The sequence below is a fragment of the Pyrus communis genome, chromosome 17 (assembly GCF_041283825.1).
Source record: "Pyrus communis isolate YQ-2024b chromosome 17, ASM4128382v1, whole genome shotgun sequence".
Classification (NCBI taxonomy): domain Eukaryota; kingdom Viridiplantae; phylum Streptophyta; class Magnoliopsida; order Rosales; family Rosaceae; genus Pyrus; species Pyrus communis.
Genome location: NC_142581.1, coordinates 26,027,633 through 26,146,947, shown reverse-complemented (window position 1 = coordinate 26,146,947; position 119,315 = coordinate 26,027,633). Strand labels below are relative to the sequence as shown.

The following is a 119,315-nucleotide window of genomic DNA, read 5'->3' as shown; positions in this document are numbered from 1 at the left end:
GATGCTATCCAATGTGCTCCTTAATTGGGAAACATAAGGTGTTCATTCTAAAGCCTTCCTTACATAATAAATCAAATCTAATAAAAAATGTTGATAGACTATTTATACAGGTTCACGTAGTGATAGATAAAATTCGTATAAAAAAATTGTGTAATGTATGGGTAGATTTCATTTTTGTTCTGAAATATTGAATTTGTTTTCAAACATTTTCTTTCATGTGCAGGTCGACGTCTGCGTATTTGTCTTTGATATCATGTTTGCCAATAGAAAGCAGTAAATATCTGTAACTCCTTATGTAGCGTTTCTTGATCTGGTTTTTCCTTCTGTTTTAGAAAGAGGCTTTCTGACCCCAAATTTATTACTGATTTATTAAACTTTTATGGAGCAATAGGATGAGAACCCTGCTCTACATTGGTTTAATGAATTGATCATCTAATCTAGTTTTTCCTAAAGATATACCAAACTGGACTTGGTTCCTACGTTTTCAAATCACGCTAAGATTCTAGCTCTACATGAAGCATCACATGAATACTTTCAGTTGTGGGGTGATTGAACACATTACAACCTCATGTTGTTTTTCTTTCATCATTGGCGATCCAACAACGATTCATGAAAACATCACTGCAAGTATCAGCCAATTAAAGAAATGATACATCAAAGGCGACAATACCAAACAAATTGCATCGAAGTTTTTCTTCACCTATCAACAAGAGCATTAGAAGATCGAAGTCAAGTATATCTAATATCAAGACAATCTTGTCGACCTCTTCATGAAGTCATTGCAGAAATATACTTTTCATAAACTTGTTCAAGGAATTGGATTACTTAAACTTTCAGATTTGCATCACTGGTAGTTCTCATAGGAAGCTTTGTTGAACTCAGGGGAGTATCCTCTGAAGCATACTCATATGACCTTACTGTACTCTTTACCTACGAATAGAAGCACTTTTTCCTACTTAGTTTTTACTAGCCTAACGAAGTTTTGATGAGGCACCTACTATAAGTTGGTCATACCCTTGTATGTGTTAATGATCAACCGAGAAACGTGAAACATAAATATCCTGTATTAACTCACTTTTCTTCTTAGACTACGAGTTTGTCCTACTAAGTTACTACATCAAAGTTTTGAAGATCAATTCCTTATAAGCTTTATATTACTTGTAAAGCAAGAAACACCATAATAATTAATTAAAAAATATTATTCACATTCCCATTTTTACTTCTCACCCAACATTGATCATCTATGGTTCTTAGCACTACCCAATTAGTTTCGCAACGAGTCCATTTTTATTCTTTTTAGGCTCAAACCCCTTCCCGCCTCAAGTTTCCCACACCGGTAAATAACCGTTTCCTCACCCTTCACCAAAAATCTCCCGCCAAATCGACACCGCTTATCGCCCGTATCCATCCGGTCACTATCCCGTTTTCCATTTCTCTCTTTAAAACGACATCAATAAATTTCCCCCAAAACCCAGAACTCCCAAATCGAACCGGCAAATCAAATCCCTCTCCGCACAAAATAAAATAAAAAATGAAAGTAAATAAAAGCAGTGTTCCGAAAGCAATTTGCGATTCCGGCTTGGGATTTCGATTAAGGTTCTGAAACCTAGGGTTCCGTCCGTAAGAAATCGTACGCGAGTAGAGTAGCAGTCACAGTCACAGTCGTCGTTGTCTTCTTCTTCGTCTGGGCTTCGTTGCAATGAGCGCCATTAATATCACGAACGTGACGGTGCTCGACAATCCGGCTCTGTTTCTGGCACCCTTCCAGTTCGAAATTTCTTACGAGTGCAACACTCCTCTCAAAGACGGTACTGCTTTCCCCTCTTTCTCTTGCTTTTTGTTTTTGTACCGTTATTTTTAATTTTATGATTGAGTTTGAATTAGGGTTTTTTTCGTGTTTGATTGGGAAATTGGCAGAACAATTGGAAATTGAAGTGTTAGATGTAATTTGGAAATTGAAGTGTTAGATGTAATTTTGAATGGGTAGAAGCTATCTTCCGAAAAAATGGGTTTTCTTGGCTTGCAAGGAGATGGGTGTGCGAGAGCTCATATACTATAGATTGGATTATTATCTTATTGTTATGAAATATTGGGGATATACACCCAATTGATTGAGTTTATTGTTTGGGTTTTGAGCCAGAAGTGAAACGGTTTCTTGGTTGATGAGTGTTTCTTCTTCTTTTCGTTTTTCACGATGTAGTTGGAACAATGAACATTATAGTATGTTGGAAGAATTTGTAGCATTGGATTGCCATTGAATGAGAAGTGGAAATAAGAAAATGTCGTCGCAGTGGACATGGTGTGATGCTGAAAGAAGTCAAACTGTGTTTTGTATGCATTTCAAGAAAGCGTATGTTCTAAAGGGTTTCCTAAGATTGGTGGTAATCTTTTCTATCAATGACCATGTTTGATTTATCAGCTTTGCTAATAACAATTCATTTCTGCATTTCGAGGGTGCACTGTATACATATTTATTGTTATTCCAGTAATTTCAGTTTCAATGTCTTTGTCGTGCCCTTACCCCTGACCTCTCTAAACCTTCAAACACCCCCCCTCCCCCCTTTTTCTTCCTTCCTGTTCTTTGTGTCGTATATGCGATTGGATCTATTTAGACTGTTTTGCAGTTAAAATTAAATGCAGCTAAAGGTGAATGGATTTGGATTTTGGAATAGAAATAAGTTTAGCAAAGAATAGATGCATTGATGAGCTGCTTCAGCTATGGAATATTGTTTAACATGTCAGTCACTTGAATTTAATTATAGTACTTGCCTGAGGTGCTGTAATTGCGTAGCTATTGCATATAGAACTGTAAACAGAAAACCAGAAAGGTATCTTTCAAAGAGTGAAAACGTAACACCGTGTAATTAGGCAAACAGTAGAGCTGTAACTCTAAAATCTTTCTAATTTTATAGCTTTGATCGACAGAAAATTATTTAACCACCAAGTAGCACCAACTTGAAGCATTGACCTAACCGGACTTATTGAGGACAACAGACAATAAAGTAATTATGTACAGATGCTTGTTAAAAGATTTAGTCTTCTAGTTCCATACCCTTCCTTTAATATTTTTTGGAAATCATCATATCCTATTTCAGATTCTTGAGTCATCCCCTCACTAATGGTGATGATTGTTTGCATGGAACTTGAATGGAATTGGGAGCTGACTTTCTGAGATTGCACAAGTAGCACCTAGTTGCACATGCTTTTCTAGTTCTAGGTGAACTAAAAGTGTATGGATGCCTTGTTTACTTGTTGAATAATTTTTATGCCAATACAGATTTGGAATGGAAGCTCATCTACGTGGGATCTGCTGAGGATGAGACTTATGACCAACTACTGGAGAGTGTACTTGTTGGGCCCGTCAATGTCGGAAACTATCGTTTTGTACTACAGGTAAGCTTCCACTAGATCCTTCTACCGTATTCTTTTCACATCTGACCCACAAGGTGCATTTGAATTTGAATCAACTCCAGTTAATTTTGTTGATCATTTTGCAGGCAGATCCTCCTGACCCATCCAAGATTCGTGATGAAGACATCATTGGTGTGACAGTGCTTCTGTTGACGTGCTCTTATATTGGTCAGGAATTTATCCGAGTGGGCTACTATGTTAACAATGATTATGATGATGAGCAGCTGCGAGAAGAACCTCCTCCAAAGGTCTTGATTGATAGGGTTCAAAGAAACATTTTGTCTGATAAGCCCAGGGTCACAAAGTTCCCCATCAATTTCCAGCCAGAGAATACTGAGAGTGGAGAACAACCCTCTCCACTTGATCAGCCTGATGAGGCGGATGGAAGCGGAGAACAGCTAGTTTTGCCTGTAGATCCTTCAGAGGAGCAGAAACCTTAGGTATTGAATCACAGGATTCCAATTCCTTTTTTATATGCATAATGTTTCACTTGGCGATTGCCAAAAAAATTAGAAGGATACCAATGCTTTGGCCCTACTGGGGAAGGGGTTTTGAAGTTAATAACTTCTTCCTTGTAGCTACGGTCAACATCGGTTCAGGAAGCTATGCTGACTTTTGGTTGTCTGGGTTCCCTTTGGATTGCTTAACACCATATCTCGTCCTCTGCATATTAAAACATCCGTTATAAGTCATAACAGACTATATACTTTAAAGCCTAGATATATCCAAACATTGTGGTGTGATGTTTTTTTACCTTTTTCGACCCATTCTTGTCCCGTCTTTTACTTCTCTTTCTCGGCATACCCTAGAATAAAGTAGCAGAGATGGGTTAATTTCATGCATGCACATGTTGTTAGACAAATAAGGAATATGGTTGGAGTCCTTGTGTAATTGTATATAATATTATTATTGGAAGAATAAGCCGTCCTACAGCTGTCAAGCCGTCCTACCTACACACTAGCCGTCCTACAGCCGTCAAGCCGTCCTACAGCCGTCCTACCTTGTCTTACCTACACACTAGGACGGCTACCTTGTCCTCTACAGCCGTCCTACCTTGTCCTACCTACACACTAGGACGGCTACCTTGTCCTACCTACACATTGGTATCATGTATATATATCCTTGTAATCTTTTAGAGAAATATAATGAAAAAATAAAAGCATTCTCTTCCATTTGCATTCTCTTCCATAAGCATTCTCTTCCATTTGCATTCTCTTCCATTTTTCCACATTCACGTATCAATAACAAATATATTTTTTAGCCTACATACCTTTTTCTACATGGTATACAGAGCAGGTTTATAACCCTAGCCCTAATTTTTTTTTTTTCGGCAGCTTTCTCTGCCGTTCCCATGGCTGTTCGTGGCCCGTCCCGTCCCTCCTCTGCTCGTCCTCCCCTCCACTGCACCTACTGCAATTTTGATTATCATACCCGAGACACCTGCCATAAACTTCATGGCTATCCTGTTGGCCATCCCCTCCATGGCCAACCGTGGCGACCACCGCGCCGTGCCACTGCTTCCAGTTCTTCCCGCAGCCATGCACCTTCCAGTCCTCCCTGGCAGCCACGGTTTTCTGCTTCCCGGCCCCATAATTTCACCCAGGCCCATCACGTGCAAGGCACCCAGGCCCCCGCCTCCTCTTCTACTCCAGCGACCCACCAAGTGCACGGGACCCAGCCCACTTTGCATGACTTGCAGCTTGCCATGCCTGACCTCTCTGCCGAGCAGCACTCCCGTGTTCTAGCTGCTCTACGTGACACCACCACCCCTCCTCAGGCTAATGCCGTGCTCACTACTGATTTTGCCCAAGGTTTGTTACCTGTCACCTCTCGTCATGGTCAATGGATTCTTGACAGTGGTGCTACGGATCATATTACTTCTTCCGCTTCATGTTTGGTTAATCGTTCTCCTTCACATTTGCCGCCTGTTTCTTTGCCTAGTGGTGCTTCCGCTCCCATTACTTTTACCGGCACTCTTCCTTTAAATTCCTCAGTTACTTTGAAGGATGTTTTATGTGTCCCTAATTTCCGAGTGGACCTTTTATCGGTTGGTAAACTTACAGATGGATTATCGTGTTCCATAACCTTCTTTCCTTCTTGGTGTGTTTTGCAGGACTTGGTTTCGAAGGCGATGATTGGTGTGGGTAAGCGACGTGGCAATCTGTATTACCTTGTGGCCCTTACCTCTTCTCTCCCCACCCGTCAACCTCTCTGCAACATCATTACCATCCCCTCCTCCCTCTGGCATAGGCGTCTTGGTCACCCCTCCTCCACTCGTTTGCAAGCTTTAGCATCTAGCTCTCTTAATTGTACTTTTGATTCTAGTCATATTTGTGATGTTTGTCCGTTGGCAAAACAAACTCGTCAACCTTTTCTTTTGAGTTCAATTTCATCAACTTTCCCTTTTGCTTTAATTCATTGTGATATTTGGGGCCCGAATCGTCAATCTTCTCTTTCTGGTGCTCATTATTTCTTAACCATTGTGGATGATTTTTCTCGCTTTACGTGGGTCTTCCTCATGAAACATAAATCCGACACTCAACAATTAATTAAGGATATTTTTGCTTATGTCACTACCCAATTCCGCACTACCATCCAATGTATTCGTACTGACAATGGTGGTGAATTTTTATCTCTTCGTAGTTTTTTCTCTGATCATGAGGTGCTTTTACAAACTTCTTGTGTTTATACCCCCCAACAAAATGGCGTTGTTGAAAGAAAACATCGTCATCTTCTTGAAACCGCTCGCGCCCTTCGTTTTCAATCCCATCTTCCTATCAAGTTTTGGGGGGAATGTGTTCTTACCGCTACTTATCTCATCAATCGTCTCCCTACCCGTCTTCTCCATCATAAATCCCCATTTGAGGTTCTCTTTTCGAAAACCCCATCTTATGACCACTTCCGCGTCTTTGGTTGTCTGGCATATGTCACCTCTGTCACTCCCACCACCAAATTTTCCCCTCGGGCTCATCGTTGCATTTTTCTCGGTTATCCTCATGGACAAAAGGCCTATACCCTTTACGATCTCGACAATCACCGCATTTTCACTAGTCGAGACGTCATCTTTCACGAAAGTACTTTCCCTTATGCCGTTTCTCACCCTCCTATCCCATCCTCTTCGCCTACCCTACCCATCCCACCTCCTCTGGACTTTACATATAACCCACCCCTTCCTGCCCCGACGCCTCACCCTCCTCCACCTTCCTCCCCTTCCACGCCTCCCACAGATTCCCTTGCTGCCCCATTACCCGTTCCTCCCCATGCCCCTGACCTCTCGGCATCCCCTCCTTCCCCCCCCTACTTCCTTACCTTTCACCCTTTTACCCACGGACATCCCTACCCCCCCCACTACCTACCAATCCTCCCCTTCCCCGCACCTCTTCCCGTGCCCATAAACCTCCATCCTATTTAAAAGACTACGTTTGCTCGCAGGTGATTCTGCCATCCCACCCATCTTCGACTTCGCAACCCGGTTCTACACAAGGTACGCGATATCCACTTTGTAATTTTCTCTCTTATCACCGTTACTCTCCCAGGCATTTTTCTTACATTAACTCTGTCAGTCGGACTGTGGAGCCTTCCTCCTTTGCCGAGGCTGCCACTGACCCCAATTGGCAACGTGCTATGACTGAGGAGCTTCAAGCTTTACATGCTAATGGTACTTGGACTTTAACTTCCTTGCCCCCTGGCAAAATTCCCATTGGTTGTAAGTGGGTGTACAAACTCAAACACAATTCCGACGGCTCTATTGACCACTACAAAGCTCGTTTGGTTGCTAAAGGCTTCACTCAGGCTGAAGGTATTGATTATCATGACACTTTTTCTCCTACTGCTAAGATGATTACGGTGCGTTGTCTTCTTGCTCTTACTGCTAGTCAGTCTTGGTCTCTTCATCAGCTTGATGTTAATAATGCTTTCTTACATGGTGACTTACATGAAGAAATCTATATGTCTCCTCCTCCTGGTCTTCGGTGACAGGGGGAGAATCTTGTGTGTCGCCTTCACAAGTCACTTTATGGTCTTAAGCAGGCTTCTCGCCAATGGTTTGCCAAATTCTCTAGTGCCATCATTTCTGCCGGTTTTCAACAATCCAAAGCTGACTATTCATTGTTCACTAAAAAGTCTGGTATTTCTTTCACAGCTTTGCTCATTTATGTGGATGATATTGTGATTACAGGCAATGATGCTAGTGCCATTAATTCTCTGAAGTCTTTTCTCCGTGATCATTTTCGGATAAAAGACCTTGGTGATTTAAAATATTTTTTGGGTATTGAGGTTTCTCGTTCCAAACAAGGGATTTATATTTCTCAACGCAAGTATGCATTAGAGATTCTCAAGGACTATGGTTTTTTGGGAGCACGACCCATTGCTTTTCCTATGGATGACACAAAATTATCTGATAAAGGAGAACTTCTCAAGGATCCTGAAAAGTATCGACGATTAGTAGGTCGGTTAATATATCTCACTATCACTCGGCCGGATATCACCTATTCTGTGCATGTTCTAAGCCGTTTTATGCACGAGCCAAGGATATCTCATATGGATGCTGCGCTTCGTATTGTTCGTTATTTGAAGGCTACTCCAGGTCAAGGTTTATTATTTCATTCTGACAACCAGACCAAGTTAACTGCGTTTTGTGATTCTGATTGGGCAGGTTGCCCTATCACTCGCCGTTCGACTACTGGGTATTGTGTATTCTTGGGCGGTTTTTTGATTTCTTGGCGGACGAAACGACAGAAAACCGTTTTGCTCTCTTCAGCAGAGGCGGAATATAGGGCCATGGCAGGTGCTTGTTGTGAGATAGTTTGGCTTCGTTTTTTGTTGAAGGATTTGAACATTCCTTTGGATGGTCCTTCCATTTTATTTTGTGATAATCAAGCAGCGTTACATATAGCCGCCAATCCTGTTTTTCATGAACGAACTCGTCACATTGAGATGGATTGTCACTTTATACGAGATAAGATTGTAGATGGCACAATAGAGACCAAGCATGTGGGTACGGCACAACAGTTGGCAGACTTGTTTACCAAACCTCTTGGGAAAGAAAAGTTTTCGGGTATGTTACGCAAGTTGGGAGTTCTTGACATCCACTCTCCAACTTGAGGGGGAGTGTTAGACAAATAAGGAATATGGTTGGAGTCCTTGTGTAATTGTATATAATATTATTATTGGAAGAATAAGCTGTCCTACAGCCGTCAAGCCGTCCTACCTTGTCCTACCTACACACTAGCCGTCCTACAGCCGTCAAGCCGTCCTACAGCCGTCCTACCTACACACTAGGACGGCTACCTTGTCCTACCTACACATTTGTATCATGTATTTATATCCTTGTAATCTTGTAGAGAAATATAATGAAAAAATAAAAGCATTCTCTTCCATTTGCATTCTCTTCCATAAGCATTCTCTTCCATTTGCATTCTCTTCCATTTTTCCACATTCACGTATCAATAACAAATATATTTTTTAGCCTACATACCTTTTTCTACACATGTGACATTATTTCCTGGTTTAATTTAGCATATACGAGAGACCTACCTGTGAATTAGCTAGAATTTTTGCATATAAAGCAGGGGTCTCCTCTTCATCAATTTTCCCATCAGCGTTCAGTATGGTCTTCAGCCTACCTTCGTCTAATAGTTTCTTAGATCGATCATGTCTCTGCAATAATAACAACAATAGAATTAGTCACTAGTGATTGGTCTTGACAAGACCACATAAAAACACTGGCACTTCTTCAATTAAAAGCGAGCAAGCACAACATAACAAAGCTGTATTAATGTATTCCTTCCTTACACCACTAGTGGTTAGGAACCCTTCTAGAACCTTTGCATCTCGCAAGACTGCATATCTCGTTGTATAAAAGGTAGCTTAAGCAAATAGGTTCAAATCTCAATGGTTCTCTAAATCAGTAATTTTAAATCGTATCTTATTACACGAATACATTGCTCTCTGTTACTTAAATGTTCAGCATTCTGTCTCGTAAAGAGTAAATGAACTTTTAAAGTTTTTTCCAACTTCCCTTTATAACTTTTGACATTTTTTTTCAAATTTCCCTAAGATAATTATGACACACATCTTACCTTGGATTTCAGATGAGCCCTTAAACTGTCCTCATTCAAACAGACAATTCTAGGGCATAACCTGCATTTGCAAGCTGATTTGCATTTCACGATACAGTCTGGTAAATCTACCGGTATTGATTCCTCGTCTGGCTTGATGTTAAATTCTTCCTCTAGTAATTCTGAACCACTTTTACGAAGCAACTGACCGGCAATAAGAACTGGTATTTCATGTCCTGTTGAAGCAGCATCATCTTCAGTTATTGGTAGACCTGCCATGAAAAGAGGATGTCATACGTCCTGGAAGTGCTGACACTCCGAAACATAGGTGTATTTATTCTGGTCAAACATTAAGATGTAAAATGCACTCACTTTTGTACAAAGTTTGAACTCTCATGATCTATACTTAAGTCCACAGAAGCACATATCTTGCAACAGAAAAAAGTAATGGTAATTTTCTTTTCGAGGGGAAGGAAGTAGTAACGTAACATCTATATTTTATGCAAACGGCATAACAAGATGCTGCGTGCCTTGTGATTAGAAGTCGAAACCTAATTTTCATATCAACTTTATGCCACTCCTAAGGATGAGGGTTACGTCTTTTATAATAACATCAACTGATAAACCCGTCTTTTCTCCTTTTTCGGACTATTTCATTCATTCTCTTTGTTATATTTTTAGGGAGAGGGTGGTGGCAGTGCTAAGGAAGGAGGAAGACCAAAACAAACATGGGTGAGGTGATTAGGAAAGATATGATAGTGTCTACAATCCGAACTGATTTGGCGAAAACTTCTTGGTGTTTCAATAGACAATGTATCTAAATTCACCGATAAAAATTCTTATAGCCTTACCTGCGGAGTCAACAGGAACTTCGTTCGCTGAGCTATCCTCACTCCGATATCCTGGAAACCGAAAAACCAGAAGAAAAATTCAATTCAGCAAATATTAATCAATACCCAATCAAATATAATTATATAAATAAATTTAAACAAACTATAATCAAAGGGAAGGGAAGGAAGAGGAAACCAGTGGAGGTAGAGCAAGATTGAGCATCGTCCTTGAGTTGTTCGACTGCATCATATTTTTCTTCTTCTTCATCGGAGTCGTCTGTGGCGTGTGGTTCTATTTCAGAATCCGACGAGGATGAAGACGAATTCGAGGGGCCATCTCTGTCGCCGTGTTCTAGCTTGTAGAATCGCCGCTTTATCATTTCGCTGACTCAGAGAGAGGAGAGAGGGCAGCGGCTGAGCGGGGGAGAAAGGGCAGGGATGGCTTTGGGTATGAGAAATGAGTCCGGATCTGCTGTGCCAAATTACCTCATCCCAGACTGTGACCATCTTCTTCTTTTGACACCTGTCCTTATAGTTAACTTTACACCTTTCTTTTGACACCTGTCCTTATAGTTAACGTCATACTCGTCGGCTCTGAACTGCAGAGGAAGAAGGAACTGCTTCTGCTGTTACAGTTTTACCACGTCAGTTTTATGACGTGGCATAGGAAGTTACTTTATACTGTTTCATTTGGAAGCATTTTTGTTCACCATGATCGTACACCTAATTAATTGATATGTTTTATTTTATTTAAATCTAGTTAACTTTTATATTAAATATTAGTTTTTCCATTTAAAAAAAAATTAACCAAACTTAAATTTAAATGAAATAACACGTGTCAATTAATTAAGGATTGATGAGCATATGATTTTATGGAGGTTAGCAAAAATGCTCCCGTTCCGTTTCGCCATTGACAGACAGACCGCCGCCCACCAAACCAGAAAAGCAACAGCGGCTGACTCAGCATTCCTTATCAAATTTGATTTCTCCATCTACCCTCCCATCTCCTCATTCTCTACCACCTCCCCGACATAACACATTTCCCAACAATCTCTCGGGGGCATAATCGTCCTCCAACTTCTGTGTCTATATGTACCCACTGCAGTCACTCATTTCCCCCCAAACCAGAAGAAGCATAGCAATCATATCCAATGGGTGAATCAACCACAACCGCGCTCGATGGCAACCAGCTGATCGCCAAGGCCCTTGCCCGGTTCGGCGTCGACCGCATGTTCGGAGTCGTGGGAATTCCCGTCACCTCGCTCGCGAACCGCGCGGTTTCGCTCGGAGTCCGGTTTATCGCCTTCCACAACGAGCAGTCGGCGGGTTACGCCGCCTCCGCTTACGGGTATCTAACGGGTAGACCCGGAGTCCTCCTCACGGTCTCGGGTCCCGGATGCGTCCACGGGCTCGCGGGTCTTTCCAACGCCATGGCCAATGCTTGGCCCATGGTGATGATCTCGGGTTCGTGCGACCAGAAAGATTTCGGCCGCGGAGATTTCCAGGAGCTCGATCAGATCGCCGCCGTCGAACCCTTTTCCAAATTCTCCTCCAAAGCTAAATCAATAAAAGAAATACCGGATTCCGTCTTTCAAGCTCTTGCAAAAGCCGGTTCGGGTCGACCCGGAGGGTGCTATCTGGATTTTCCGTCGGATGTACTGCACCAGACAATTTCTGAGGCGGAGGCTGAGATCTTATTGGCCACCGCCGCGGAGAAATTCGGAGAGTCGGAGAAGGTTCTGTGTGTGCAGAATTCGCAGATTGAGGAGGCCGTTTCGCTGCTCCGGCACGCGGAGAGGCCGTTGATTGTTTTTGGTAAAGGAGCTGCATTTGCTCGAGCGGAGAACGAGTTGGGTAAGCTGGTGGAGAGGACGGCAATCCCTTTTTTGCCCACTCCAATGGGGAAGGGGCTGTTGCCGGACACTCATGAACTGGCGGCGACCGCGGCAAGGTCTCTGGCGATCGGGAAATGTGACGTGGCGCTTGTCGTTGGCGCAAGGCTTAACTGGCTTTTGCACTTTGGTGAGCCGCCCAAGTGGTCCAAGGATGTGAAGTTCATTTTGGTTGATGTTAGTAAGGAAGAGATTGAGCTGCGAAAACCACATTTGGGTTTGGTTGGAGATGCAAAGTTGGTGTTGGAGAAGATCAATTTGGGGATCAAGGATGACCCCTTTTGTTTGGGGAAGTCTCATCCGTGGGTTGCAGCGATTTCGAGTAAGGTGAAGGACAATGTTTCGAAAATGGAGGCTCAGTTGGCTAAGGAAGTTGTGCCATTTAATTTCTTGACGCCGATGAAGATTATTAGAGATGCAATTGCAGGGTTGGGGAGCCCTGCTCCTATATTGGTTTCCGAGGGGGCTAACACTATGGATGTGGGTCGGTCTGTGTTGGTTCAGACCGAGCCGAGGACCAGGTTGGATGCAGGGACTTGGGGAACAATGGGGGTTGGATTGGGTTACTGCATTGCGGGTGCGGTAGCTTCTCCTGACCGGCTTGTTGTTGCAGTGGAAGGGGATTCAGGATTTGGGTTCAGTGCAATGGAAGTTGAGGTATGGTCCCTCACATGCGTTGTCATAAAAAATATGTGCTAATGGTTATTAAATATTAATTCCGGCAAATTATCTGCTAGTGATATGCTTGATAGCTGTGATTGATCCTTTAGCAAGGATAACCTGTTTGTTTACATAAATACTTTCATTTGAAAGCACACAGATTGTGCTGCGAAACTGTGATTTCTTTTCCTCCCCATGAAATTGTTTTGGATCTGAGTTGGTCAATCTCATTAATGGTTTAGAGAGTTGTAGTAACTTGATTTGTAGTTATCTGACATCTGCTTTCCGGTTGTTGGTTTTGATGCAGTTTTCGTTTAGTTCGAAAGATGTGGAAGAAAATTTGGGGGTCTTTGTGTTAGGTATAGGAATAAAAAGAATTTGGAAGTGAGATGCTTAATGGCATATTTGCTGCATTATCAACCTAGGTGTTGTTTATTAGGTTGGTGAAAGTAATAGTACAAATAATATTAAACATAACAGTAACCTTTTTCCTTTCCCTTTTGGTTTTTATTTTTTGTTTTAAAAGACATTAGAGAAAGAAACGTATAATTGGACAGCTTAACCGGTCGTATTAGTATTTTTTTTTTTTCCTGTTAGTATTAGTTTAGTTTTGAACATGCAGTCGCATGGGTTTGGACATGATTAGCTTAAGTAGTGAGTGAGCATCTTATTTGAAGTTGGGGTTAAAAATGGGCAATTTAAGTGCTGAAGGGACTTATAAAGTAGGCTGGATTATACTTGGAGCGGTAGGAGTTGGGTCTTGAGGGGGGACTACACGTTTTCAGTTATAGACATTGGAGGTTTTTAGTCTCTATCTTCATAAGTAAGGATTCTTTGTTCGAAAAATTTACAGGGGCCATGACCTCCATCATCTCCACATCAAGTCTGATGTTGGCTTTCCTTTGTATTAGAAACTTTTGGAATACGTAACAAAGACAGCTTGAAGCATGTACAGTTTTTTCTCAAAATGTGTTGAGATTTAGAGAATGACTTGATATTTGTGATTTCCTTGGTAGATATCTACCCTTGTGTCTTATTTATAGAGCACACAGTCCTGGAGACATTTAAACAAATAGTAGACATTTGCTGTTTTTGTTGTAGTTGTGCTACTTTGAGGTAAATGATGGTCAGACTTCTCTCTCTGAAAGCTTCAGCAAGTTAGGTTTTGGTGGTTAGTACTAGTAGCGGACCAAAGTTCCATCATTTGGGTTACATTGGTGGTGTATTGAGAATTCATGCGACAATAGGTTTCTAAATACATAGGATTTACATGGTCTGACAAAAAAACATAGTTGGAGTAAGGCCATCTTTTGAGAGATGTCGTAGGTAAGGCCATCTTTTCTCATAGTTCGAGTAAAGTTAAGGCATAGTTTCTGGTGAGAGATGTCGTTGGTAGTGTCTTTGGTCCAAAGTTTGAAGAGGGTCTGGTGGTCTTCTGTATAATCAGGAAAAGAAAAAGGAAAGAAACGGTCGTTGAAAGCTGACCTCGACACATTGCCATACTTTTTTCCCCTATTCACAATTTTCCCTTATTGCTGAGCGCAGCTTTTGTTAAGGTTAGTGGGCTACAAGCAATTTTGTTAGAAAATTTGATTTCTCTTTCATGATCACCCTTTGAAATTTCTTTCCTGTAATCAAGATTCCCTTACAAATTTTCCATTATATCATCAATGTTTTTTGTTTGGTCAATGTCCATTGATAATGTTTATCTTATTGCCTGTCTGTCTGTTTATGGTGTGTCTATATGCGTTTCTCGGGCTGTACAAGAGATAATATCATTCGTGTGTTCTTTTTCTTTGATTTCTGCAGACATTGGTTCGATACCAGTTACCTGTTGTTGTGATAGTCTTTAACAATGGTGGTGTATATGGTGGTGATCGAAGAAGCCCAGATGAAATTAGTGGCCCTTTCAAGGATGACCCTGCTCCCACTTCCTTCGTCCCAAGTGCGGGTTATCACACTCTGATTGAAGCTTTTGGAGGCAAAGGCTATCTTGTTGGGACACCTAAAGAACTCAAGTCCGCCCTTTCAGAATCCTTCTCGGCACGAAAACCAGCTGTTATAAATGTAATTATCGATCCTTATGCTGGTGCAGAAAGTGGGAGGCTTCAACACAAGAACTGATGTAAGCCTGAGCTGCGTTTTAGCGCGCTCATTTCTCCGGGTAAAGGTGCTTCTGTATGAATAATGTAAACATGCATGAGATTTGGAGTTGTCAATTATTACGAATTCCACTAATCTCACAGTTTCGTTAGGCTTGTAAATCGAAGAGAGTTTCAAATGAATGCCATTACCTCAAGGAACTGTATTTTTATTTTAGATGTGGTATAGAGATGTTGGAAGAATGGTTGGAAAGTGGAGGAGTTTATGTTTTTTTTTTTTTTTTTTAATGATTGATGGTTTATGAATACTTATCGTGCTTGTCTGAGTCCTGTGCAAATCAGTCCATTTGTAATTGTACAAGTTCTTGTATTTCTCTATTGATTTCAACATTTGAAGGAAGAATTTGTTAGCTAAAACGTTTTTAGATCACCAAAACTTTTGATCATGTTGGCATTAAAAAGTTAAAAAGTACTTTTGGGTTAAAGAATCCTTTGAAATTTTTCTAAAAGAAGCAGAGTGTAATTGAAGTGCTTTTACAAGAAACGCCTTTGAGTGGAAGTGCTTTCAAAGAAGCCCTTACAAATGAGCCTAATAAAGAGCTAAAATGTTGATTGCATGTTATATTTGTCCAAATAAGTTTTTTTTAGCGATGTGTTACTTTTATGTGTTAGAGTTTTATTCTATAATGGAAGTTGTGACTTGTGAGTGGTTTTGAGAGCTTGAAAAAAATAAAAAAATTTGGATAGTAATTTGAGATGTATTCAGAATTTATATATTTTAACATATAATGTATTTACTAATATGTGAGGTGATAATAAAACAATCTAAAAAGCTCAACCGGTCCAATCCCTCCGACGGCATCCGCTCCCATCATGCCTCTTTCTTCGAGAAGATCCCTTGACCATTAGCGTCGATTGGAGAAGAAGAGGAGGCGTGGTGGAAGGTCCCTACGTCGTACACTAACAGCATCATCTACATTGTCCCATTTTAATGATACTATTCGAAAAGTTCTATTAAGAAAAGGTCACAGTAATATTAATAGTAAACTTCTCACATATAGCCTGTATATAATTTTTCATTTGTAATGTTAAATGTTGTTCTTTAAAGAGTGGTCGTTTCAATTCTGTTTAAGCATCAAAACTGTACCGAACAGAACTGCAAAAAATTCAATTGTAATTTTAATTTCATCTCAAAGCCGTATCTAACCAAACCGTGTCCACCTTTTTGGATTTGGAGTCCTTAAATCTTACAGACAAAATCCAATAACTAAATAATAATAAATAAATAAATCTACATCTGCGTTTACTTTTGACTGGCTGTTTGTCACAAAGTAAAAAGATAAAACAAACGTCACTTCATATGTTCTCATTAATTATTGATTAAATCAATGTTGGAGGAGTCCAACTTTGTCTCTATAGGTCGGTAAAGACGGCAAACGACATATAACACCATGCATAAACTGATAGCCAACTTAAGGAATATAGGCTGGTCATTCATGCTTCTCTTCTGAAACTCAAATATATACATACATCTATATATGTGTGTGTGTGTGTGTGTGTGTGTGTGTATACATGTATGTATATTCACTTCACACAATATACAGCTCGTCTCGGATATCTAAGCGGGTATAATTAAGCGAGAGGAGTGCAGAAGGCGGAGACGATGGAGCAAGAGATGGCGGAGATGAAAGAAGAGAAGACATGGCCCGTAACATGGGGTACATTTCTGAGTGAGGTGAAGAAGGAAGGTTTTACAGCTGCTCAATGGTGGCAGTCTCAGTGCTGCAGTATCTCCTGCAACTGGTATCCATGATAATGGTTGGACATCTTAATCAGCCGTCACTCTCTAGTGTTGCAATTGCCATCTCTCTCACCAATGTCACTGGTTTTAGCCTTCTTGTAATTTCTTTTTCTTCTTCTCATCCATCATTCATCAGTTCTTTTTTTTTTTTTTTTCTCTGCATCAAATTTCTTTTCCTTTTTCTTGTCCCTAAAATATGCATATTGTTGTAGTGAATTTGCCACTTTGTTACCTTGAATTAGGGGTCAATTCTTGGCCTTACTGATCAACTTGGCCATATGATATATAGTAGGGTTTAGGAGCTGCTTGTTTTATAACCACTGGCAGTTTTGATATATGAGTTGGCTTCAAATACTGGTGTATTGTTCACCGTTTCAAACATTATTTATACACACTTGTGCATATCCATCAATTTGAAATTTGGTGTTTTAATTTAGGGATACTTTGGATGCGGTCCTTAATCCTTAACATTCTTTGATTAAAACCTTAATAGTATTCAAAGTTTGATCAAAGTCCCTTAACTTTGTACACCTCATTATATTACTATTATATTTATATTTTTATAGTTTTGACATTAATTGTTTGATATTTTATGAGATTTATAATCCTATAAATTTAAAATCCCTCATTATAATACTATTAGAAACAATAAAAAAAATTCAAACATTTTGATTGAATAAATGGATAAAAACTATGCGAAAATAAGAAACAATAAATGTCACATCCGAACCCGCCGTTACCAAGATATTGTCCGCTTTGGCATTCCCTGGCCCGAAGGCAGGGCTACCGCACGGTTTTGTTCCTGTGGACCGGTACTCAGCCGAAGCCAGCGCCTGCCACCCCTCCGGGTCTGTCCACAAAACGCGTCTTGGTAACCAACAAGGTTGCGAATGGATATATAAGGCCAGGACTCGACCCTCGTGTGGCCGATGTGGGATAGGTTTACCAAGCCTATCCACCCCCCTTAGGGAGCCCGACGTCCCCGTCGGCACACCACCAGCACGAGTCCGGCTCTGATACCAAATTGTCACATCCGAACCCGCCGTTACCAAGATATTGTCCGCTTTGGCATTCCCTGGCCCGAAGGCAGGGCTACCGCACGGTTTTGTTCCTGTGGACCGGTACTCAGCCGAAGCCAGCGCCTGCCACCCCTCCGGGTCTGTCCACAAAACGCGTCTTGGTAACCAACAAGGTTGCGAATGGATATATAAGGCCAGGACTCGACCCTCGTGTGGCCGATGTGGGATAGGTTTACCAAGCCTATCAAGCTAACACACCCCGACCGAGATCAGGGAGTGTTGGCCGTCACACGAATGTGACGTAGCCATGTGCGCGTGCGGAAGCTATTAAGATAGTAATATAAAAGTACGAATAATTAAAAACTAACTAGCATACAAAGTACTAGTGTATGTGAGACACAATTCAGAGCAAGTCTACAACAGTCCAAAAGGAAAAGATACGACCTATATACACCCGAAGGTGACCCTACAATGGTGAGTGTCTGTCAGAAATGCCGGGACGCCCTCTGGGATAAACCACCGAACTTGCTAGACCACTAGAACCTGGAGGGGCGCAAAAACAAAAGCGTGAGTGGGCAAAAACAAAGTTCTTTGAAAACTCTTTAGCAAAATACATTCTAACCCCTCGCCGTAAAACCTGTATACTTCCCAGAAAATGAACATATATACGTATGTATAGGTATGCCAATAATGCTCCAAAATATGCCATTCATGCTCGAGAATATGCCACAACAGAATCTCATAATAAATGTAAATGTTAAAGCGTAATCACATCAATAACATATAATCTGGCAGCCGGGAGTCACCTAACGTGACCTGTACGGCTGCAGATAGAGCTCCAATCTCAACTCAATATCTGAATCTGCACACGAGTCGGAGCCACCTAACGTGGTCTGTACGACAGGACTGGGTGTAATATATACGCTCTAGTGCTACGATCACGTGAAGACTATGCGAATAATCGCGGGTCACCTACGAGTCGGAACCACCTAATGTGGTCTGCACGACAAGGCTTGCACCTAACTTGGATCCAAGGCGAGCGTGTGGTGCGGGTGAACATCACGTGAAGGACTATGCCCTGGCCCTGGGCGGGAGCACTAACACCGGGGTGCAGATTATGAGCTCTCTAAGCATTTCAAACTACTATTGCATAACAACATAAATACCGCTTACCTGGCACTTACCTGTGCGTCCACAGCACCAAATACACATATAGATATATATGTATGCCACTACTAATACATGCGATGATGCGTAAACAACATTCATATGATGCATGGCATAAAACAATTCACCTTTTCTATTTAATTTCTGGGAATTAATATGTATATAGGTATATACGGAAAACAAAAGCCCACTCACTGATAATTAGAAGGGTCGTAGGCCCCCTGCCTCGAGTGTGTACGCTCGTCCTCGGAATACGAATCACCTATACGCGAAAAAGCTACGAAAACGTTAATTTAAAAGCACATAACCAACTTCTCGTAATAACTGCTCATACATTGCTCAAAATGGGCAATTGAATATACCAACGTGCTCTACACAACCTCAGGATCACACCCATATTTTTAAAATAATTTTTGGACCACGCACGCGCCCCCACGCGCCTGAACAGGCACGGACCCACGCGCCCCCACGCGCGGCCACGTGACCTGCACACTGACGGCGTCAACTGACGCCGTCAGGAATATTCCTTTAAACTGACGGAATATTCCGTTAACCTTAACTGACGCCGTCAACTGCAGTTAGGAATATTCCGTTAAAACTTAACGGAATATTCCCCTTTCTTCTCTGGCGAGACTCCGGCGCCGGCGACGGCGCCGGAAAACTGGGAAAAATTCAAACTTAGTTTTCTCCTTCGTTTTTCAACCATTTTTCACGATCTTTATACCAAAATGAAGCTTAGGACTAGTAGAATCACGTTGGACTACTTTTAAGGCCTAAAAATTAAGGAATCTCACCTGCAACAACGATCTAAGTTCGGCCAACTTCGAACTTAGCCTTCCCGACGTCAAAACTCGTCCAACGAACTACTCCCAAGCTCCTGGGAACTTCACAAACACAACTACAAGCTTAGAATCTCCTAAAACAAGCTAGTATAGGTTTGCATGAACAGTGCTCAAATCGGCCATGGTGATATCGACGTGAAAATGGTAGTTTCCTTACCTGAAAATGGTACCACTGGACTCCTCTCAGCCCCACGAACACGATGATGGTCTTGGTTTCTTGATTTGTGAAGGTTTGAGTATGTTTGTGTGTATGTCCGTGTGTTGAATGAAGAAGAAGAAGAAGAGAGGAACTCGGGGAGAGAGAGAGAGAGACAGAGTGACAGATAGTGAGGGAAAGAGGGAGGGAATCCCGGGAGAAAAGAGAGTGTATGAGTGTGTGTGGTCCCACAACCCACACAACACAACACTAATGTGTAAACGAACAAATTAGGGGTAAAATCGTAAATTCACACGTACGTTAAAATGAAATTTGGGACGGGATGTTACAATAAATGGCAAAAGAATGTATCCATAGTGTTAAAAAAATTGGTACATTTCACATATAACAAAGTGGTACATTAATAAAGAAGAATGGGTACATTATAAATAAATTAGGGTACAGATAAAAGATTAAAAAATTATGAGTACAAATGAATTTAAAAAAAAATATTTTAATACGTGCGTACAAAATAAAACTAAAAAGAAAATACTACAAAATTAAAAAAAAAATGTTGCAAATTAAAAGTGAGTACAAACTAAACATATAAATATATGATACAAAGTTTAGGCATAAAACATAAATATAAAATATGTAATTTTTCTATCATTGATTAAATATACAATGTCACGTGAAGGTGTACACATGGGTACAAACACAAATAAAACTTTAAAAAATATGGGCACAAAAAGAAATTAATATATGGGTACAAATTAAAAATGAAAAGAAAATTGGTACAAATTAAAAAATATTTACAAATTAAAAATAGGTACAAACTAAAAATAAAAATATATGATAAAAAATTTAGCCATAAATATAAATATACTAATTGTAACATTTTTAACACTAAAGGAATATATTTTAAAAATAAAAATATTTTATTATTCAAATAATTAATGATGTTATTAATACCCAAGGACCTTGATAAAATATTGAAAATGAATAGGATTTTAATCAATGGAGTAACAAAAAGAAGGATGTGAACCTAATTACTTTTGATTTTTTCCATATAGTATTGATTAATTTCTTCCTGCTTTTGTCTTTTATGAATACCTCAAATTAAATTAATCTGAAAACAATATATCCAAGGATTAGTGGATCACAAATAACTCATATTTTTCATATATTTATTCCATCCATTCCTAATCTCTTTGTGATATTTTTGAGTTAAACTGGTTGCATTTTAACCTCTTTTGTGTTAATGTGCAATTAAAGTTGAATATTAGTACAAAACATGACTATAAAATAATAAGAATATTATTAATAGATAAGAATGCCGGCTACAAAACCCTAAGAGGTTATATCGTGACTAACTTGTTATCGACTGAATAACAAACATGCTATTTATAATAAACCAACCCTAATCCTAAAAGGTAAGAAATCAAAACCCTAATGCTAACGGGCTAAGCCCAGAAAACCAAACATTCAAATAAACCAAAATACTAATATTTTCCAACACCCCCCGTCAAACTCATGGCGGTATACGACATGGGTTTGCAAATAAGTAGATGCAGACTGGCTCCGTTAGGCGGACTGGCAGGCATGCAAACTTGACTGGATTTGACTTGACTGGCGAACTTGACTTTCCTTGACGGGATGTTACAACCTACCCACCTTAATAGAATTTCGTCCCGAAATTCAAAACAACTAATTACACCCCTAACGGTCAAAGAACAATCTAGGATACAAATCCCTCATCCTATTTTCTGTCTCCCATGTCGCTTCTTTAACCGAGTGATTCCTCCATAAAACTTTCACCAAATTCACCGTTTTGTTCCTCAGAACCTTCTCTTTCCAATCTAAGATCGTTAACGGTTCCTCGTCATACGTTAAATCTGGATTTATCTCTAACGGTTGAGGAGGTATCACATGCGACGAATCAGCAACATAATGTCGGAGCATAGACACGTGAAAAACGTTATGCACTTTAGCCAACTCCGGAGGCAACTCCAACCTGTAAGCTACCTCACCAATTCGTTCTGTGACTATGTACGGTCCGATGTACCTGGGACTCAACTTCCCTTTCTTTCCAAACCGCACAACACCTCTCCACGGTGAAAGCTTCAGAAACACCCAATCTCCGACCTCATACGTTCTGTCCGTAGCATGTCGATCTGCTAAACTTTTCTGTCTGTCCTGAGCTGCTTTCAGGTTAGACCTAATTACCTGAACATTTTGAGTAGTCTCCTCGACAATCTCCGGACCTACTAAGACTTTTTCGCCAACCTCTGACCAACATAACGGAGTGCGACAAGATCTACCATACAAGGCCTCAAATGGCGCCATGCCAATGCTCGAATGGAAACTGTTGTTGTAAGCAAATTCCATCAAATCTAACCGCTGGTGCCAAGCATCACTGAACTGTAACACCGAAGCTCGCAGCATATCTTCCAAGGTCTGAATAGTTCTCTCGGATTGTCCGTCCGTCTGTGGATGATATGCCGTACTGTAAAGTAGTCTCGTACCCAAAGCTTCTTGAAAAGCTACCCAAAACTTCGATGTGAATCGTGGATCACGATCCGAGACAATACTTACAGGGACACCATGGTACTTTACAACCTTTGAGATAAACAACTCTGCTAACCGGCTCAAAGAGTACTTCTCTCTCACTGGAATGAAATGTGCCGACTTAGTGAGCCGATCAACGATCGCCCAAATGCCATCAAAGCCATTATGTGTACGCGGCAACTTGTACACAAAATCCATAGTGATATTTTCCCATTTCCACTATGGAACGGGAAGCGGCTGCAACAATCCAAACGGCTTCTTTCTTTCTGCTTTAACCTGCTGACAAACAGCACAACTGCTCACATACTCAGCTATCTCCCTTTTTATACCCGGCCAATAATAAAATGGTCGAATGGTATGATACATTTTAGTTGCCCCTGGGTGCATGGCATAAGCCGAGATATGTGCTTCATCGAAAATTTCCTTCTTCAAATCCGCATTACTAGGCACGAACATTCTACCCTCTAACATCAACATGCCATCAGAATCACGAACTTTGAGATCTCGCCTCCTTCCTTGATCTCGAGCTCGAATTAGTTCTTGAATCTGTTCATCAGCTACTTGAGCTTCAAGCACCCGATCAACCAAGATTGGTCTAACTTGAAAATTAGCAAGTAACGCCACTTCTTGATCTTCTGCTTCTAACCTTACTCCAGTAGCACGCAAGTCCACCAAAAGAGGAATACGACTAGTGTACAACGCATTGATACGGCCTTGTGACTTCCTACTAAGTGCGTCGGCCACTACGTTCGCACGACCAGGGTGATAATCAATCGTAATCGCTGAGCAACTCCAACCACCTCCGTTGACCAAGATTAAGTTCCTTCTGAGTAAAGAGATACTGAAGACTCTTGTGATCTGTGAAGATCCTACACTTCTCTCCGTAAAGATAGTGTCTCCACAACTTCAACACAAAGATGATAGCAGCCAACTCCAAATCATGTGTAGGGTAATTCATCTCATGAGGTTTCAACTGCCGCGAAGCATAAGCAATCACCCTACCATGCTGCATCAATACACATCCCAGACCATTCAAGGAAGCATCGCTATAAACCTCGAAATCACCACTATCGTCCGGGAGTGCCAAAACAGGTGCATTAGTAAGACAATGCTTCAACTGCTGGAACTTTGCTCACACTTATCATTCCACTCAAACTTAACGTCTTTCCTTGTTAACCTCGTCAGTGGCAAGGCAATTACCGAAAAATCCTTAACGAATCTCCGATAATATCCCGCCAAACCGATGAAACTTCTCACCTCAGTGACGGTTCGTGGTTGCTCCCAACTCTCCACAGCTGCAACCTTTTGAGGATCAACAAGAATACCTTGAGCAGAAATGATGTGCCCCAAAAACGCGACTTGATCTAACCAGAACTGGCACTTGCTAAACTTAGCATACAATTGGTGTTCCCTCAACCTCTTCAACACCAAAGTAAGATGTCGGACATGCTCCGCTTTGGACTTAGAATACACCAGAATATCGTCAATGAAGACAATAACAAATCTATCCAGGTAAGGCTGGAATACCCGGTTCATCAAATCCATAAAAGCTGCTGGTGCATTCGTCAACCCAAACGGCATAACCAGAAACTCGTAATGACCGTAACGAGTCCTGAACGCCGTCTTAGGAACATCATCCCACTAATCTTCAGCTGATAGTACCCAGACCTCAAGTCTATCTTAGAAAATACACAAGCACCTCTCAGCTGATCAAACAAATCGTCGATACGAGGCAATGGATAACGGTTTTTAATCGTCACCCGATTCATTTGTCTGTAGTCGATACACAGCCTCAAAGTCCCATCTTTCTTCTTCACAAACAACACTGGAGCGCCCCAAGGTGAAGTACTAGGCTGAATAAATCCCTTATCCACTAATTCCTGTAACTGCACTTTCAATTCCCTTAACTCAGCGGGAGCCATACGATAAGGAGTTAAAGAAATAGGATTTGTACCTGGAAGTAACTCAATAGTGAACTCCACATCTCGATCTGGGGGTAAACCAGGTAAATCCTCAGGAAAAACATCAGGGAAGTGTCTGACCACTCTCACATCCTCAATTCTGTTAGGAACGGTCTCCTCTAGCACCACATGAGCTAGATACCCCTGACAACCTTTAGACAACAACTTCTTCGCTCGCAAAGCTGAAATAACGCCGTGTCTTACCCCACTCTGCTCACCCACAAAAGTAACCTCAGGTAATCCAGGACGGTGAAACGTAACTACTTTCCCGTAACAATCAATGTTGGCACGATAGAAGTGCAACCAATTGGGCACTACGTTCGCACGATAGAAGTACAACGCATTGATACGGCCTTGTGACTTCCTACTAAGTGCGTCGGCCACTACGTTCGCACGACCAGGGTGATAATCAATCGTAATCGCTGAGCAACTCCAACCACCTCCGTTGACCAAGATTAAGTTCCTTCTGAGTAAAGAGATACTGAAGACTCTTGTGATCTGTGAAGATCCTACACTTCTCTCCGTAAAGATAGTGTCTCCACAACTTCAACGCAAAGATGATAGCAGCCAACTCCAAATCATGTGTAGGGTAATTCATCTCATGAGGTTTCAACTGCCGCGAAGCATAAGCAATCACCCTACCATGCTGCATCAATACACATCCCAGACCATTCAAGGAAGCATCGCTATAAACCTCGAAATCACCACTATCGTCCGGGAGTGCCAAAACAGGTGCATTAGTAAGACAATGCTTCAACTGCTGGAAACTTTGCTCACACTTATCATTCCACTCAAACTTAACGTCTTTCCTTGTTAACCTCGTCAGTGGCAAGGCAATTACCGAAAAATCCTTAACGAATCTCCGATAATATCCCGCCAAACCGATGAAACTTCTCACCTCAGTGACGGTTCGTGGTTGCTCCCAACTCTCCACAGCTGCAACCTTTTGAGGATCAACAAGAATACCTTGAGCAGAAATGATGTGCCCCAAAAACGCGACTTGATCTAACCAGAACTGGCACTTGCTAAACTTAGCATACAATTGGTGTTCCCTCAACCTCTTCAACACCAAAGTAAGATGTCGGACATGCTCCGCTTTGGACTTAGAATACACCAGAATATCGTCAATGAAGACAATAACAAATCTATCCAGGTAAGGCTGGAATACCCGGTTCATCAAATCCATAAAAGCTGCTGGTGCATTCGTCAACCCAAACGGCATAACCAGAAACTCGTAATGACCGTAACGAGTCCTGAACGCCGTCTTAGGAACATCATCCCTACTAATCTTCAGCTGATAGTACCCAGACCTCAAGTCTATCTTAGAAAATACACAAGCACCTCTCAGCTGATCAAACAAATCGTCGATACGAGGCAATGGATAACGGTTTTTAATCGTCACCCGATTCATTTGTCTGTAGTCGATACACAGCCTCAAAGTCCCATCTTTCTTCTTCACAAACAACACTGGAGCGCCCCAAGGTGAAGTACTAGGCTGAATAAATCCCTTATCCACTAATTCCTGTAACTGCACTTTCAATTCCCTTAACTCAGCGGGAGCCATACGATAAGGAGTTAAAGAAATAGGATTTGTACCTGGAAGTAACTCAATAGTGAACTCCACATCTCGATCTGGGGGTAAACCAGGTAAATCCTCAGGAAAAACATCAGGGAAGTGTCTGACCACTCTCACATCCTCAATTCTGTTAGGAACGGTCTCCTCTAGCACCACATGAGCTAGATACCCCTGACAACCTTTAGACAACAACTTCTTCGCTCGCAAAGCTGAAATAACGCCGTGTCTTACCCCACTCTGCTCACCCACAAAAGTAACCTCAGGTAATCCAGGACGGTGAAACGTAACTACTTTCCCGTAACAATCAATGTTGGCACGATAGAAGTGCAACCAATTTGTGCCCAATATCACATCAAAATCGACAATATCTAACGGAATAAGATCCGCGGGCATAACAACACCTTCTACTATCACTGGACATCCTGGGTACATACAATCTACAACACATCTCTCTCCTCTAGGCATAGCGAACTCTAAATCGTACCCTAGAGGTGTGGGGCGAGGTTGCGTTACTTGAGCAAATGTATGAGAAATAACGGAATGTGTATCTCCACAATCAATTAAGACTCTAGCAAAATAACCAAGAATGTTTAACGTACCCATTATCAAGTCCGGGTTGTTCTGAGCATCCTGCAGGGAAATATTGTGAATACGCCCCTGGCCCTGCTGTCGTCCGCCACGACCTCTGCTCGCTTGAACACCGCGACCTTGAGCTCCACGCCCCTGACTGGGCTGACCCATCTGTCTCGAAGACCCTGCACTACTAGTAGCATTCTCACTCTGCTGATACTGTCCTCCTTGGTACCATTGAGAACTACCCGTTGGAGCTGGAGATACGGCATGTAACTGCTGGGATACGGGGGATAACCACCTTGTGAATACGGGTCCTGGGGGTACTGATATTGTCCCGGAGCATAAGGAACAACATCACCCTGATAGTGATAGGCACCACCTCTACCTGCTTGACCATAATTACTCGGACCCTGGATTTGCCGAATCGGTGCAGGTGGCAGCATAAAGGTCTGCTGCGGCTTCTGCTGCTGACCCTGAGGACAATTCACAGCTATATGTCCCATTTGTCCACACGTGAAACAAACACCGTTGCCACGCCTACACTCGCCGAAATGTCGGTTATTACATCTACGGCAAAATGGAACTCGGTTTCGGCCACCATCACCTTGTCTCTGGCCTCGAGCACCTCCATAAAACCTACCTCCACGTCCTTGTCCAGAGGTACTGAAACCACCACTAGACGAACTTGAACTTGCACCACCCCTTTTGAAGTTCTGAGTTTGGAAAGGCCCAAGCGACACTTGACTTTTCCCTTTGTCATCTTTCTTTTCATCACTGTCACTCGACATATTCTCTGAGTCCTCTATCCTCAACAATATCTCATAGAACTCCTAGTAGGACTCACAGTGAGTAGTAGTCGCCATAGAACGCCATCTCTTCCTAGTGCCCAAGCGAAAACGACGAAGCATCTCCGCCGGATTACCAGCGACATCCGGATAGTAACGAGACAAATCAGTGAACTTACGATAATACTCGTTAGCCGTCATCTTTCGCTGTTTCAACTCAGTGAATTCCTGTTTCTTACGATCAATATACTCAGGGGGTACAAATCTCCTCTGAAACACATCCTTGAAAACATTCCAATCGGTCCTCTGAGCTGGAGTCAACCTACGAAGTTCTTGCTCCCACCAAGCTGCAGACTCCATCTCCAGAAACCATGAGGTTGTCTCGACCCACCTTTCCATAGGAAGGTTCCCCTGGTTATGCAACACACGGAAAGTCTTCTCTATGTGTTCCAACCAACGTTCTGCGCCTTCGTGACCCTCACTACCTTTAAACTTCTCCAACTTTAGATTATACATAGTTTCCAGAGGAGTCCTCTGGGGAGGGCGCATCACTGTTTGAAGGGCTGTAGCAATCACTTCCCCCAACTGAGTAAGATCAGGGAAACTAGGCTCATCAGAGCGACGTGGTTCCCGACGAGGCGGCATGATTCTGACAGAAGACACCAACTATTAGAATACTCACAAAGACACAGGACTGCCAAACCTAGGCTCTGATACCAAGCTAACACACCCCGACCGAGATCAGGGAGTGTTGGCCGTCACACGAATGTGACGTAGCCATGTGCGCGTGCGGAAGCTATTAAGATAGTAATATAAAAGTACGAATAATTAAAAACTAACTAGCATACAAAGTACTAGTGTATGTGAGACACAATTCAGAGCAAGTCTACAACAGTCCAAAAGGAAAAGATACGACCTATATACACCCGAAGGTGACCCTACAATGGTGAGTGTCTGTCAGAAATGCCGGGACGCCCTCTGGGATAAACCACCGAACTTGCTAGACCACTAGAACCTGGAGGGGCGCAAAAACAAAAGCGTGAGTGGGCAAAAACAAAGTTCTTTGAAAACTCTTTAGCAAAATACATTCTAACCCCTCGCCGTAAAACCTGTATACTTCCCAGAAAATGAACATATATACATATGTATAGGTATGCCAATAATGCTCCAAAATATGCCATTCATGCTCGAGAATATGCCACAACAGAATCTCATAATAAATGTAAACGTTAAAGCGTAATCACATCAATAACATATAATCTGGCAGCCGGGAGTCACCTAACGTGACCTGTACGGCTGCAGATAGAGCTCCAATCTCAACTCAATATCTGAATCTGCACACGAGTCGGAGCCACCTAACGTGGTCTGTACGACAGGACTGGGTGTAATATATACGCTCTAGTGCTACGATCACGTGAAGACTATGCGAATAATCGCGGGTCACCTACGAGTCGGAACCACCTAATGTGGTCTGCACGACAAGGCTTGCACCTAACTTGGATCCAAGGCGAGCGTGTGGTGCGGGTGAACATCACGTGAAGGACTATGCCCTGGCCCTGGGCGGGAGCACTAACACCGGGGTGCAGATTATGAGCTCTCTAAGCATTTCAAACTACTATTGCATAACAACATAAATACCGCTTACCTGGCACTTACCTGTGCGTCCACAGCACCAAATACACATATAGATATATATGTATGCCACTACTAATACATGCGATGATGCGTAAACAACATTCATATGATGCATGGCATAAAACAATTCACCTTTTCTATTTAATTTCTGGGAATTAATATGTATATAGGTATATACGGAAAACAAAAGCCCACTCACTGATAATTAGAAGGGTCGTAGGCCCCCTGCCTCGAGTGTGTACGCTCATCCTCGGAATACGAATCACCTATACGCGAAAAAGCTACGAAAACGTTAATTTAAAAGCACATAACCAACTTCTCGTAATAACTGCTCATACATTGCTCAAAATGGGCAATTGAATATACCAACGTGCTCTACACAACCTCAGGATCACACCCATATTTTTAAAATAATTTTTGGACCACGCACGCGCCCCCACGCGCCTGAACAGGCACGGACCCACGCGCCTGAACAGGCACGGACCCACGCGCCCCCACGCGCGGCCACGTGACCTGCACACTGACGGCGTCAACTGACGCCGTCAGGAATATTCCTTTAAACTGACGGAATATTCTGTTAACCTTAACTGACGCCGTCAACTGCAGTTAGGAATATTCCGTTAAAACTTAACGGAATATTCCCCTTTCTTCTCTGGCGAGACTCCGGCGCCGGCGACGGCGCCGGAAAACTGGGAAAAATTCAAACTTAGTTTTCTCCTTCGTTTTTCAACCATTTTTCACGATCTTTATACCAAAATGAAGCTTAGGACTAGTAGAATCACGTTGGACTACTTTTAAGGCCTAAAAATTAAGGAATCTCACCTGCAACAACGATCTAAGTTCGGCCAACTTCGAACTTAGCCTTCCCGACGTCAAAACTCGTCCAACGAACTACTCCCAAGCTCCTGGGAACTTCACAAACACAACTACAAGCTTAGAATCTCCTAAAACAAGCTAGTATAGGTTTGCATGAACAGTGCTCAAATCGGCCATGGTGATATCGACGTGAAAATGGTAGTTTCCTTACCTGAAAATGGTACCACTGGACTCCTCTCAGCCCCACGAACACGATGATGGTCTTGGTTTCTTGATTTGTGAAGGTTTGAGTATGTTTGTGTGTATGTCCGTGTGTTGAATGAAGAAGAAGAAGAAGAGAGGAACTCGGGGAGAGAGAGAGAGAGACAGAGTGACAGATAGTGAGGGAAAGAGGGAGGGAATCCCGGGAGAAAAGAGAGTGTATGAGTGTGTGTGGTCCCACAACCCACACAACACAACACTAATGTGTAAACGAACAAATTAGGGGTAAAATCGTAAATTCACACGTACGTTAAAATGAAATTTGGGACGGGATGTTACAATAAATGGCAAAAGAATGTATCCATAGTGTTAAAAAAATTGGTACATTTCACATATAACAAAGTGGTACATTAATAAAGAAGAATGGGTACATTATAAATAAATTAGGGTACAGATAAAAGATTAAAAAATTATGAGTACAAATGAATTTAAAAAAAAATATTTTAATACGTGCGTACAAAATAAAACTAAAAAGAAAATACTACAAAATTAAAAAAAAAATGTTGCAAATTAAAAGTGAGTACAAACTAAACATATAAATATATGATACAAAGTTTAGGCATAAAACATAAATATAAAATATGTAATTTTTCTATCATTGATTAAATATACAATGTCACGTGAAGGTGTACACATGGGTACAAACACAAATAAAACTTTAAAAAATATGGGCACAAAAAGAAATTAATATATGGGTACAAATTAAAAATGAAAAGAAAATTGGTACAAATTAAAAAATATTTACAAATTAAAAATAGGTACAAACTAAAAATAAAAATATATGATAAAAAATTTAGCCATAAATATAAATATACTAATTGTAACATTTTTAACACTAAAGGAATATATTTTAAAAATAAAAATATTTTATTATTCAAATAATTAATGATGTTATTAATACCCAAGGACCTTGATAAAATATTGAAAATGAATAGGATTTTAATCAATGGAGTAACAAAAAGAAGGATGTGAACCTAATTACTTTTGATTTTTTCCATATAGTATTGATTAATTTCTTCCTGCTTTTGTCTTTTATGAATACCTCAAATTAAATTAATCTGAAAACAATATATCCAAGGATTAGTGGATCACAAATAACTCATATTTTTCATATATTTATTCCATCCATTCCTAATCTCTTTGTGATATTTTTGAGTTAAACTGGTTGCATTTTAACCTCTTTTGTGTTAATGTGCAATTAAAGTTGAATATTAGTACAAAACATGACTATAAAATAATAAGAATATTATTAATAGATAAGAATGCCGGCTACAAAACCCTAAGAGGTTATATCGTGACTAACTTGTTATCGACTGAATAACAAACATGCTATTTATAATAAACCAACCCTAATCCTAAAAGGTAAGAAATCAAAACCCTAATGCTAACGGGCTAAGCCCAGAAAACCAAACATTCAAATAAACCAAAATACTAATATTTTCCAACACCCCCCGTCAAACTCATGGCGGTATACGACATGGGTTTGCAAATAAGTAGATGCAGACTGGCTCCGTTAGGCGGACTGGCAGGCATGCAAACTTGACTGGATTTGACTTGACTGGCGAACTTGACTTTCCTTGACTGGTTTGGCAAATTGATTCTTGCTGGCAAGCTGATTCTGGCTGGCAAATTGATTCTGGCTGGCAAACTGATTCTGATTCAGATTGGCTAGTGTTGAGAGTATGAAAAGAACGCATCACTAAACAAACAAGATTTTCATATCTCAATTGTAACTACGAACAAACAAAAACAAAATACTACCACTCGAGTGGTCACAGATCCAAACACTCGAGTGACGGTCACAAAACAATTCCAAACAGGCCAACCAACAACAAACTTAACCATATTTTTTTTATTTGCCTGTCTGGGCCTAAAACAAACATCCAAAAATATTTTTTATTTTTTATTTTTTTTTATCCTCTTTCTTATTTTCTTCTCTCTCTTTTTCTTTTTTTCTTTTCTGGGCAGTGGTTTTCTAACAAACAATACAACTGCGAGTGCAGTGATTAGATGGAGGTGCGCATACAGTGGGTACAGTGGTGCAGGGGATATGGTACGGCTTGACAGAGACAGGCCTGATGCGGAGGCCAGATTGCAGGGCGGGTTCTAGTTCAAGGCGGGCATGGTGGGCGTGGTGGCGATGTGGGTATGTTTCTTGGCTTCAGTCAACAGCAGCGGCAGGTTGCAGAAAAACTGGGCACGGCAAGTTTGAAGCGGCGGTTACTGGCTGGGGTTTCGGGTGTGCAGGGACCTGGGAGTGGTTCCGAGTAAACATATTCAATTTTTTTTTTCAAAACTAATATCAAACAAACAACATTGATACCTACATGCCATGTAAAACATTCGTAAAGCATATGTAAATCGTATCCGTGAAGTACTTAACTAGGGTTATCATAGTCGCCCGAAGGCAGTACCTATCCATCACCTGAAGGGGAAGCTGAATAATCTGTCCATCACCCGAAGGTGAAGCTGTATAACTTGTGCATCACCTGAAGATGAAGTTGAATAACTTGTCCATCACCCGAAGGTGAAGCTATATAACCTGTGCATCACTCGGAGGTGAAGCTGTATAAAATAGCATACATCCACACCGACACTAGCCGTGGATAATGAAGTTGTTCGACACTACTTTCAGTAGTGAAGTTGGGGGTATATAATATATCATATCTCATTCCTCCATCATATGAGTCCTATGGCCATAGACATCTGTACCCGTGATGTGCAGATATGTCGTATGATAACCTACTAGGTAAGTACCAAAACATATCTCAAAACTCGTATCAAATCTGGAGCTCACTAGCTCAAAGTCTCGTCTCATAAATCCAAGATATATCACATTCATAAATCCATAAAATAATCATAAATCCGTAAGTCATAGAATTTCACATACGAGAATCCAATAATCCATAACCATTCATAAAAACGTAATTTTGATAAATCATAAATATTTCGTAAAAGCAATTTAAAGAAATCATAAATTATTCGTAAAAACATGTTATAAAACATGCTCAAATCATGAAATATGAAATGCATGCTAGGCTAATATATTATAAATATATATAAGTTATGATGGGGTCCACTCACAAATTTTATTGTCCAAGGACCGCTCGAACTAGAGAGGATGACGTCGCTTCTCGCCAACGGGCCTAAACACAATTAGAGACCTTTTAGTAAAACTATACCTAAACGATAGAATTTGGGAAAACAATGGTGGATTCAGATTTGGCACATTGGAAAACCTAAGGAGGGACCTGGGTTGCCCCCACGAGCCACCACACAAATCGCCACACGCAGCGGCTGGCCGTCCCGACTTGCCTGAAAATCAAACAACTCCAAAAATTCCCAAATTTTATAAGAATGAAGATCTCAATGAGAGGAACAATTGTATACCTTGGCCAAAGTCCAATTCGCTTGGGAAGTGGCCTGAAATTGCCACGAATCGCCAAAAACCCTAGAAATGGGTGTTCTTGATTCGAGTCCAAACAAACTCCAACGCCTTAACCATTGCTTGGGCTTTGTTCCTGGGGTTGAGGGAAGTCCATTGGTGGTGGTGGTTGATAGATTGACTTTAGAAAAGGACGAATCGCCACCATGGAACCATCGCACCCACTAGTGCGGTTCTTCATGAAATCAAGTCCAATTTCTTCCATTTTTGGGTGGAATTGGTAAAGGGAGGGTTGATGAGTGGTGTGGTAGTGAAGGATTGCTGCGATTTGCCGGAAAAATCCATGAAAATTGTCGAAAACCTTCGAAATATACTGGGTCGGGTTGTGGGTCAAAATGGGTCAAAATGGGTCAAGGGGATCCGCTGCATCCCTTTTCTCTCATTTCCCCTCATTTCTATCCTCTCCCATTGGTTCCTTCCTCACCTCCTCCTTCTGAATGGTTTGGTTCCTCCTTATCTCTCATTCAGCCACACACGTGGCATCCTAGATTTTTTTTTCTTCAACAATCTGGAGCCTTCCAGAAAATGGTCAAATGATCATTTTGTCCTCGACTTCATTCATTAATAACTCCTTTGTTATAACTCCAAATTGCGTTCTGTTTGCGCCCATGCGTTCATAGCGACGAGCAATACGAGAATACACCAAAAAAGGGATCTTACGTGACACGATAAGGCGGTCAAACAAAAGCAACGCATTTTCCTCGAAAGGCATTTTCATAGTTTCATGTTTTAAAATTATAAAAATCGTAATTTTGGGGGACGGGTCGTTACAATCTACCCCCTTAAGAAATTTTCGTCCCTGAAATTTAAAATAACTTGTTAAATGTAAAATACTCAAAAATAGGGAGGAAATATGTATATAAATATATATACAAGGAAGTAATTGAGTTAAAGCGGCTACATAAAAGAGAATGCCATTCTGTCACGATCGGATTGCAATGATTCCTTTTTCATGCCTCCAAGCTCATACCTTCTTCCTTCCTCGATGTAGTAGTATAGTATTATATTCGCATAAAATATAAAGTTGAAAATACATAGAATTATATAATAACATATGGTAAAAAATATATGCGTATAATGCGATAGTGTCATAAATAGATATATAAAAATGTACGATTCAAATACTTGTACTAAGTGTAAAATCAAAATTGGAAATAACTCACCCAAATTTTGAAATAGCAAGAATACATGTATGAATAAAATAATGTAGTTTAAAAAAAAAATTATTTGCATTGAGAATCAAAACCGAAATGAAAATGGTTATCGTTCAGACACTCGTCATGTCATGTACTCTGAGAATGGATGTGTCTTGAGTTGAGTCCTAATCCTAGGTAACCAATAACTGACACGCTCTTATCCCAATGTCTGGGGGACATCGGGATGGCCATATGCTGGCCGACATCCGAGGGTGACGCAAGCCATTTAATGAATGCATATGTTGAGAACATGTGAAAATGCATATAAATTTCACGTGTAACTACGCAAAGTAATATTCAAATATAATTCTTACAAAATGAATATAATGATAATGCATGACATGTTTAGAGCATACAACTAATCCAGAGTACAAACGGAAGGTAAGATAGAGAAGTGTTATTACAATAGATGTCAAAGCAGAGAGGATGATATGATGTCACTGGTAGGGGAATGCCTCATGGTTCAGATCGTACGCCTCGTTCCTATGTCCTGAGGGGGTGCAAAACAAACATGAGTTGACCAAGTTATAAATATATATATATATATATATATATATATATATATCACTGAAACAATTATCAATATACTAACCCCCAAATTTTTATGAAAACTAATAGCATAATAGGTGATATATTTGCCGAAAACCCTAGCATGCCATAAAACCTTTCATAAAACATATATCGTATATAATGTGCTAACTAGTGGTATCAGTGTCACCCGAAGGCACATAGAACTCTTCATTCACTTGAAGGCTTTCCTTCCGCATGTAGGCTCATACAGCACCCACTCGAAGGCATATATAAGTATCAATCACCGTAGGCTCTTATAGCACCCACTCGAAGGCATATATGTGACCACTAGATATGCACAAAACCATTGAATATACTTGTTCCAATATAAAACCATATATCTCAAAAAATCTTCATAGCATATAGTCATCCATCATATATACTACAAAGAAGTGTAAAAACATGTTCATAAATAGTATATTGTCATCCATCATATATACTACAAAGAACATAAGTTCGATAAAGTATGGTATTCCAAAATATTCTCAGTAAAGCATGACAGTCATATAAAGTACATCCAATTTACTTATAAAACGTTTTATAAAATGTAACCATTAAATAATGCCTTTCATGTATGCATTTTAGAAGGGGTCCACTCACAGATACTCCATCGTTGAAGAGCCGTTTAAAATATGAATGACGGGATTGCCGCTAATAATTGCACCGAAGTACATAAAAGGCCCAATTAACAAAACCATACTCAAACGATTTTTGGAAAACAGACATCATAAACGGATTCAGGACGTTGAAAAACATAGAGGGGACCTTGGGTACCCCGCGCGCCGCCACAGGGTGGCGGCTCCGATTGGCATGCGCCGCCGCACGTTGCCATACGTTGCCGCACGCGCCGCTGTGGGTAACCAAAAAAGTCACCCAAATTCACCAACGCCGCCGTGAATGGTGGTGTGTGTGCTCCACGCGCGGGCACCGGCAGACACCTGCCCGCCGGCCATGCCTGGTTGGGTTGCTAGGTTGGACCGAGTTTGGGTTTAAAACTTTGGTCCAATAAGTTTGGGATTAGGTTCAGTGGCCTGGGCTTCACCACTGGGCTGGGTTCTAAGGCCCGAAGGTCTGGGTCTAATGGGTTTTGGGTCAAAGCTGGGCCCAAGGGTTATAGGGTTTAAAGTTCAACGGGCCGAAGCCCTTATGTTTTAGGCCAAGGGTTTAGTGGGCCAATAGCCAGAGTTGGCATGGCCCTAAGAGCCTGTCTCTTTGGGTTTGGGCTTGAAGTGGAAGAAGACCGGAGCTTTCTGAGCTCTGATCGCTGTCAACACTTACCCCTAGGCTTTAAACTAGGTACCAAAATGAAGCTAGAGATGAGAATGAGTGATTAGGTACTTTTGATTCATCGTGGGGTGGTCGGAATCTGGGCTTGAACACCACGGGTTCTTGGGTGTTCTCTGGGTGCCCCAGAGCTTCACAACGACTAAGAGAAAGAGGGATAAGGTTCTTGCGAGGGTGATGGTGGTGGTGGTGTGTCAGTGTGCGTGTATGGGTAGATCGGGAAAAGAGAATGCGAGAGAGAGATCTATGAGAGAGAGAAGAGTGAGCTAAGAGAGACTCAGGGAAAGGGAAAGAAAGAGATGGGGTGAGTGCTTGCCACGTGGTAAACAGATAGAGGATGAGAAGTTTAAGAAAATCTTAAAAGGGATTCGGATAGGGTAGGATTCTAGGGCTAAAATTATCTTTTCATCAATATTTGGTATAAAATTATAAAGAATTGGGGAGGGTTTTACAATCTACCCCCCTTAAAAGAAATTTCTTCCCTGAAATTACAACTCAACTAAAACGATATAGGTACTGGCTCCCCATCAAGTCCTTCGTTTTACCAACGGAGTTTATTCCTCAAGGTTTTCTTGTGCCGGTCAATGATAGCCACTGGTTCCTCGACATAACTCGCATGTTAATTCACGTCCAGTAGTTCCGCTGAATAATGTGAGAGGGATCTGGCACATATTTTCGAAGCATGGAAACATAAAAAACGTTGTGAATCTGCGCTAACTATGGTGGTAGCTCCAATCTGTAGGCAATTGCACCAATCCTCTCCGTAATCTGGTAGGGACCGACATATCAAGGGCTCAACTTCCCTCGTTTACCAAAATGAACCACACACTTCCAGGGAGACAACTTCAAGAATGGGATTTTGGATGTAGTTGGAATTCCAGTGGTAGTTTTATTGGGTTTTCTTCTACATCTAAAGGGAATGGGACTTTGGATTGGAATCATGGCAAGAACCTTTGTACAGGCATTGTTGTGTGCTTCTTTCACTTCATAAATTGGCATAACGAGGTTGGCAGTCAAATGCTTTCCCTCTTTCTTCAAGGTGCCTTTGTTTTTTTCATTGATATAATAAGGGTGAGTATTTGAACTAAGACAATTGTTTTGTAGATGTGTTTCACCTACAACAATAACCAAGTCGTATCCCACTAATTAGGGTAGGGCTGTGTGAATCCTAGAACATCACCTTCAAAACAAAATTGGAAGTCCAACAAAATTGGCGTTTACTACAAGCATTTAAAAAATTTAACTTTTTATAAACATGTAAAATTTTGATTTATTTGTAAAGAAAAATGATTTTGTGGAAGGAGCCAAGTATATTTTGACATATTATTTTAAAAGGGGGGCTGAATAAACTTTAGTTTAGGTGTGCCAACAGCTTCAGTAATTACATTGATATTTAATCTAGATTGTGCAGGCCACCAAGGCAAGGAAGAGGATATTCAAAAACTTGCCACCTGAGAACCTTTTGGATTAAAACGTGCACGAGAGAGTGTAGGAAACGATCGATTTTTGGTGTACTCGCTATACCACCATATTGTTAGTATTTCATTAAAATTATGTGGAATTTTGTTCATTAAAACACCTTAAAAATCGATTAACTTTGTCGTTCCACCATATTCTATATATAATGCGCTTAAGGGAGTAAAATGTTCCAACTTTTGTGACGAGTTGAAAATTTTCAGTTTCGCTAAATGACATATTTGTTATTGTGAGAGATATCAATTATGTGAAGAAAGTTGAGGTTTCATTATAAAATTAATTAACAAATGGGCAGTGACGAATCCAGGATTTTAAACTCGGGGGGTCCCAATAATAAAGGTCAAAAAATTTATAGACAAAAATAACATTGAAAAGTTAAATATAATACTTTCATTCAAAAATCATGTGCAAAACAACATTACAAGCTATAAAATCCTAATTCAAGCGTCCACGACGAGGTTTCATAGTCTGAAAATGTTCCATGATAGTTTCATTACCAATACATGAAAAAACATCTTTCTCAATGTAAACAATTAAGCTGTCACTCAACCATTGATCTCCTATTTTGTTGCGAAGTGAACCCTTAATGATATTCATAGTGGCAAATGCCCTCTCCACTGAAGCAGTTGCAACCGGTAAAACCAACATCAATTGAACAAGCAAATATACATATGCAAATGTTCGATGCAACCCTTTCTCCACCATTTTCTTAGCAAGCTCATTAATTCCCCGAAATTGAGAAAAATCATTATCAGAACGCACAAAATGAATGTAAATATCAAGTTGATCTTGAAGTGCCAATCTATCTCAATCCGTGAAATCTTTAGGATACATATGAGTAAGACAAACAAGCTTCTCTTTATCAAAAGCTACAAATGAATCATTCGGACTCAAACATGCCAAGTAAATAAGCAATTCGATATTACCTTCAGCGAAACGATCATCTAATTTTGTAAGTTGGAAATCGATGACCTCAAAAAAGAGCTCCACTTTGTAATGATGATGATTGGTCTTTCTTGGAGCCTTACGCAATGACTTCCCTTGAATGACATATAAATCATCCATATTAGGCACCTCAATTTCATGTTCAACACAAAAAGATGATACTTTATCAACCAAAAGATCAAAATTTTCATCATTCCTCATGCAACGTAGTTGTTCTTTACATGTCTTGACTAAAGCCATTGCATTCACAATCTCTTGATCTTTTTTTTCTTTTTGCAATGCTTGTGACAAATCGTTTGTAACTCCTAATATGGATTTCATCAAAAAGAGGAGGAACACAAACTCAAAAGATTGTAAATCTTTTAATAACCTTTTTGCTTCATCAACTCTATCATTGTAGCAATCTTCAACAATCATGTCAAGCACATCCACCACAGATGAGAACATTGTAATCAAACTAATCATAGCACCATAATGTGAATTCCACTGTGTATCCCCAACACGTTTGAGACTAGTTTCTTGATTTAACCCTTGCCCTGTTTCAAGACAATCATTTTCAATAGCTTTCATGAGATTTTCTTGTTGTTTCTCTCTAAGTGCATCACGATGCTTACATGAGCATCCAACAACATTCACCAAACTATTAGTCAATGTGAAAAAAGTGGCAACATCGGAGTTTTTCTTTGCTACGGCAACAAGAGCTAAATGTAGTTGACGAGCAAAACAATGAACAAATAATGCACAACTGTCTTCATACAATTTTTTTTTTTTAAGGCCATTGAACTCACCTCTCATATTACTCGCACCATCATAACCTTGACCTCATAGGATGGAGTAGCTCAAATTATGTAGTTTCAAGAACTCATCAATGGACTCCTTTAGTTTACTTGAAGTTGTTTCGGTAACATGTTGGACTCCCACAAACCTTTCAATTACTTGACCTTTGTTGTCCACATAATGCAAAATCACCGCCATTTGTTCCTCATTTGAAATATCACGTGATTCATCTACCATTATAGAAAAGAATTTACTCTCTTCACTTCTTTCATAATAGCCTTAATAATTTCGAAGGCACATGAATTGACAATATGTTTTTTAATTGGAGCTATTAGCTTGAGATTTCCTAGAGCATTTTCCAACACAACTTCCTTTATTTTCTCATGGTTCGCAAGGAATTGCAAGAGCTCTAAATAATTCCCCCTATTATTCGAAGTGTAACTTTCATCACGGCCACGAAAAGGAAGGCCATGTCACAACAAGAACTTAGTGCAATCTATTGAAGCATTCAAGCAAAGACGATATTTCATACACTCTTCTTCTGACTGTTTGATCACAACTGCTTCAATATGTGTCTTTTGGTTCATTAAATAAGTAGCCGCTTCTCTAGCGTTATTGCGGAAACTACCAATAGGACCAACATGTTTGTCAAAACATTCTCTTGCATTCTTCCATTTCTTAAAGCCTACCCCAGTGAAGGCATCGCTTCATAATTGTGAAAAGTTGATTTTAAAGAGATAGCAATGAACACAAAATGCCGCATCTTTAGATATACTATACTCCAACCAATGATATTCTTCAAACCACGAAACAACAAATCATCGCTTTTTCTTAGCATGCAAAGTGTATGGGAACTCATACTTTGTAGGCCTACAAGGTCCCATTTGCAAATATGCTCTTCGGACCTCATCTTGAATATTAGAAGGATAGTCCTTCATTCGAATTCTTTTTCCCGGGTCTCTCTCAAGATTATTAAAATCAATGTCACACTCATTTTGTCTTGAGCTCGAACTACCCGAACAAGTAGATGGTGCTATTGGCTTTGGCTTGAAAAATCTTTCCATATTTCTTATTTCTAAACTACACATTTAACCAAAAACACAAAACATATACCAATCAACCAATAAACAAAAATTCCATCTAAATTTCAATGATAAAATGAGTATACAAACATAAAACATATCAACAATCATATCAATAATAGACTAAAAATCTCCACCAATATCTAATATAATTTAATTGGGATTAGATTAGAATACCAAAAAACTTACTTGAATTTGGAACCAAATAGTGGTGGCTTGGAGAATTGAAACAAGTGGAGGTATGATATTGGAGTAATGTAATTATAATATGGGATTGGGTGGGATTAGAAATTTAGGGATTTGGGTGAATATAAGAAAGATGGGGGGATTGGGGGGGAAAGCAGAGGAACGAGGAAAGGAAAAGCGAAAGGGACTCTCGGGATGGGAAAGATGGCCCATGTGGGGCTAGGCTTTCAAAAAGAATATGGAATCATGTTGCAAACGGTGAAGACAAACGACACCGTTTGTCTCATTGGTTTAATAAAAAATAAAAAATAAAAAAAATAAAAAAATAGGCCAAAACACTGCGTTTTGGACCAATTTTTTAAAAAGCCCTGTTGTCTTTCTTCTCCCCTGCTGTCTTCTTCTCCATTGCAAGTTGCAACCTGCTGCCTGCAGCACAGACAGTCTACACATACCTCGTGTTCGAGTACGAGGGGTCCTTGATAGGAGCATTTTCATGCGACTTAAATGGCTTGTTCTCGTGCATTTACGTTATGTTTCTTTAGTTATTTTAGTACTTTAAGCTATTTTCGTGTGTTTGTAGGTCGAAAGGGCTAAAGGAGCAAAAAGATGCATTTTGGAGACTTTTGGAGCACTTTTGGGCTAAGGACGGATAGCTTATGCTTGAAGCCAAAGTGTTGGACGAAATTGAAGACCTAATTGAAGCCAAAGTGTTGGAACCTTGTTCTCTTTAGTTTTAGGACATTTAAACCTTTCCTAATCCCAATCATGCCATGCATAACACACATCCATTCTAACACATTGTCATTGCACATGCATTTCCTTCATTAGTTAACCCACATGCACTTATCACTTATCATCACCACATATCATATCACTTAATCACTTATCACTTATCATCACCAACTAACCACTTATCATATCATAACCACATATCATATCACTTATCACTTATCACTTAACATATCATCCACCTACTTCACCTACAACATCCACCTACTTCACCTACAACATCCACTTCACCTACAACATCCACCTACTTCACCTACAACATCCACTTCACCTACAACATCCACCTACTTCACCTACAAATGACATAGCCATATGTTCCCTCCACTACTCCTATAAAAACCCTTGCATTCATTCATTCATGGAGATCTCATTTTCATACACAACACATTACAAACACATTCTCCCTTCCCTAGCCGTGAGCTTCCCATCTCTCCCCTTATAATCCAAACACCATTTTTCCATTCCACACTTCCATCCCCCAAAACCAATTATCCCTAGACCTTATGCTATTGTGCCGCAACAAAGAAGGAGAAAGAAGAGAGGAGAAGCCTTGGACGTTTTGGCTATTCAAGCTTGGATTGTTGGAGCGTTTCTAGGTGTATTCAATCTTTGTTTTCAATGTTTAATTTATATTCTCTTTGTTTTGTTGTAAACATGAGGAGCTAAACTTGTTTTAGCTAGGGGAGACTTTGAAACCATGATTATATTTGCAATATGAATTGATTAATTCCAGTTGTGATTTCATAAATTGTGAATGCAATTTACTTAACCGTTTGATGGATAACTTATTCTTGTTTGTTGATTAAGGGTGCACACTTAGTTTGCATGCATGAATTTGGGGCTAGAATATAAGGGAGTTTCACATAATCGTTACAAACTTATATTCACAAGTAGTTAAGGTTGTTTTCACAATCATGTTAAGTAAATTCCTAGCATGAGTATCATGATGTCATAGTTACAAGTGCTTTGTCAATACTTATGATTTTCATAGAACGTAATGATCTTTGATTGTATCTCTATTATGATGTCATGTAGGGGACTTTTGAAGAATGCTTTGGGTTGTCGTATGATGTCATCCAATCCAATAACTTAAGGAAAATCTGAGGGTTAATTAGTGATGTCACGGTTAATCTAGGGTGTTGAGGTTCATGGTTTATCGAAAAGCAACTGGAAATCAATTTGTATGCAAGTGTGTCATGTGTGGAGAAGGACCCTCTAGCTAGCTAATCACCCATCCATATCCCCAAATTCGTCCAAAGTTTACTTAAGTCTTTTAGTTACTTGTTTTTCTTTTAAATTCGTCAAAAACCTAATCCCCTTTATTTAGTTGTGTCAAATCTGTCCTAATTGTGAGTTTGAGTGTTTTTGAGTCAAAACCAATTCTATTTTCGTCCAAGTCAAGTCCTAGAGTCTAAATTGAGTCTTTTTTTATTGTTTTGAGTTGTTTTGAGTCTTTTAAGTTTGTTTTGAGTCATACAAGTTTAGTTAAGAGTCTTTTGATTTTGTTTACGTGTTTTGAAGTATATTTTTACATCTTTGAGTCAGTTTTCATTAGATTAGCAATCCCTCCTAATCCCCGGCCAAGAACGATCCCTACTTATAACTATACTACAATTGTCAAACGAGGGTTTAAATTAACTAATGTTGTTAATTTAAATTCGTGGGATTTTATCACCCATTACTTCACATGTTGTTTCTTGCTGTTTTTAAGTGTTTTTTAAGCGTGTTTAGTGTGTTTTGACTTAAAAATTCGAAAATCACATAAAAATTTGAAAAACATGTTTTGAAAAAAAAAAAAAAAAAAAAAAAAAAAGATACTAAACATGGAGAAAGGTGGAGCTTCACAAAGGTTGTTTACGTGAAGCCCCACTACGAGGCGCAGAAGCGGAAGGCGCAGAAGCGGGAGGCATAGAAGCGGGAGGCATCGGAGCTAGAGCATTCCAGGCCTCAATACTTGGCCAAGCGCTGGATGACCCAGGAAAAAGGTGCCTCTGGAGATAAGACGCAAGCCTTTGACGGTCATTGTGAATTCGACCCTCAGATTCTTGCAGCTCATCAAGCTTCCTCTTCATGCCCGTCGAATAGTTGTTGGCAAGTACGTGCAAACTTCTATTCTCATGCTTAAGCAGTTTGATCTCCTGCTTGAGACTTTCCACCTCTGCCATCAATGATTCCACCTGACGGGAGCGGGCAAGCAGGCGTTGGCCCATGTTGGACACAGAACTCGCACACTGAACACTAAGTGCAAGGGACTCTTGAACGGCCAACTCATCGGACCGTCCTGACAGCAGCCTACTATCTTTTGGTGTGAGGAGGTTCCTAGCTACTATTGTAGCTGTTGTGGCGTCCTGCATCACAGAGTCTTCACCTGAAAGAGGACCGTTAGAAGATAAGAAAGAAGGGCGCCATACGTTACCTTGACGCGGCGCGCCCGTATCACTGCTAAGGCTCAATTCCAAGCTAAGGTTCGATGAGTTTGCCATTTTTCAAAAGTGTTCAAAGAGAAGGGATGGAGTTAAATTTCAAAGGGCCGGAGTCGATTTTCAAGAATGGAAGATAAGAGGGCCTAAACGTTCATACAATTCAAGTGTGAGTTGTTGGAATGTTTAGGTGTTTCTTTGATTTCAAAGTTTAAATTTAATTCTCTTTGTTTTGTACGTATGAGGAATGGAAGAGAAGAGTGCCTAAACGTTCATACAATTCAAGTTTGAGTTGTTGGAATGTTTAGGTGTTTCTTTGATTTCAAAGTTATGAGGAACTAAACCCCCTTTAGCTAGGGGGTGATTCGAAATATATGTTTATGCTTGCATTTTGATTTAATTACTTCTAATTACGTTTCATAAGTTGTGAATTCAATTTGTTTAACTGTTTTATTGATAACCTATTTATGTATGTTTATTGAGAGTGCACACTTAATTTTCATGCATGAATTTGACGCTAGAATATAAGTGAATTTCACCTAATCGTTATGAACTTATATTCACAAGTAGTGGAGGTTGCTTATAAACAATCGCGTTAAACGAATTCTTGGCATAAGTTTCATGCAATCATAGTAACGAATGCCTCGTCAACACTTATAGTTTTCAAAGAACTTAATGATTCTTGCTTGTATCTCTATTATGCAATTCATGTAGGGAACTTGTGAGGAATGCTTTGGGTTGTCGTATGCAATCATCCAATTCATTAACTTAAGGAAAACTTGACGGTTAATTTAAGCGGACCTAATTAACTTGGAGTGTTGAGAATTAATGATTTATTGAAATGCAATTGGAAATCGTTTTATTATGCAAGTATAACATGTATGGAGATGAACCCCTTAGCTATTCTATCATCCATTCATTCCATTTCATCAATTTCATATTTACATTCTGTCTAGTTTATTTAACTTGTTTCGTTATTTCAATTTTCGTATAAACTTAAATCCCCCTTTACTTTAATGTCAATTTAGTTAGAAATCATTTTAGTTTGTGTTTTTAAAAGCATTTTGAGTCTTTGGTTTGTCTTAGTGTTTTAAAGTTTAGTTTTACATTCTTTAAGTCTAGTTTAGTGTTTATTATTACGTTTTTACGTTTTTGAGTCAAATCCAAGTGATTAACAATCCCTCCTAATCCCCGGTCCAGAACGATCCCTACTTGCACCTATACTACAATTTGACAAAAAGAGGGTTTAATTTGTGCGCGTATAATTCTCGCATCAAATTTTGTATTTGATAGGAGCATTTTCATGCGACTTAAATGGCTTGTTCTCGTGCATTTACGTTATGTTTCTTTAGTTATTTTAGTACTTTAAGCTATTTTCGTGTGTTTGTAGGTCGAAAGGGCTAAAGGAGCAAAAAGATGCATTTTGGAGACTTTTGGAGCACTTTTGGGCTAAGGACGGATAGCTTATGCTTGAAGCCAAAGTGTTGGACGAAATTGAAGACCTAATTGAAGCCAAAGTGTTGGAACCTTGTTCTCTTTAGTTTTAGGACATTTAAACCTTTCCTAATCCCAATCATGCCATGCATAACACACATCCATTCTAACACATTGTCATTGCACATGCATTTCCTTCATTAGTTAACCCACATGCACTTATCACTTATCATCACCACATATCATATCACTTAATCACTTATCACTTATCATCACCAACTAACCACTTATCATATCATAACCACATATCATATCACTTATCACTTATCACTTAACATATCATCCACCTACTTCACCTACAACATCCACCTACTTCACCTACAACATCCACTTCACCTACAACATCCACCTACTTCACCTACAACATCCACTTCACCTACAACATCCACCTACTTCACCTACAAATGACATAGCCATATGTTCCCTCCACTACTCCTATAAAAACCCTTGCATTCATTCATTCATGGAGATCTCATTTTCATACACAACACATTACAAACACATTCTCCCTTCCCTAGCCGTGAGCTTCCCATCTCTCCCCTTATAATCCAAACACCATTTTTCCATTCCACACTTCCATCCCCCAAAACCAATTATCCCTAGACCTTATGCTATTGTGCCGCAACAAAGAAGGAGAAAGAAGAGAGGAGAAGCCTTGGACGTTTTGGCTATTCAAGCTTGGATTGTTGGAGCGTTTCTAGGTGTATTCAATCTTTGTTTTCAATGTTTAATTTATATTCTCTTTGTTTTGTTGTAAACATGAGGAGCTAAACTTGTTTTAGCTAGGGGAGACTTTGAAACCATGATTATATTTGCAATATGAATTGATTAATTCCAGTTGTGATTTCATAAATTGTGAATGCAATTTACTTAACCGTTTGATGGATAACTTATTCTTGTTTGTTGATTAAGGGTGCACACTTAGTTTGCATGCATGAATTTGGGGCTAGAATATAAGGGAGTTTCACATAATCGTTACAAACTTATATTCACAAGTAGTGGAGGTTGCTTATAAACAATCGCGTTAAACGAATTCTTGGCATAAGTTTCATGCAATCATAGTAACGAATGCCTCGTCAACACTTATAGTTTTCAAAGAACTTAATGATTCTTGCTTGTATCTCTATTATGCAATTCATGTAGGGAACTTGTGAGGAATGCTTTGGGTTGTCGTATGCAATCATCCAATTCATTAACTTAAGGAAAACTTGACGGTTAATTTAAGCGGACCTAATTAACTTGGAGTGTTGAGAATTAATGATTTATTGAAATGCAATTGGAAATCGTTTTATTATGCAAGTATAACATGTATGGAGATGAACCCCTTAGCTATTCTATCATCCATTCATTCCATTTCATCAATTTCATATTTACATTCTGTCTAGTTTATTTAACTTGTTTCGTTATTTCAATTTTCGTATAAACTTAAATCCCCCTTTACTTTAATGTCAATTTAGTTAGAAATCATTTTAGTTTGTGTTTTTAAAAGCATTTTGAGTCTTTGGTTTGTCTTAGTGTTTTAAAGTTTAGTTTTACATTCTTTAAGTCTAGTTTAGTGTTTATTATTACGTTTTTACGTTTTTGAGTCAAATCCAAGTGATTAACAATCCCTCCTAATCCCCGGTCCAGAACGATCCCTACTTGCACCTATACTACAATTTGTCAAACGAGGGTTTAATTTGTGCGCGTATAAATCTCGCATCAAATTTTGGCGCCGTTGCCGGGGATTAGCAACTTTGCTAATCCCTTGGTTCTTTTCTTTTTTTTTTTTTGGTTTAGTTGTTTTCGTTTTAGTTTCTAACTTAATGTTGTTTTCTTTGTTTGTTGTTACTTTTGATATTTGATTTAGTTCTCTTTCTTTGATTTTAGGTACTAGAGAAGTAAGATATGGATTTTGCTAGCATTCAAGCTCAATTGGCAAATCTTACTTCTAAATTGTCGCCGTATGCCGAAAGGACCACAATGCAGAGTGTCCCTACATTTGGTGCTTCATATAGGCAAGGATTTCAAGCCAATCAATGTCCACAAAGAGATTGGAGGGATCATTCAAACTCTATATGGTGGGAAGATCAACAAGTTCAACGTGAAGCATATTGGCAACCATATGAGGAGTTCTATTCAAGACCTATGCAGCCACCACAACTTCATATGCAATATGCTCAATTAAATTCAAGTTCGCCAATAGATTATAATCAAATTCTTAATGAAATAAATTCTTTGGCGCAGGGGTCACAAAATCAAGCCAAGGAGGCTCAACAAGAAGCATATTGGCAACCATATGAGGAGTTCAATACAACACCTATGCAGCCACCACAACCTCCCCCACAACAATTCCAATCAAGTTCAAGTATGTCCATGGATAATGATAAAAATTTTCAATTACTAACCTCTTTGGCGCAGGGGTCACAAAATCAAGCCAAGGAGTTGGGTAAATTGGACGAGCAATTTGGGCAGATTATGGAGTTCATGAAACAAATTCAAGAGCAAAGTGAACTCTCCAACTCAACTATTGAAAACTCGAAGGAAGATTTTGAAATCCATAATGCTATCACTTTGGGAAGTGCTATGGAGGTTGGAGCTGACCTAAAAATGTCCAAACATAGCCTAGAAGTGGATGAAGAACTGCTAATTGAGGAGGAGGAAGAAGACATGCACACGGCAAGGGTAGAACAACCCTTGCCGCAGCCCCCTAAGCCCTCTAAACCACCCACCACCAGTAAGGACGTCCCAATTCCATGTTATTCTGATGTTATTCCACCCAATGTCCCTTTTCCTAGCAGGTTTTTGATTCCCAACCAAGAAGAGAGTAAAAAGGACATCGTGGAAGCCTTCCCAAAGGTGCAAAATGCTATTCAAATTCTTGGTGCAACACAGCAAGTTTTAGATGGTGTTGAATTCTTCAAAGGACTTTGTACACCAAGAAGAATGATTCAAGAGAAGGTAGTGGCTGGAGAAGATGTAGAAGGCATCAAAGAGGACATATTTGAAACCACAATTCCCAAGGAAGTTGGATTTTATGACACGGGACAAGTCATAACTTTCGAAGGGGTGTTTATTCTGGAGTTCATTTTGGAGCACACAGGTAAGCCGCCTCCCCGAATTTCAATTTTCTTTTATACTAACATGTGGTTAATGATCCAGGCACCCACTTTAGAATTTGAACCAATGCCGGTTCACTTCAAGTATCACCTTCCATTCAAGGACCAATTCCATGTCGTTTGATTTTATTTATGTAAAAAAAAAAAAAAAAAAAAAAAAAAAAAAAAAAAAAAAAAAAACATGGCAGAATGATGGAGCTTCACAAAGGGCGTTTACTTGAAGCCCCACTACTGGGCAAAACTCTAGAAGCAGGAGGCATAGATGCGGAAGGCATCGGAGCAGAAGGCATCGAGGCGGAAGGCATCGGGGCGGAAGGTATCGGAGCGGGAGGCATCAAAGAAGAGGCCTCAATACTTGGCCAAACGCTGGATGAGCCCGGAAAAATGTGCCTCTGGAAGTAAGCCGCAAGCCTTTGACGGTCAGTTTGACGGTCACTTTGCATCCGACCATTGGATTCTTGTAGCTCATCAAGCTTCCTCTTCATACCCGTCGAATAGTTGTTGGCAAGCACGTGCAAACTTCTATTCTCGTACTTAAGCAGTTTGATCTCCTGCTTGAGACTTTCCACCTCTGCCATCAAAGATTCCACCTGACGGGAGCGGGCAAGCAGGCGTTGGCCCATGTTGGACACAGAACTCGCACACTGAACACTAAGTGCGAGGGATTCTTGAACGGCCAACTCATCGGACCGTCCTGACAGCAGCCTACTATCTTTTGGAGTAAGGAGGTTCCTAGCTACTATTGTAGCTGTTGTGGCGTCCTGCATCACAGAGTCTTCACCTGAAAGAGGACCGTTAGAAGATAAGAAAGAAGGGCGCCATACGTTACCTTGACGCGGCGCGGCCGTATCACTGCTGAGACTCAATTCTAAGCTAAGGTTCGATGAGTTCGCCATTTTTTTTTTTTTTTTCAACGATGTTCAAAGAGAAGGGGTGGATGGAGTTAAAATTTCACAAAGGGCCGGAGTCGAGTTTCAGGAATGGGAAATCTTCAGAGTGTGTGTGTTGGGGTGATTGATAGCTCTATAAAAAGCCAAGACGACGCGTCCACCGATTCAAAGAGCCGGATTTTCCGGCGTAATTTAGGCGACGCTTTCTCGGCTTTTCAGAAGGCGCGTTCAACTTTGTCAAAAGATTTCTTCTTTTCAGACAACACGTGGAGGCCATCATCGCAACTACACATCTTTAGCCGACAAGCGCAAAGTTCGGCGACGTTTTCTCAGCTTTTCAGAAGACGCGTGCAACTTTGTCAAAAGGAGCCGCATCTGCACTACCACGTGTCGTTCAGAAAGCGAAGGGGCGTCGTTCAGAAAGCGAAGGGGCGTCGTTCAGAAATCGAAGGGGCGCCTGCTCAGAAATCGAAGAGGCGTGTTCAGAGATCGAAGAGGCGCCATTATTTCAAAAAGCCGGATTTGCGGGATCAAAACGTTTGTCGACAAAGGTAAAAAGTACCACCACTTGATATTATCTCTATATATGTCGACCTTCGTCTTTTATGGCAGGGCAAACCTGAAGAAAATGCCCAACTCTCCCTCACCTCTGAGGGCGCACTCCCAGCAAAGCCTTTCGAAATACTCAATTCTTTCTTTTTCCCCAAAGATGATACCAGATGCCTGGAGTACATATGACCCAGGAGGAAGCAGCACAACAAATACATGTGCTGATTCATTCACCGCTTCTTCAAAAGCAAAGGTATCTCATATCATCAAGGTCAAAAGCAAAAGTATCTCATATCATGCTCTTTCCCTGTCTTTTTCTTTGTCCTTGTTCTTACTCGCATGGCAAAGTAAAAGAAGCAATCAGCCGGCACTTGGAGTCAGTCTTCCGATCTGGAGCCAACTGCCTGGAATCTATTCCTGATTGCTTACCTAGCGTTGCTCTCGAGTAGTCATCTTCAACGGTTGATACACTTCCGGAGAAGGGACCACTTCTGCAAAGGGGAGCGAGTAAGGCAAGTGAAAATGATACATTGAAGCATGTGGAGACAAACATAGGCTGAGTTATCCTCCAACCCTTTTCAATACGAATTGGAAAGATTGAACAAAGAAACAGACCAAAGGAGTAAGCTCAGACCTTCGGGGGAGACCAAAAGAATCCTGCTGCCCAGTTCAAGAGTAGCACAAAGGAAAATCAACGATGGGAGGAGCCCCTGTGGAATCAACAACATCAAGCCTCAATGAAATCAACAAGGAGAAGATGGAATTTACATTCCACAACCAGATTTGCGTCTCTAAACTCTTCTCTTTGTTATTTACATTCTGCCATGTTTAGTATGTTTAAATGCTTTTTGTGTGTTTACTTATGCTTTGTATGATTTTAAGCTTAAAACATTGAGGACAATGTTTGATTTAAGTGTGGGGGTAACTAATGTTGTTAATGCAAATTCGTGGGATTTTATCGCCCATAACTTTAAAGGTTGTTCCTTACTGTTTTAAGGTGTTTTTAAGATGTTTTAGAGTGTTTTAGTATGTTTTGTTTTTATAAATCCGAAAATCACATAAAAATTTGAAAAACATGTTTTGAAAAACCTAAAAAGAGTGTTTTGAGTCGTTTTTGTGTGTTTGTGTCTTAGGGTACCTTCCAACACAATGATGAGGATTTGGTTTGTAATTGCATGACTGTTAAAGAGAATTATAAACATGGATGAAAGTTTGATTTACTCTTGGTATATGTTTGGTTATGGTTATAATGTATGACTTCACATGCAATCATAAAAGAAAAATTCGTTTTTGTAACATGCTTGAAGGAAGGAACTCAAACAAACGCTACAACCCTGTGAGACTCGAGCCATTACTTTCTTTGGAGAGTTATTTTCTGTGATTCTTTGTTTTCTAAAGTTGTTGCATGATCTCATTATTCCTTGCTTGGTTGCTACTTAGAATGCAATTGTATCATGATAGAACTAAATGCTAGAACTTATATCCGTTTCATTCAAAGCATGATATTGATTGCATAACATATATCAAGATGAAGTTGTGTAGTTGCCACCATAGCCAAATAGCCTTACTTCCCATATTTCGTATATATTGTAAGTCTTAACCCCGTTGAGCCTCGTTTAACCTATTTTCTTTGCTAACCACATCAACCCTTACCTAGCCTAGATTAGGACCATCCGTACCCTTGTTCTTAAAAGATAGTGAGCATGACTTAAATGAATTCCTTTTGAGTACATTATGAAAGAAAATGAGTGTGGGGGAGAGAATGTTTTGTTCTTAAGCGTTTATGTATGTTTTGAGAAGAAAAAAAAAAAAAAAAAATTGTGAAAAATATATGTAAAAGAAAAACAGAAAAGAAAAGAAAGAAAGGAAAAAGAACTTGTTCCCCCTTGATCAAAAGTTGAGTTTTCATTCAAAAGTGATTTCTACGTTAATTCAAATGCTTTGCTCGCTATTTCTTTGAGAACCTTTGTTTTCCATATACCTTCTTTAGCCAAACACCTTTAGCCCCGTTACACCCCTTTGACTTCTATCTTGATCGTTATGTGTTTAATAATGTGGAGTTTGGAATTGATATGAGCTTATGGAATCACTGGTTCTCATTCTAAGTAGTAGCATTCCATTCATGAGATCATATTCATGTCGTTATCGTAAATTCAGAAAATGCTTTCCTTGTTATAACATATGTGAGTGTTCGTCTACATGTTTACATCAATCTTCTCACATATAACTAGTGTAGGGTGTGTAGTCAGAAAATCTATGTGAAAATAGAGTGCATTCTAGTAAGGAATTGAGGGAATTCTCTAAGGCATGTTACTACATTCAAAACATGGTTTTAAATGCTTAATTGTGAACTAGTATGTGGTGACTATGAGTAAGAATGTACTTAAGTGTAAAAATGGCTAAAATCTGTGGGAATAATGATTTTTAACTTGTCATGTGCTTTGGAAATCCCTGAGACGTTTGTTGGAAGGTTTAGGTTGTGTTTTACTTGTTCGTTTTGTTTTGTTTCTGGTTTCTTTTGTTTTGTTTTGCTCGAGGACTAGCAAAGATAAGTGTGGGGGTATTTGATAGGAGCATTTTCATGCGACTTAAATGGCTTGTTCTCGTGCATTTACGTTATGTTTCTTTAGTTATTTTAGTACTTTAAGCTATTTTCGTGTGTTTGTAGGTCGAAAGGGCTAAAGGAGCAAAAAGATGCATTTTGGAGACTTTTGGAGCACTTTTGGGCTAAGGACGGATAGCTTATGCTTGAAGCCAAAGTGTTGGACGAAATTGAAGACCTAATTGAAGCCAAAGTGTTGGAACCTTGTTCTCTTTAGTTTTAGGACATTTAAACCTTTCCTAATCCCAATCATGCCATGCATAACACACATCCATTCTAACACATTGTCATTGCACATGCATTTCCTTCATTAGTTAACCCACATGCACTTATCACTTATCATCACCACATATCATATCACTTAATCACTTATCACTTATCATCACCAACTAACCACTTATCATATCATAACCACATATCATATCACTTATCACTTATCACTTAACATATCATCCACCTACTTCACCTACAACATCCACCTACTTCACCTACAACATCCACTTCACCTACAACATCCACCTACTTCACCTACAACATCCACCTACTTCACCTACAACATCCACTTCACCTACAACATCCACCTACTTCACCTACAAATGACATAGCCATATGTTCCCTCCACTACTCCTATAAATACCCTTGCATTCATTCATTCATGGAGATCTCATTTTCATACACAACACATTACAAACACATTCTCCCTTCCCTAGCCGTGAGCTTCCCATCTCTCCCCTTATAATCCAAACACCATTTTTCCATTCCACACTTCCATCCCCCAAAACCAATTATCCCTAGACCTTATGCTATTGTGCCGCAACAAAGAAGGAGAAAGAAGAGAGGAGAAGCCTTGGACGTTTTGGCTATTCAAGCTTGGATTGTTGGAGCGTTTCTAGGTGTATTCAATCTTTGTTTTCAATGTTTAATTTATATTCTCTTTGTTTTGTTGTAAACATGAGGAGCTAAACTTGTTTTAGCTAGGGGAGACTTTGAAACCATGATTATATTTGCAATATGAATTGATTAATTCCAGTTGTGATTTCATAAATTGTGAATGCAATTTACTTAACCGTTTGATGGATAACTTATTCTTGTTTGTTGATTAAGGGTGCACACTTAGTTTGCATGCATGAATTTGGGGCTAGAATATAAGGGAGTTTCACATAATCGTTACAAACTTATATTCACAAGTAGTTAAGGTTGTTTTCACAATCATGTTAAGTAAATTCCTAGCATGAGTATCATGATGTCATAGTTACAAGTGCTTTGTCAATACTTATGATTTTCATAGAACGTAATGATCTTTGATTGTATCTCTATTATGATGTCATGTAGGGGACTTTTGAAGAATGCTTTGGGTTGTCGTATGATGTCATCCAATCCAATAACTTAAGGAAAATCTGAGGGTTAATTAGTGATGTCACGGTTAATCTAGGGTGTTGAGGTTCATGGTTTATCGAAAAGCAACTGGAAATCAATTTGTATGCAAGTGTGTCATGTGTGGAGAAGGACCCTCTAGCTAGCTAATCACCCATCCATATCCCCAAATTCGTCCAAAGTTTACTTAAGTCTTTTAGTTACTTGTTTTTCTTTTAAATTCGTCAAAAACCTAATCCCCTTTATTTAGTTGTGTCAAATCTGTCCTAATTGTGAGTTTGAGTGTTTTTGAGTCAAAACCAATTCTATTTTCGTCCAAGTCAAGTCCTAGAGTCTAAATTGAGTCTTTTTTTATTGTTTTGAGTTGTTTTGAGTCTTTTAAGTTTGTTTTGAGTCATACAAGTTTAGTTAAGAGTCTTTTGATTTTGTTTACGTGTTTTGAAGTATATTTTTACATCTTTGAGTCAGTTTTCATTAGATTAGCAATCCCTCCTAATCCCCGGCCAAGAACGATCCCTACTTATAACTATACTACAATTGTCAAACGAGGGTTTAATTTGTGCGCGTATAAATCTCGCATCAAATTTTGTTTTCTAAAGTCGTTGCATGATCTCATTATTCTTTGCTTGGTTACTACTTAGAAGGCGTTTCATCATATAGTTCCAAATGCTAGAACTCATGCCCATTTCATTCAAAGCATGTTATTGATTTGCATAACACATATTCAAGAAGAAGTTGTGTAGTGACCACCACCATAGCCAAATAGCCTTACTTCCCATACTTCGTATATGTTGTAAGTTTTAACCCCGTTGAGCCTTGTTTAGCCTTTATTCTTTGTTTACCCACATTTTCCTCACCTAGCCTAGTTTAGGACAATCCCCACCCTTGTTCTTAAAAGATAGTGAGCATGACTTAATTGATTTCCTTTTGAGTTACATTATGAAAGAAAATAAGTGTGGGGGAGAGAATGTTTAAGTGTTTATGTTTTGAGATTCAAAAGAAAAGAAAAGAAAAGAAAAAAAAAAAAAAAAAAAAAAAAAAAAAAAAAAAAAAAGGGAAAAGAAAGAAAGAAAGAAAAAAGAGTTTAAAAAAAAAAAAAAGAAAAGAACCAAGGGATTAGCAAAGTTGCTAATCCCCGGCAACGGCGCCAAAATTTGATGCGAGAATTATACGCGCACAAATTAAACCCTCTTTTTGTCAAATTGTAGTATAGGTGCAAGTAGGGATCGTTCTGGACCGGGGATTAGGAGGGATTGTTAATCACTTGGATTTGACTCAAAAACGTAAAAACGTAATAATAAACACTAAACTAGACTTAAAGAATGTAAAACTAAACTTTAAAACACTAAGACAAACCAAAGACTCAAAATGCTTTTAAAAACACAAACTAAAATGATTTCTAACTAAATTGACATTAAAGTAAAGGGGGATTTAAGTTTATACGAAAATTGAAATAACGAAACAAGTTAAATAAACTAGACAGAATGTAAATATGAAATTGATGAAATGGAATGAATGGATGATAGAATAGCTAAGGGGTTCATCTCCATACATGTTATACTTGCATAATAAAACGATTTCCAATTGCATTTCAATAAATCATTAATTCTCAACACTCCAAGTTAATTAGGTCCGCTTAAATTAACCGTCAAGTTTTCCTTAAGTTAATGAATTGGATGATTGCATACGACAACCCAAAGCATTCCTCACAAGTTCCCTACATGAATTGCATAATAGAGATACAAGCAAGAATCATTAAGTTCTTTGAAAACTATAAGTGTTGACGAGGCATTCGTTACTATGATTGCATGAAACTTATGCCAAGAATTCGTTTAACGCGATTGTTTATAAGCAACCTCCACTACTTGTGAATATAAGTTTGTAACGATTATGTGAAACTCCCTTATATTCTAGCCCCAAATTCATGCATGCAAACTAAGTGTGCACCCTTAATCAACAAACAAGAATAAGTTATCCATCAAACGGTTAAGTAAATTGCATTCACAATTTATGAAATCACAACTGGAATTAATCAATTCATATTGCAAATATAATCATGGTTTCAAAGTCTCCCCTAGCTAAAACAAGTTTAGCTCCTCATGTTTACAACAAAACAAAGAGAATATAAATTAAACATTGAAAACAAAGATTGAATACACCTAGAAACGCTCCAACAATCCAAGCTTGAATAGCCAAAACGTCCAAGGCTTCTCCTCTCTTCTTTCTCCTTCTTTGTTGCGGCACAATAGCATAAGGTCTAGGGATAATTGGTTTTGGGGGATGGAAGTGTGGAATGGAAAAATGGTGTTTGGATTATAAGGGGAGAGATGGGAAGCTCACGGCTAGGGAAGGGAGAATGTGTTTGTAATGTGTTGTGTATGAAAATGAGATCTCCATGAATGAATGAATGCAAGGGTATTTATAGGAGTAGTGGAGGGAACATATGGCTATGTCATTTGTAGGTGAAGTAGGTGGATGTTGTAGGTGAAGTGGATGTTGTAGGTGAAGTAGGTGGATGTTGTAGGTGAAGTAGGTGGATGTTGTAGGTGAAGTGGATGTTGTAGGTGAAGTAGGTGGATGTTGTAGGTGAAGTAGGTGGATGATATGTTAAGTGATAAGTGATAAGTGATATGATATGTGGTTATGATATGATAAGTGGTTAGTTGGTGATGATAAGTGATAAGTGATTAAGTGATATGATATGTGGTGATGATAAGTGATAAGTGCATGTGGGTTAACTAATGAAGGAAATGCATGTGCAATGACAATGTGTTAGAATGGATGTGTGTTATGCATGGCATGATTGGGATTAGGAAAGGTTTAAATGTCCTAAAACTAAAGAGAACAAGGTTCCAACACTTTGGCTTCAATTAGGTCTTCAATTTCGTCCAACACTTTGGCTTCAAGCATAAGCTATCCGTCCTTAGCCCAAAAGTGCTCCAAAAGTCTCCAAAATGCATCTTTTTGCTCCTTTAGCCCTTTCGACCTACAAACACACGAAAATAGCTTAAAGTACTAAAATAACTAAAGAAACATAACGTAAATGCACGAGAACAAGCCATTTAAGTCGCATGAAAATGCTCCTATCAGTCCTCTGGAAAATTTCTAGTAGCATTTCAAGATCACCGAGGGTTCCTAGGACCTCCCAGGTCCCTCTGTAGATTCGTCTCTGAATATGGGAAAGAGTGATGTTATTCCCACCCCAATGTCTTATCTTCCCACCCTAAGGTTTGGCATGGGAAACAATTTGTCTACCTTAAACCCTAACTCATATTTTCATGTCCTTTCAATCAAAGAAAGTAAAAAAATAGCAATGGACTTATAAGGTGACTTTTTCATTGAACATGTAGAAGATGACGCTTTTACGGAAGAGGTAGAAGATTATGTTTCCATTGAAAATGTAAAAGAATAATTTGTGTGTAGGTCATTTGAATATGTGCATCGTATTTTTAAATTTGTTGTTGTTGAATTCTTTTGAATTTGGATACCCTTGTCGTTTCCATTTGAATTTGCAGACTTTAGTGGTTTTCATTTACATATTATTTGTTATATTTTTTAAGAGACAATTTTATAATTTCATATGTATGTATATATTAAAGGTTATTTTGGGAATAATAGTGGGTGGGAAAATAACAATTTAATTTTTTAACTTTTTATGGTGGGTGAGATTATAACGTGGGTGGGAAAATAAGACAATGGGGTGGGTCTATAGCTCTCAAAAATAGCCCAACTACTTATAAGTCCTTGCAAAGTTTCTCTTTTCATAGATATGGGACTCTTTAACCTTCACATACTCACATACCCCTCACGTGTGGCGAATTTTCAAGCCTAACCCGTGGACAACACAACTCCGGTGACGTGGAGCACGTGTGGCCGTTGAGCTCACACGTGAGACAACCTGCTATGAGACCATAAAGAGAATTGAGGTTCCTTCATAAAACCAATTGGCAATATATAAATCCTTGCAAGGTTTCTCCTTTCACCAATTTGGGACTCTTCCACCTTATGTTTTTCTATAGAAAAAAAAAAAATACATGGAAAATCCTCTTACACTCTAGTTGGATGAGGAGATTTAAGATTTTTAAGGAATTTTATAATGATGGAAATTGAAATGACAGAATTTTATTTTATAGAATTTATGAATTTTATTGTTTGGTTAACCTAAAAGAACAATAGAATTTGAATACAAAATTTGTTATTTTTAAGCTCTCACTCGTATAAGTTAAGAAATGATATCTATTTACATGAAATTTAAACTTGAGAATCGGAGGTCCCAAATTCCAAGTTTTTTTTTTTCACGTGAAAATTTTAAATTTCTATGTTTATGAATCCAAACAATAGAATTGATGCATGTCAATTTATAAATTCTAATTATTTTTCCGAAATTTCAAATTTATTTCCCTCATTCAAGCATAGTGTTAAATGACTAAAATTGAAATAATCCTAGAATCAAGTTGATCTTGCCTCATTAGTCATTAGGAAGAGTCAGTTATATAACAATATAACAAGAAGAAGACATCAGCCGTAGCATCTGCCACAAAGTTTGCTTCTGATAAATATGATGACATTCAATGGCAAATGAAAATGGTACCGTTAACAACACCAATAAGGACTTCAAAATCTCCCTCCACTTCCAAGTTGGTATATATAGATATATGGTCCATCTTATGTTGCCCTATTTCTTGTCAATTGTCATGCTTTTGTTTTAGATTGACCAAAGGGATTTCCTTACTGTAGATAGATATGCTAGAAGATGGCATTAAGAGGTTGTAACAACTTAATCACAAATTCAAATCTCATTTGGAAGATAATACTTTCGAAGATAGTTTATTAGTAAAGAGATGGTGAAAACTTGGGGCTAGTTTAGTTATACTTTTGAAAATACTTTTCCAGTAATCAGATATAATAATTAGTGTAAAATGTATTTGGCTATTAATTTAAAAAGAATTAATTTTGAAAATGAAGAACACAATATTTAAGAAAATCCATTAACAAGCCGAGCTCAAAACAAGTTTTTCATGTCATGTACATAAGTTAGAGTGCGAGTTCTATAACAAATTCTTCCGAAAAGCCTATGAGTATTCTATAAGAAAATGACAAATAGGATTTTATTTATTTATTTTATAATTTAAGAATGCTTTTGGTTATTTAATCTGAAAATGATTTATGAGAAATAAAACATTGAAAATGTGTCTAATATCAAAATCTAAAAGAAAAGATTATGGTCCCATTCCTCAATTTTTTTGTTTCATCAATTTAATGTAGAATTAAAAAGTTAAATTTGAATGGTTAGTTTTGTATCAAATAAAATAAAAAATAGTAAAATTTGAACATAAGATCCTCCATAAAACTCGAAACTGACTCGATCGCTCCTATTTTTTATAGCTATATATGTTGTGGTCTTGGAACTCCAAGTTTATTTAGTACTGTTGAAATTGAATCTCGATCTACCAGGTCTTAGGGACTTGTAGTTTGATTTAGTCTGGCTCTCAAATTGGTGGTTTTCTTTCCTCTGTATATATACGTGTGAAGAATTCTTGTGGAACAAATTGCCAAAATGTCCCAGGTGCGTGAAAGTGAAACTCCTGAAGATAGGGTGGTCGAAACACTATCTAGGTTGCCGCCCAAGTCTCTGATGCGATTCAAATGCATACGCAAGTCTTGGTGCACTCTCATCAATACTCCAAGTTTTGTTGCCAAACACCTCAACAATTCTATGAACAACAAACTATCGACCTCCACTTGCATCCTTCTCAACCGTTGTCAGAATCGTGTTTTCCCGGATAGAAGTTGGAAACCAGAAGTTTTCTGGTCCATAATTAATCTTTCCATTGATAGTGATGATCACAACCTTCATTATGATGTTGAGGACGTCAATATACCGTGTCCATTGGAAGGCCATGATTTTGTAGAGATTGGTGGCTATTGCAATGGGATTGTCTGTGTACTAGCATGGAAAACTCTTCATTGGATATATGTTCTTTTATGCAATCCTGCAACTGGGGAATTTAGGCAACTTCCCCATTCATGCCTTCTTCAACCTTCCCGTTCTAGGAGAAAATTTCAGTTGAACACGATCTCTACATTATTGGGATTTGGTTATGATTGCAAAGCTAAAGAATACAAGGTCGTGCAAGTTATTGAAAATTGTGAGTATTCAGATGCTGAGCAATACGATTATCATCGTATTGCTCTTCCTCACACGGCTGAGGTATATACCACGACTGCTAACTCTTGGAGAGAGATCAAGATTGATATATCAAGTGAAACCTATTGTTATACTTGTTCAGTGTACTTGAATGGATTTTGTTATTGGATTGCAACCGATGAAGAAAATTTCATACTTTCATTTGATTTAGGTGAAGAGATATTTCATAGAATACAATTGCCTTCTAGAAGAGAATCTGATTTTCAGTTTTCTAATCTTTTTCTGTGTAATAAATCGATTGCTTCTTTTGGCTCTTGTTACAATCCAAGTGATGAGGATTCTACATTATATGAAATATGGGTAATGGACGATTATGACGGAGTTAAAAGTTCATGGACAAAACTCCTAACCTTTGGACCCTTAAAAGGCATTGAAAATCTATTTACATTTTGGAAAACAGATGAGCTTCTTATGGAAACCTCTGGTGGAACAGCTAGCTCTTATAATTCTAGTACCGGAAATCTCAACTATCTTCATATTCCTCCTATTCTCAATCAAGTTAGAGCTTTTAAAGCTCTAATTTATGTGGAAAGTATTGTTCCAATCAAGTGAGTTGAGGGCAAATCAAGTTCCATTTTCTCCTATATATTTGAATGCATAATATAATATATATCGATGGAACTTTGTTTTGTTGAGACCATATCCACAGTAGTAGTACTCATAGCCTAGCACTGTTCTAAATCTCATCTTTTGTTACATTTAACTTTCATATATGAATTTTTACTGTCCCCTTCCCTGTATGGTTTTATTTTATTTCATTGATCAATTGAATGTCTTTGTTTGGTCTTCTAAACTCAAACCGTATACATAACAATGTGTCCTTTTTTTTTTGTTAAGTTGCTACAACTCGTACTTTTGGTTTTAAAAATCAATAGCTTAATTAATAGTAGTAATTGATAACAATATCAAAGAACTAGAAATGATGAACTCAGAAAACCAAAAATTGATACTAGCTTACAGAAATGAATATTGAGAGAGAGAGAGAGAGAGAGAGAGAGAGAGAGAGAGAGAGAGAGAGAGAGATGAAAGAACTATTTGTATTGATTTGTGAATGAATGAATGAATTGCACCATTTGTGTTTACAGTGCTATATGAAGAGTCGATGTTATACTGTATATTTTACCGTAATCTTAGTATTAATTTATTGGTGAGCAAGAGCCTTATATTATGCTTCTGTTAAGCTCTTTGAAATTGAACTTTGCTTTTTTGATTGCCAAGACACTGGATTATTTCCCAAATACACTACATATCTTGTAATTGATCTTCTTGTATTAAGATCAGCTGTCCAATCTGCATCTAAAAATGTAGTCAATGTTGTTACTGTATCAATAGATCCCATTATGCAATGTTTGTTGTAGATACCTCAACATTCTCTTTACTACTCCATAATGCATTTTTGTACGAGAATTCATAAACTGGCACACTATATTCACATCATATGAAATATCTGGTCCAGTGAAGGTCAAGTACTGCAATGATCCCGCAATGGTCCTATAAAGAAAAGTATTTGATATTATGGGACCATTCAAATTCAACATCTGATCATGTGGTTTACAAGGATTGGATGCATGATTAAATGAATCCATACCTGCCTTGTGGATCAAATCTTTTATATATTTTAACTGGTTAACAAATATAACACCACTTGGTTTATATAAAATCTGTAACCCCTAGAAAGTATGTCAATTGTCCCATATCCTTGAGTTCAAAAACTTCAGACAATTCATCAATCATTTTCTGCACTTTAAGAGAGTTAAACCCTATGAGTATGATATCATCAACATGTAGGAGAAGAATGACTGTCACTGCCATCTTTCTTGTTGAACAAGCTTGTATCAGAAGTTGAAGAATGAAATTACATACCTGCTAAGTACAATTTGAATTTTGAATTCCATGTCCTTGGAGCTTGCTTTAAACCATATAGAGACTTGATGAGTTTACACACATGAATAGGATGAGATGCATCTACAAACCCCTGTTTTTGTTTCATATAAATTTCTTCTTGCTCACCATGCAGAAATGCATTTTTTATATTAAGCTGTCTAAGTTTCCAATGGTTAATTGCAGCTAGAGCTAACAATATTCTCACAGTGGTATGTCTAACCATTGGACTAAAAGTGTCAAAGTAATTAGTACCTTGCATGCTCTTAAGGTAATCCTTGAGCCACAAGCTTTGCCTTATATCTGGAAGCACCACCATCAAGATTTTTCTTCACTTTATAAACCTATTTGCTACCAACAATGGATCTATCATTAGAAGAGGTGACTAAAACCTATGTTCCTTGACTTTTGAGAGAATCATATTTTTCTTGCATAGCTTGTTGCCATTGTGTCCTTGAAGCAACTTTTTTGAATGTAGATGGTTCTGAGACATCAATAATTTCATATATAAAAGTATACCTAACAAATTGACCTTCTTCAGTTAACTGCAAAGACTGTAACTTAAGAAAAGAAGCTATGAAAGCATTGCAGTCCTTCTTCTGAATAATGTCACTCTTAATCTTATTACCATTTGATGCATAAAACTAGAAGTATTCATATTAGTAGAGATGTTTGTGCCAATGGTGATTCATTTTGTGATGAGAAACGTAAAATTACCCTCAAGTTGAGAATTTGAGTAGACAAGCAACATTGGCAATGTACCAAAGTGATTATGTGGGGAACTTTAGACTGCATATTGGTCTGAAATAGCATTTGACTATCTTGACTGTAATTCAGTACTATTGTTTGTGACTAATATAGAACGACTTGGAGTTGCAGATTGCAATTCAGAATTGCTATTGATATATGATACATAATTTTTCTCTTGAATTCCATTGTCACTATTCTGTGCATTTTGATGACTATGTACTGGAACTTGAATAACCACATGAGTTTGATTTGACCATTGACAGAATCTTGAACAAGTATCCTTTGTTACTGATAGCTGCTTGAAAGGATAAACATCCTCATCATGAATAACATGTGTTGAAATGATGAATTTACCACTGTGAATATCATAACCTATTAATCTTTTATATCCCACTACAGAACCCAGAAAAACATACTGACTTGACCTTGGTTGAAGTTTGTTCTCATTGTAAGGTCTGAGATAAGGGTATATTGTAGTCCCAAAAACTTTGAGACAATGAACTGTAGGATTTTCACCAAATAGTAACTGATAAGTGATCTGTTTTCCAGAGTTTGACATGGCATCCTATTTAACAAGAATGCTGCATATGAACAGGCGTGATACCAAACTAGCTCGAAAATGAGCTTATGTCATTAAACTTGCTGTTTCAACAAGATACCTATGCTTTCTCTTAGCAAGTCCATTTTGCTGAGGTTGTGAGGACATGATACCTGATGTATGATGCCCTTATGATCCAAGAAATTCTTCATCATTTTATTCAGATACTCCCCACCTCCATCATATTGTAGACATTTAATTTAAGTATTAAGCTGAGTAATGACAAAAGCATGAAACTTGGCAAAAATTTGGAACACATCTGATTTATTTATCATTGGGAAAATCCATATAAATTTGAGTAATCATCTACAAAACTCACATAATACATATACCCTTCTATAGATTTCTAAAGAGGTGGACCTTATACATCTGACTGTATCTTTTCAAACATGAATGTTTTCCTAACTTGTTTTTACAGAAAATGACAATTTACACATTTTACCATAAATTTGAGAGGCAAGAATCACTACTAACTAATACACCTACATTCTTCAACATTATAAATAATACTTCCTCAAATAGATGCCCAAACTTTTAATGCTAACTTTTAAGGCTAAATTGAGACTCTTACTTTCTTTCCAAGAAATGCAGCATAATTATCTAACTTTGCAACAAATGAACTTTTGAACACTTAAACTGGTATCTTGAACAATATGCCTATTATTACTCTTTCCTTCGTACAAAATCACTCGAGTTACCTTGTCTTGTATAAAAAAAACACTAAATCATAACACATGAACCAACAACCATCATCTCTACATAATTTCTTAACTGATAACAAAATCATTGCAAAATGAAGAACATACAACACATTATTTAATACAAATGTATGATTATCTATAATAAGTTTGGATATACCATTATTCTTGACATTCAAACTTTTACATTGCCCATGGTAATTTTAGCTTCACCATTATAAGGAGTGACATGTTAAGATGTTCAAGATTTGTTGTCCATGGACATTCTAAGCCATTTGAGTTGTATTGGATGATTGAGCTGCCATTCCAATAGATGACTAAGTGAGTGATGGAGGTGGAGGAGACCCATGATAGGAATACTTATTCTTATGATGGCATTGTAGAGCAGTATGGCTTTTCTTTCCACAAATTTAACAAACAGTTGGCTTTCTAGTAGCTTGATCATTACCAGTCTTGTAAAAACAATTTGGTGCAATGTGTGACCTCTTTGAGATACATTCAGGAGAACCAGAAGACTTTTAATTTGTATTCTCATTTTAGTTGCTTCATTGCTTAAATCCACTTCCACTAGAAAAATTATTAGAACTACCATATTGATTCTGAGACCGCTTGGTGTTATTATTAGACCCATTACAATCATAGAACCATGTTTCTAAAGTTGGAATAAGTTCTTGAGTTATTGTTGTTTCCATTGAACCTTATGTTATTGAAATTTAATCTCTATTGTAATTGAAAAGGTCTTCCACTATTTCCAACAAACCCAAACCCACCATTGAAACCTCCATGAAATCTTTGTGAGTTGGAACTCTCTCGTTGCAAAAAATTCTAGTAACCACCTTGAATACCTTGTGCATTTGATGATTCACTATTTATATACATGGCATACATTAACCCAGCAAGACTATTATGAGCTATGAAATCTTTCAAAGAGATGGATGTTTCCCTTGCAAGAATGATGGTCTTTATGACTTCAAATTCTGGTGGTAATCCTGACAGCACATCAATCATCAAACCATTCTCAGTGATTTTCTCCCATGTAGATACCAACTCATCCTTAATAACCTTCAATCTCAGTAAGAATTTGTCCATTGAATCAGACATTTTTTGTGCAGTGTGAAATTCAGTCTTTAACTAATTTATCCTCACAATAAAAACAAATGCAAATCTTTCTTGTAAACTTTCTTAACCCTCTTGAGCAGTTATGTAGCCTATCATATGATCCTTGCTTCATCCGTTCATGTAGCAATGAGCAAACTCAGCAAAACCGTATCTTTCTAAATCCATTGCTTATAAGCCTGTGTAATTTCTTTTGTGACACCACTTTCATGAGTTATTACAATACTTTAGTGGACACTGGGATTCCCCATTGAAGTAATCGAACAAATCATACCTTCTAATAACTGATTGAAACTGGTAACTCTACTTTACAAAGTTATCTTCTTGCAATTTGACTATGATCATACCAAGTAACCCCTCAATCTTGACTGAATTCACAACCATTGTAATGGATACAAAACAAACACTTATGACCTAAATCTTAATTAACAGAGAGTATAACATCACTTTTGGCTTTGGTCTTTTATGAAGTGGCAAGAATCAACAATCTTGAACAATTAAGAGCATTTCAACAATTATCAGGAATTGGCATCGACCTTTTTAATTCCTCATAACAATCACATACATCATTACACAAAAAACAAGAATTGGCATCGGCCTTTTTAACTCCTCACAACAATCATATACCTCATTTACACATACAATCAAATAGATCATGTACACAAAATTCAAGAATTTTGATGAATCGAAGAATGAAAATACCAGCAACCCAAAAGAACGAACTTATATGCCAAAAAAATTTCAGCGATCGCAAACTGAACCTTCAATACGAGAAAACTCAAGGGAAAAGCTGGCGAAAGACTGTCCTAGGCGATTGATGTCATGATAACAATATCAAAGAACCAAAAATGATGAACTCTGAAAACCAGAAATTGATACTAGCTTTCAGAAATGAATATTGAGAGAGACAAATGAATAAACTGTTTGTATTAATTTATGAATGAATGAGTTACACAGTCTATGTTTACACTACTATATATCAAGCACATAGCTTGGCTAGCAAGCTGTATAACTAACTAACCAACTAACTTATTGATACATCATCCAATCCTTTGTAACCATAAAGCTGAGCTAGCATATTTTCTATTAAGTTGAACAGTGAACTGGCAATCCATTTGACAGTGAGTTGGCTGTCAATCAAGCCATTATATTCAATAGTAAAGTATTCTTGTATGACACGAAGGAGGACAAATCCATTAAGGGACCTGGATGGTCCTGAGACCACCCGAACCTTGGCTAAGTGGTTGTGAGGCCCTCCAAGGACCACCTAAGTTTGGGCTGTGAAGGAGAAGCCTGCAGCATGATCTGATCATATTTTCATTTATTTTAATCATATGGTTCCTTGGATTTTGTATATTTGAATGGATTAAATGCAAAATGTCTTGACCTTATTTATTTTTTGTGTACTTTTATATCTTAATTTGCATTGTTTCGGCAAAAATATAATCTTAAATGGTGGTCGTGTGATCCGATAGTATGCTTTGTGGTTATACAGCCTTACAATCTCTACATTGCACTTCACTATATCATATGGATTCGAAGCTGCTGCAAGGTACCACTCTCATCATGTTATTTTTAAGTGCATTTTGTATTTTAGATCAATATATGTATGACTCCTCAAGCAATATTTGAACACCCCTCAAGACTGCTCGAGTAGCGCTCAAACCTAAATAGGATTGCATATTAATAGTGTGTTTTAATGCTTGGGGCCTAGAAGTAATAACTGAAGTAAACCTAAACATCAACTTTTTTTATAGTATTTGGGTGTCGAAAGAATTATGAGCTGGAAATCCATAAGCAGCTTGAATGGCTATATGTGACACGCCTGACTCCAATATCCTCCAAACACTAGGGTAGGCACCTGATGGCCGACACCCGATGGTGACGAAGCCATACTAACATGCAAGAGAACTACGAAGAAAGAACGAACATAAATAAAACTCGTAAATTTAACTGTAATGAATATGAAATTATGGGACATGTTCAAAGCATACAACTAATCCAAAACATTGTAAAAGGAATATTATAAAACTGTACGAACAAAGGAATGGGTCCTACGCTGAGAGAACTTGAAGATACAATGCGGGAGTGCCTTGACACCGAGATTGTACACCTCGATTCTAAGTCCTGAGAAGGGCGTAAAACAAAACATGAGTGGACCAAGTTTATATATAAGTAATACTAAAAACAGTTATTCATCAACGTACTAACCCCCAAGTTTAGAAAACTCATACAACATAATAAGTAATAAGTTTTCAGAAAACCCTAGCATGCCATAAAACATTTCATAAAACATATATCATATATAGTGTGCTTAGTAGTTGTATCATCATTCACCCGAAGACCTTTAACCACCCAACTGAAGTCATATATAAGTATCGTTCCCTCGAAAGCCCTTCATCACTCGACTAAAGCCATATATAAGTATCATTTGCCCCAAAGCCTTTCATCATTTGCCCAAAGGCCCTTCATTAGCCGACTGAATCCATATATAAGTATCATTCACCCGAAGGCACATAGTATGAATAACCACTAAGTAAGCACAAAAAATCATGAACTTAATCTTTCCAAAGTATATCTCATCAGAGCTCAATAGCTCAAACATCATATCATAAATCCATAGGAGCGTTCTAGCTCAAAACATCATCACCATGTTCATAAGTATATATAATCATAAATATTTCAAAGGCGTAAATTCAATAAAGCTTGATATTTCATAAAGTGTAAATCCGATTTACTCATAGATGTTCCATAAAACGTAGTCATAAAATCATGCTTTTTATGTATGCATTTCTAATCATAAAATCATGCATTTTGGAAAGGGTCCACTCACAGATACTCCACCATCAAGGAGTCGTGCAAACTAGAGAAGACGAAAACGCCACAAACAAATGCACCTAAGCACATAAATGGAGAACTTAATTAAACTATACTAAAATGATTGAATTTGGAAAACGGATGTCGTAAACGGATTCAGGTCGTCGAAAACCTAAGGGGGGACCTCGGGTACCCTACACGTCACTGCATGAGTTGTCATGGGATGACGGCCCGGGAGGCCACGCACCACCGCACATGCCAAGTTGAGTCCTTGGAAAGTTGGCCAGAAAGTTGTCGGCATCGCCGTGGATGGCAGCGGAGCACAGTACCTCCGGTGAAGGCCATGGGGTCTATGCGCCGGCTATGGCAGCGCCCACGCACGGACCGACATAAGAACCCAAGCGCTGACCTGGAAACTAAAAACCGGTCCAGGTCGGGTAGAACCGAGGTTGGATCTAGGTTTTGGGTCACTGAGTTAGGCTTGGTTACTCAGTTGGGTTTTGGGCTGAGTTCGAATCTAATTTTAAATTTAGGTTTTGGGTTTAGGTCGGGTCGACCTAGTTTCAGGTTGCAGGTCGGCCAAAATCTAAGCAGAGCTTCTAGAGCTCCGTTCGAGCTCATTGTTTCACCATTTTCGACGTACAAGCTATGAAAATGAAGCTAAGAAAGAGAAGAAGATATTTGTACCAATTTGGAGCCGTGTGGTGGCCGAAGTTGGCCAAAAAATGGCTTGGAAGTTTCGAGTTCTCTTTTAAAAATTAGGAAAGTCTCCCTGAGTTGTTTTCTATCACAAAACATCAACAAGGCATACCTATAGTTTTTAAAACCAACCAAGACGTTGAAAAGGAAGAAGAAGCAATGGTATTTCGAGTCTGACGTAGTCAAGAAAAGGTAGAACTTGCCGGAGTTCCCCATTGCACCATCTCGGTGCTTGTCGAGGAAGAAGTGAGAGATAAAAGTAAAGAGTGAGGGAAAGGCCAACATGGCAGTGGTTCGTGACTAGCCTAAGGTTATGGTGGGTGTGCTCGCCGCTCCGGCGAGGGTGGTGTGAACTCAGTTTGTAGAGAATGAGAGAAAGAGATAGCTGGGGGAGTTTAAGAGAGAGAGCTGTGAGACTTTTAGGTGGAATACATGGAGAAAGGGAGAGGACAAGAAGGAGAGGGCCATGGACAAAACCAAAAGAGTGGGCCCCCCTTGAGCATACCAATTAAGACCATAAAGCAAACATGACAAAATATCTCCCAATCAAAGTGAATTTACAAAATTGCCCTCGACATTCTGTAAACTTCAAGACGAGTTTTTACAATCTACCCCCGTTAAGAAAATTTCATCCCTGAAATTTGAAATAACTTGCTATACATAAAAAAAAAACTCGAAGATAGGAAGAAGAATATATATATATATATATATAAAGAAGAAATCAATTCAGAGCGGTTGCATCAAAGAGAATATGCCACACCATCGCAATCGGGTTCCAATGATTCATTTTTCATGTCTGCAAGCTCATAACTTTTTCCCCCATCAGTATAAAAGGAAAATCATACTTTATAAAGATATAAAGTCGAAAATATATAATAACATAAGGTCAAAAATATGTACGCATAAGAAGATAACGTCAAAATAGATATGTACTAACATAGAAGCTGAAAACTCGTATTGAACTTAAAACTGAAAGTGGAAAAGACTCACCCAAACATTTGTAACGTCAAAAATACAAATATATATAATTATAATAAAGTATCTTAAAATACTTGCACTAAGAATTAAAACCGAAAAAGAAAATGGGTCTCGCCCAAGCATTCGTAACGCCATGTACCCTAAAAATAGGTGTTTGTGTCTTTGGGTTGAGCCCAAACAATAACTAATCAGTATCAACTACCGTAGACAGGTCTACCTGCCCACTTTCTTAACGAACCCAATGAATAAGCCATCGATATTATAGTCTGTAGCCCGCAATATCGATAACACATTGTTGTCTCGATAAACAAGTAGTAATTTCCCAAGTGCACAAAATTATCATTTTGTCCAACTCCAAGGTGACATCATTTGAAGCATACAGTTTCCCATATCGAATTTAGATCCTTAAAATACCAGTTTCACAATACTTTTCTATCTAACAAGTGTTGCCGGTAGAATCTCTCATACTATGTCTCAAATAGTGCCATACCCAAATCAAAATTAAAAACTATCGTCGTAAACAACTCCAAAAGAGATCAGTGCAAATTCAAATCATGTCGAAACCATAAAACGAATAAACATAACACGTCCTCCAAGGTCTAGAAAGCTTGTTTAGCCTGTCTAACAATTTGAGAATGAAATGCAGTATTGGACAATAACTTAGTACCTATGGCCTTCAAGAAAGCTTCACAAGACTTAGAAGTGAAATGCGCATCACGATAAGGTACAATAATGATAGCACACCTTATAACCGAATAATGTGATTCACAAAGCCTAACTGAGTTGATTCATTGAAAATTTCTCTCGGATTTAGCAAATGGCTCTGCCGAGAAGGCTAACAAAACACTCAAGAATTTAAGGGTCAAAACAAGTCCAACAAATCTAAAGTATAAGATAACTGGACTGAATGCGTAGCTTTGATGCAAGAACATGTGTATGTACCTAACTTGATTGTGTGGTGGCAAGTTGAAATGGTTAAGCGTGGACTCGACTCGATCGGTACTTTAAAATAATCTGATAGGTTGTAGCTTAGACCTTTTTCCCATTCCAGTATTCACAACAACTATTACAACGATAATCTCAGGGATATTCAATCACTAGTAGTAATGATTCGCTCAATAGGGTGATAATGGGTGATTGAATGACTGATGGTCTCAGCTAAAACTTTCGAATCTCAATGGTTTTCCTGAACAGTCTATTTTCTTAGAAATGATACGAAGTGTTTTAGGGTAAACATGAACTCGTAGTTGACTAGAATGCCTTCTAGTACCAGGAGATGAATCTGGGATTACGGTCCAAATTGATGTTAATCGAGACGTCGGTCTAACAAAGTCTAGACTGAAGAATTATGCCAAGTGATTGAAGTATAGTCCTCACAGGCTGGTAGATAAAATGACGAGTAAGTTGATCAATAAATACTGAAACGTCGTCATAGTCTCCATGTGTACAAGGTGGTTTGTACAAGAAATCTATGGTGACATTCACCAATTTCCATTCACATCCTCAGTGGGTCCCTGATAACCCAAGAAAGACAACCATGGGAACTTCTTCCCACCTCCAAACAGGAATAAAAAGAAATTGAGATAAGCCTGAAGGCTTCCATCTCATAGCTTTCACTTACCAGTAAATCAGACGCTACTCACATATTCATCGATATCCCATTCATACAATACCAATAATAAAATGGACGAAAACAGTGGTACAATTTAGTACTGTCAGCATGCATAGCATACATTGAAATTTGAACCTCATAAAGAATTTTCCTTTTTCATAGCCTCCTTACCCTTAAGCAAGAACAATTTTTTTCTTATCAACAGAGTTCTAACTCCTCAGACTTTCAAATCCCTTCTCATGTCATCCGACAACACTCACCGTGGATCGGAAGCCAAAGTAAAGCCAATTCTCAAAGAGAAAACGATAGTGGGACATGGATAGCTCGGATAGAGGTAAGTTGTCCATGGGATTTCCGACTAACAACATCAGCTATGACATTTAACTAACCAAGATGGTACTCAAAAGTGCAAACAAGATCACCGATGAGTTCCATCCACCACTCCCATCTCAAACTCAACTCATTTTGTGTGAAAACACACTACAACTTCTTTGGTCAGAAAGGATGCAATACTTTTTGCTGTAGAGAAAATATCGCCAAATTTTACAGCAAGGGAAATTGTTACTAGCTCTAGGTCATGAATAAGATAATTCCTTCCGTGAGGTTTGAGATGTCTAGGAGCATAGGCGATGACCTTCCCATGCTACATTAGAAAACAACCCAAATATGAGAAGGATGTAAAACCAGTGGCTTAAAACTCACCACTAACGTCGAGAAAAGCAGGGATGGAAGCATGAGTAAGACGATGTTCCAAACACCAAAAATTTATGTTCCCAACCTTTGTACCACAAAATTTCTACAAAGAAAGGGTGTCATTAGATTTTCAAGTATGACGGTAACCATTGGCTCAAGGTAAAAGATAAGGTAGTTCACTTCATACGGTTCTAACCGTCAAGAGGCACATGCATTACTTGGTCATGTTGCATCAGCGTATACCCAAACATTTAATAAAACATCACCGTAACATTCAAAATTTATCGATATCACCGAAAAGTGTAAAAACAATGATCAAGTGTGATAATACTTCTGTTGTCAAAAACTTCATTCACCTCCAACATCTTAAACAAGATTGACTTGCTACCTAGCCAGAAATTAATAGCACAAAGAATCGTTAACTGCCGACAGAAAATGACAAGACCAAAGATATTTCATATTTCACAACACCTTGTGAGGATTTCAATTTCCAACGGTCACAACCTTTTCGGAAATTGATAAGAATGACATCTGCTACAAAGGAGTCTCCCAAGAAAAGTATCTAATCTAAAGAAAAACAACGTTTGAAGAATTTAGTGTACATCTAACTGTCGATATTTAATGATCTTGACCTCATTGTTGGAGTAAGTAAGAAGGTTACCGATAGAACAATTGCCGAGATTTGTTCTAAGGGTCCACACAAATTTCCTCAATCGGAATGACAAATTCGAGAACATTGGTTCAATCCCACCAAACTAACACTTGTTAAACTATGCTTACAACTGGTGCTTCCTTACTTTCTCCAACATAAACTTCAGATATTTCAAGAAATTTCCATATATATATGACTATGCTCGCCAATCCTAGGGAGCGCATATCACAGAGTAATATCATCGTTTTAGATCTTCAGCTAGTCTTATCCAAACTATATCCCACTAAGATTTTTCTGTTTCACAACACTTCTATGTAGATCTGACTCAGCCCGCCATTCCTAGGACACGCATGTCGCATAGTAACATAACATTTTTGGACCATCAGCTGGTCTTAACTAGACTTTCTCTTGCTGAGATTTTTCTATTTCACGTCACTTTAATGTAAATTCGACTCTGCCTGCCATTCCTAGGGAACGCATGTCGCAGAGTATTGGTCCATTGTTGAAAGTCGTCCAACAATCCATTTCGTCACCGATGAGGCATAATCTCGACATGAAATTTGTACTTCAAACAGAATGTGACAATTCAGATAGGAAAAGGTTTGCATAACTGCATAGAATGGTACCAAACACACTACAACAGTAATCGAAGATCCTAAGTATGCTCTTAACAATCTATGCTCTAATACCAAATTGACACGCCCGACCCCGATATCTTCCAAACACCAGGGTAGACACGTGCTGGCTGACACCCGAATGTGACGAAGCCATACTAACATGCAAGAGAACTATGAAGAAAGAACGAATATAAATAAAACTCATAAATTTAACTATAATGAATATGCAATTGTGGAACCTGTTCAGAACATACAACTAATCCAGAACATTGTAAAAGGAATATTATAAAACTGTACGAACAAAGAAATGGGTCCTATGCCAAGAGGACTCGAAGATACGATGTGGGAATGCCTTGACGCTTGGATTGTACACCTCGATTCTAAGTCTTGAGGGGGGGCACAAAACAAAACATGAATGGATCAAGTTTATATACAAGTAATACTAAAACAGTCTTTCATCAACGTACTGACCCCCAGGTTTAGAAAACTCATATAGCATAATAAGTAATTAGTTTTTCGAAAACCCTAGCATGTCATAAAACCTTTTATATCACATATAGTGTGCTCAATAGTGGTATCATCATTCGCCAGAAGACCCTTAATCACCCAACCGAAGCCATATATAAGTATCATTCCCCCGAAGGCCCTTCATCACCTGACCGAAGCCATATATAAATATCATTCGTGCAAAGGCTCTTCATCACCTGACCAAAACCATATATAAGTATCATGTGCCCAAAGGCACATAGTATGAATAACCACTAAGTAAGCACAAAAAATCATGAACATAGTCTTTCCAAAATATATCTCATCAAAGCTCAATAACTCAAACATCATATCATAAATCCATAGGAGTGTTCTAGCACAAAACATCATCACCATGTTCATAAGTATATATAAGCATAAATATTTCAAAGAACATAAATTCAATAAAGCATGATATTTCATAAAGCGTAAATCTGATTTACTTATAAACATTTCATAAAATGTAGTCATAAAATCATGCTTTTCATGTATGCATTTCTAATAATAAAATCATGCATTTTGGAAATGGTCCACTCACAGATACTTCGCAGTTGACAAAACCAAAAGGGTGGGCCCCCTTTGGGCACACCAATTAAGACCAAAAAGCAAACATGACAAAATATCTCCCAATCAAAGTGAATTTACAAAATTGCCCTCAACGTTCTGTAAACTCCGGGACGGGTCGTTACAGTATGGGCCACAATGTTTCTATCACTCTCTGAGGCAATTATTATGAGCACAACTGTCTTCTACCGCTGCTACGTTTTGGGGCATGTTTTTAGCAGTGAGAAGCCAGTCGTGGATTACATTACGGTCATGGCACCTCTGATTTGTATCTCAGTATTTATGGATAGCTGACAAGCTATTTTTTCAGATACATTCCATCATATGTTTTCTCATAGATATGCTTGTTTATTGGGTGCAAGTAATGCTACATGGATTGCCTGTGTATACAAAAAGTGTTTTTTTGCCGTGCGTTTTGAAGAAGTACCTACCAAGTGCTCATTCGAAAATCTCTCACAAACATAAAGCAGTTATGCTCGAAGCACTTTTTATAACAAGTATAACAAAAAATAACTAAAAATTGTTGAGAATGAATGGGAGGAGAGACCTTACATGTGCTCATAAGTAAGTTGAGCTAGTCTCCATATTGCCAATTAGTTCTATGGTGGAACCTTAACTTTTTTCAGGAATCCAAATGCTTTGAAATATTACTTTCTAGTGCTTCCAGAAGATAGCTAAATATGGTCTTCATAACTCGTAAACATTGCTAGTTATTTATGTCGAACGCTTCCAAACACGTTTTGATTATTTGAAAGTGGTTTTTGCAATTCCAAACATACCCTAACTTGGGACACAAATATATAGGAAAAGTGTCACAATCCTATGCTTTGGATTGTTAGGTAGTTAGGAGCTTACTTGGCTATTAAGTTTCCTAGTTACTATAAATAGTAGTAAAGTCACAAGTGTAAATATCTTCTTATACATTGTAATATTCAGAAACATCCATCTTTCTCTCTAGTATCGCTTCAACTTCCATTACTGCAACTCTGAGTTTTCTTCATTTCTTCACTATTGTTGGATTGTTAATATGGTATCTAGCTCAAGTTTGTCTTTTACCTGGGATGTGAGGTGAAATAGGCTGATTTCTGAAGGATATGTGAGCTTTGTGATCTGCATCAATGCGGTAGGATCTTCAATTTCTTATCAGTGATCAATCTCAAGTGTGATTTTTCTTGAATTTGAGCTGAATCTGGCTAAATTATTCCAAAATATTTCAGTGTTTTGATGATTTTTTTAACACATGAAGCTGATTCTTATTTGTTTGATAGTTGAGTGTGAAAACTTGCATCTTGAAACTTGTTAAAGGCAAGAAGATTTAAATATGTGAAGTTGTGAAATCTTTGTGCAAAGTTTTGAATTTGATTGATTATTAGCTATAGAATCTTGAATCTCGAATTTTTTTTTTGTTTTTTTTTTGTGATTTGATCTGAAAAATTGAAAATTCGATTGTATATGTTTGAGATTTCTTGAGTATCTGATTACTATTTCATTGATAATACAAATGGCTTCTACACCTCTTCAAATTGATGGTATACTAGGCATGGTCACTATCCGTTTGCAAGATGATAACTTTGCAAAGTGATCATTTCAATTTCAATCTATGCTAGAAGGATAAGTTTTGTTTGACTATTTTGAGGGTGCAAATGTTTGTCCTCCAAAATATGTGATATCTCTAGAAAGTGGGGTTACCAAAGAACTTACTCAGGCACATCGTGACTAGATAAAAACTGATAAAGCATTGTTAGGTCTGTTAATTGCTACACTTGGTGATGAAATAATTGAATATGTTGTTGGTAGCAAGACTGCATATGAAGCATGAACTTAGCTATCTGATCGTTATGCCACTGTATCTCGAGCCAAAATTAATCACTTGAAGACTGAACTTTATGCCATTAAAAAGGGAGATGATTCAATTGAGAAGTACCTTATTCTATTGAAAAATCTAAAGGATCAGTTACTTGTTGCTGGCTGAAAGCATATAAGATAATGATCTTATTGTTGCTGCACTAGCAGGGTTACCTTCTGAATATAACATGAAGAGGACTGTAATAGTTGATAGAGAATCTCCTATAACTCTTAAAGAGTTTCATGCAGAGCCACTCAGTGCAAATAAGATAGTTGGAGAACTTTAAACCTTTATGCAATTTCCAATGACTGGAATGTTTTGTCAAGGGGAATCCTCTATTGCTGGAGCTAATATACAATTTCATCAAGGTGAATCATCTATAATAGGAGCTAGCAGACAACTCTACCACGGACATGTCTTTCCAGGAAATTTTCAAGGTGGACAACAATCAAATAAATGATATGGTTTTGTTGGACAGTCTCAAAGATTCAATGGAAATAGAAATGGCCCTTCTAGAGATCACTTTACTCAAGGAAAAATATACCTCAACAGTTTCATTCTCAAAGAGACAATGAGGGATACAATGGTCCTAGATACAACTCAAGGCCAAGGTTTTGATGGAGGCAATGGAGAAAATTTTGGAAACAACTATGGTTGTTTTACAAATAGAAATAATGGAAGTTTTGATCGATCATCTATTGGAAATAAAGATGGATCTTTATGGGGTTCATAGAATGGAAAGGGCAGAGGTCTAACATAATTCTAGAGTGTCAAATATGTAGCAAGAGAATGCACACTACTCCTAACTGCTACTACATGAACGAACAAATGCCTGCATCTGTTAGGATGCCAAATCTGTGGCAAACAAGGACATGTTGTACTCAATTGCTTTCATAGGAGCAATTATACCTTTCAGGGAGCACAGCCACTAGTAACTATCAATGTAATAAATGCACAAGCTTCACCAGATTGCAATACCGGTCAAGCATGGCTAATGGATAATGGAGCAACCTACCATATAGCAAGAGATATGGCAGATCTGAGCTTAATTACACCATTTGAGGGGATCAAAAGATAACTGTTAGAAGTGGAGAGTGTCTTCCTGTGAAGAATACTGGTTTTTCCTCAATTCAAACTTCTTCAAAACCTTTACATCTCCATACTGTCTTGCATGTTCCGGAACTTGCTGCTAGTCTTTTATCTATTTACATTTTGTTTAGGCATAACAAATCTTATGTAATCCTTGATGAGTATAATTTTTGGGTGTAGGACAAAGCAACAAAGACAATTCTCATGAGATGAAAGAGTAGTGGAGGCCTGTATTACATCTCCAAACAGTTGTTCTTCAAGTATAATGAACTGCTGCAGTCTACACCAAAAAAATTTATGGGACAGTTAATAAAGGCATTTTTGTGGCGTCATAGGCTTGGGAATCCTACTAATGAAGTTAAATAGTATGCTTTCGAATTCCAATATTACTTACACATGTGATATAAATAAACATATTTGTAGTTCCTGTTTGAATGGTAAAATGTCTAGACAAGTCTTTGAACCAAGAAATCATGAGTCTGTAAAACCTTTTGAAAGAATTGGTAGTGATGTGTGGGGACCATCATCTGTTGTATCCATTGATGTGACAAGCCATGTTTAGGCCTACTCACCCTTATTCTTGGCTCCTCTAGGATTTTAGTGGTAGAGTTCATGTGATGACGAGGATTTCTAGCAAAAGCTAATATGAATGATGTTTCTCATTACGATATAAATGCTATTAACGGAGTGATAAGGGCTATACCCTGCTCATATGCTTACTCTAGTATTAGTTACTTTAGGTTTTAATTTACTCGCACTTTCCACAACACCATCACTTTACGGCCGTTTCACCTTTTAGACTATATGCTTGCGAATTCGTCCATAGGTCAAATTGGATATGTATTATTGGAATAATTGTTGGAGACTCAAATGATGGATATGCAAGCATGATAACTTATATGTTGTTGTCGATCAGCATAGCTTGATGTGGGTGTCCAGGTGGACATGGTGGACATACTGGATCGAGATATTTCCACATTTATAAGAATATAATTGAAGATAAAAAAAAGTTAGTAAATTAAAATTTGAATTAATAAATTCAAAATATTTAGTGGGCGATACTGAATAAAAATATACATTAAATATTAAAACAAGAGTGCTGATAAACCCACCTCATTATCTTATTTCTTCACCCACATTTTAATGAAAATATTAGAGACACGTTTATCCTTCTAGAAAAAGACTTTTAAACCCTACCCATTTTCTCTCCCTCACCGTCTCTCTCTCTTTGTCTCCAGTTTTCTCTCTTTCGTTTCATCTCTCTCCTCAGCTTCAACCGCCACGACCGAGCCATGACTCAAGTTGTTGTTGTTCTAGTACTTTCATTGTAGCCTCATTGTAGGCTTCCTTTGCCCTTGTGTCATTTTTTCACTAAAATTCATTTCATGTTCTAATACTCAGATACAATTAAAACTTGAAGATGGGGTAGGTCTGGAATTTTGCCCTTGTATCATTTCAATAGGGATTTTGGGTTGGCGAGGTTGAAAATAGAGGCGGAAGCGGGAAAGGGATGGGATGATAAGGGGATGAGGCTTAGTTGTCCTTCACGGGCTACTCTTTCTTCCTTACTTTGTCCTCGTACTCACAACCTTGGCTACCAATTAACTGATTTTGCTACTAAAGGAAGTTGAGGGAAGGATTGGGGTGCAAAAAGTACAATGAAGAGGTGGTGATGTGATATAAGGCTATTTTAGGAATAATAGTGGGTGTGGAAATGAGATTTTAGTTTTTAAATTTTTTATAGTGGGTGAATTATAATATGGGTGGGAAAATAAGACAATGGGGTGGGTCTATCATCATTCTAAAACAAAAACGGAATTTGAATTTGAATTAAATACACATCAAACGACTAGAATCAAATATGTAACCTAACACATGTTTTAATAAAACTTCAATATTTTTTAAGTCAATCTTTTCATTGGAAATACGATCACATAATCACTTTTTATCTAAGTTTACCCCAATTTTTATCTACACTCTATTAAGAATTTAAATTTAAACCTTTTCTAATTTCACCATGTTTCTTCTAAAATTACCCTCAAAGATCAGCACCACAAACACCCTAACGCTGCCTCCCATGAATCACTAATTTCTGAATTTCACTATAGTCCAACATCTTTTTGTCTCTTCTGTATTATTCGATATAAACCAACATGTTGGTTCTGAATAAAACTCTTCTTTTGTCTTTTGACACAATTAAAAGTTATTTATTTATTTTATTTTATTTTTTATTTTTTAAGTAAACCTAAGTGATGGGGTTATATATATATATATGAAAATGGTCATCTGGGATGCAATTGATCCTAAATATTGTGCTGACTGTTTGAATTGGCGGGGGCAGCCTATGAACTTCGTTTCGTTGTGATCGCTGCCAAGAGTGACCTCAACCAATTCAGTCATCCCGGCCCAGTCTTAGTTGTTTAATAAAAAAGCTACTCTTATCACATTTTCATACCACCTCTCTAATGGAGATGGGACGTACATGTGTTGGTGGTCCTCCCCCTATTAGAGAGGTGATACACATGTGGTATGAAAAGTGTGGTATGTGTAGCATGACTCGTTGAATTGGCACTTGAATTTTGGTACCTTATTTGGTACCTTTGTGTATAGCATTTTCAGTGCAAACCGCCTCAAGGGACAGTCGAAGGCCACCAACCAGAAATTGCAGTTACTACTAGTGCCAAATGACTAATCTACCATTGCTCAAGCTTAGCGAGATGATTGAGGTTGCTTCTTCTGCACTGCCTATAAATAGAGCAAGAGGCCTTCTCTATCTATTGGGACACATAATCCTCACACAACTTGCCCCTGAAAGCGAGTGGTGAACTCTTGTTACCACAAGGTGCCTTAGTCAAGCCCTAAATAGGCCCTTAGGCTCTCTTGTAAAAACAATGAGTTTGTTTAGGCATGCCACTGTTGGCCAAGATCAACGGATTGTTTTTTTTTTTTTTTTTTTTTTTAAAGTTGTTTAGTGTGCCATTTGCCTGCGCCGCAAGGAACTGGCATTGTTCTTAAGAGCAACTCCACCCCTAAAGACTTTGCGCCAGCACCCAGCCCATTTATCCACTTCAGTGAACAGTAATAGACCCTAATGAACAGTAATAGGCCAAAGCACCTCCACCCCTAAAAAAATGTGCTGGCACCCAGTCTAAAAATGTGCTGGCACAAACGATCTCCACCCCTACAAAATGCGCTGGCACCTAGTCCATTTAAAATATTAATAATTTTTTTATAAAATAATAAATTAAAAAAAATAGTTTTAATTTCGGATAGGATTTTTAACCAATCTCCTCATGCCACGTGTCATTATCCGAACATACTATTTTGTGAATAAATTTCCGCTAAGATTTTCAACCAATCCCGACAAGCCACGTGTCACTTCCTGTTTACAATAATATAGGCAAGATTTCGATAAGATTTTCAAGCAATCTTGTCACGCCACGTGTCATTATCCGAACGTACTATTTTGTGGATAGATTTCTGATAAGATTTTCAACCAATCCCGACATGCCACGTGTCACTTCCTGTTTACAATAATTTAGCCAAGATTTCAATAAGATTTTCAACCAATCATGTAGTGCCACGTGGCATTGTCCAGAACCTTATCTTTTCTTTTTTTGTCCATATAAACCCTACATCCCTACATCCATCCTCACACTAAACTCAATCATTTTTTTTAGCTCAAAATCCTTCTTTATTGTTTTCAGATCTTGAGTTCTTGCAATGTCTTCTTTAAGGAGAGTGTATAAACAGTTGCAAGAGCAGCAGAAAAGGTTGTTGGCATAATAGGAAGAATTGGTTAATCTTGACGAAGGTGGAGGTGGAGATGAGGCCTTCGCAATTGAGGAGGATGAGGATGATCACCATAGAAGGCGGAGGGCCTCACATTCCCACCGTATCATGGAAGCTGTGGGTCAAATAGCCAAACCCAGACGTGCGGAAAACATCGATAGAAGAAGGGAAAGACAAGGTAAAGATCTCTTGGAAGATTATTTTATTCCCAACAGTGTTTTCCCTGATCATGTTTTTAGACGTCGTTTTAGAATGCAACGAAGTTTGTTCGATAAAATCATGAATGCTGTTTGGAACCATGATCCATACTTTGTGCAAAAAGAGGATGTTTTTCATGCTCTAGGTCTTCTTCCTGAGCAAAAAATTACGGATGCCTTGCGAATGCTTGCATATGGAGCATCTGCATATCAAGCGGATAAGATCGCAAGGATGTGAAAAACAACTGTTCTGGAGTCCCTGATGCGGTTTTGCTCTGCAATTGAAGCCCTCTACACTAATGAGTACCTTCGAAAACCCACGCCAAGGGACATGCGAAGACTTCTAAGGAAGGGTAAGATGCAAGTCTTCCCTGGAATGATTGGAAGCATCGACTGCATGCACTGGACTTGGAAAAACTGTTCAAGTGCGTGGCAAAGAGCTTATTGGGACAGAAAAGGAGCCAAAAGCATCATTTTGGAAGTAGTGGCTTCATTTGATACATGGATTTAGCATGCTTTTTTTGGTGTTCCAGGAACTCAAAATGACCTAAATTTCCTTGCCCAATCTCCAGTGTTTGACGAACTGCTACAAGGAAATGGGCCGAGATGCACATATTAGGTTAATGGTAATAAATACGAGGGACCATACTACCTTGCAAATGGCATTTACCCAAGGTGGTCAACATTTGTCAAAACAGTGCCATATCCACAGAGTGAAAAAGAAAAACACTTCGCAAAGTGTCAAGAGGGGTGTAGGAAGGATGTCGAGCGTTGTTTTGGTATCTTGCAAGCTCGTTTGGGCGATTGTCAGGGCTACAGTTTGAATGTTTAATGTTGAGGCTCTTCGATCCATCATGATGATGTGTATTATTCTCCACAACATGATTGTTGAAGATGAGTATGATTATGATGCCGTCGATGAATACGAGCCGAATCTGATGAACAACTCAAGAACACAAATCTACTATGCTCATGACCGGACCGAATATCCCGTGCAACACGAGCCGTTGGAACGGGATGGACGTTATAATGAATTGATCGTTTAGCAGTACACTTCATTGCAAGAGCTATACTGGCACGTAACCTGCCAGAATGACTTGATTGACCACCAGTGGGGATTGCACGAAGGCGAAGATAATTAAAATAAGGCTTGTGGTTGAAGAATAAAGTGTATTGTTTTTTAAGTAATCTTATTTAGTGTGTTTTTTTTTTTTTTAAGTTTATATGGTAAGGTTATGTAATTTTATTTGGTGTTTTTTTTTTTAAAGTTTATTTGGTGAGTTTATGATATCTTATTTGATGTGTTTAAATAAAGTACAAAAAATAAATAAGAAATTAAATAAATTTCTAAAAATAAATAAGAAATTACAATATGAAATTAAATAAAGTTCTAAAAATAAATAAGAAATTAAATAAAGTTCTAAAAATAATAACAAATTACATAACAAATTAAATAAAGTACTACAAATAAATACGAAATTATAAAAAGTCTGTGGAGTTAGGATATGTGGTGTTAGGATCTTCGTTGCTAGGATTTCTGTAGTTAGAACCCTCTCGACTTGTTTCGACATCTCTTGCACGCCTCCTTCGCACGACATCTCTTTTTTAATAGATGTCCAAAAATATTTTGAATTCGGAGACAGTCCTACTAGAGACTTGTTCATAGTGTCATAATCTGCTTGAGCCATCATTTCTTCTCTAAGCATCTCATTCTCTCGATGAAGTGTTTCTCTAATAATCTTGTTCTCTCGATTAACTATTTCTTTGTCACTGAGCCGCCGCATCACGAGCCTCAGTAGCTGCTATTATTGCTGCCATATCAGTTGCTTTTTCCTCATCTCTAGCCATTTCCCACGCCATGTTCAGTTCACCATGGCGAGCAAGTTCCTCCATATATTTAATGTAGTCATTTTTGGAAGAACTACCTTTTTTCTTTGATGCCTTTTTACCTTGAGGCCTGAGGGACTGACGAGTTGGTTAGGTCTCCGGCACTTCTTAAGGCGTCCCTTCGGCGTCTTCAAATGTGTTGGATTCTTGTTCGGCCGTGTTTGCTTCTGGTGAACTGTGTAGACCCATACCGTGCATGCCAACTTCTGGACCGGTTGCCACAATTTTGTATCTAGGGCAATCTTTGACAATTTGCCAACATTCCCATTTGTTGAATGATTTGTTACGGTTCTTTGCATTGTAGAATGCTTGTGCTTGTAGTGTCTATAAAAATGTGGGATAAGATAGTATTAAAAAATACGGGTGTAACACAAATAAATAAATTAAAATATTGATGCACGTGGAATGCATATAAATCACATAAGAAATTACATAAAAATTACATAAGAAATTAAATAAATTAAAATATTGACGTGGGTGGAATGCATATAAATAAGTAAAAATATTGTTACCTGATCCGCTAAACTTGTCCCACTACGCAGATTACCGGAAGCATAAGAGATGGCATTTTTGCAACAAGAAAAGGATGCGTTGAGTTTTTTCCAACGACCTTGAAGACCTTGACTAGATCTGGCATCTTTTTCATGTACATCGCAAAACACTTTCGTAATTTTACTCCACATTTCTCGCTTATCCATCTCATTACCCGTAATCGGGTCATGAGTAGTGTGAACCCAACATTCACATAACGTAACATCTTCAATGAGCTTCCACGAAGTCATTTTTTTCTCTCAAAGTGTACAAAATATTCAAATGTAGAAAGTGTAGAAAGTGTAGAAAATATTGAAATGTGGTGTAAGGTGGAAGATGAGGGTTAGGTATTTATAAAAAATAAAAATAAAATTAATTTTTTTAAATTTTTCTGTATTTAAAAAAAAAATCATAATTTTAATAAATTTTTAATAAATTTTAATGTTGTTAATTAATCTAGACCCTTGGATTTGAAAAATATTCAAATCTAACAGCCAACGAGCTGCCACGTGGCCAACGGTCAAAATTCTGACTGTTGGGCCTTTTTTTTTATTTTGTTTTTTTTTTGGTGAAAAAAACGTGGACCGTTGATCTGTGATCGGATGGTCCATTTTAAAAGTCAAATTTAAATTTTTTTTACCGTTGGAAATCCAACGGTCTACAAAAACTAGCCGTTGGAAATCCAACGACACTGAGGAGGGCCACATAGCCCTAATTTGGGTGAACACAAGTTGGCTGACAAGCGGGCCCCGCTGCCTGCACCCTTGTCTCCTACTCGCGCCCAGTCGCGAGTGTGCTGCACGCGCCAGCCAAATAGGCCGGCCTCTGGGTCTGTCCGAAATGGGCTGGTTGTTGCCTGGCTTGGGTTGGGTGCCAAGTTGTTTTGCCGGCTAGAGCACTTTGATAGGGTGCTGGGCTATTCCACCTCCGGTTGAACTGCTCTAAAGGAATGTTATCTTGGAGGAGTTAAATCCATACTTAGGTCCTTTTATGTGCCTTGAAAACAAGGAGTTTATCATTTTCTTGTGCTAAACACCCCAAAAAAAAAAAAAAAAAAAAAAAAATCAAGGATCGCAAATTGATCAAAAAGAGATTTTGAGCCAGTGAACAACCTTTGAGTATTGGGGGAATGCAGGACAGTAAAGCAAAATGAATAAACAAGGGGATATATCAGCAAATATTCAAGAAACATTGATAACTAAGCGAAACATAAAGACAATAGCGTGAACGTAAGTAACAAATACGAGCCATCGAGCAAGTTTTTTACGTAGTCGGGCAAGTTCTTGTAGTTGTGGGCAATGTACTAACAAAGGGCTTTTAAAAAAAAAAAAAAAAAAAAAAAACAAAGAAAATCAATAAATCAAAATGAAAGTAGCAAAACTATAAATACAAGAGAATGTCTTAGTTACAGAGGGAATGCTTGAAAAGTAAGCGGCAAAGCTTTAAAGAAGTCTTTTGATTTGCGTTGAGCGTCTCTTTATCTAATCCCTTTGCCGCCTTTTATAGAAGCCTTTTTTCTTCAAAATTAAGTCCTTGTAACTCGGTTCATTCCCTTTTCTCCAATTGTGATGTGATGTTTGTCAGAGGATTAGTCCTTATTTGGATACTCGAGCTCGGATCCTCCCCGATTTACAAGTTTTTCCACGGAAACTAAAGTGTTATACCATGCATCCAAATTAAATAGGAGACAATGGAACTTTGTCCTCAACTTACTTGATTGGAACAATAGTTTCCACATAAATAAGAGCTTCGAAATCTATAACCTCACTGACAGTAAGAGGAATATGAATATACTTGAGATTTCGGGTACTACAATTATAAGAGGTGGCTCTTCCATCGGAGTCAAGCATAAGAAGCTCGTCACTTTTCCAAAATGTCAATGGTTGCTTAATGCCTTGTAAGCGTCCAACGGTTAGGAGTTTTGTCCATGAACTCTTAACTCCGTCATAGTTGTCCATTACCCATATTTCACATGATTGAGAATCCTCACTTGGATCAAAACGAGAGCAAAAGGAAACAAGGGATTCATTACGAAGAAAAATATAATCAAAACTAAACCCGGATTCTCTACTAGTAGGGAATTGTATTATATAAAATATCTCATTACCTAAATCAAATGAAAGTATGTATTCCTTGCCATCCGTTGCATACAAATAAATAAATCCCTTCAAGTACACTGAACAAGACCAGGAATAAGTTTTACTTGATATATCAATCTTGATCTCTTTCCAAGAGTTGGAATCCATGGTATATACCTCAGCCGTGTGAGGAAGAGCAATACGATGATAATATGTTTGCTCATCATCTGAATACTCGCAATTTTCTATAATTCGCACAACCTTGTATTGTTTAGCTTTGCAATCATAGCCAAATCCCATTGCCTGAAAGGTTGTTTCCAATTCGAATTTTCCCTTGGGATGGGGTAGAAGAAGGCAAGAATCGGGAAGTTGCCTGAATTCCCTAATTCCAGGATTGCATAAAACAACATTTTTCCCTGTTATTACACAGACAATCCCATTGCAACAACCGTGAATCAGTACCGGGTGATGGTCTTCCATTGGAAACGGAATGTTTAGGTCCTCAACATCATAATGAAGGTTGTGCTTATCACTATCAATGGAAAGATTAATAATGGACCATAAAATTTCATATTTCCAACTCTCGTCCGGGAAAATGTGAGCCTGAGAACGATTGAGAAGGATAGAAGTTGAGGACGAGAGGTTATTGTCCATGGAATTGCTGAGGTGTTTGGCCACAAAACTTGGACTCTTGATGAGAGTGCACCAAGACTTGCGTATGCATTTGAATCGCATCAGAGACTTAGGCGGCAACCTGGACAGGATTTCGACCACCTTATCTTCAGGAGTTTCATTTTCATGCACCTGGGACATTTTGGCAGTTTTGCTTCACTGGAATTCTTCACACGTATATATATATATATACACACAAGAAAGAACACCAGTTTGAGTGACAAACTAAATTAAACCCCAAGTCCCTAAGGCCTGGTAGATCAAAGTTCGATTATTAAACATATCACCACATAAGATGCCAAAATCCAACAGTACTAAATAAACTTGGAGTTCCATAACCACGACGTCTATAGCTATCAAAGAAAAGATGGGCGATCCACAGTTGGCGTTTTTTGAGTTTTCCAAAGAAAACAAGGGTGATCCATTTAGTTTCGAGTTTTATGGAGAATCATATGTTCAAATTTACTATTTTTAATTTATTTCTTTTTATTGATACAAAAATAACCATTCGGGTATTACATTTTAATTCTACATTAGATTAACTAAGGAAGTAAAATTCACATGATACCCCTGCATGGGCCCGCATGTAACATCACATGATTTTAATTAACTAAGAAAAGAAAATTCACAAATTCATACACGAGTTTTAGTTAATCAAGTAAAAAAAATTCATTAAAAATACAATCACATAACCACTTTTCATCTAAGTTTACCCCAATTTTTAATTACACCCCCAATTTCTGAACTTCACTATAGACCGACATCTTTTTTTCTCTTCTGTATTATTCAATAGAAACCAAAATGTTGGTTTTGATTAAAACTCTTCTTTTGTCTTTTGACGCAATTAAAAATAAAAAAACGTAAGTGGTTGGATAAACTTAGGTGAGAAGTTGTGTTTATTTAGAACTCACAACTAATTTAATATATATGAAAATGGTCATCTGGAGGTATGCAAGTGACCGTACTGCATATACAAGCAGCAGTACTAGCTAGGCCGCTCTTAATACTGGATACCTTTGGCGGGGCATAAATATTGTGCTGATTGTTTGTGTGGGCGGGGGCAGAAATATCCTAAAAGTTCTGGAGACGATATATGGATTTTTTCTAAAGAAAACAAAAATGCCCTCATTAAATGAGTAAGGTGCACAAATATTCTCATGCGCAATTCAACATCTCTGGAGGCTTAACCAGCAAACTACAACATCACCAAGCTCAAATCTTTGTTTTAGAATTCTGATCATGGTAAATGTAATTGTTGCTCGGTGTGAAGACAGTTGCTTAAGTTATATGAAGATTACACGCTATGTTAGTGATGAGTCCCAGGTGGAAAACTATTGGGAAGGTCTCAAAAGCCTTTTTTAACAAATACATGCAGACTCTGAGACTAAAGGGTTAAGTAAGATTAGATACATGTTCCGACTGAACAACTAAACTAGGATTTGGGAGATTGACTAAGAGCAAAACCTGAGATTTAGCAGAAATTTCATAGAAGCATCAAGAAGAGAAGCAGCATTGGAGATCTATGGTTGTTCAGGTTATCATTTGGACATTAGGATTGAATTAGAATTGAGAACCCTTTAAATTCAAGCCATATTAGGGTAGAGGAGAATGAATTTTCACTTTGAGGGGACTAGACGTGAAAAAAATCCTCCCTTTCTAATCCGACTGTTTTGAAAGGGATTGGAATGGATAAGTTTTCGACTGAGTAATCCATCTTCTACTAGCAAGTTGAATTTTTTATTTCTTCCATCAACAAACGTTAAAAATTGTACCCATTCATATCCAATACTATCCTCTATACCAAATGAGGCCTGTTTAAGTTCATTAATCTGACCTTTAACTTTTGCGTTCACTACTACAAAAAACATCTTTCACGAGAAAACAAGTTCATCGTGCAAAGCCGTCGTGCTAAATTTGGGGCGACGAAACCTTCTTCGCCTAGAACTCGTCACGCAAAGGTTGAGAAGCAAACAATTGCGCAACAAAGGAGAAAACTTTGTCGCTGAAGACCTTTTCACGACGTGAACTAGCGACAAAGGTACTCTTCGCACTAAAGTTTAAGGGAAGAAGGAATGTCGCCAAGTCAAGTTTAAGGTTATGACAGAGCATCATTGTGTTTAACTTTAGGCGATGACAAGGCTTCTTTAGGTAACACATTGTGCGGGGACGGGGCTTCGTCGGATAAAGGGATGCAACAAATTTGTCCTATCATATTTGGTTTTCAAGTATTTTTAACTTTTTATTTATAAATATGTCGTCATTCCAACTTTCTTGCGACGAAAGAGTTCCAAGCTTTAAATCTTAGGTGACGAACGTTGTTCATTGTGCAAAAATTTTTAAATAATCTTTATTAAATTACAGATTAATTAATTTTTTTTGTTAAATTACATATTTTAATTTATTTAAAAGACAAAAAGAATAATTAGATTAATTATTATTTATATTATATATATGTGTGTGTGTGTGTGTACGTACAAGCCAAAAAAAAAATCCTAATACAAAAAATAAAAAAATAAAAAACATTAAAAGCCAGTGGTCGGGGTTTGTTGAGTCGAATGGCTGGGTATGTGCTGTATGGAATGGCTGGGAACTTGATAACTGAGCTAGCTGGGAAGCTGAGGATGGCATGGGAAACTGAAAGTCGGACAATTGGAGGGTATATAAGATTTGGGACATCTGATGGCCTTGGACCACAAGCTACTGCTTCAGGTCATTAACTTGTGTCGTCAACGTGGCAACCTGTCCCAAGGTCTGCCCGGAAGAAGATGAGGCAGCAGTATCATGGTATCGAGCATTCTTCATCCTCTGATAATCCTTACTAGGCTTACAACTGAGTGTCTGATCCAGAGTCTCAGCCATGATCTTAAGACTCGCATCCTCGGTCAGAATCATGTCCTCAATAAGGGTGTCCGAGGAAAGCTGTGATGCTTCTCCACCATAGTAGAATGTAATAAGAAAATACAAATTAATATTTTAATATTTATAAATGTAAGAATAATAACAATTACATAAACTTATATGCAACTGCTTAGTTGTCTAATCGTCGGGTTGAACGTAAACTTCCTTGAACATGTCAGTCTTCCAGAACTTAGAACCCTCCTAAAGAAAAAAGTTAAAAAATTTGTTATTAATCCTAATAGAAATTAATATGTATTACAATTTAAAAAGGGAATTGTTATTGGCAGTCCAAAAATCTCATTCTACACTCCAAACTTTCTATATTTGGAAAGAAAAATACACTTGTAAAGAGTGTAGAATGAGATTTTTGGACTGCCAATAGCATTTCCCTTTAAAAATGATATACTTTTACCTGACATTGTTTCTCCAACATATAGGAGAAGGGCCTCAAATTAAAGTAGCAGAGAAGTTTCTTCTCCGACCTATTGATCATGTTGCCAAAGTCAAGTTAGTGAATGATTTTAGACTCAAACAGTGGGCAAGAGAATTAAACTATTTAGATTGCGTTACCAGAGATGAACCCTAGATGGGTGTATTTATATCGTGGGGAGGAAGACCTTTTTAGGATAAAATCATTGTTCTAAGCCAGGAGAATCCTAGAGGATATCTAGAAGTAGATATTGCACCCTCTTACGAGTTGTGATTACTTGTGGTGCACGCTAATTCTAAGATTGTAAGAACTCTAAGACTTATAGGATCTGATTATGTCCATATCCATATCAGATCGCATGTCTTATAGAACAAACATGGTTATCTAGTGGAGTTCCTAGGACTCAGCCTATTGCCTTGAGGTAAAGTTATGGTGTCACCGCTACTCTATATGATACAACTCTTCCTAGAACTGGTTAGTCCATGACCGGACTTCTGAGGCAACTGTATTTGGATCAGCCTTACTCCGGGCTTGGAAAATCATGGTCCCACAATTGCCCCTAACTATCTGCTTAAGATGCAACCTATTCCCCTTGAGGATGGATTGTTATCCAAAGACCATGCATTTTAGAGTAAGTTGAAATATGTAACGCTACGAGCTAGTCCTATTCATTAAAAGGGGTAATTGAGTTGTTCTTGGTTTTCGTCATGCATCCATCTAAATTTAACCATCATGATGATGCATGCCTCTGTTTTGCATGCATACTTCTCATTGATTAGCCTTGATTCTGCCTAGATCGATCTCTAGGTTGGCGACTCTTCATTGTCAATGATTTCAGTAGCCCTCTTAGGTCACTATTCCCTTCATTCTTCTATCTTGTGTGCCATAAAACCTGTTTTCACCTTAAACTACCTCTCCAATCCTAGTTTTCCTCTTGGTTTTTCGTTGAAGAAAATTCTAATCCCAGAAAGTCATGTTGTGTAGAGTAATTTTCACCATGTTCTCAGGAATGCCTTCTTGCTTCTTGCAACTTGTTCTATAATATGCCCACTTCTTGTAACTTGTTCTATAACGTTCATCCCTTGTAGCATTCTTCATCCAGTTTCCGATGAAGGATAGGATCTACACGAACTGCGAAGATTCGCTGAAGGGTCCTTCATCACCGCTTTCTTCCTCATCTGTTCCTCACTGATGGTGATGGTGATGGTTCTTCGTTCAAACATTTGCCTATATGGCACTCATGTGGCTTAAGTGTTGAAATCACACTAGAATACCCATCACCAACCTTCTTCCTCGCTGGACATGTAGTGCAGAATTTGCACTGGAGTCCAATTCATTTGAGATGATGAGATGTTTTTGTGGCTTTGATAATAAACATGCATTTGTGTACACCAAACTATTGTACTAATTTGATCTCCTTTGTAATTTTGATAATAAACATGCGTTTATGTAAGGATATTCCTGTCTTTACGATTAGGAGAATTTTCCCTTTAGGCTTATGCTACTTGACTAGGCTTTTACAAGGCACCTATTTTGGGCTGGTGTTACCCTTATGTAAGTCCCATAGGCGTTTAAATTGGCTTTGCATCCAACTCACCATTTTCCTTAGACTATGTATGGTTTTTTGGCCCATATTGGGTTTTACCATAACAAGATTTTGTGAGACTTATTTCAATAAGGAAGTTCCCTGTTTGAGACTAACGTGTTCTCAGATCAATACTGACGAGGCAGCTTCCCCAACTTTGTCGAACCTTATGTTACATCTACTTGAGTATTTACACATTCACAGAGAAGTGTTATGAATATTATTTAGTACGTGACTGTGTAAATCCTAGTTAGATTTGGATTCTAGATTATCCATTATTCTAGCGATTCTTTCCTTATAAGACTGTACTTACTTGGAGGACAAGGTCATCCTCTCCTCTTTGTTTACTATAAATAAAGGCACTGCCATAGAGAGAATCACAAAATCCCAAAGCATTCTACAATTTCTCCACTTTCTCTATTGATGCCGCACCCTCTCTCTCTCTCTCTCTCTCTCTCTCTCTCTCTCTCTCTCTCTCTCTCTCTCGTATAAAATACGCCACAAAACTTTTGAAATTCACAAGGCTTTTTGGCCAAATGATCTTAGAATGACATAACTCCTCACTTTAATCCCTGATTATAAAAAATGATAGAAGTGGCCTTGAGTTTGACCGCTATAAATCATTTTAGTCATTCCATGAAAAATTCGTCAATATCCTCAAGTCAAGTGGTTCATTTGACAAAAATACCCTTAAAATGGTGGTCACATAGTTGTTCACGTGACAATTTAACGAGGATATCGATAGATTTTTCGCAAATGAACCAAAATAATTTATGGTGGATAAACTCAGGGACTAGTTTTATCATTTTTCATTATTAGTGACCAAAATGAGGAATTATGTCAATCTCATAGATCATTTTGGGCTAAAACGGCAATTATAACTATTGCTATTTGCAACAACAATTTCTTATTAAGGCTTTAGGGTTGAGTTTTAATTAAAAATCAATTAGATATAGGAGAATTAGTCCATTGCTAAACATTTCATGTGGGTCATTTCTTCGTATTCTCACATCTTAGTGCAGTAATATTAGATGGTGGATACACTCATTATTTTACTTGATGATTTTAAAATTATGAAATCATAAAATGCGTGTCGCTTCTTGCTGCTCAAAATGATACTTTTCATCAAATCTAGCTTCTTATAATTTTTGTTGTTTTATTGATGAGGGGTTACGGGCATAGTTAGGAAATTCACATATTATACACGAATTTACATATTTTGAAAAAAAATCTTCCATTTTCTATACACGTTTTAATGTTATGTTAAATTGCACGTTTTTTTTTCTAAAGTCAAACGTACAATACAAGTTTTAAACATGTAAATGCATATTTTTCATGTTTAATACCAGTTATTGTCACACATTTTTTAATAATACATATAATTCATGTAATCAACACGTATTCTTAACTTAATATAATTATTTAATTAATTTAAATAAATACATAAATATTAAAATTAAAAAAGTAGCTGAATTTTTCAAAGTAAAGTCTTAGCAAAGTTGTTGAATAATACATGTACATATCTTTCACATATTATACCTATTCCGTATTTTACAAACTACCACTAGGGGCTAAAAGGCTATAAATATTCTGCGTAAATTTTTTTAGAATCCCGAATTTTACTTATAAAAGTTTGCACTTCTACGCTGGAAGGTTTAACTTTATTATGCTAAATGAGCCAAAAAATCTGAATTGTTATTATTAATTAACTCTAAAGAAAATAGTTATCATACACTTCCAAATAGAATAACATTACAAAATGTGAAAAGCACAAAAACTAAAGGCAGCCCATGATCAGAATAAATAGTACAAAGGCCACAAAGCAATTAAATTAAACGATGCAAACGCAAGCCTTATATCATGAATACAAATTAAATATGAAGAAATGGAACTTTGCACTCAACTCACTTGAGTGAAACAATACTTTTCACATAAATAAGAGCTTGGAAATCTATAACTCTATTGAGAACCGGAGGAATATGAAGATATTTGAGATTTCCAGTACTAGAATTATAAGAGGTGGCTCTTTCATCGGAAGCAAGCATAAGAAGCTCGTCACTTTTCCAAAATGTCAATGGCTTCCCAATGGCTTGTAAGGGTCCAATGATTAGTAGTTTTGTCCATGAACTCTTTACTCCGTCATAGTCGTGCATTACCCATATTTCACATGATTCAGACTTCTCACTTCGATCGTAACGAGAGCAAAACGAAGCAAGGGATTCATTACAAAGAAAGATATAATAAAACTTAAAACCGGATTCTCTTCTAGAAGGCAATTGTATTCTATGAAATATCTCATCACCTAAATCAAATGAAAGTATGTATTCCTCACCATCCGTTGCATACCAATAACAAAGTCCCTTCAAGTACACTTGACAAGAACAAGAATAAGTTTTAGTTGATATATCAATCTTGATCTCTCTCCAAGAGTTAGCAGCCGTGGTGTATACCTCAGCCGTGTGAGGAAGAGGAATACGATGATAATATGTTCGCTCATCATCTGAATACTCAGAATTTTCTATAATTTGCACAACCTTGTATTCTTTAGCTTTGCAATCATAGCCAAATCCTAATGCTCGAAAGACCGTTTCCAATTCGAATTTTCCCTTGGGACGGGAAGGTAGAAGAAGGCATGAACTGGGAAGTCGCATGAATTCCCTCGTTGTAGGATTGCATAAAAGAATAATTTTACCTGCTGTTACACAAACAATCCCATTGCAATAACCGAGAATCAATACGTAATCATGATCTTCCAACGGAAATGGTATATTTAGGTCCTCAACATCATAATGAAGGTTGTGCTCATCACTATCAATAGAAAGATTAATCATGGACCAAAAAACTTCTTGTTTCCAACTATTGTCTGGGAAGACATGAGTCTGAGAACGGTTGAGAAGGATACAAGTGGAGTATAAGAATTTGTTGTCCACAGAATTGCTAAGCTGTTGGGCCACAAAACTTGGACTATTGATGAGAGTGCACCAAGACTTGCGTATGCATTTGAATCGCATCAGAGATTTGGGCGACAACCTGGACAAGATTTCGACCACCCTATCTTCAAGAGTTTCACTTTCATGCACCTGGGACATTTTGGCAGTTTTGTTCCACATGAATTCTTCACACATATATACACACAGAAAAAAACACCACAAGTTTGAGAAAACTAAATAAAACTCCGAGTCTTTAAGGCCTGGTAGGTCAAGGTTCAATTACTAAACATATTACTACTAAGATGCTAATATCCAACAGTACTAAATTAACTTGGAATTCCATGACCACAGCATATATAGCTAGCTATCAAAGAAAACAGAAGCGATCTAGTAAGTTTCGAGTTTTATGGTGGACCATACGTTTAAATTTTACTATATTTAGTTTTTTTGTTTTTTTAATGATACACAAATAACCACTGAAATTTTACGTTTTAATTCTACATTAAGTTAACTAAGAAAGGAAAATTCATATAATCATACACAGGTTAATAAATTAAGCCATTTTTTCATTAGAAATACAATCACATAACCCCTTTTCATCTAAATTTACCCCAATTTCTATTTATACTTTGTAAAAAAGAAGAAACCACTTTGGAGATTTCAGATTTTTAAGAGGCATCTGTACATATGGAACATTAGAACTGCTAAGGCGTGGCCGAAGTGTGATCCAGTTCACCTAGTGGCCCAAACCCCAACCACCCCACTCCCCCCCCCCCCCTCCCTCCTCCTTAATTTTTTAGGTAAATTAATGAAAATAGATTAAAAACTTTAAGTTTTAATGATATAGACAAAATAAAGGGTAAAATGAATAGTACCAAGTTTGACTTTTTAGTGTAAAAATGTGGTTTTTCGTTAAAGTGAACAGTACCGCGGATTTTTCGTTAAAACTCCCTACTTTTTGAGTTTATATTTTTGCACAATTTTCCATGTAATTTGGATTAATTGTTTGGTGTTTTTGTCTTAATTTTTTGGAAGATTATCTTGTGATATTATTTTCTCAAATTATTAATTAAATAAATGAAAGTATATTTTTTTCATGTGACCGATTCAATTAATTTATTTCTAGGCATGTTTAGTGAGAAAGTTAGTTGTCAAACATACAATGCAACTACAGACACCATATTGTGTGAACATCATTATTTTACTAATTTCATACCTAAAAATGCACCTCTAAAGGCCTTTTCAAGTCTATCCAACTTGAATAAGGGATACAACACCACCCATATCATGTTGTCCAATGGTACTAAAATAACCTTTAAAAACCTTTTTTTTCTTTGAATATCAATAAAATTTTCCTCATACCATCAAGGTTCAATGGAAAAAAAGAGTTAATTAACACTTGGGTCTCTGATAAGGAAGTTGATCGTGGATTATCAATAAGCTTGGAATTGAATCTTCCTTGGTCGGGCCAGAGCGCAAGCTAATGGTTTTGGCTATTGTACTCTCACCGTTTAAATTTTCTTTCTATTAATGTACTAAAAAAATTACACAACTTAATATATGGTATTTGAAACTATCTACTAAATTAACAAGATACATTATTATTATACAGAAATAGGTAGAGAGCTAGAGACCCTTTGGTGGCTAGTTCAAAGAGCTTTCCATGGAAGGAGAAAATGAAAACTCCAATCACAGCATCAGTCAGCACATATAACTTCTTAGCCTTCTTCAAGATCCCCACCCAGCGCTTGCTGAAAGTAATCTGCCTATGCACCGGGTTCTCGATCCTTCATGTGAACGTACTCTATACCTTTGAGAGTCTTTTGATAGTAAGAGTAGGGGCCTTATCGTTCAGGTGTATATATATCCTCCTCCAGTGGCCAAGCCAGGATTTGCCTAGGGGAGGGATGAAATTTAAAAGAGTGCAAGGTTCAATCGAAGCGGTTGCTTTCACATTAGAGAATGCAAAGTTTTGGGTCAATATTCATAGCAGAAAATAGTCTCTCTACCACAACAGTTGTAAGCAATAATATCAAAGTCAATGTAAGAAGCTTAAATTGGTTAGGATTAGATCCTAAAAAAATGTTAGGCACTAGTCAAACAGCGGACTGAGACCTAGCAAGCCTAGGCGAGATCTAAGTAGGAGCCTAGATGGATTTAAATTATTGTAAAATAAACCTTAAACAATATTTACATTGTTTTAAAAAGTAATACAATATTTATAGATATTATGAATGTTTAAGATAAATATGGTAGGAGTCTTAAAAAAGAAAATAAAAATACATACAAGAATAAAAAATTAAAAAAAGGAGAAAAATGAGTTAACACACCACAAAAAAAAAGGTGGGATCAGAAGAGAAAAAAAAAAGGGACAATAATTGGGTACTGTCTAGTGAGTACCCATTATACTGAACTCATGAAATGACCCAATAAAAGTATAATCCACTTGTCATATCTAAAATCTCCCAAAACACTTACTACCTTCGTTACCAAACACTCATCATCTTCCTCATCCCAACTTCTATTTTTCAATCAATTCCAACCCTCTTCCCGGCGACTGCAACCCCAATCTTCTCCGGCGAAACCATCTTCTCCCTCCCCTTTGCTATGGCTCTGCATCACCACACCCTAAATAAAACAAAGAACCAATATCCTTTGTTTGCCATGAATTCTCACTAGCCAAACACCACCCTCAAACCTTTCACCCACCAAATACCAGTGGGGACCACGGCAGAGCCATGGGAAATCTGGGTCGAACGAGGAGACAAAAGTGGTGTTGACGAAGGAGAGGGGTTGGAGAAGGAGACGGCAACCCAATTTTTTTTTCAAATATGGACAAACAACCAAATTTCATTGCAACCTGCCACCAATCCTTATCTCCTTTGACGACCCACCTCCACTCACTCTTTTCTACAGGAAGACCGACTCGTCGTCCTTCTCTTGAACGACGGCTATTGTTGAAGACGATTTCCCGCATAGTAGCAGAAACCAGACCACGGAAGCGGGAATTCTCATTTTCGACAAGAACGGAAGGGCTAAAAGAGCGCTCCTAGTTGTGTTTTCCGGCAAAGGGAGGGGAGGCCGCCACTTCTCGCCCTCACGTATCTTCGCCACTGTCCTCCTCCTTCATCAGCTAGTCAATGATATTAAATGAAATATATATATATATTTTTTTTTTTTAATTTGTGGTACGGTTCAGTTTCAGTTGGGTTTCCAATGTTCAAAACCGAAACCAAATTGTTTTTTCATAGTGCAGTTTGGTTTCAAACCAATACCATTTCAGAACCGCAAACCTTTTTCTAAGTTCACCACTGCATCGTCCTTATTTAGAAAAAGGTGAAAAAAATTCATTTTTAATGGGGCGTGGATAGAAATTAGGGTGAATTTAAATGCAAAGTGGTTTTTAAATAGAAAAGTTCTTAGTTGCAATAAGGAAGCAGTCATGTGATTGTATTTCTAATGAAAAAATAGCTTAACTAATTAAAATTCGTGTGAATATATGAATTTTCCTTTGTTAGTTAATTGAAATCATGTGATGTTACATGTTCGCCCATATATGAATATCATGCTCACCTCATCTATTTAATGTAGACTTATAAAGTAAAATTTGAATGGTTTTATATGAACAAAAAAATAAAAAATAAATAGTAAATTGAACGTATGAGTTTCCATAAAAATTGCAACTGACTAAATCGCCCATGTTTTCTTTAAAAAACTCACCAAATCTGGATTGGCCTTGTTTTCTTCAATAGCTAAATATGATGTGGTTATGGAACTTCAAGTTTATTTAGTACTAATTGGGCATAAGATGTGGTAATATGTTTAATAATTGAACCTTCATCTACCAGGCTTTAGGGACTTGGAGTTTGATTTAGTTTGTGTCTTAAACTTTCGTGTTTTTTACTGTGTATATATACGAGTGAAGAATTCATGTGGAACAAAACTACAAGAATGTCCCAGATGCGGAAAAGTAAAACTCCTAAAGATAAGATGGTCGAAATCCTGTCGAGGTTGCCGCCCAAGTCTCTCATGCGATTCAAATGCATACACAAGTCTTGGTGCACTCTCATCAAAAGTTCAAGTTTTGTGGCCAAACACCTCAGCAATTCTATGGACAACAAACTCTCAACCTCCACTTGTATCCTTCTCAACCGTTCTGAAATGCCCGTTTTCCCGGACAACAGTTGGAAATATGAAGTTTTATGGTCCATGATTAATCTTTCCATTGATAGTGATGAGCACAACCTTCAATATAATGTTGAGGACCTAAATATACCGTTTCCAATGGAATACCATCATCCTGTATTGATTCACGGTTATTGCGATGGTATTTTCTGTGTAATTACAGGGGAAAATGTTGTTTTATGCAATCCTGCAATTGGGGAATTCAGACAACTTCCGATTCATGCCTTCTTCTACCTTCCCCTCCTGATGGAAAATTCGAATTGGAAACGTGGGATTTGGCTATGATTGCAAAGCTAAAGAATACAAGGTTGTGCGAATTAGAGAAAATTGTGAATATTCTGATGACGAGCAAACATATCATCATCGTATTTCTCTTCCTTACACTGCTGAGGTATACTACACAACGACTGGTAACTCTTGGAAAGAGATCAATATTGATGTATCAAGTAATGCCTATCCATGTTCTTGTTCAGTGTACTTGAAGGGATTTTGTTATTGGTTTGCAACAGATGGCGAGGAATACATACTTTCATTTGACTTAGGAGATGAGATATTTAACAGAATACAATTTCCTTCCAGGAGAGAATCCGGTTTTAAGTTTTATAGTCTTTTTCTGTATAATGAATCAGTTACTTCTTATTACTCTCATTACGATCCAAGCGAGGATTCAAAATTATTTGAAATATGGATGATGGATGACTATGATGGAGTGAAGAGTTCATGGAAGAAACTCCTAACTGTTGGACCCCTTAAAGGCATTCGTTATCCATTGACACTGTGGAAAGGTGACGAACTTCTTATGCTTGCCTCCGACAAAAGAGCCACCTCCTATAATTCTAGTGCTGGAAATCTTAAGTATCTTCATATTCCTCCTATTATCGATGAGGTCATAGATTTCGAAGCTCTTATTTATGTGAAAAGTATTGTTCCAATTAAGTGAGTTGATGTTACAGTTCTATTTTCTCCTATTTAATTTGTATGTATGTGTTGACCCTAAAAACTATTTTGAGTCCAAACAGTATGATATAAGGCTTGAGTTTGCACCTTCTAATTTTGCTTTCCATCCTTTGTACTACGTTTGCTTATCATGGGCTACCTTTAGTTTTCGGGCTTTCCAAATTTTGTAATATTATTCTATTTCAAAGTGTATGATAACTATTCTTCTACGGTTAATTAATTAACAATAACAATTCCAATATGTTCGTTTCAAAAAAAATAAAATAAAATCCATTATGTTTTTCTTTTTTCTTCTGAATTCCCTTCTTAAAAACTTAATAAGTTTTTCCTCATTTAACATAATCAAGTTACAGGCCCTTTATGCAAAGGGGTTCCTATTTTTTTGGTTTTTTTTTATAAAAATGGGGATTAGGTGTGGGCCCACTTCACATCGAATTTTAACGATCCGAACCGTCTATTTTGTAAGTCTCGATTCATAGATCATCCTTACAAAAATTCAATTCAATCCAAAACCATTTGCCTATTTAATTATCAAGATCAAATTTCATTGTTTCTTATATAACAAAATATTCGTTCATTTCTTTGAACTCAATTAGATGTCTTAAATATTTCCGATTTGACTAATATTTTGTAAGGATGATCTATGAGGTACAACTTGAAAAATAAACAGTTCAGATCGTTAAAATTCAATGTGTTGTGGACCCCGCAACTAATCCCCATTTTTATAAATAAAAGAACAAAAAAAATAGGGATCCCTTCCCTTAAAGGGTTCCTATATAAATTTCAGGATGCTAAAAGAAATTTAGGCAAAAAGAATATTTATAGCCTTTTAGCCCTTAACCATAGTTAGTAAAATATGGAGCTGATATAGTATGTGAAAATACGTACGTGTATTATTCCGCAATTTTGTGAAAACATTACTTAGAAAACAAGAAAATTTTGCCAAATTCTTCTACTGTTCCTCATCAAACTTATTCCAATATATATGCTGGATGGGAATTGCTACTAGGCACCCACTATTTCTTGCTATAAAAAGGCTAATAAAGGGTTACACAACAAATGCAAGAGTGAGTCATTTAGGGTTTTGGCAAAATCTCCCATCTCCAAAGGAATCCTACGACCTCTAATTAATTTGTTGTCTTCCTTCTCTTCGACAATATCCTCCGCCCTTCACAACCATAAGAATAATATAGAAAAATAAAATAATAATAAAATAAATAAAATAAAAATAATTTACTCCCTCAGAGATTGAATCTCAAACAATCCGTCAGCAAACTAACCGACGTCACACAGCGAATTACAAACCTTCTGCTTACCACTCAAGGCAAGGAGGAGAACATGGTGTATTCGCTGTTGGCCATTTATATAGGTTGTGCTGAGTTTGATAGCATCTGGATCAAACAATCCAACCGAGAACTAATTGCTCTCGTCCCTCTGGTTTTGGTCGATGGATCTCCTGGCGGAGGTCCATGCTTGTCCTTTGCCATTGGCCTTTGAGTCGAAAAGCCTGTCCCCCCCTCAAGCCCTCTTTCAAACAAGTGGTAGACACAGTTTACAAGAAAGGTCACAACAAACTCGATTGCAAGAATAGGGCTGAAGAAGCGAATCCCAAAGTCAATTTCTGGTAGTCTTGGCATTCGTATTTTATTTTTCGTATTCACGTCATTTTCATGTTATATTCGATATCTTAATAAGTCTTGTTGTGTAATATCTGTTAAATAAAACGAGTAATATGATCCAATCCTAAATTCACTTATTAATATTATCAGATAATATGATTCATTACCCATTAAAAAAAATATTTTTTAAATAAATAAAAAATGAAAATGAAAAACATAATTTGACATAAAAATAGAAAATATAATACTAAATTAGTATATGCATACCACGTTGTCACTAAATATTACTCTAAAACATAAAAATAAATAAATAAATAAATAATTTGTCTTTCAAGTATTATGTACTCCAAAATTAATTAGAGCATAATGAAAAAAATATTAGTACATTACTATAAAATACCAAAAATGTTCAAGGATATACAAAATGAAGGGAGTTGTGTTTCAAGATTCAGGAACCTTGCATGTTTATATATCCTTTCACATTTTTTAGACTTGCACATTAAGGATTATGAATTTTATTTATTTTGAACTCCCTTAAAAATACTATTCATGAGGGTTTGTATGGTTTTAAAATTCAAATGATGTTGTACCCATACTCATAGCGTAGAGGATGCATGCACGAGCCTTTGCATCTTTTTTTTTTCTTTCACATTTTTCGCACTTATAAATTAATTATTATAATTATTTTAATATGTTTGGTATTTTTAAACTACTTGATATTTTTATTTTAATGTATTTTTTAATTTTTTTAATCTCACTTTTGCCTATTGTATACTAAATATAAATAAATAAAACTTAATTTTTTTTAATTTATATAGAATAATAATACAATAATACATATTTAATATTTAATATACAATATATATGTATACACTATTACTATTGTACTTAGAGAAAGTTTTTTTAGTAGTCTAAAAAATTAAATCATCAAAATAACTTTTTTCTTCACGTGTCGAAACAGATTACCTGTGTGTCATTTTTTTTGTGTAACCTTGTTAAGGACCAATTATTAATGGGTTCTTATTGTGAGACCCAATAACGACCCATTAGTTATCGTGTTGACCCGAAACTTATTATTTTCGTATCATTTACGTGTCTTGTTAACCAGTCGTGTAAGAAATTGTCAGGTCTAATTTGTGGGCCAAAAAGAGACTAATGGAGTTATTAAGGAGGCTCTTCCGCCAAATTCAATTGACCATTTCACCAGAGTCATCTTTGCAAATGCATTAAACTTAAAAGGAATTTGGGATCAAGGTCACAGTTTTGATACATCACAAACAAAAAAGTATTACTTTTACCTTCACAATGAAGATAGGAGACTACCACCGGTTAGGGCACCCTACATGACAAGCAATGCGAAGCAATTTGCAAGAGCCGTTCATGTGTTAAAAGATTTAAAGCTTACTTATAAATTGGGGTCAGACCGGACGCGGATTTTCTCAATGTATTTGTTACTTCCAGATGCAATAGTGATAGGATTAAAAGCACACCACAAAGTAGCACACAAATGTCCTATTGATTTTCCTTATTAACACTAAGATTTGTCAATTGTAGCATATGAAAATAAGGGTCTTTCCCGCAAAATATTGTTTCATCTAACTACTTAAAATGTCACAAAAACTGGGTTGCTGTCCCTACTGACCAGCCACTGAAAAATAATTATTAGACTGACTTACACTTATCTAAAGTCTACGAAATTTTATATACAGATACTAGACACACAGAGCTACACTCATACAAATTTTTGAGATTTTTGGAGTTGATTTGCTATTTAAATTAAATCGAACAAACAAAACAGGACAAAAACAGATTTTTAAGTAGTTCACAAATTAAGAAAAACGAGTTAGGGGAATTGTTATCCACCACCAAATAATCATGCAAACATGTTATGTTTCATTCAAATTCCTTTTATTTCCGGATGAAGATGCTCAAGTTGGCTCAATGTTAGAACTCAACCTATTACTCTTTCTTATGTAGTATGTTAAGAGAATGACGTTTTCAACTTAACTTAGTCCCTAGCATGCAATCTAGAATGGCATGTTCATATATTTAACAAGTAGAAATCATTAAGAACGAAAAGAGTTTGAGTCGTCACAAGGCATTGTAAGTACTGGCGTTGTCTTACTTATCCTGGAAATTGGTTCACATGTTAATCGCAATTAACAAGTACTACTCTAGAACATATTGTAAACACGAAAAATTCCTGAAACAAGAGACAATAATACGTGTACAAAATATATTTTTTGTTTGTATTGATTTTGGGGTTACAATCTCTTTGTAATTTGATCCTCTGATTCTATCTTCGTAGGGTGAAGGTTTGTGGATGAGCTGTTGATCCAAAGGGCCGTCGGGGCTTGATCTAGGGATTAACAGTTGATGAACGGATCTTCGAGGGCTTTTGGGCTTGATCTTGAAGACTGGATGTATGGATTTCTTCAAGGGCTTTTGGGCTTGATCTTGAAGGTTGATGGATGAGCGGATCTTCAAGGGCTTTTGGGCTTCATCTTGAAGAACGATTGGATGTGTGGATTTGTTGAGGTTGTTGATCCAAAGGGCCGTTGGGGCTTGATCTTAGGATGAACGGATGATGAACACTTTCTTCAAGGGGCCGTCGGGGCTTGATCTTGAGTCGGTGGAAGTTCTTCAAGGGCCGTTGGGGCTTGACCTTTGAAGGAGGATTTGACGAAGAACGAAGAGTGTTTTCTTGATCCTTCGGGATTTGCTTGAGAGCTTTAGAGTTTCGAGGCTTCAAGGTTTTGGTGTGATGTAAATTCCCTTCTTTCTTTCTCTTCTTCCTTTCTTTCTTCCTTTCGAAATGAATGCCTTGGCCTCCTATTTATAGAATTCCAAAACTTGATTTTTGGATTTAAATAATCAGATGAAATAAATCATTTCTGCCAGATATTGACACGTGTCCTATTTGATGACCTTTCCAATTTATTTCGATTTTTCGTTGAGTCACACGCTACATGTAAAATTTATGTGACACGTAAGCGTTGAAATTTTAATTATTGGTTAACATTCATTTCACCGAAATTTCGATGTCTACAAATGCCCCCACTTCAAGGCGCGTCGTTGACATGTGCTTGTCACGGGTATGAGATGCGTTTTGAAGTTCCTTAATGTAGATGTCGATCCAAGGGCCGTCGGGGCTTGATCTTGAATTGGGCTGGAAATTTCTTCAAGGGCCATCGAGGCTTGATCTTAAGTTCGACTGGAAGATTTTCTGGTTTCCTCCAATCGTTGATTTTCCTTTGTGCTACTCTTGAACTGGGCTGGAGGATTCTTTTGGTCTCCTCCGAAGGTCTGAACTTGCTCCTTTTATATGGAGTTGAATTTGATTCAAGGGTGGTGAACACTTGATTTTGAATCGGACTTGTGATTTCTTCAAGGGCCATTGAGGCTTGATCTTGAACTGGGCTGGAGGATTCTTCTGGTCTCCTCCGCTCGTTGATTTTCCTTTGTGCTACTCTTGAACTGGGCAGCAGGATTCTTTTGGTCTCCCCCCGAAGGTCTACGAGCGGTTTCAGGATATGGCAGGCAAGTACAAGGTGGAGGTGCTGACCTGTTTCTTTGTTCAATCTTTCCAATTCGTATTGAAGAGGGTTGGAAAGATTGAAGTTTCCTTGTCCCTTCTCTGGCAGTGTATCAACCGTTGAAGATGACTACTCGAGAGCAATACTAGGTAAGCAATCAGGAATAGATTCCAGGTAGTCGGTTCCAGATCGGAAGACTGACTCCAAGTGCCGCTGACTGCTCTCTTTCACTTTGCCATGCGAGTAATAACAAAGACAAAGGAAAAGACAGGGAAAAAGCATGATATGAGATACCTTTGCTTTCGAAGAAGCAGCAAATGAATCAGCACATATATTTGTTATGCTTGTCTCCACATGCTTCGATGTATCATTTTCACTTGCCTTACTTGCTCCCCTTTGCAGAAGTGGTATTTCCTTATGCAGGTTTAGCATCTTTTCTTGTAGTATTTGTCCTCCGATGCAGGAGTTGAATGCAACCTTTGCATTTAAATGGTGCTTCACTCCTTGGTGGCAACTGGTTTGAGTGGAGGTTCCGACATATTGCTTTCTTTGTCCTTGTCTTGGCAGGTGAGAACAAGGGCAAAGGAAAAGATAGGGAAAAAGCATGATATGAGATACCTTTGCTTTCGCCCTTGATGATATGAGATACCTTTGCTTTTGAAGAAGCGGTGAATGAATCAGCACATGCTTCAATCTATCGTTTCCTCCTAGGTCATCTGTACTCGAGGCATCTGGTATCTTCAAAGGTTGAATAGGTTTTCTCAAAGGAAGAAGAAGAATTGTGTATTTCGAGAGGCTTTGCTGGGAGTGCGCCCTCAGAGGTGAGGAAGAGTTGGGCATTTTCTTCAGGTCTGCCTTGTCATAAGAGACGAAGGTCGACGTATATAGGGATTTCTTAATAGCAAGTGGTGGTACCGTTCTTTTACCCTTGTCGACAAACGTCTCTTCGATATCTGAACGACGCCTCTTCGATTTCTGAACGAGCGCCACTTTTGACAAAGTTGCACGCGTTTTCTGAAAAGCAGAGAAAGCGTCGCCGAACTTTGCGCTTGTCGGCTAAAGACGTGTAGTCGCGATGATGGCCTCCACGTGTTTTCGACTTTGTCAGATATCTTTTGACAAAGTTGAACGCGTTTTCTGAAAAGCTGCGAACGCGTCGCCGAACTTCACGCAGGAAAATCCGGATTTTTGAATCGGTGGTCGTGTCGCCTTGGCTTTTTATAGCGGTATTGATCACCCCAACATTCACACTCTGAAGATTGCCCATTCTTGAAAAATTGTCTCCGACCCTTTGAAATTTTTTTTTTATATCCCTTCTCTTTGAACACCTTTGAAAAATGACTAACTCATCGAACCTTTGCTTAGATTTGAGTCTCAGCAGCGATTCGGTTGTGCCCCGTCAAGGTAATGTATGGCGCCCTTCTTTTTTATCTTCTAACGGTCCTCTTACAGGTGAAGACTCTGTGATGAAGGACGCAACAACAGCTACGATAGTAGCTAGGAACCTCCTCACTCCTGAAGATAGTCGGCTGCTTTCAGGACGGTCCGATGAGTTGGCCGTTCAAGAGTCCCTCGCTCTCAGTGTTCAGTGTGCAGGCTCTGTGTCCAACATGGGCCAACGCCTACTTGCTCGCTCCCGCCAAGTTGAATCCTTGATGGCGGAGGTGGAAAGTCTTAAGCAAGAGATCAAACTGCTTAAGTACGAGAATAGAAGTTTGCATGTGCTTGCAAATAACTATTCGTCGGGCATGAAGAGGAAGCTTGATGAGCTGCAAGAATCCAATGGTCGAATGCAAAGTAACCGTCAAAGTGACCGTCAAAGGCTTGCGGCTTTCTTCCAGAGGCATATTTTTCCTGGCTCATCTAGCGTTCCACCAAGTATTGAGGCCTCTTCTTTGATGCCTCCCACTTCTGTAGTTTTTCCCAAGTAATGGGGCTTCACGTGAACAACCTTTGTGAAAGCTCCATCTTTTTTTTTTTTTTTTTTTTTTTGTACACACTTGTAATTTCTCGGAGATCAATGGACATGCTTTATTTTATTCAGTGTATTGTGCTAAATACAGATAAAACATATACATCACCAAGATTTTTTTTTTTTTTTTTTTTTTTTGGTTCATCCACGAAAGATGATATATATATATATATTTTTTTTTTTAAATTTTTTATTTTTTTTATTTTTTATTTTTTATTTTTTTATATTTTTTTTTGCTTTCGGTGGCTGATCCACGAAAGATGATATATTTTTTATTTTTATTTTTTTATTTTTTATTTTTTTATTTTTTTTTTATTTTTTTATTTTTTACTTTCATCATTACTTCCCAACATAATCATTTCCTTTTACTTTATTTTATTATTTTTATTATTTTATTTTATTTTTTTTTTGCTTTCGGTGGCTGATCCACGAAAGATGATATATATATATATATATATATATATTTTTTTTTTTTATTCTTTACTTTCATCATTACTTCCCAACATAATCATTTCTTTTTACTTTATTTTATTATTTTTTATTATTTTTTTTTATTTTTTTTTTTGCTTTCGGTGGCTGATCCACGAAAGATGATATATATATTTATTTTTTTTTATTTTATTTTTTTTATTCTTTACTTTCATCATTACTTCCCAACATAATCATTTCCTTTTACTTTATTTTATTATTTTTTATTATACATCGTCAGTTTTTTTTTCTTTATAAGAAGGTTGAGGCTGAAGGTTGAGGCTGCAAGGTTGAGGCTGCCAAACTGACGAAGAATCCAGAAACGCATCGAAAGTCTGCTTTGCTTGACTCAGTCTCCACGGGCCTCAAATTGTTACAAAAATTCCATTGATGGCACATGCGGAAGGCGGTTTGGCAGCTGGTGCTGTTTTTGAAAGATGTTTCCCAACATCATTATTGCTACCTCTTTTTTATTAAGGTGCTTCCCAACATCATTATTGCTACCTCTTTTTTTTTTTTTTTTTTTTTTTTTTTTTTTTTTTTTTTATTCTTTTGAAAGATGCTTCCCAACATCATCATTTTTTTTTTATTTTTTATATAGTGATCTGCAAGGCTGAGGCTGTCAAACCGACGAAGAACCCAGGAACGCATAAGTTGGTGGTGTAGAAAGAGTTGTGTTGTGCAAAGATTGCAAAGGGAATTTTGCTGTGTAACGCCTTTTGCCGCTGCTTGGAGTTTGTTGCAGTGTGTCACTTTTACCGTGTGGGGTTATGCAAAAGACTACAGCGAGTTTATGCTGTGTAGTGCCTTTTGATCATAATTTTCCTCGGTGGTGACGTTGTTGTGCCTCTTGTTGCTGCTTGCTGCACCGTCATCGCTGCACACCATTGCACTGTCTGTTGTCCTGCTGTTCAAGTTTTGTGGCTTTTTTTTTTTTTTTTTTTTTTTTTTTTTTTTTTTTTTTTTTTTTTTTTGCGGTCATGGTATTTTTCAAATGTTTTAAGAGCAACACCATTACCATTCTTGCGAAGGAAAATGATTCGCAAGATAGGGGAACAACGCTGAAGATTTACGCCCCACTGACTGGCCTTAAGGCGCTTGCTCTTCCTACAAAAGACAACTCCATGCATATTAAGTCGTGGCCTTCTGAAGTATCTTGGAAGGTGGCAAACTTTGTTCGATCAAATACGGAGAGGGAGGCGTGCACACCGGGGATTCTTATCTTGAACCCTTCACACCATGCTCGTGACAGTCATCCGGCTTCGTTTAAGCTTCTCGGAGATCACATCCGCAGCGGAGCTATGGCTTGGAATGATGCCTTGTCGACTACCGGAGAAGCTGTTTTTGATGAGTCTTATTGGGAGTGGCTTGAAGATGTCTTGGGCCGATCTAAACATGTGCTTACTAGCATGGGCCTTTACCATGCCGTGTACGCGTCTTTGTTTAGTTATGGTCTCCATCATTCTGTCCTTCATGCGTTCTTCGAGCATTGGTGTTCAGAGACTAACACGCTTCATACAGCTCAAGGAGAGATGTCAATTTCACTTTGGGATCTCCACAAGATAGGGGGATTGCCAATCCAAGGTAAGTTTTATGACGAGGTCGTTCCTAGTGCGGAGGAACTTTCTCTCTGCAATAACCGAGGATTGCCTGCGAGTTGTCGCTGTTTATTTTGGGCATATCACAAGCTTTCCCAAGATGCTCGAAGTAAATCAGGCGTGAAGATTTCTTCATGGATCCGCTTCTGGTATTGGGAGGACACAAGGTACAAGCAGTCCTCGAAGAGAAGAAATTGCAACAAAACCACTAAGCCAAAGGGAGACTCATATCCATCTGGTGCCATTGGTTCAGCTAAGCGCCGTTCCCCTGCCGAGTTGAGAGCGTTTGAGGACCTTGGCATAACATCAGAGCATGTGGAAGAATCTTACCTAGCTGCTTTCTTAGCTTGTTGGCTTTGTAAGTTTGTTTTTCCAGTCGGCGACGTCAACTTTATTCGTCCTGGGGTTTTCAAAGTTGCTAGCAAGATGGCTGCAGGTGAATCTTTCAGTCTTGCTATCCTGGTTTTGGCCAATATTTATAATGGCTTGAGTGTTGTTTCGAACTCAGCAAACACTGAAGATCGTGCCGCGTTTCTTCCCTACCATTATGTGTATGGTTGGTTAGGTGAGTACTTCGGTACTCATTTTTTTTCTTCAACTCTAAACAAGTCAGGGCCGTTGATTCCCAGGCGCAAGCACTGTTTAGAAGCTGCGAAGGCTTGAAGATGGACTATCTGGTGAGAGTTGGCTCGGTGCGGCGAGGCATCATGGACGATTCGCATCTTCGCTTCTCAAACTTATCTTACCTTATAAGTCTTCGCTCAGGGTATGTTTCTTTGCGGCAAGAAGATCGATGCATTGTTCAGCCGTATAGTCCCCACCGTTTCAGCAGGCAATTTGGTTTTGTCCAACATGTGCCTGGCAAGCTGAAGGAAAAAAACCAATTAGACTCCTTGCAAGCCGTGTCTATGCATTGGGAGTCTTGTACCCGTGCATGTACAAATGCTTCTATCACCCTGCCGGCAAAAGACGAGTTCAAGAGTAGTCCAGTAACCCGTGCTTACATAAGTTGGTGGTCAAAGGTATATTATGAGAATTCGGGGATGGCAAGTGGTACCAATTCTTCTCATTCACACCTTAATGTATTGAGGGAGGGGTGTTCTGTGGTTCCTACACAACTGATATCTTTTGATTGCGCAAGTGCTGCTACTTTGCAAGATAGACCAGTGGTTTTAGTCCCTCAATGCCCACGCTTGTCTTCTCAACATCTAGATGTATCTGAAGAGGCTGGTGATGAAGTTGATTCGCACGAAGATGGACTTGTTTTACGGCAGGGTCAACAAGTTTTAAACAAGCGACGTCTTGAAGGCGCTCAGGCTGATAGCAATGTCAATTTTCGTCATAAGAAGAAAGAAGTGTTTAGGCTCCCTCAACTCGATGGTAGTGTGTCGTTTGAGAAAGACGTATGCATCTTCTTCTCTCTTATGACTTCTTCTGCTTTCATTGTTCTAGCTTTTGTTTCTAACAGCTTTCTTTGTTTTCTTTAGGTTGGGCCTTCTTGTTCTTTTGACTTGGCGACCACAGGTATTTATTCTTATACGGAGATGCTATTTGGAGGCGACCTACCCACAGGCGAGGAGATTGGGGATCCACCTGGTACAGAGCTTATCCCAAGTTCGTCAAGTTTCCCAAGTTTGCCGTGTGTAGGTGGAGGCATGCAAGATCCCGTCATGCATTCTACACCTTTGCCAGCTAGCTCTGAGATCTCTCTGAGAGGGCCAAACCTTAGTGGTACTGAGCAGCTTATTCATCGCATCAATCTTCGTGCGGCAATGGATATCAAGAGCCTTATTGAGGGGAGGATTTTGAAATGCCCGTCGGAGGACCTTGCGTTGCTTAAAGAGGACTTGTCGAAACTTATTTCTGCAATTGACAATCTTAACATTGATTCTTCATCCTTGAAGATCAAGATTGCCGAAATTATGGCCGCCTCAACTGAGTATTCTTCCTTGCGTGTTATTTCCTCGAAGAAGTTGAGTCCAGATGTTAGAGCTCACCAACTTGCTGCAATAGACTTGTCACTAACCCAAGCCCGGTCTTCTCAGCAAGCTGCTTCGGGAGATTATCAATCTACAGAGACTTCTTTAGCTTCCGTCCGGGTACGTCTAGATACGCTGATGCGAGAACAAGAACAGCTTGGCATCGAGGCATCAAAACTTGAAAGTGTTCTCGGGGAGCAGGGAGCTACACTTTCTCAATGCCAAAAGGAGATTTCACGCCTAGAACAAGAGAAAGACATAGCTATGGAATTGCCCATCCTGTCTCTCACTGAGGTAGAGACTTTGAAGGCTTTGGAAGGCTTGCTTGAAGACCGCCTCCATAGTTTTAGGGACATAGTTTTCGAGTAGTGTCTTCTGCCCTTTTTCTTTTGTAATCAGACTTTTTCCTTCAAAGAAATAAAATGTTTGCATTCTTGAATTTGCTCTTTATTCTTCAAAGCGTTTTTTTTTTTTTTTTTTTTTTTTTTTTTTTTTTTTTTTTTTTTTTTTTTTTTTTGAGATGTGACTGTACTTGAAGTTTTGAAGTTTCAAGTTGCCTACGTACCCTTGGTTGAGGAGGGATCAAGTCATGACGTAGTTCAAATGAGTGATGGTTTTTATGATGATTTTGCCGTACACAGTTTATGCTCTTGCGGGCCAGGAGCGTGGTGCGTTTGCTTTAGGGGTAGTAGCGCTTCAAAAATCTGCCGTTGATGGGGCCGATCTCCAACCCGTCTTCTGCCATGATTAAGTAGGCGCCATTGGTGTAGATCTCTTGTATTACGTAGGGTCCATCCCATTTTGATGTGAACTTGCTTTTTGTCTTATGAGTTGTAATGATAGGCCTACGCAATGCCAGCACGAGATCTCCGGCTTGGAAAGACCTTGGGCGGACTTTCTTGTTGAATGCCTTGGATAACCGTGCTTGGTAGCATTCCAAGTGTTGTTGAGCTTCGAGCCTCCTCTCATCCAGTGCTTCCAACTCCTGAAGGCGCAACTTTGCATTTTCTTCATCAGTCAAGCCTTCTTGTATAGCCATCCTTAGTGAGGGAATTTGACTTTCAAGCGGTAGAACAGCTTCTACGCCATATACGAGAGAATAAGGTGTAGCTTGGGTAGGAGTCCTATGTGTAGTCCTATATGCCCAAAGTGCTTCACTTATTCTTTCATGCCAGTCTCTCTTTGTTCGGCCGATTACCTTTTTCAGGAGGTTGCACAGCGTCTTGTTGAATGCTTCCGCGAGGCCGTTGGCTGGCGCATGATACATGGAAGACTTGTGCTGCTTGAACTTGTATTTGTCGCAAAGCTCGTCCACGAGTCGGTTGGAGAACTGCTTTCCGTTGTCAGTGATAATGTAGCGAGGCACCCCATATCGGTGGATGATATGCTCCTTGATGAAACGAACAACAGTTTCCTTTTTTACTTCCCTTAAAGGTATGGCTTCAGCCCACTTGGAGAAGTAATCTGTTGCAGCTAGGATGTAAGCTTCCCCTGCAGATGACTTTGGCGTAATTGGTCCTACAACGTCCAATCCCCATGCGTCGAACGGCCATGAAGCAACTGTAGGGTGTAATGGTTCAGGCGGTTGATGTATGAAGTTGGCGTGGAATTGGCAGGCTTGGCACCTTTTGGCGTGTTCCAGGCAGTCCTTCACCATGCTCGGCCAGTAGTAACCCATTCTTTTAAGCTGGAAATGTAGCTTTGGTCCAGATTGATGTGCCCCACACACACCTGAATGTGCTTCTTCCATGGCTTGATTAACTTCTTCCTCACCTAGGCATCTCAGGAGCAGTCCTTCAAAAGAGCGTCGGTAGAGTGTTCCTTTGTAGTAAAGGAAACGAGGCGCTCGTCGACGTATTTCGGAACGGTGTCTAAGATCATCTGGAAGCTTTCCGTGCTCTAAGTAGTCGATCAGCGGCTGTCTCCACTCTTCAGCATCGACTGGGAGTACTGAGATGACATTTGTATCATCTAGTGACATTTCATTAACGAGCGGAATCACCCATCTTTGGCAAACCGGCACGTCTGCAACTTCATCTTTTCCTAGTGTCATACTCGAGGCTAGATTGGCGAGAGCGTCTGCCATTTGATTTTCCTTTCTTGGCACATGTTCTAGTGTCACAGCTTCGAACTTTTGTAGCAGTTGGGTCGCTAGCCGGAAGTATGGGACGAGATCATCTTTCCTCACCTCATATTCAGTTAAGAGTTGGTTGATTATGAGCTTGGAATCGCCATATACCTCAAGAGCTGTGATTTCCATGTTGATCGCCATTTGGAGCCCGATGATCAATGCTTGGTACTCAGCAACATTGTTGGAGCATAGCTCATTCAGTTGGAATGAGTAAGGTAGTATGTGCCTTTGTGGTGACATGAATACTACTCCTGCCCCCGCTCCATCTGCTCGTGCGGATCCGTCGAAGAACATCGTCCATGTCGGGAAGATGTCGATGTAGAACACCTCCTCGTCAGGCAAGTCGTCTGAGATTTTCCAATCAGCCGGGATTGGATGATCGGCCAGGAAGTCTGCTAGCGCTTGTCCCTTGACGGCTTTAGCTGGGACGTAGATGATCTCGTATTGATTAAGAAGCAAAGCCCATTTAGCGAGTCGCCCTGTCAAGACTGGCTTAGTCATAACGTATTTGACAGGGTCGGCTTTAGCAACCAAGTGGATGGTGTAAGCATGCATGTAATGTCTGAGTTTTTGGATGGCAAACACCAAAGCGAGGCACATCTTTTCTATTGGGGAATAGTTCAACTCAGCGCCGGTGAGAGTTCGACTGAGGTAGTAAAGTGCTCCTTCCTTTTGGGATTCATTCTCTTGCGCCAAGAGTGCTCCGATTGAACTTTCCTGAGCAGCAATATACAATATGAGTGGTTTCCCAGGCACAGGTGCCCCCAGGACAGGTGGGCTTGACAAATATTTCTTTATGCTTTCAAAAGCATTATGGCATGCTTTGTCCCATACGAATGGAACATCTTTCTTCATAAGGCGACTAAACGGTTGACAACGCCCTGCGAGGTTGGAGATGAAGCGTCTGATGAAGGCTAACCGTCCTTGTAGACTTTTCAGCTCGTGCAGGTTTCTTGGCTCAGGCATGCTTTGAATGGCCTTGATCTTTGATTGGTCTACTTCAATACCACGGTGCTTGACGATGAAGCCGAGGAATTTTCCAGAGGTGACACCAAACGCACACTTTAACGGGTTCATCTTGAGGTTGTATTTTCGCAGCCTTTCAAACACTATTCGTAGATCCTTCAAGTGGTCTGATCTTTTCTTCGTCTTAACCACCACATCATCTACGTAACATTCTACGTTTTTGTGTAGCATGTCATTGAAGATTTTCTGCATTGCGCGTTGATACGTAGCTCCAGCGTTCTTTAGACCAAAGGGCATCACCTTGTAGCAGTAGATACCTTTTGGAGTACGAAAGGCTGTTAGTTCCTCGTCTTCGAGGGCCATGCGAATTTGATTGTACCCAGAAGAGCCATCCATGAATGATAATGCCTCATGGCCAGTGGTTGCATCCACCATGATTTCAATGATTGGCAAGGGGAAGTCATCCTTTGGGCAAGCATCGTTGAGGTCCCGGAAGTCTACGCAAACACGTATTTGTCCTGATTTCTTAAGGACAATGACGATGTTGGAGATCCACTTGGGGTATTGTACTTCTCGAATAAAGCCTGCTTCGATTAGCTTGTCAATCTCGACCTCGATTTGTGGGATAAGCTCAGATCGATAGCGTCTTTGAGTTTGCTTTATCGGCCGTGTTCCAGGCCTGACCGCAAGATGATGAACAGCGATGATAGGGTCCAGGCCGGGCATTTCTTTGTAGGTCCAGGCAAAGACGTCTTTGTAATCTAACAACAGCTGATAATACTCCTCTATCTCGTCTGTACTTAATAATGCACTTACGAAGATAGGCTTTGGTTCCTTGCTTGTACCTAAGTTGAGTTCCTTGAGATCATCGATCGTGGCTTGCCCCCCATCTTCGAGCTGTGGTGGTGCAGCAGTGACATCTTCCTCGGGGATTTCGTCTTCTTTACCTTCTTGAACCGTGATGTGGAAAACATCTTGGATCTCCTCTTCAGTGCTGTCTTCTCGAGCTTGTTGGCATAAGGATTGTCTGGTGTCGTTAAGCCTCTTGAAGACAGAGGTTCGGTCTTGACCACCAATGCGATTAAGCACTGCAGTTCTGGAGCTTGAATGGCTCATCCTATCGAAGACCGACGTCCGAGGGGAGGGTTTAGGCTCTTCTTGGTCTCGTTCAATGCTCACGCTAATGTGTTGAGCGTTAGTGTTTTTTGCTTTGTTTGAAATCATCACAGGTGCATTTGGTGTGAAACCAAGTCCGGCTTTGTTGTTGTCAACTCCGTAACCATGCTCCTTCAACTTCTTTTGAGTTTTGGTGAGGTTACGTTCTTCGTCATTGACAATGTTTGAAACCTTCTTTCCAGCCACTGCAGAAGAAGCGAAGTCGTACCCGGCCCTTGACATGAGTTTGTAGGCGTTAGGGTCGAAACCTTCATCGGTCCTCTTGGTTGGAAGAAAGCTTGATTCCACCTTCTTTGGTAGAGCTTTTATGAAGCCTTGTGGTAGTCTTGCGACCTTAGCACCCCCTAGCTGTGTCAAAGGCAAAACTGCATTTGTCTTGAGCAACTTCAGATTATCCGCATGCCACTGTGTGTCGGCTTCTCTTGTTCCAGTTTCGAATGGAGATTGACCATTCTTTCTTCTTGACATCGGGATATATCGAAATATGGGTGCGTTCGGTCCTTCTGACGGCATCTTACTCCCTTTGGTTGTTGCAGGTTTAGCAAACTCGTCATCGTCTTTGCTTGAAGATGGCACATCCTGCTCTTTTTTCCTTTTAGGCATGACTTGCCACTCCTGCTTTTTAGGTGCTGCTTTGCCCGTGGATCTGATGTCTTCCGGAAGGGCTTCGGGTACCATGTCTTCATCCATGTAGAACTTGGCGTCTGCAAAGTGCGATTCGGCTTCGGTGAATGGCTTGGTATCACCTTGGATCACCTTCACCCCTTCTTGGTAAAATTTTAGGCATTGGTGAAGGGTGGACGGCACTACCCCATTTGCGTGGATCCAAGGTCTTCCTAAGAGCAAGCTGTAGGAAGTTCTTGCATCGATCACGTGGAATATCGTGCTTGATTTGAGCTCACCCATGGTCATCTCTACTCGGATCATGCCCATCGCCCTTTGTCCTCCTTGGTTAAAACCCTGGATCAGCAGACGGCTCAGGGATAGTTCATTCACCTTGATGCCGATTATGGTCATTGTTGATTTTGGCATGATGTTTATGGCCGACCCACCATCCACAAGCATGCGGTTGACTTTGTATTCCCTTATGTACCCGGAGACGAAGAGAGGACGGTTGTGAGGCTTTGATCCCAACAGTAGGTCTTCGTCAGTGAAGTTAATTACGTCATGGGTGGCACAACATGTGGCACATTCATGTGGCGGAAGCTTCGAGCCTTCGTCATTACTTTCTTGCACTTCGTGGTCGTCGGGACCTGCCAAGACTGCTGCTAGTGCTCTTCGCATCTTTTTTGGTAATGGTAGCGCTTCCTCGATGCTAAAGTGTGTTGGCAGACCTTCTCCAGGTGTAAGGGCCTTTTCTACCTCAGTGGCGATAGCTTTGCCTTTTGAGGGCTTTTCTATTTCTACTTCAACCATGTGACAGGCCACAGTAGTGCTCTGTTGGAAAAAGTCATTCGGGAAGTATTCATGTAAGGAAACGGGAATGCGTAGCCCCTGCTCCGTAGGTTCCCCAGCATATGTTGTCTTATCATGCTTTATGTTTCTTTTAGGCTTCGCATTGTTGCGGCCGTGGTGATTTCTTCTTTGTTCCACCTTTGGCTGTATGACTCGTGGTCTTGGTTTCCTTGTCTTTTTGTAGGTTACCAATATCCATCCTTCTTCATCATCAGCATGTGCATCTTGGTCGCTTCTCTCCAGTGATGGTTGTGTAGGAGGTGCCGTGCAACTTGAGCATTCATGGGAACGGTCAGGTGTCGTTTGGAGAGGCACAGGATTAAACGATCCAAACGCAATTGTAGTGGTATGCGTTGCGGCCGTGTCCTCAAGGTCGAGCTCAATTTGCCCTTGTTGTGCTAGCTTCATGATGAGTTCTTTGAGAACGAAGCACTTGCCAACAGGATGACTCACAATACGATGGTACTTGCAGTACCTAGGATCGTTTGTGCGATTCATTTCTTCAGGACGCTTGCATTCGGGTAGCTCAATCACCTTTTTTTCCAGCAAGTTATCTAACATGGCAGCCATGTCAGAGTCAGGAAAAGGGTACGTTTTCTGTTCCAACTCTCTCAAGGTGCTCTTGTATCTGTCTTGGGTGCGAGAAGGCTCACTTGTCTTTATCTCTTTCGCTTTCTTCTTGGAGGAGATCTTGATGGGTGCTGATGAGGTCTTGATGGGCGCTGATGAGGTCTTGATGGGCGCTGAGGAGGTCTTGATGGGGGTAGTGTTGACGGTGAAAGCTTCCTTAGCAGGCTTCTTCCCGGTCTTGTCTACATTTGGGGCGAATACTTTTTCCTTATTGAAGTTAGTAATCGGCTCCTTTTTCCGTGATTAGCGATACTCAGCTCCATGTCGTGGGAACGAGTTGCTAGCTCTTCGAATGTTCTTGGTTTTATGCCTTGGAGGATGTAATGTAACCCCCAGTGCATGCCTTGAACGCACATCTCAATGGCAGAGGTTTCAGAAAGCCGATCTTTGCAATCCAGACTTAAGGAGCGCCATCTATTTATGTAGTTGACGACAGGTTCATCTCTCCACTGTTTCGTACTGGTCAGCTCTAGCATGCTTACAGTACGACGAGTGCTGTAGAAACGGTTGAGGAATTCCCTTTCTAGCTGGTCCCAACTGTTGATAGACTCAGGTTCGAGGTCAGTGTACCAGTCAAAAGCGTTACTTTTCAGCGAACGCACGAACTGTTTGACGAGGTAGTCTCCCTCTGTCCCAGCATTGTTGCAAGTTTCAATGAAATGGGCGACATGTTGCTTCGAGTTGCCTTTTCCATCGAACTGCATGAATTTTGGGGGCTGATAACCCCTTGGCATCTTCAAAGCATCAATCTTCTTGGAGTAAGGCTTTGAGTACAGTACGGAGTCATGCGAGCTTCCTTCGTACTGTGTCTTGACAGTGCTTGCGATCATCTCCTGTAGCTTCTGGATAGATAGAGATCCCATGAATGCCGTTGCTTGGTCTAGCTTCGGCTTCTCTTCAACTTTCTCCACTGGTGGCTCCTCTTCTTCGTCGTCTTCTTTCTTTAATAGGCCAATATTTGGGTCGACTTTCACATCGGGCAGCGCATCTAGTTGGTTGACAAGTGCGGCAATCTGCAAGTCCTTCTCTTCCACAGTCCGTGTGAGCCTTGCGATTGCTTCATTCATCTGAGCTAGCTGCTCCTCGATTGAAGTTGCTCCAGTGGTCATGACTTGCATGGTTGTACTGCCGCTCGAATCAGCGTCGGAGAGTAGGGACTCTGAGTATTTCTTCGGGCTTTCCCCCCTTGATGCCCTTAGCGAGGCTAGGGTGATCACATGCTCGTAGCTTAGGTGCTCTTGTTCCTTTGACAGAGTCAATGCAGGGGCGGAAGTCGCAGCAAAAAGAGCTCTTGCCTTACTTCGGGTCATGATGCCTGAAATATCACCACTTGCGGCGATGATGTTCTTGTTCTTTGCTTTGATTGCAGGAACAGCTTGATCATTTCTTGATGCCATTTGCGTTTTTCGATGATTGGAGGATAGAGATGAGAGGTAGAGACATCCCACCGGGCGTGCCAAATTTGTAAACACGAAAAATTCCTGAAACAAGAGACAAGAATACGTGTACAAAATATATTTTTTGTTTGTATTGATTTTGGGGTTACAATCTCTTTGTAATTTGATCCTCTGATTCTATCTTCGTAGAGTGAAGGTTTGTGGATGAGCTGTTGATCCAAAGGGCCGTCGGGGCTTGATCTAGGGATGAACAGTTGATGAACGGATCTTCGAGGGCTTTTGGGCTTGATCTTGAAGACTGGATGTATGGATTTCTTCAAGGGCTTTTGGGCTTGATCTTGAAGGTTGATGGATGAGCGGATCTTCAAGGGCTTTTGGGCTTAATCTTGAAGAACGATTGGATGTGTGGATTTGTTGAGGTTGTTGATCCAAAGGGCTGTTGGGGCTTGATCTTAGGATGAACGGATGATGAACACTTTCTTCAAGGGGCCGTCGGGGCTTGATCTTGAGTCGGTGGAAGTTCTTCAAGGGCCGTTGGGGCTTGACCTTTGAAGGAGGATTTGACGAAGAACGAAGAGTGTTTTCTTGATCCTTCGGGATTTGCTTGAGAGCTTTAGAGTTTCGAGGCTTCA

General features: G+C 38.7%; 6 protein-coding genes, 1 long non-coding RNA gene and 2 pseudogenes across 8 annotated transcripts; 5 read left to right on the top strand and 4 right to left on the bottom strand.

The window, feature by feature from the left end:
* The first annotated feature begins 1,424 nt into the window (after nucleotides 1-1,424).
* On the top strand, nucleotides 1,425-4,178 carry LOC137749215 (putative histone chaperone ASF1A). 2 transcript variants are annotated; one of them, XM_088688727.1, is made up of 4 exons: nucleotides 1,425-1,808; nucleotides 2,201-2,350; nucleotides 3,278-3,393; nucleotides 3,498-4,178. In XM_088688727.1, exons 2-4 carry the CDS (start codon nucleotides 2,305-2,307, stop codon nucleotides 3,849-3,851), a joined length of 516 nt encoding a protein of 171 aa, XP_088544853.1. In that variant the 5' UTR covers nucleotides 1,425-1,808; nucleotides 2,201-2,304; the 3' UTR covers nucleotides 3,852-4,178. The 2 variants fall into 2 exon arrangements, with proteins under 2 accessions (XP_088544853.1, XP_068345428.2); XM_068489327.2 differs by lacking the exon at nucleotides 2,201-2,350 and having other exon boundaries at nucleotides 1,437-1,808.
* On the bottom strand, nucleotides 1,474-10,735 carry LOC137749361 (uncharacterized). The gene is made up of 6 exons (XM_088688726.1): nucleotides 10,497-10,735; nucleotides 10,322-10,372; nucleotides 9,492-9,742; nucleotides 8,947-9,069; nucleotides 4,166-4,216; nucleotides 1,474-4,074 (listed from the first exon to the last, which is right to left on the bottom strand). Exons 1-6 carry the CDS (start codon nucleotides 10,678-10,680, stop codon nucleotides 4,015-4,017), a joined length of 720 nt encoding a protein of 239 aa, XP_088544852.1. The 5' UTR covers nucleotides 10,681-10,735; the 3' UTR covers nucleotides 1,474-4,014.
* Nucleotides 10,736-11,179: 444 nt separating this feature from the next.
* Nucleotides 11,180-15,207, top strand: LOC137708055 (2-hydroxyacyl-CoA lyase). The gene is made up of 2 exons (XM_068447035.2): nucleotides 11,180-12,849; nucleotides 14,662-15,207. The coding sequence occupies exons 1-2, from the start codon at nucleotides 11,452-11,454 to the stop codon at nucleotides 14,974-14,976; spliced, it is 1,713 nt and encodes a 570-aa protein (XP_068303136.2). The 5' UTR covers nucleotides 11,180-11,451; the 3' UTR covers nucleotides 14,977-15,207.
* Nucleotides 15,208-38,500: 23,293 nt separating this feature from the next.
* Nucleotides 38,501-40,997, bottom strand: LOC148689722 (uncharacterized; annotated as a pseudogene).
* Nucleotides 40,998-59,661: 18,664 nt separating this feature from the next.
* Nucleotides 59,662-61,219, top strand: LOC137708084 (F-box/kelch-repeat protein At3g06240-like). The gene has a single exon (XM_068447074.2). The coding sequence runs from the start codon at nucleotides 59,829-59,831 to the stop codon at nucleotides 61,029-61,031; it is 1,203 nt and encodes a 400-aa protein (XP_068303175.2). The 5' UTR covers nucleotides 59,662-59,828; the 3' UTR covers nucleotides 61,032-61,219.
* A 14,391-nt stretch (nucleotides 61,220-75,610) lies between these two features.
* LOC148689721 (uncharacterized) lies at nucleotides 75,611-78,278 on the top strand. The gene is made up of 2 exons (XR_015958818.1): nucleotides 75,611-75,802; nucleotides 77,795-78,278. It is a non-coding gene; the product is annotated as an uncharacterized LOC148689721 (long non-coding RNA).
* Nucleotides 78,279-85,189: 6,911 nt separating this feature from the next.
* On the bottom strand, nucleotides 85,190-87,081 carry LOC137708097 (F-box/kelch-repeat protein At3g06240-like). The gene has a single exon (XM_068447088.2). The coding sequence runs from the start codon at nucleotides 86,910-86,912 to the stop codon at nucleotides 85,731-85,733; it is 1,182 nt and encodes a 393-aa protein (XP_068303189.2). The 5' UTR covers nucleotides 86,913-87,081; the 3' UTR covers nucleotides 85,190-85,730.
* A 6,333-nt stretch (nucleotides 87,082-93,414) lies between these two features.
* Nucleotides 93,415-94,809, bottom strand: LOC137708108 (F-box/kelch-repeat protein At3g06240-like). The gene has a single exon (XM_068447102.2). It carries the CDS (start codon nucleotides 94,807-94,809, stop codon nucleotides 93,589-93,591), a length of 1,221 nt encoding a protein of 406 aa, XP_068303203.2. The 3' UTR covers nucleotides 93,415-93,588.
* Nucleotides 94,810-98,537: 3,728 nt separating this feature from the next.
* LOC137708110 (F-box/kelch-repeat protein At3g06240-like) lies at nucleotides 98,538-99,850 on the top strand (annotated as a pseudogene).
* The last annotated feature ends 19,465 nt before the right edge of the window (nucleotides 99,851-119,315 follow it).

What these genes read in the sequence shown, in the direction of transcription:
- LOC137708097 (XM_068447088.2), bottom strand. Translation starts at nt 86,912, where the DNA reads ATGTCCCAGGTGCATGAAAATGAAACTCCTGAAGATAAGGTGGTCGAA.
- LOC137708084 (XM_068447074.2), top strand. Translation starts at nt 59,829, where the DNA reads ATGTCCCAGGTGCGTGAAAGTGAAACTCCTGAAGATAGGGTGGTCGAA.
- LOC137749215 (XM_068489327.2), top strand. Translation starts at nt 1,700, where the DNA reads ATGAGCGCCATTAATATCACGAACGTGACGGTGCTCGACAATCCGGCT. An exon ending in CAACACTCCTCTCAAAGACG is followed by an intron (nt 1,809 to 3,277) that starts GTACTGCTTTCC and finishes ATGCCAATACAG; the next exon opens with ATTTGGAATGGAAGCTCATC. An exon ending in ACTATCGTTTTGTACTACAG is followed by an intron (nt 3,394 to 3,497) that starts GTAAGCTTCCAC and finishes ATCATTTTGCAG; the next exon opens with GCAGATCCTCCTGACCCATC.
- LOC137708055 (XM_068447035.2), top strand. Translation starts at nt 11,452, where the DNA reads ATGGGTGAATCAACCACAACCGCGCTCGATGGCAACCAGCTGATCGCC. An exon ending in TCAGTGCAATGGAAGTTGAG is followed by an intron (nt 12,850 to 14,661) that starts GTATGGTCCCTC and finishes TGATTTCTGCAG; the next exon opens with ACATTGGTTCGATACCAGTT.
- LOC137749361 (XM_088688726.1), bottom strand. Translation starts at nt 10,680, where the DNA reads ATGATAAAGCGGCGATTCTACAAGCTAGAACACGGCGACAGAGATGGC. An exon ending in GGGCTCATCTGAAATCCAAG is followed by an intron (nt 9,070 to 9,491) that starts GTAAGATGTGTG and finishes TTATTATTGCAG; the next exon opens with AGACATGATCGATCTAAGAA. An exon ending in AAATTCTAGCTAATTCACAG is followed by an intron (nt 4,217 to 8,946) that starts GTAGGTCTCTCG and finishes ACTTTATTCTAG; the next exon opens with GGTATGCCGAGAAAGAGAAG.
- LOC137708108 (XM_068447102.2), bottom strand. Translation starts at nt 94,809, where the DNA reads ATGTGTGAAGAATTCATGTGGAACAAAACTGCCAAAATGTCCCAGGTG.